Below are 144,179 nucleotides of genomic sequence, written 5' to 3' on the forward strand. Positions count from 1 at the left end.
ATTTGCCAGAATCAGAACTCACAACAGGTTCAAGTGACTAGAAAGTTCTACCTTGACAATAATGTTTTCAATTTTTTTTTTAAATGATTAGCGTAGGAGATGCTTCAGGATCGAGAGAATGTGCATACTGCAATTTCAGTCGATCTGTATCACCAAGTTCTGATAATCATATAAAAGGGGGCATACAGTACAATCAGTATGTGGGACTATTGTATAGACAGATTGGAAAGCTATTATTTCAATATGTAAGTGTTGAGATGAATAGAATGAGGTGAATGTGTATACTATGCATGTGTGTGAGCATTTATGCATCTGAGAGAATGGGAAGAGGTTTGAAAATACATTTGAGTATTTGTTGTGAATATAGAATGTCAGAGGTATGAAATCTTCAAGTACTTTTAATTGTATATGATCTAAATCTATCAAGTGCATCTGAATTGTATCAAATTTTGGAGGAATCAATTAGAATTAATGCTTGCATTGCTTGGTAAGATTAAATGCCAGGTTTATTTGTACAATGACAGTGTTATTATAATTAGGTAGGGTGCAATAGCATACAATGTGATTGAATACTCGTAAAAAGATTCTAAATTCTCACACGCTAAGAGTATTAGTGTTGTTATTTTTCTTCCAGCGAGGAATGCACAAATGGACAAAGTAGCATTTAGTGACAAGTTGTGTCTATAATCGTGCCGTATACAGCAGTTATTTCAGATGTCAACACAAAACATGCTTTCAAGTTTAGATCAAACTTTGATAAGACTGATTAATGAGAAAAGATTCTTCCCCAATGGCTGAAGCAGCTTTCATTTAAGAGCATAAATGTGCTATTTGTGTGTGGAAATCTATGTATACAGAGCTTCAGTGGAATAGGTATTACAAGCTTCCAATGGCCTGCAGTTGTGTACTACCGCTTGACGTATCGATGTTGTACCTGTGGGCGTAAAAATGTGTACAAGATGAACTCCTGTTATAAGCTACCAGTTGGTTAATACAGTGCCTGATTAGAAACTGTTATAAGCTAGCATATCATAAGTCCATTTCTTTTCCATACCCACCCCCCCCCCCCCACTGGATAAATACTGAGTGAATAAATGTGAAGCATGCACATTAATTGATTAATTGATATGTTGTATGGATGTATGACGTAATGTCCATAGAACATATCAATATTGATTTATGTGCATGCCTATTCATGCCTGAATACCCCCAAATCCATGTCATACAGTTTTGTATAAATAGATGGAGCTTATTCACAGTGCTCACTAGGGTAAGCACAAACTATACTAATCAATGCACTGCAAAGTATGGTACAAACACAGTGCGCAAAGTCCATGCAAAGTTTGTAACGCACAAGGCAGAGGCCCATACGTATTCATGAGCTTCCCATGAAGTGCATGAGATCTGATGCTGCCATACGATTAACATTTATCGGGATGTTGTGTCTGAACACTCACATATCAATATTTTGTATATCCATACGTCATTGTATTCATTGTTGAATGCTCCCTGAGATAAATTAATCATTATAAGACACAATTTCTTAATGTGTCACATTGTAAGCACACCGACTAAATGCTCTGAAGTGGACTAATTCACCAATCTACTCTAATGATTTTTCCTCTGATGCTCTTGACTGGAAAAAGCTGTCTATCTTCCTTTTTGTTTCAACTTAAGTGTAAAGGAGAATATCAATGATATATGGAGTAAGTATAGTGTCAGCAGTTATCAATGTGCCAATATTTGGAATTGTTGGGACGTCATGTTAGTCAGTATGTGGGACTATTGATTTTCAGGACCTATAGCTTGTATGTGTCCCTTGCTGGATTATGTGTAGAGGGGAAGGTATTACATACATTGTAGGTACAAAAGTACTGTCACTGAGAGGTTTTTTTTTTTTTTTTTTTTTTTTGAAGCATCTTGTCACATATGTTATGCAACTTGGTGATGAGTTCATCACAAGTATGTTATTTTATATCATTTATGTGTATTTATGACATAGATATATATATATATATATTTGTACTCAAATGAAGTTGATATTTCCTTGTGTTTGAATGTAACCATATAGGCCTGTATGCAGAAAAGGATTTTAAAGTGGATGTGTAATAAGAAAGTAACTTGATATCATTAACAACCATATTTCCAAACTAGATGAAGCAATGATGTTTCTACAAGTCTCCATATATATATATATATATATATATATATATATATATATATATGTATGTATATATATATATATATATATATATATATATATATATATATATATATATATATAAAACATGTTTTATTTTCTTTCAAAATAAAATTTAGAGTTTAACTCTTTGCATTGAATTCTTGAAATGATGTAAATAATTGAGCCACAACTAGTAGGAGTTGTAGTTACTGAATGTTTGCCCATTAACAGGATTAATGTAATATTTCGTGCGCAGACAAATAAGGAGTGTTTGGAGGTGGTGACATTATTGCTTTATCTATTTTGTTCTACATGTGGTCGTGAGGAATGATACTGTCTCATGAAAACAAATCATTCAGGGGAACTTTGTTACAATGACAGCCTAAAAATCTGGGGGTCCGTTTCATGAAGTCACAACATAAAAGTCGTTACATAAATCTTAGAATGGCCAAAGTCACTCATTTGTAGCTATGAGAGACTTTCAAAGAGAAGTACAATCCATTTCATGAAGTCTCTCATATTCTCATAATATCTCATAATATGTGTATAGATGAAAGAGAATAATAAATATCCCAGTGAGGGGAAAAAAAAAAGTCTCTCATAAGTGTGTCTTATGAGCAAAAAGTCTCTCATAAGACTTTCATGAAACAGACCCCAGGACAATTACTGATGAATCTCATTTTGAGGAGGACCTAAAGAACAATGACAATGACCTTGTTACATCAGAGGGGTGTTTCACAAAGCTGTTCTTAGGCTAAAAACGACTTTAAGAACGACTGGTGATCAGTTCTTGTGCAGAATTATTGAAATTCTGAGAAGTATAGCACATCAGAATATGTTCCAGTTGTTTAAAGCCTAAGGACAGCTTTGTGAAACACCCCTAGGTTTCTCCTTGTATCAGGAGAACAAAGACAAAGAACTATAGAGAGTTAGGACCTGTGAAATTACCTTGTTATAAGGTTTTGTTATATCCACCCTATTTATAACATGATTCCACTGTATAACTTATGTAACTTTCTCATGATAGGTCTGATTTTTTTAAATGAATCTTCTCCCATCTTGTATGTGTGATTTTTTTTCTTTTAATATCTCAGTCAAATTGAACATTGGCGGGCATTTTATTATGATATGTACTATGTGATTTTATCTCTTTCAGCCATGAGCAACACATTGTCATACAAATGTCAATTAGATCTTATATGTGGGAAGTCCGTAGTAGACCAAGAATCTTAAGAATTGGGTTCAACGCTGTTTGTCATGTATGCAGTACAATGTAATATGGTTTCGCCATTTTATGAAACAGTATGCCATACATACTGAATATGTAAGAGATCGGTAGGAGGAATAGATTTGACTTTTGTCACAAAATTGATAACTTTCTCTTTGTGCGTACTTCTTCACAACTCAGACTTGATTTAAATATTGTGTAGAGTGAATGAGTGTGAATGTGACTGGTGCATTACAACAAATCCCCAATAAGCTAGTTCGGAGTTAGCTCATGAGAGCATTGGTACGAATGACCTTTCTCTTTTCATAGTCGTTTAGGGGCACTTCACTCGTTTTAGAGCAACATAATGCATAAGCTTTACATAACAATTTATGGGATTCACAATCCTGTTCAAACAAAGAATAGAGTTGCGTAGACCAGATGAGCAGAACGATCCATCAATTTACACTTGGGAAAGCATCCATTTCATTATTTTGCATTGAATGTATTGACAATCTCTTTCTATTGATATTGCCAAATACCACTTTTGCTGTCAGGTGGATGTGCTGGCAAGCAGCATTTATAAGTATCTCATGAATAATCATTACATTACAGATGCTTATCCCAGTGACTTTAAAAACCATTATGCCTGTTGGTCCGAATGACCTTGTTTCTGCTCATGCGCAAAGTGGAACTACGAACTGGCTTATTAAGGTGAGTTTTCTGAATTTTTCATGTGATGTGTGGGATTGGTGCCAGAAGGCTGTAACACCTACTGGACAACTTCTGAAATTACAGATGTAATTTGTGATTTGACAGGGAGAGACGGTCTCAAGGTTCACTCAACTCAAGAACTTGTCAGAACAAACAGACTCACGTTATTTTGCTCGAATTTATTTCTTTGTCATGGACCATCATGATACAATTCACACAAAATATGGCATATCATTCTCTTCTTACAATGTTTTTTTGTTCAACTGGTAATCACCAAAGTTTGGCCACTTAAAAATGCTTGCCTGTAGTATCAATGTCACACCTTTTTGGCTCAACAACATAAAACATTGAATGTACACCATGTGTATGTACACATTTACATTTTTCTTTTTTTGAATGAGCATGAAAAAACAATAAATACACAATATATTACCACCTTTATGAGCGGGAAAACACAAATATCGTATATGAACATTCATCACAATCCGCTGCAGTGAGGAATAAATCGGATGAGTACTGCAAAACGGATATCCAAAGCCATCTACCAGTAACCGCTTATAACAGATGTCTGACGCTATATGCAAACAGCAGATTACTGATACCCGAAGCTTTCTGCCAGGTGAATAACAGATACATTTAACTGACCACTGCACAACGGATATCTACAGCTACTTGCCAAGGTCATTACAGACACATGGGGTCATTGGTCATCATTGCAACGGATATCTGAAGCTATCACTTGCCATACTCTGCCAAGCACGACTTTGGATACTAAAAAATGTCTTTGGTCCAAGAAACAGGAAAGGTGCTAAATTCTTTCAAAGAGCAAAAACAATGTGTGCTCACATCTCACCTCGGAAAATTCTCATGACCTGATTAAAATCAATACTCTGCATTTACAGGGAACAGACGCTCTTGAAAAAAGAAAGAAATGAAAAAGAAAGCACAATTTTAGGGACGCTTACGAACGACACAGGCAGAGAATAAAATATTGATTTCACCATGTTGATAATATGAAATCTCATAGTAACCGAGGTTTTCAGTCTACACTGAATTATAGCCATGACGTCTGAAAAATCAGTTGGTCTTTACGGCACTCAAGCTTTACATTGAGTTTGGACTACTTGCTGGCAGTTACCCATTTGTTTTTGGAGAAATTCACTCACATGAAACAACATGATAGAGTCATATGTGTACTCCCCGATGCCCTGTACCAGATATCAAATGAACATATGATGCTATATCAATATGTGCTGATCATAATAGTCATCATCATCATCACCATATGCTATTTTTGCAGTTGTTTTTTTGCTCACTGTGCATAGATGCTATGTACCACTATCGATGAGCAGTGTTCGACATGATCCCAAGGAAAATCGAGTGTCTCTCTTTATACAAATCTTACTCAAAAATTCCACAGAAGTAGTCCCTTCTCGCTCTCCCACACCAAACCAAACCAAAAAAAAAAAAAAAAAGTAATGCAAGCTTGTCTACAGAGGAGCCCGGCAACATATCATAATCCTTTCAAATGCACACAAATAACACAGTCTTATTTACATTACTGTAAACCCAATGAATACATTCTGAAACGTTGTAATATCCTTTATATACAAATCAACCTCCAAGCACCAACTCAAATAGATTTTTACTAGCCTGCATAGATAAATAAACACAGCCCAGCTATCTGGGAGGTGTGCTAAAATAAAAAGATGTTCCACAGTCTGCATCACAAAATACAAAATGAATGCCATAAAGCCGCCTCTCTGTTTACAAAAGAATATTGTCTATCAATACTGATATGATATGAAAAATAATTATTTTATGAGGCAGGTGCATTACTGATAAAGTTCTGCAAAGGGACTCTTCTGTGCGCAAAACACAAATTCATGTCATTTCAAATATATTGTACTGTAAAAGTGGAAATTTTCGTGCAAGTGATTTTTCATGCTCAGCGGAGTAAGATAATTTTTACGTTTTTAATTCTATGGAATCGAAACATTAACTAGTGTTACATATTTTTAACAAGCAAACATATTTGCATGCTTTTATTTTTTTCAAAAATTTCTGATTGTGCAAAACGCATGAAATTTCCGCTTTTACAGTATCTGCAAATGAAAATACAATTAACACTTGCATCATCTTCCCATTAATGATTTCAGAGCTTTCAGTCATAAATCATATGCCACATGACTGAAAAGAAATTTCCCCACATCACACAAGGTCTTAATAATCATCGCCATTTTAGGTGTGAGAAACTCAGCAGAATTAATATCAAAATCTAACCAGCTAAGCTTTTCCCGCTGGCTTTTCTTACCTTTAACAGTTTTACCAATCACATTTAAATCACGCTACAGAGCAAGTATGTCAAGCATAGTGGCAAAGCTCAGCTTAACTCTTCAAGATAAAACACTGAACAAGCACTACCACTGAGAAATACAGTGGATCCTCATTATAACTAGGTCGGAAAGCAAGATATGTAATATAATGATGTAATTTTGCAGGTCGCAATCCATTTGATATTCTTATCTTTTTATCCTTGATATCACAAGATACCTGAAATAACGAGGGAATTTCAGTGCACCCAGACAGCTTGTAGATAATGAGCTTCCCCTGTACTTGAAAAAGAATTTACTACATAGAACCAATGGTGGAAACGACAAACAATCATAAACCCATATCACAGCAACTAAAAGTATCCACAGAAAGACTTGTTAATTCATTCTTCTTTAAGCAAATGTCAGAGTAATACCTCAAGTACGAAAATGCTATACTTGTTTTTTTATTTAACTATACTGCTCAGTGCTGGCCAGTATTATGGTGTTTGGTGTTGCTTTACGTCAGTCAGAAAGTGTTCACCCCAAAACATAGTAAACTTAGAAGGAATCCCTTTATAAAAAGCAACGTCTTTGAAATTATCCAAATCCATGCCCTCTAACCCCACCTCCCCCCCCCCCAAAAAAAAAACAACAACAACAACAAACAACTAAACAAACAACAACAATCAACCAACCAAAAAACAAAATCCTGGCATCTTTGAATCATACAATATGTCTACCAAAGTTTTGAGAATGAATCTACTTTCGATAATGCGGGCTGGTTAATACATAACGGGATACAAAATTTTAACTTTTTACACAGTCTCTTGCAGCAATACTGAATTTCATATGATTGCACGCCATGAGCAAATCAAATATTTCAAATGACTTCCTTGTGCATACCTATTCCTTATCACTTCATTTAGAAATATGTAAATATCAATACAGAGCCAAAAATAATGTGTCAGATTGAGTGGAATATTAAAAGATGGTAATATGCAGTAAAATGTGTTTTGTCAATCTTACTGTTCACACTATAATCTACGAAAGCATGTCACTATCTATATCACATGTAGAGAAGTATCTCGCCTCTGTGAATGTTATTTTGGATTTGCAAAAGCTCTAGAAGGAACTGCATTTGTCCCATTATGTGCAGTCGATAGACGTCATAGAAATGATGGCTTGGAAATACACATCAGTCATGCGGTAACTTTGAGGATACACTTTTTGAGGTCGCTGCAAGCTGTATCTACATGTACATGGCAACTGTTGGCATGGTTCTGCGCGAATAAAATTACCGGCACATTACAAACGACATCAATTGGCAACATGGTAGGTTCCCTGAACATTTTCAAAGAATTCACATACCCCATCCGGGATAGCGATTTGTTCCTTTGATATTGACACAAAGGTGAAAAAAAGTGTAGCTGCATTAAACACACATGGCTTCAGTAATCTCAAGAAAATAGAGTGACAAACAAACAAACAAACAAACAAACAAACTAGACAATGTTGACACACATACACCTAATGACACTGAAGTGTGGTAGACAATATCTGGAAGAATTTTATGAAGCTATTGAACATATGATGGGTTTACGACAGGTGAAATGATGACTTGTGTGGAAAGCATATTCACAGTAAAATATGACCCTTGTGATAAGAGGATTATTCATGTAGAAATAAGAATGGCCATAATTGCTCAAAAATATTAATATAATGATTAAAAGAGCATTTTTGAGGAATGTTTGTATTCCTGATTACCACACGCAGGGGACATCTGGCCTCGAGGATTACAGGACTCATGCCATTTTTGCTGTTTTGTATCAAAGCAAATATCTCGAGTTCAGCTGAGCTTAACTACATCAAACTTGCAGAAAATATCCTCATCTATGTATTAAGTCATTCTGGTAGATTTTGTTGGTTGAGAATGAGAAGGGCGTTAAGTTATCTCAAACACTTTGGATTTAGTGGCAACTTAATGCCCTTATCATTCTCACCCGACGATTTGAATCACACTGCACTACAGAAAATGTTGATTCAGCTTCGATATTTGGTGTCGTTGCTTTGTATAACACATAATCGCTTGTGCATACTTTTTCAATCAACTGTGATCTTGCACAGCATTACTGTTATGGTCCTCAGCGATTCTACCTAAAATTAAGGCAGAATCAACACTTGCCACAATCCTGCTTGCCTCAAAGTGATGGAAGAGATTTGATACATGTGGGGAAAAAAGTTTTTGTGATTTTGATATGGTATGCTTTATCTGAACTCTAAATATCTGCTGGGATACGAAACTACCTTAGCGCTGGAATTACCGTACTGACCCTGTGTGCTTTCTAGAAATTACCAGTAGTGTTTGTGATAGTGGGAAGTGTTTGTGACACAAACAATGGCTTGGTAAGAGCGTTATCATTCTTTTACAAACATTTGTGTCCAGAATCCTCATCATGTAGCCATGGTACCAATCCCCGTCTCTGCCTCACTAAGTATTTAAGGATGTGCAGTGATCTTCACGTATTATAAACAAAATGTTGAGGAGCTTAATGCAGAACGTCAAAGCAAGGCCCCCTGTGTGCAAGAACCAGGGTTATGAACAATGCAGCATCTGGGCCTCACATCCTATTGTAGGCTTATGTAGAGTATGAGATTTTGGTGCTGTATTATAAAGTATTGCATATCACTGTCAAAATTCGATTGGATGGTAATGCCCATTCTTACCATAAAGCAAGGTGTTTCATAAACTACCGACATGATTATCTAATCAGCACACAAATATTCTGACAGCAAAGCTGATAATGAATTACAGGTGAGAAGGTTCTGAACACTTTACCTTGCACATCCCTGAACCCTGACCAGCTGTACAACAAATGTACAACCCTTGAAAAGAGTCGGTCTGATGCATGCAGGCGGCACGCAGACACTTTGGTCTGACTTCATTACTGTAGTTTAAATCAAATTCACAGCTTAAGTTGGTCTATGAACTAATATGAGCAAAACATAGGCATGCCCTGCACATGCGCATGACATTGTGTATTAGGTATTGGATGTCTGTTAACATACACGATGTGACATGCCCATTCACATAAATCAATATTTACATAAAACATAGACTGGATTTAAACTACTAGTGTGAATGAGGCCTTCCTTTTTTCCTCATTTCATCTCCTGTATGACCATCAATACATGACTTGCAAATATTCAATCTGAATTTAATTCAATTCAATATTAAAAAGTGAAATATCCATTTCTGCTGGTGGACAACTCGGGGATTTACGACAATTCCTAATTTTAAATATCTTTTTCTGATATCACTGAATTCTACATGTATAATGTCAATAATAATCAATGATAATACCAATAATAATTATCAATGAATTCTATAATAAACAATTTAATTTTTGATCCACTCCGGGAAAATAACAAATTCGACATTATTACAATTGAGATTCACCATACGGACACAACTACACAAAAAAACCTCCCTTAAAAAGACAAGACAAAAAACAATAGCAACTTTTATCACCATTTACTGTGGAAGACGGACTACATGCTCTCGTAGGTGAAGATTTTGAAGTGAACTACCGGAAAGGAACCTCGGAGTAAAACATTTTTGAGTTTGCCCGTCCTCTTGGTAACTGCTATGGGATAGATATGACATTCAACACAGATACCAATCAAGAATGCAAGAATATTTTCATACATACCAATCAATTCTTTAAAATATATGGTTTTCTCTTTTGTTATCAAAACAATGGTGTCTCCCTCACATCCTTGGCTCACAACTTCAACTGACCAAAAACACACAAAATTTAGTGTGTGTACAGCAAAATATTCCCTGAAAAAACACCTCTTTATGCCTTTCCCTATCACTATCTTCTTACCTCTCCTCTTCTTTTCATCTTTTCATCTTTTTTTCTCTTTCCTAACTCTGCAAATTTCATCCTACTACCAAACTATAAGCAGAAAACAGGAATGCATAAAGCCAAATAAATCTTTAAAAAGACAAGACAAAAAAAAAAAGTCCTCTGGAGGTACACGTGATGTCGGCAAACTTCCCAGCTTGCATTGGTGGTGCTATTCTGCTACGAGCTAGGAATGTGATATATATACAATGGAATGTTGGCTGTTCTTTTTTTGCTGGTTAAACTTTTAGCTATTAGCCTGCTGATATTCAAAACATCCAATAACGAGTAGCAGCGAGTGCCCAGTGTTTGGATCGAAGCAATACCTTCAACGAGAAATCAACTTGCCTGCACAATCACACAGTGAAGTAGACCATGAGGTAAGCTCTCGCATCACAGCAAGAATTCAGATTTCACTTGCCCGTGGCTACCAGTCGAAGGATTAGTGCGGAACCATCGTCATCGCCAGAAAGTTCTTTCAATCGAGTCATTCTTATTTCTGACATGCCTTGAATGTCTTATTGCAGATGAGGCAGTTCTTCTTGTATGAATCAACCTACATCCCGATGCATTGAGTGCTGATTGGCACAAAGACCCATAGTATTTTACACACTATACAAAGTCCCTAGCACAGAAAAGGTTAAAAAAGCATGCACACACATCGAGATAGAGTGATGTATGAATGAGTCAAGGCAGTCCTTCTTTTTATTCTCCTTTCCTTCTATGACATCAGCCAAATCTTGACTCGTCACTACTTCTCGCAGTTAAGAATATTCTGCGATACTCGGGGACATCGCATACCCGCACAGACTTGACACAGTGTGTCAAGTAAGTTGACGACGGGACAATCTGAAAAAAAAATTCAAGCACTACGTAGGAAGAAAGAATGAATCCAGTGGATCACTGGGGGCGCTATTTGCACACAATGATCAAAGCCTTCCTCTCTTTGAACTTTCACTGTAACTCTTTTTCAACCAAATGCGGAAAGAAACTGTAACTATTCTTTACTATTTCTTGCAATGAATGATTACACTAAATACAATGGCATATCTTTTCTGGAATGCAGGGGAGTGCTACATAGCTTCAATTCAAGTAAACCCTTAATTTGCACATTCATGGGGGGGGGGGGGGTGGGGATTTTGGAGAATGTAGAGTAGGAACAGGCATTTTTTCATAGCTTAATAACATATGCACTGCTTAATGACACATGTAAATACAGTCACGCAAGGGCAGACAAACATCTGGCCCAGAAGGTAGGAGTTGGGCCCAAGATTGTACGGCAACACATGCACCCCTGTTTTTCCTTTGTTTTGTTCCGATGCATATTAGTACTCAGGGAAGTATGACTCTTTCGGAAAATATCTTAAGATTGTGAGGAGCGAGGAGGAAACACTCATTGCAACGTACATAATTGCAACCTTGATGATACATCAAGCACAACACAGGTATATCTCCATGACAATTTTTGTCTCTTTTTTTTCCTGTCAGCCTATCCTCCCATCATAAAAACTCAAACTAAATCAGCCTTATAAGAGAATAGCAGAAGCCATGAGAATCTATATTAGATTTATTAAAGATCATGTGAGGGTCTCCTTCACTTCTACTGCGACAGAAGGAGACAGTTTAATCTCAATCAGACACACACAAGTGCGATGAAAATATGCACGTTCAGAAATCTGACAAATTCCCTCCTAAAGAAACACACACGTGCAAGACAAACTGTTAACCTATACGGCTCCTGAGGAAAAGCACAAGAATTATTTGGTGTATGCGAGCATTGGAGAGAGTGAAAAGGTGGAGGGTATACAAACTACACTACATACCACCACCTGTACCTGCAAAGAAACCCCAAAACTACAAAGTCACAAATGAAAAATTAACTAAGTAAAGACAGTGAGGTGGGGATAACCAGAAAACAACAAAAAAAGTATTCAAGAATGAATAAAAACTTGAAAAAATTAATAAATGGATGCTATCCCCCTCAGCTCAATTGTCAATAGGTCTCCGAGTCAGACGTGTCTGCGTTGCTCTCCGTCCGACTCCGGTTGCCGTCGTTGAAGTCCAGGCTGGTGGAGGGGCGGGTGCGGCCCAGCTCCCCCGAAAGGGCCAGGGCGATGCGGGAGGAGTTGGCAGTGGTGTTGTTGCTGGGCGAGAAGGGCATCATGTGGGCCAGGATGAGGGCCAGACAGTCGGCCACTTTGTCCGAAGAGGCGCAGCTCAAGGCAGGCGTGTACCCTGTTCAGGGAGAGAAGGGGGTGGGTGTCATGAATATGTACACATGCAAATTTGTGTATTCATGAATTGATCTGAGGACATCTACAGTGCACATGGATGCAAAAGTTTCCAAAGAGGAGAGATCATGCACATGGCGGCCTAGAAACAAAGTTACTTCTTGTCAATTCTGTTTGGTAGTGATGTAGCTTGATTATTGTTCAGTATCACAGATCCACACTCAAAAAGATTTCATCACTTATGACCACTCAAAATATAAATAATCAGCCAATTAGTTTGCAGATTGCACTTGCAGATAACATCTCTCAAACAGAAAAATCCTAGCATGCATGCACACACACACACACACACACACACACACACACACACACACACACACACACACACACACACAAACAAACAAACAAACAAACTGCAGAAAGCCTTTGACATCCCTGGCAGGCTCATGGATATTTCAGCCGTGAAAATGATCCAGGTCTTACAAAGTTCTGTCACAAGAAACTGCAAGAACTGCCACTGGAATTGCTAATAAGCATGGACAGAAGCCTCACCTTTATTATCTACGGCAAGAAGACTAGCTCCCCTTGCTATGAGGTCCTGGACCACTGTCACTAGACCCCGAGATGCTGCCACGTGCAGAGATCTGGATTGTGGGCAGAGAAGAAAATCAACCACTTTCAATGCAAAACATATGAAGATACATTTCAGATTCATCCTGGGATCATATCGTTGAATCTTAATCCTAATATTATATCTATACTGTATCAAAATATTATATCATATTCCACATACTAAGAATCTTGCTATAGGATTGGTCAAGAGCTGATCACGTGATAAAGCGTAGTTTTGCTCATCACATCACCTGAGAAGAAAAGTTTGTTACACTCTATGTTGATAGTATCTTTTGTTTCGCTGATCTCCACACAGTCCACACAGTCCTAACGCAAGATGAGTACGCACGAAATAAAAGTGCGTTGCACTGTGGACTATCATGTGACCTAGGTCACTTGATAGTACACAGTGCAACGCACTTTCACTTTGGTGCCGTGCGGTGCGCGCAGCAAATTCATTGTTTTGTCATCTACGCGCACACGTAGCCTAAGCCCTAAGGATACCTAAAGACAGCTAAAACAGCTTCAGATGTGGAATAAAATGGAAATTTCTAGGACCCTAGATGTGGAATATAAAGCAAATAATCAACTTTTAGTTTCAGGCAATGAGACAAACTATCACTTCCTCGGCGATCTAAATGTGTACGCTATCTTTCCTCATCTGCGCTTCGGAAAGATAGCTACATCCAGATCGCCTCGGAAGTGATAGTTTGTCCCATCACCTTCACCAACGTTGATTATTTGCTTACTATCAATACACCTGATAGTCTAAGATTATTCTGTTTGGTACAATGTGCTTGAATATTTTGTGGTTTGGTAAATTTTGTTCATTTTTTTCAGCTAAAGTTAGGGTGTCCCTTTTGCTAACCTGAAAATTCTTTACAGCATTCTTTTCAGAAGGTGGTTTATTGCAGAGGTGTAGGTAATTTTGACCTTTCCTTAGAATGATAAAAACTGGACACTTTTCTATGGGTGCATTCGAGCACTCTCCTAAAGCGAACTGTACCGCACCGTACCCACGCTAGAGGAGCGCTCGCACGCTCCTGAAGTGTACCGTACCGTACTGTACCGAGCCAAAAGTGGACCACTTCCCGATGTGCTCCAAAAGTGTACCAAAAGCGTACCAAAAGTTCGCTGTAAAGCATGCGCGTATCATGCCCATACATCACAATGCAAAGACATCATTTTCTTTGTTCGGGGCAGCTGTAAGTAGTTCAAGCGCCAGGTGGATGACATTCTTGCTACAAAAATCCGTGACCTTTTCTAAATATAACTCGTGAGGTACGCTTTCTCTACAGAGCGCTCGAACGCTTCAAATCTGGCACAGTTGGGTACGGTACGCTTTGGTTCAGTTCGCTTTAGAGCGCTCGAATGCACTCCAAGATGAAGGGGGAACAAATATCTATACTATAGATTTCTAGTGAATCTATTCGGACCCTAAAATATTCTAGCTGCCATTCTCACTATGAAAGGAGAGCGTATGTGTCAAGCGCATAGAAAATAATAATGGTCATTATGTGCTTTGTAAATTTAAAATATTATAATAATCATCAAGTGTCATGGGATTAGTTTTTTCATTCTCTTTACAAAACACTGAGGAATATTACCAAATCATTTCATATACGATGTTGGCAGACATTATTTTTCAACCATGCAAAATTTTGCGACATTTGCAAAATGGATATATGACCCTATGAAGAAAAACCTTGCATTCCATGGGAAGAAACTCTGGATAAGTTAACTCTAAGTGCAGCAACAGACGGTCAGTCAAACCTACGCCATAAAAGATAATGAGGGTCAACTCACGTCTCTCCTTTGGCATTTGGTGTGTCCAGTACTCGGACGTCTTCAATCTTCTCCAAGACCATCAGGGCACAGCCTTCATGTTTCTGTCCGGGCGAAAATACAACAGAACGACAAGACAGATAATAGTACAAGAAATCACACATTGCATTCACATATTGCATGCACATTGGAATATTGCAAGAAAGTGGTCAGGTACGGCGAAACATAAATACACACTCCTACACAGAAAAAGACAAAAATCCTAGTATAACACCGTCTCTTTGTTTTCAGGCTAGATGATTCAGATATTCTATGTATCATTATGAAACAGAGGAGTGCTGAAAAGTGTAAATAAGCTGGAAAAAAATAACAGAAAGAAAACGAAAGTTTCTGTGTGCAGCTCATAAAGTCACATGGTTCACTGATTGACAACATAGTCCCACATGGAAACTTTTGTGTAGAGTACACTAACAGGAATCATCATCCTCAAGACTTTCAAAGCATCATTTTGTGTTTCCAACATCATGTGACCAACCAACAATAAGACTTAACTTGTCATCACTATACAATCAGCTTGTTTATAGAACTTCCTTTTTGCAACATCTACATCATGAAAGGCAAGAAACCAGTTTGGGGATGAAACCTAAACTATGAAAACATGACAAATTGTGACTGAAACTCTCTCACTTTTTCCATGATAGTTGTTTTTTTTTCGGTGACAGTATTATCAACCCTACCTGCTGGCAGGCCAGATGAAGAGCCGTGTTCCCAGCTTCGTCTGACAAGGTGATGTCTGCTATCGCTCCCGTCACCAACAGCTCTGTCAGAACACACGAGGGCAGTATTACAGTGTCAGCATCAATTATGGTAAACATTAAAAACAACAACAACAACAACAACAAAATGACACATCTAGTAGCAATATGTTTATGTGAAATGAAACTCCATTTACACCCAAAGATGTACTTCGCTTCTAATCATGGTACAGATGCTCGACATCAGTCTATCTTTGATACATGTATATGGCACTGATTGATAGATACGACAGATTATTTCTAAAAAAGCACTACATGCACCACTGTTTATGGTGCAGCATTATTTTGCCCAAAGGAAAATGCAAAATGTGTTTTATTATAGAGAATAGACTCTAATTGAGTGATTTGACATGAACAAATTGAGGGTGAAGTGCTCCTCTTCATCCCATGTATGCAATTCCTTTCCAAAAGATAAGAACAATGTTTTGATAACAAACACCACCCTTTCCATTTTGCTGTAGATTGAGTTTGTTATAAAGTTAAAAACTGTCAAAATCTGCCAGTTGGTAGTTCTGCAATTCTCATTACAGTTGTCATTCTGGTTTTACAATTATCACACTAATTAGAAGACCCAATAAAATCAAAATTTACAAATATAATACACAAAATAAATATACATACACACATAGATATATATATATATTGGAAAAATAAAACAATCACATCAATAATATAGATGCTCATATACAGGATACACATAAACAGCAAATAAAAGTTATTTTCACACAGTACTGATATACTGTACATCTTAATATTTTCACTTTGGCTGTTTAGTTTAACCTGTTATACACTACTGACTTATAAATCTGAAAGATATTCTAGTCACTACTCCAGAGTCAATGCCAAATGCTTTCCTGCCACGCAAGACTCCTAAATTAGGAAATCCTCCCAAGACCCCATGGGAATTGATAATATGCAATGCAAATAAGAATACAGAAATGTGACTTGCTTTGCTATACAGAAAAACCTCCTACATTTCAATAAATCAATGCGATCTCATAGTGACACAAATTGCATACATGGACAAGCATAGAAAAGCTACTTCGAAATTCAGTAAAAACTACATGTAGAAATAAATCAAGAGTGATTATAAGAAAAAAAAATGAAATAATATACACATATAATACATAATTAAGAAAGAAAACAAGAATGCACATGTGTAGAGGAAAGTTCTGTTGATTCTTTGAAGTTCATGTTTTCTTATATTCAGAGCACACAATGCAGTCCATGGAGAGGTTGCCATTAAAGGGAACGCAAACCCAAAAATCAATGTGGATTGAGTGAAAGCAGCAACATTGGTTAAACACATCAGTGAAAGTTTGAGGGAAATCGGACAATCGACGCAAAAGTTATGAATTTTTGAAGTTTTGTTACTGGAACCGCTGGGCAAGGAGACTAGTAAAGGTTATGACGTATTAGTGGACAACAATACAAAGAAAATATAAAGGAAATTAAACAAAAATTTACTTTTCTAGCATTATGAAAGAGCACTTGACTAACCGCTTTCAGAAAGTAGGGGGAATAATTGCTACCTTTAACATTATGTCAGTATCAAGTTAATGGAATTTGTAATTTTCATGAAAAACTGAATTTTTGTTGAATTTCCTTTATATTTTCTTTGTATTGTTGTCCACCCATACGTCATAACCTCTAGTAGTCTCCTCATCCAGCGGTTCCAACAACAAAACTTTAAAAATTCATAACTTTTGCATCGTTTGTCCGATTTTCTTCAAGCTTTCACTGCTGTGTTCTACTAATGTTGCTGCTTTCACTCAATCCACATTGATTTTTGGGTTTGCGTTCCCTTTAAAGATGAGGAGCATTTAACAAAAACAAAGCTTTGTGATGAGGCTTCACATCATATTCCTCAAGAGTTTGTAATGATCATTTCTTCTAATGAGACCTTCTGTGAAGTGAATGTGACTTCTAGAAATGTTCATGCAACCTTTTGTTTATGATTATGCCCACCCAGCAGCCACAGAGAAATACATGGTTTCATTGAAAATGTAAATAGAGGCATGTAACTAAAATGAGAGCAAGCAAATGTTAAAAATAAATAAATACTAAAACAATTGTATATATACAGTGCACAGAAAAATGGACAATACTGATGTGCTTCAACAAATAATTGTGCAGTGGTAAGATTTGTGCTTTAGAGAAAGAATTGTGCAGTGTTAGCATGTACTTTGGAAAAGAATTGTGCAGTGTTGAAATGTGCAAGCTCCAAAGACTGCTGTATAAGTTGAGAGGATCCTTGCTTTGACCAAAAAAAAAAAATAAAAAAAAATGTTGATTTATCAAAGAAGAGACTAATATTGGATTGACATACTTGCTAACAAATTCTATATTGAGACCAAAGCTACTTAAAGATAAGTATCAAATACATTGGCAAATCCTACGATACTATTGAGTATCGAAATTTCGCATTAAGAGATAATATCGATACAAATATCTACAGCTAGTAGCATTTCTATTATTCCTGGCTTGCCTCATGTCCATATTGCATAAAAGCAAAACAAAGTTAAAGCTGTTTAAAATAAACAAAGATTGGTTATGCTGTGAGCAGTTTTAAAAAGCTGACTTGGAACTTAAATGACATCTACAGACAATAAATCATATTTGGTTAGCAGGAGAGTAAATGTGATCAAAATAAGAGGAACAAAATCTACACACACAGTTCCACAACCCACACTGACTTTAATGTAGAACCATTGAAACAAAGTTCACAGACTGTGGCCCTAGGTTTGCACCCTGGGTTGGAGATGCTGGTCATAGAAGGGACACAAATTCATCTAAAATCATGTGAAAACATGACAAGTTTCATTGAACATTAAAGAGGAAATCCAGTCCAAAAATAATTTAGTCTGATAAAAAGGAATAAAATCTTATGAGTTCAACAGTAAAAATTTGACTGAAATTGGATGAAAAATAACGAAGTTATGACATTTTGAAATTTTGCTAATTTCTGCAAAACAGTTCTTGTACAGTGGATATGAATATGCAAATGAGTAAGCTGACCATGTCATACCCTCACAATTTTCCATCGATCGTGTACAAAAAAATGACGAAAATTTAATGTTCCTGTTATTGAAGTCTGACACATGATGTTATTCCTGTTCAAATAACTTCAGAATAGTGATTAGTTAGATATATCAGGATTTGAGTCTCGGGAATAATTGCGTTTGAATGTAAAACTGGAAATTTCACAATTTTATGTACAAATCTGGCAAGTTGTGAGGGAATGACATGCTCACTTTTCACCACTTGCATATTCATATTGACGGTTCAAGAACTGTTTCATCAAAAATTAGCGAAACTTCAAAATGTCATAACTTCCTTATTTTTCATCCAATTTCAATAAAAATTTTACCATTAAACTTGTAATATTTCACTCTTTCTTACTGGACTAATTCAAATTTGGACTGGATTTCCCCTTTAAGGCTCAAACGCCAGATACAGATAAAAAACAAGTACTGCTAAGCTTTTCATCGGCAGTAATTTCAATTTGAAATGGAAATAGAGCCATTAAGAGGGTAAAAATCTTAGATCATTGCATTTAACAAAGGAAGAAGGAAATCTGAGTCCCATTGATTGCACTCATTTGTTGCCTTCATGAACAGGACAAATTTCAAATTTATCACAAGACCTATTTTTTGTTCTCCATTACACTGGATTTTGACTGATTTTGTTCAAAAATACACACTGATCAGCTGCTACTCTTAATATCACCATGTTTGATTCAGAAAAGCAACAAAATAGATCTGTGATCTAAAGACTGCAGTTTTGTTTTTCATTCTTATCGATGTTCCTGGTTTTGCTGGGGTGGGGGTGGGGAGGGTCATTTTAGAGTCCAAATCATTCCAGCAGATCTCCCGAGCACCCAGGACACACAGCGAGACCACAGTGACTGAGGGAGGGAGGGGCTTAATATCCTCTTACCAGTGGGAAAATCAACACAATCCTCCTCAGGACAGCATAGTAATTCTAACCAAACGGTGCAAATATGTGGGTTAGTGGTGCCGTACCCAAATCTCATTCAGTGCAATCCCGTTGTAACGAACATGGTTATAACAAAATTTTGTTACAATGAATATAAGTTCACATCCCAAAATTAGCATCTTTATATCATTATACACTCTCTTTCTTCAGCTTTCATGACAGTTTGATACAAAGAAGTAAAAATTCAGGACCCAAAACTATTATTTATATATCTTAACATACTTTATTTGTTTGGCTACCATAAATTTTGATATAATGAAGTAAAAATTTAGGTCCCTAAATCATTATCTGTATGTATCTGTACATACTACACTTTATATGTTTGGCTTTACTGAAAGTTTGATATCATGAAGTAAAGATTCAGGTCCCCAAATTATCATATATATATATCTCAACATACTTTATTTGTTCTTCTATAACAACATTGTGATATAACAAAAAAAACAAACAAAACAAAACAAAAACAAAAACTGCTGGTCCCGAGGACTTCATTACAATGGGAGTCCTCTGTGTAACTTGAAAGTGCAATAACACACCATTTCAATGCTGGCCCCAATGAAAAGTACACTCAGACATACAGGAAAGGGCAAGTTTTTCATCAAAATCCAACCCAAAATAATGTTATGAAATTCCATCATTCTTAAAGTTTTCGCAAATCAGTTATATCGTTTGTTTACACAACCACATACTAAAATAAAAAGTCTATCGTCATACTTGCCTGATTTTCTTCAAATGATTAAAGTTAACTTAAACACCGCATGGAATACTGCTTTTTAAAAGAAATAGTATCATAACTATGTTGAGAAACAAAAACTGCTGGGAAAATGATAATTAAGTGAATGGAAAAAAATGATGCCAAATCATCAAAAGGTAGGAAATACTGAATAATTTCCTATAGAAGCTAAGAACCCCACCATGTATGTGGCAAAATGAAACCTGTTAACTCAGTTATGAAATGTTTGGAAATCTTTTTCAAACAGGAATGAAATCAAAGCAAGCGTAGTTATGTAATGAAACCAAAGCAAGCATACAATCTGTAGTTATGTAATAAGCCATATTCTGCCAGTATCATCACATTCCATTTCTTTCATTCTTTCTTTATCTATTCATTTTTCTTCTTCTTCATCTTCTTCTTCTTCTTCTTCTTCTTCTTCTTCTTCTTCTTCTTCTTCTTCTTCTTCTTCTTCTTCTTCTTCTCCTCCTTCTTCTTCTTCTTCTTCTTCTTCTTCCTCTATTTCTTCTTCTTCTTCTTCTCATTCTTTTTTTTTTTTGGGGGGGGGGGTGGGGGATGGGGGTGGGGGATTGTTGGGGAGGTATTTTACAAAAAAGATGGAGACATATTAAAGGGTACGGCCAGGCATAGACTTTGTTTTTGCTATCTTTCTGACAGATACACTACTCATAAACATATATCATACCTAAAAAATTCCTACCGACTCCACAAAGGGACAAAATTTCTGCTATCAAATCAGCATTGTGTGTACGCATATTATTTAAATTGCACAAACAGACAAAAGTTGCAGACCTTATAAGACTTGATAAATTTTGTAAACTCCAGAAATAATTTCATGGTTTCTCTCTTCACAGAAATCATGGCCATGCTACAGATATTTCATTAGCTTGTATTTCTACAGCAAAAGCAGATAACAAAAGTTTCCCTCAGCCTGGCAGTCCCCTTTTAAGATAACTTTTTTTTTTCTTTTTTTTTGCCAAAGAAAGATTGTTCACTCCTGCCATACCACAAACCAGGGGCCTGTCTTATAAAGACTTGTGATAGAAATCAATCACAAGTTTCTTGTGAGCTTCAATGCAAGTTGCGATTGATTTGAGGACTTGTGATTGATTTGAAGGCTTTATAAGACGGGGCCCTGAATCCCCTTTCTTATTAAGAAAATAACAACAAAAACTCTTGTCTCCATCAAAAACTTGGATTTACTGAGAGGAAACGAAAAATCCTCCTCTTTAATATAGCAAAGAAAAAAAAAATTGTATGACATTTGCCATTAATTTGTATGTCTTTAACGCTTTTTCTTTCTTTTTAATTGGTTGTATAAAAAATTTGTCAGACTATGCAATAAACGTTTGGGACAAATTGCCCAAACTGCATCCCGTGTAAAAGTGAGAGAGGAAAAAAAAAAATCTGTTGAATCTCACCAATTGTTCCCGCCGAACCGCTTTCCGCCGCTATCATGATGCACGTCTTGCCATTTTTGTCCGGGATGTTAGGTTGTCCTCCGTGTTTCAGTAACAGCTGCATGCACTCAACCTGATCATTGAGGGCGCTCACATGGAGTGGTGTCCTAAAATCGGCAGATTAAAACAGACAAACATGTGGACTTATTTAAAGCTTCATGAATGTTAATCCGTGACTGAGAGTTAGCACATTGCGCAACAAACCCGGTACACTGCAGGGCTGCAGATCAACAAACATACTGACGTAAAGTATAATTACATACTTTGAAGGCAAAGACCTCCTCCTGGTCCCAAAAGGGAAATACAATATGCACATATTATGCTGATAAATCAAAAGTAATGATTTACATTGTTTTTGCTTTTTTCTTTTCTTCATTAAAAAAAGTTTTTCTGAGTTTTGCTGAGAAAAAAACAATAACAAATACACATATATGTTTGTAGCTACTATTGTCAAGTCATACTATCTGCCAGCTCTGGATATGACTTCACATTCCAAGCTATAATTGAGCTGAGCATTTCTACGTCTACCAGTCTGACTTACATCCAACCTGCACCCCTGATATGATCTGTTATTCTGTCCCACAATACAACAACCGTGTATACTGATCTGTGTACACTGTCACTCATCTTCTTGTCTGATTTTTCTGTTTTCATAAAAAAAGCAACCTAATACCAGGAAGGAATTTCACTTTTATGGAAACACTGGATGTTTGGATGTTACAAGTGATGTTTCAAGAAATGTTGCATATTTTTTACCTTCCCCTAGCATCTTGTATATTGACCAGTTCATCAGCCAAGGCATCTATCAGCATCTCAGCACACACCTCGTTGTCTCGTAATCTGCAGCAATGAATCAAAGCAAACAAGCCTATACCTTCAAATGGTGAAAAACGTTCCCTGGTATACAGAAAACATACAAGAATATCAACATATTTTCATTTTTCAAGTATATTGAAAGAGGCTTGATTCAAGTCTTTCAGAAGGCAAGGAGAATATTTCCCTTGACTTAGTCAGTAAGATGTCAAAGGAATGTGCACTTTCCATAGAAAATGAATACATATCTTTAATTCTCTGTATTCTTTCTCTATATCTTTGTCCTACTATGACATTACAAACTGTTGTATCTACTTATACAGCGATGGCAGCACAAAAAACTTTAAAAATTCATAACTTTTGAATAGATTATCATATTTTATCCAAATTTCACTGATACATTCTTCGAATATTGTTGCAATCACTGAATTCAGACATAAATACATGGGGTACAGTTATCATGGCTTAACAGCGGGAGCTCTGTGATGTACTACATCTCCATCACCGAGGTGCCTTTTAAGTTGAATATTGCACATAAGCAACAGAGAGATTACGCATTATCTGGTGCTATTCTCATTTTGAACACAATAATGAGTGCACCTCGAGCCATTTTGAGTACACAGAGTCTGACTGAAATACCAGATTCTATTGGTTAAAGGACAAGTTCACCTTCATAAACATAAGGATTGAGAGAATGTAGCAATATTAGTAGAACACATCATTGAAAGTTTGAGGAAAATCAGACAATCCGTTCAAAAGTTATGAATTTTTGAAGTTTTTGTGCAGTACCCGCTGGATGAGAAGACTACTGCAGTGTATGAATAACTTAGATGTCACATGCGTACAACAATATAAGGAAAATATAAAGAGAATTTCACAAATTCCATCTTTTGAAAAAAGTACACATTCCCCTGACTCGTTACCGACAAATGTTATGGGTAATATTATTCCCCCTGCCTTTAGAAAGAGGCAAGTCAAGTGCTCTTTTATTATGCGAAAAAAGTGAAAATATGTTGAATTTTCTTTTACATTTTCTTTTTACTGTTGTACACATATGACTCACAAGTTGCAGTAGTCTCCTCATCCAGCGGTTCCAACACAAAAATTAAAAAAAATCATAACTTTTGCATCGATTGTCCAATTTTCCTCAAACTTTCACTGATGTGTTCTACTAATATTGTTGCATTTTCTCAATCCTTATGTTTATGAAGGTGAACTTGTCCTTTAAGGAAAACCAGCAGTAACTTGTTTTCCCCTCTTGATCATATTCAAGTGCTGTGCATCAAATATTCTATGCTCCTGTTCAGCATTATGACACAAACAGCATTGCCTGATCGGTTCATATATCATCGACTACAGAATCAAATAGTCACATCTCCGGTATCAATTGATAATAATACCAAGTTTAGAATAGCTGCCTTTGGTTTGGGGAACAAAAGAAATTGGTCGCAAGAAACAGTCAATGTGTGTATGGATGAACACAGCGTACAGATTTCAGGAAGGTTCACATTTGTTGAAGGTATGCAAACTACTCACACAGCACAATGTAGCGGAGAAAAGGTGTTCCCTTCAAAGAACATATTGGGATCCTGCTCCAGAAGAAGTTCTACACAGTTGTCGTGACCTGAAAACAGAACAAGAACAAAAATCACACTTCAGACAAGATTGTGCATTCCATCACTTACAACTCACAGTCTCATTGATTACTGGTAATAAAAAACAAAAACAAAAAAAAAGATGAATTTACTGCATCTACAACTTATTTGTATTTGTGTGTGTGTGTGTGTGTGTGTGTGTGTGTGTGTGTGTGTGTGTGTACAGAGTCAAACTATCTCTTGTGGCTACAGGTTTCAGATTTCCCCAACAGTATTGAAATATTTCATAAAGTTGTTGAGACACTACACACACAACATTATACTACATGTGTATGACCACAGTTACAATGTAGGAGCATATAAAGGAGAGAAGCAGAGCTGAATTTTCCTTTCTCGTTGCAAAATATACGAACTATTCATTAGCTACTCATATTTTCTATATCGAACTGCTCCTTTCATAACACAAAATATGTATTTCAATGTTTTATGGCTCCAAATATCAATGCTGAACTTGATGTCAGCACACATACAAAAGTTCAATACTATATTTTTTGATATGTAGCACAAACTACAGCAACGAATGACCACAGAAACAGTGCATCAATCACAAAGTGTGGGGAAAAAAAGCATTTGATCAACCTGAATATGCTTTCATTCACTCATCAGAGGAAAAGTCTCAATGCAATCAATAGTGGTCTCACACCAGTAAATCATTTTATATAGAGGCAAATGTTAAAATTTAAATTTCAAATGATTCTATGACATAAAAGAAGGGTTCAATATCTTTTGTGTTTCACGGGTAAATAAACCATCTTGTTTCACTGCAGTCCTTAATTTTATTAAGTCATAGGTCCTTAAAGGTCCTGTTTACCTTTGGGAGCAGTAATTTAAGAAATGTCCAAGATATCACTTTTGATGCATTTGTGTAGGTCAGTTGTATCACAGAACTTCCTATCATATAAATTTTTTGCAATAAAGCTGAAAATTTAAGGAGATATCTCTATTTTTCTCATTAAACCATAACTGTAGTCAGTTTAGTCTGGAAACATTTTCTATTATAACTATTGTTCACATTTTGCATATTTAACAATACTTAACATTGGTTATACTGGTTCAAATTTTCACATTGGTTGTTTCTATCCCTAACTCACATTTTAGAACTTTTTTGAAGCACTAATGCTGGGTTTTTGTTTCATCTGCAAATGGTAAATTATGCCTTTAAAGAAAACTACGATTTCATCACTCAAATATGTGTGCTTACTGAACAAATGCATGTACCAAAAATAACAATAGTTCCTAAGACTCCTAAGAAAAGTGCTTCCACAAAGTATATGAGTATTTTGTGGAGAATTTCACCATCATCAACCATAGCAAGTAAGTCTTACTCTAGTTTCTTTTTGTCATTTCTCATTAAATACCACCCCCCCCCCCCCCCATTTCTTGCAATATCCTTGTTACGATGACCAAGTGATAGGGACAGTCCATTTCAGTCTACATGGGCATGAAACCATGTGAAGCCCTAGGAAATGTAGAGTTGTGTCTCCCTCTGTAGGCGAAATTCAGAACAAGTTATACCAGTGGAGCCACTTACCATTGTAGCAGGCCCAGTGGAGGGGTGTGTAACCTCTGTTGTCTAGGTGCTGGGTGGGCTCTATCTGCAGCAAAGAGCTAAGGATACCCTCGTGGCCACATGCAGCAGCCATGTGGAGAGCTGTCCGCCCGTTGACGTCCCTCATGCTGGTGTTGCAGACTCCTAGCAGGGCGTCGCAGCACTCTTCATGGCCATTGGCAGCCTTGGGGTTGGAAAACAAGAAAAAGACTTGCTATCAAGCTATCATATTTCTTACTTGACCTTTAATACAATTTAATAATATCTTTTGTGTATCACACTATGTGACTGGTATACGTGTAAAATCAGGCATCTTTGGTCTACATTGCAAATTAAAGGGATGGTATAGTATTGGTGGAGATGAGAACTGGGCTTTTAAGTTTTTGCAAGATACCAAGAAAACACTTATGAAATAGTACAGAGCATACCATTTTAAGAGAAATTAAAAGTTTATTTGATGAAAATTGGGTTTGGAATGACTGAAACATCCAAAAACAAAGTAAAACAAAGCGATCGTAATAAAGTGTGGGTCCCACACTTTATCAGAATCGCTCTGTTTTGGATATCTCAGCCATTTCAAAACCAATTTTCATCAAATAAATGTTGAATTCCTCATGGAATTACATGCTCTTTCATATTTCATAAGTGGTTTCTCATTATTTCACCAAAAAATGTTAGAAACCTGAAATTAGGTCTCAACCAAGACTATACGATCCCTTTAAGGGAGAAAATGCATGCACAGTAAGTAATGGATAACACCATTCATCATCCCTTTTGTTTCCTACGGATCACAGGATAAATCTTATAGATCAAATGGATTAATCACTTTTCTTTTTCACAACGATGCTTGTTCCGAAATATCATGCTTGAGTTTAGCCCTGAATCATTCACAGTTTCCAACTTTTCAACTAAAAACTTTCCTGTACAATTCAGAGTTATCTGTCATTCACATCCCTGAAAGGTACGAGAGAAGTGTTTGATCATGTTGTGCCAGGCAGAGAGTATAAACCTTACCGCTCTGTGCAGAGCTGTTCTCTTGTTGACGTCCTGGATTGTCGGACTAGCACGGTGGTCCAGCAAGAGAAGTGTGGCATCGATGTGCCCGTTGCTAACTGCAACCATCAGGGGCGTCCTCCCCTGGTCATCCACCACATCCACTGCCCCTTCTTGCTCGGCGTTTTCCAGCAAGATGCGCAGGCATTCGGCATGGCCATTGTATGCTAAGAAGACACCAAAAGATGTAACAACATGGTTGTCAAAGCCACAGATGGAGTGTCAAAGGTCAAGTGTGACCACGTGGCTAAAATCTCACTAGGATGCTCTGTATTGGACCAAAATAGTTATTTGGGTTGACTGACTATAATTTTTAAAGTTTGACTTGCCTAGGAGAGTAATCTCTTCTCTAACACATGTCAAAATTTGATGGCTTAAAATGAAACGAAAATCGAGATATTAGCAGTTTTTCTGCAAAATACTTTTTCGAACAGGCGGTGCTTTCACTGTGATTTTCATTGATACTTCTCCACAGCATGCCTGAGTGATCCTAATCTTTAAATCATCATTTCTCCTTTTACTGTGAAACTGCACTTCCTAACTCTCTCTTATTTTGATCACTTTTTGAATGGGTAAGGATGCTTCAATTCGAGCAAGCTGTATATCATTCTAAAGCTTAGGTATTACTCTTTCAAACTAAGTAGAAATGTGAAAATTTATTTTTGCCTACTTTCTGTGGATTTTAAGCAGGGCGGTCACAAATTGGTATAAAGATTAGTCCGAGATTCTGAGAATCAAAACAATACAGCAAAATTTTTCTTCACACAATGTTGAGCACATCTCTTTTCATGCAGAGGATAGCATTAACAAAGAAACAGAAACACACACCCAACACATCAACACACAAAATAAACAAACAAACAAACAAACAAACAAATGAATAAACTTCTCACCTGCTGCATGCATCGGTGTTCTCTTGGACACCGAGTCGTGGACCAGTATGGTGGCACCCTGCATCACGAGAGACTCCACGCATTCTGCGTGACCCTTGAACGCGGCGAGGTCGAGAGCCGTGCGCCCGTTGGCATCCTGGATGTCCAGATTGACGATGGAGCGCATGAGGACCTGTAGAGCCTCCACGTGGCCGTTGTATGCCTGGTTTGGGAGAAACAATCAAATTATTGGTGTGTTTATTTTGTTTTCCACCTGAGAATATGGCTGGATAGCCCATATTCAGCTGTACTAGCTGGTCTTCCATTGAGTTCAGTTCACTTCACAAAATTGACTTGACCAAAAACAAATACTGATGTCTTCAATAAATATCTGTGAGAGCTACATGTACCAGTGGGAAATCAAAACACATTTCTGCCAAATATGGGCTTTGATAGATTGATGTACTTGGCACCCCACACAGTGGAAGCATGAAAATAAAACCATGAACAACAATCAAATCATCAAATGGCATTGATAAAGGAAGAAATACTGTATGACTGAGGCAAAATTATGCTGTATAAATATATGATATCTGAAAATGTAGGCCTTCTGATAAAAACAAACACAGACATACATGTACACGTCCGAAAAGTAAGAACTTCAAAGATGAATCAAAATACAGAAAGGAAAGCAAAGAATATGTTGGAAATCAAAGTTGCAGGAATGAATGAAGACACTTACTGCTAAATGTAGTGGTGTGGTGAGTGGTCCTACCCTACTGGCCGCTAAGAGCTCATTAGCTGCTACAGCTCGTAACTGAAGTGCGGAGGGAAAAAACAGAAACATCCAGATAATTGTGAATAAACCGGTTTAAAGACATATTCAAATTTATCGATGTTTCTTCCATCCTGACATAGTAACACGTTATTCTATTAACCCGTTGAGGACGGGCTGATTTTGCTACAACACGCATTTCCCATAGACACTTGCCCAAGTATACTCGTGACTCGTCCTCAACGGGGTTAACCTGTACCTCAAAAACACTCTTCAATACTCGGAATGCAGTGTGCATACATAAGCTGTTGCTTCGTTGGGCAAACCCAGGACAAGCTTTCAAGTTGTCAAGAGGAACAACTGTCAGGAAGGCATGCATAAAATTTGAGTACTTGTATGTCAGTAAACCGGTCTACTGACATGAAAAGCTTTGACACTGTCAAGTGCTCATTACTTAATACAATTAAGGGCAACAGAGAGATCGTGGTGTAATACAGTGCACTCCCATTATAAGGAACACAGTTATAACAAAATTCTGGCTACAATGAAATAAAAATTCAGGCCGCAACATTATGCACTCTATGTTCTTCATTGTTTATTTGTTCGGTTATAACAAAATTATAATATAACGAAAGAAAACTGCAGGTCCCAAGGACATCATTTTAACAGGAGACCACTGTACAGCAGTGGGGCGGCTACATCATTACCACTGCTGTCTTCAAATTGAATCATTGAAAACGACTGAATGTGGTATGCAACACATTTGCATATGAAGCACACCGAACATTATAAATATGTCCAATCTCTTGTCCCTGTGTAAAGCAAATAAAATAACAGGGCCCCGCTTTATCAAAAGATATAATCGATTATAAATTTCCTTACCACACAGGCTGCCATAGACTTATGACAGAAATCAACCATAGAATCAATTATAACTCTTCATAAAACAGGGCCCAGATTCTACAGAGAACAGACATTTAGCATTTGTGCTTTACACACGGATGACATTGAGGTTTTAAAAAAAAAAATCGAAAATAAAAATTTTGATGTGATATGAATTGATGGAAACAGCAAAATTTGTACAGACTTCATAAGGAAAAAAAAGATGAAAATCAGATTTGAATCTCATATATCATCAGGCCTGTTTACAACACTGCATGAATTCAATCAGAATTGTTAAAAGATGAAGCACATACTACTTTCACTACTTCAGCCCTCAAAACCTCATATCAAACAGAGCTCTACATATCATGCTCAAAAGATAATAAAGAGGCTGATGACGGTATTAACAATGTCTGCGTTGATTGGTACGCCATCCTTCTAACCTTTTCAGCAGCTAAACTGTGGCCACTGGCCGCGGCGTAGTGGAGAGCGTTGTAGCCGTGCTCGTCTCGTAGTGTGGGACTGGCATTGTTGTGAAGAAGATGCTCCACACAGCTGAAAAAAATTTGGCATAAAAACAGAAGTAATAACATGGCCTGGTTCTAAGACTAGTATACAATAACATCCTCCTCACATTAAAAAAATAACAATAAATGAACAAATACATAATAATAAATTAATGAATAAATAAATAATAATAGATTAATGAATAAATAAATAATAATAAATCAAAGAATAGATAAATAAATCTTGGTTTCCTCAGTTGTTAAAAAAAATATATAAATAAATGAATTACTTGTATGTTAATAGATGCCATAATCATGCAATTAAACAGCCCTAAGGACTAAGGGGGGGGGGGGCATGTACATGTACACAGAAATAAGAAAAAAGGTTAATGAACAGGAGACCAAAAAAAGTGGAGAAGAAGCTTTTTAGTCTTTGAATGCTGAAAAACAGCTCACAATGGGAATTCTGCAGACAATCATTCAGAAGATAAGCCTCTTCAGCTGTATCATATAAAACTCTCACAAGTATCAGAACTTTCAATGTTCTGAACAGAAGAGTACCTGAGACCTGATCATAAATTTCTTATATACGCCATGAGTCTGCAAAAACATTCTGTATTCTGTAAGAATATTTTAAGAAATCTAGTGCTTTTAAAGTGTCACACGCAAAGGAAGGAAATATAGGGAAGGATTTTTCAAACTAATTTTTAAACTAATTTTTCTCAAAACAGGATATTGTAGGGTATGTTCTTTTGCCCTAATATGACCAGAAGGCAAACTGCTGATAGACCCACACTCACTCGGCTTCCATGTCTGCGGCTGCTGCGTAGTGCAGCGGCGTGCAGTTCCTGATGTCTGACGTGTTGACCTTTGACCCCATCGCCACCAGTGAGAGGAGACACTGGTGGTTGGCGTTGCCCGCTGCGTAGTGAAGCGGCGTGCGACCCTCGCGGTCCTGAACGTCAAAGTCGGCCCCTCGGCTGATGAGGAGATCTAAACAATCTACATTCCTGGTGGACACACAATGATAATTATATCAAAAGGACATTTACATTGTGCAGCTACTATAATAATATACAAATAATACACAGGTGACAGTGTATTAGTAGAGATGCAGCGCACACAGTGGTGTAACATACATGAGGTGCAGCTGAGTGCATGTTACACTACATTGTAAATACCCGAGAGTGCGCTGCATCTCCACTAATGTTATGAACTTTAACCTGTGCATTATATGATTTATAAAATGGGTCAAAAACTAACTGCATTTTTAACGTACCTTTAAGGGCCAATACCAGTCAGCTACATGAAGAACTTGCTCAAAATTCACGATGACTTTTCGTTGCACACTTTCTGCACAGGCGTGTATGTTAGTAAGAAATCATGAGCGCACACGTGACTCATTTCAGTGCGACTAATTGGTTACATTCTTGAACCCATGTTATAATATACAGTGTACTCTACCATGCATGATAAAGTAGTAATCATGACATACGAATTTAAAACCTAAGTAGCATTTTTTTTTTCAGACGAGTTCTTAAGCCGAGCAAATGACATACGAATGCATGCAAAAAGGGCGAAAATGCATGCTAACTATCATTTTTTTCTCTTCACTATGATATTTTCTTATTTTGAATGAATGAAATATATTTGTATCAGATAAGGCAAAATGTATTAGAGAGAGAGAGAGAAAGAGAGATTATTACTCACCCTGAGCATGATGCGCAGTGTGCTGGTGTTCTCCCGTTTTCATCCAGGGCGTTGACATCACAGCCTGAAATAAAGACAAATCAGCATACTAAAGCTAGAACCAAAGAACATGACATGTAATGGTCATGTCCTGTTTTTTTTTTTTTCTTCAAACGTTTTCACTTCATTTTAAGAAAAATATAACTTCTCAAGCCTTGGCCTAAATTCGATATTGAAGAAAAACTTGCAAGTGAAGTTGACAATCTTGAGTGGTTCTTTCCATATTTTGGTTATGATTGCTTCTTAAAGAAGTTACTGGTACCTATTATACCAAATTGTTACATTCCCCTTTAGACAGCAAGTTTTGTTCTGTTCATTGTATGGTTTCCCCCACCCCCCCCCCCCAAAAAAAAAAGAAGAGCAGATGTGACTTTTCATGCATTGCATGCAATAACTTGATCGGCCAATATTGAATAAGATTCTTTCGCTATCATTTCGTAATAGTGCCGCTGTGCAGTGTGGGGGGGGGGGGGGGGGACGGGATTCGATGAGTGGTCTAGGTCAAACATGAGAACTGATTAACTTACATTGATTACTGCTCAACAAGATGATTGGTGGCTATGTTTATTTAAACACCGCATTGTAAATCATCCATCACCAGTGGTAATGGCACTGCATTAACTCTTTATGTGCCACGTTCGCACGTCCGACTCAGTCGACGGCGTGCCAACTTCGCATATTCTGCTCAAACGCACTAATCTGCCTAATCCGATCGATAAATCGCCAAATAATGCCGCAGTACAATGAAAGCGTTTCTCGCGCTTCCGTTCCTCTCACATATAGCTTGCATTTCATGTAGTGATTGACTATCAAGAGGTGTTCTCTACTGGATTTGAGAGTAATGTCTAAGTTTCTGTCCCTGTTTTGTGTGCAAAAGTCATGCCTTTGCAGTAATGTAGCTACTGGTCATGTTAAAGAAAAACAGTCATAGATTTGTCATACAATAATACATCAAAGCAAAGCTTGGCATTTTCTCTACAACTTTACTCACTATTTGTCCCAGCTCAACAGAAATCTAAAGAAGTTACATAAACTTGAAAAACAGAATGTTTTCTCAAAGCATGAAACCGTTTGTGTCTCAGAATAATGTGGCACAAAGGGGGTTTCCACCATGGCACATGAAGAGTTAAACACTGGAGGTACACGTAGTTTTTACTCTTGGTAATTAGCAGGTCAATTAATCTGTCCCTCCCCCCTCCCCCACCCCATCTGACAGGTGCTTACCCCCCTCCAGCAGCTTCTTGCAGCAGATGGTGTACCCACTCAGCCCAGCCAGGTGAAGAGGGAGCATACGATGGATCCCATGTCTGAAGGAACAAGGAGAAAGAAAACGTGTCAACTCAACCAATCCAGGACTCATCCATTCCTTGGAGTCTGATTGGTCAAAAGTGACATGCTGCAAATTGGCAACTCAAAAGTGACATGAATCACGCTGTAAATTAATGCAGTCTTTGGTACAAAATTACTGTACATGCCATATACATTGCATTTCAAAAGCATACTACATGTATTTTGCAAATTGGGACTTGTACAACAGTTCTGCAAGTGGCTGTATTAGTGATTGAAGACCATTATACAGAATGATAAATGAATATTGTCCAGCTTGGCGGAGATATACAATGCAAATCTGCTACCTGGTAGCCAGTGGCAATATTTTTCAACAGCTGTCAATTTCATAAATAGATATACCAGATGACTCCTCAGCGAAATCTAAAGCATAGCAAAATTTCATAGTCGCTAACTGACTTTGTTAAAAAGATCTCAGCATGTCTGCTATGTTACACAGCCATATATGTTATGGTCATATTCAGAAACTTTATTGTTTGCCAAGGTAAAACAAGGGTTTCTACCTTGTAGGGTCAGCCCCATGGTCAAGTAGAGTGACCAGCAGTTCCTGGTGACCATGCTGGGCTGCCAGGTGGAGTGGTGTATTACCCTGGTTGTCCACGCAGTCAATGATGGCGCCTGGTGACAAGGATGGAGAAATGTTGATCAAGAACTGATCACCAGTCTCACTGGTAATTTTTTTTTTACACTGTAGCTGAGGCTCTGCAATGTTGGAAATTGTCTTGTAACTTGAATGTCCCTCTTGCCCCGTAAGATTAGAACAGATGTTCAAGTTAAGAAGGTTATATATAAGACATGCCACACTCTACAGAATACAAACCAGTGTTAGTAATTTTTCTTTATGGCAGAATTCATGATTTTAACAAGCCCCATTAACAATCAGACTGACAGACACTGAGATATTGAGGTGGCACTTTTTCATTTGAAATAAACAATCATGTGAACATATGAACCTTATTCTTGGAAATCTTTGAGACATATCCAATAACAATGTCAACAAAAGAATACATTGTAATTCCCACATCAAGGCAGTACAAACTGTAAATACGCAGCAAAACAGTGTTTCACATCGATTAAAAGTCAAATGACTACATGTCACTCTGATTACAGCTTCCACACAAGCAAAGAATAAGACACATTGAATAATTGGCATGTTATAGGCAAAATTTAGCACAAGACACCATATATATATCAACTTATTGCAGAAGTTATGAAGCATTATCAATGCAATGCGCAATTGTTTAAGAAACACAGAATTACATACAATATATCCCCTTCGGGAAGGAAAGAGAGAGAGAGGGAGAGATAGAGAGAGAGAGAATGAATTAAAAAGATGAATAGTACAGAGGCCAAAGCGAGAAGTACCTTGGCAGAATTAGACAATTAAATACAGCTCTGACAATCATCACAATGCGATAGCCCATGAATGATGAAATGTAAGTAAGATGAATGAATTAGTCACGATGCAGATGGCATTTGCATGCACATGCTATGAAGAAGAAGAAAAACAGAAAGTCACTATCTAACAGCGATGCTAAATGAGGCTCCATGCTTAGAAAACCAGAGAAAAGGCACAACTAGACACAACCACAGAACAATGAAATATTCATTTGCATTTCGGTATAATTCCCAGTTTCTACCACGAAGGGTATGTGGAAAATTCATATGCCGAGAGTGTACCTGCCGCCAGTTTTACATGATGCATACAGATTGTTAAAAACCGCTCACTTTCAGAGGTAGTCTTCCCCAAGGAAAAAGTTGCAATGACTCAAATCTCATTTTCTTCTATTATTGCACAAAGTTTTCGCAGATCTTTTGCTCTGTTACATCTTAGAGACTGCAAACACATCACAACGTTTTTTTGAAAAGTAAATTAACCTCAAGGATAAGCTAACTTCGAGGACAAGCTCTATGGGGTGCCAAGTGTTGCACAATTTCATTACAATATCAGTCATTTTGTTGATGAAATCATAACGAAATCGAGTGTGCGACACTTGGTGCCCCATAGAGCTTATCCTCGAGGTTAAAGATCACCGTCTGAATGTAACTAATGTTTTATGATACAGTGCGAATGTGGAGAGCATTAAAGTTGACATTGCTATATAACATAATAAAGGCAACCATTTCTACGCCATCAGCGATGTAATGAAGGTGACAGAAGTCAGAAGGCCACCATTTGTTTTGTTTACTTTTTTTTTTTCTTTTGTCCGTTTAGTCTGAATAAACTTTGTTATTTTGAGTTATGTGAGGGAAACCAGTGTCTTTTAAGATTTTTCGGGACAGATTGTCGTCACTTGCAATCATTTTTTTTTTTTTTTTCATTTGTAATTTATTCGGCTAAGGAAGAACCAAAGTGGGGATGTCAAAATCCATTGTTTTGACATAATTCAATTTTAATTTTTGACCCAATGTTTATAATAGGTTGAGGCCACTGGATTAATTGTGTATTGGATTGATATTCGGGAGGACTTGATGTCGGGCATGAGTTTTTCTGAGACGGGCTATCATTATAACATATAATTATGAAGTATAGTTGAGATGTGTGTAGGGTTTGCATTTAGTCGAGTTCATTGCTCTATGTGATGGGTGTGTTATGCCGTCGGGTGGGCTCTGGCTTGAGGTTTGGAAAGGGCTTTTCTTTTTGTCCATTTAGTCTGAATACATTTTGTTATCTTGAGTTATGTGAGGGAAACCAGTGTCTTTTAAGACTTATCGGGACAGATTGCCGTCACTTGCAATCATTTCTTTATTTGTAATTTATTCGGCTAAGGAAGAATTAAAATGGCAATGTCAAAATTCATTGTTTTGACATAATTTTATATTAATCCGTGGCCCTTTGTTTAGGTTGAGGCCACTGGATTAATTGTGTATCGGATTGATATTCGGGAGGGTTTGTTGTCGGGCATGAGTTTTTGTGAGACGGGTTATCATTATAACATATATATATATATATATATATATATATATATTTTAATGTATATGAATATAAATTAAAGGTTTATAATAATGGTGCGTCCCCATCCGGGTCTGGGCTTTTCCAGGGTTTTTCCGGTTCCCCGGGGCTGAGTTGTCTCATGTGATATTAATAATTTATGTAATTTATTGTTATTGTTATGTTAATGTGCGCGGAATGAATGACCGTGTCTCATTGTGAATAATTTATGTATGCGGAATCGCCCCACTTTATTATATAGGACTCACTGGAATACAAAATAATGCAAATGTTTGTTAAAATTCAATAGGTATGTTAAATGCCGTCAAGAGAAAAGTGTATCATGTATGTACTACACTTGGCCGAGTTTTCTTCTTCTTCTTCTTCGTCTTCTTCTTCATGCTATTTTACTTTTCTCCTTTTTTCTTTCTATGTTTCCTTTTTTTCTACTCCTAATCTTTCTGGTCTCATTTCTTATCCTTTTGCCTGCTTATACAATATTTTTCACACTTTGAATATGTGTAGGATTCTGTCAAAGTTATGTGTATTTATGTTCGTAAATCTTCTGTAACATTGTGTGATATTTATGTATATGCCCTGCTTATTCTGTTCATCCAGTTATGTCCTGGGCTTTTATGTTTTGTATTTATGTATTTCTTTGTTCGATTTGTATATCAATAAAGTGATGACATATATACTTATTTGTTTGTTGTTTTATTTGCCTAGAATTCTCTTTGTTTTCCTTTCACTGCTATTACACAGAACAACTTTTTCTTGTGGTCAATTCTCCATGCAGCACCCGATGAGTGAACCACATTAAACTGTAGAGACTAGGGCCTTCTAAGAGAATGATTATCCAGCCAGACAAGTGAAATTTGCTCTCGTGTATCTTTTACTTTCACCATATTGGTTACACACCGATTAGCTATAGATTTTCTTTTCCCTCCATGCGTAAGTAAACACAAACTTCCTAAGCCAACTCATTTTGTTAGAAATAGAAGCTGCTGATTATGATTTTGCCTCCAAAGAGATGATGACAGCTGTAAGTTCAGGGGATGTTGCACAGACACACAACTACAAGTGCGACTAGTCTCTCAAGATTAACAATCATCAAATACGCGTTCTACTTTTTAGCCTGGTCTCTAACTCTGAATGATCAGTGTGACACTTTCAAATAAAGCATATGAGCTGGAAAGTGATGGATAGCATATCACAATCCAATAGCAGAACTGTGATACTTAGCTTATTTTTCATAAAAGATAATCTCTAAGAAGGTTATTCTCTACAAAGTTTTTATTGCATTATTGCCAGCCTTTCCTTCCTCTTTGTATTCTCAACTTCGGACTTGGGTTTTTGGTTTGGCACTTTGGTCTCTTGTTTGAGGAAGTTAATCATTTTTTTTTTTCAACCTTATTCTCCTCTTCTTTCTTAGTCATCTGGTAATCAAATGCCACTAAATACCTGGCATAGTTTCACAGTGTTTCATCACATTCACTTCATTTGCACAAAAACGATGAATATAAGATGGCTCTTAAAGGGACTGTACAGTTCTGGTTGAGGTGAGGATTTAGCTATTCACATTTTGCAAGATATTCAGACACAACTCTATGAGATGTCAAAGAGCATACAATTCTATGGGGTATCAAAAGTCTATTTGATGAAAATCGGTTTTGAAATGGCTGAGATATCCAAAAACAAGGTGAAACAAAGAGATCCTAATAAAAGGTGTGGCCTGTCGCCTTTTATTATTGCATTTTTTTGGGGGATATCTCAGCCATTTGAAAACCAATTTTCATCAAATAAATGTTGAATCCTTCTTAAACTTACATGCTCTTTCATATTTCATAAGTGGTTTCTCATTATCTCACTTAGGAATGTTAAAACCTGAATCCTCACTTCAACCAGTACTGTACAGTCCCTTTAACATTTTCACTTTGTATGTTACACGGTCATTATAAATTATAGAGTTGAGTAGATTTTAGTAGCAGAGATCAAAACACAGGTCCACTCAATCTCAGACTGGAGTTGGAATCAAGAGTCAAGAGTCAACAATGTATTCTAGAATTCACAGCAGGCAGATAAAGGGGGTGTGTCCTGTACAGCATCCACTCCCCCCGTCTGCCTCACCAGTGCTTTAATACCCAACATTCTGATACTGATTCCCATACTCTTGGCATAACATACAATATAACTTGAATTCTTGAAGTATGTCATATCATATAATTGTATTAACTGTTTTGCCAATGAATGACAATCATTAACCCATTGAGGACTAGCTGATTTTGCCATACTACACAAAATCCCATAGACAGCTGGCGGATTATACATATAGGAATAGTCTTCAGTGGGTTAAAAAAAGAAGTTTCACTGTATCACCATCCAAGAAGGGACCTGCTGATTTTTTTTTCTCTCAAAAACTACTTTGTAAGACCAATCTAGCGAGAGAGAGCTCTTAATTCCCAGTATCTTGTAATGAAATGGAATGTTCCACTCTAATTTTTAATGAAATCTACATCAGTGGCAGTCTGCAGATTAAACCACAGCTTGTAACTACCTCCTTTCAAAGTTCCAACAGGTACATACACGATGAAGTACATTGTTTGTCTTGGGAATATTCATGAGTAAGCTTGAGGAAAACATACATTTATGCAGCCTTCATTTAACCTATTATGCCAATACGACAACGACAACTAACACCCACAACGAAACTTGCCACAGTGACACTCACATTAGAAATAGTGCAATACTTTGGTGTGTTATAATCATGAAAACATTTGCACCACTGAGCTACTAGGGATTCACTTTGACAAGTGCAGAATGCATTTATACATGATATGCAGTAATGGTGAGTGCTGACAAATTTAAAATTACAATGTATGCTGCAAAATACCATCATTTTTTTTTTCTTCGGATGGTCATGTAATAAATCGTGCTAGGATGGCCGATGAATGTTTCGGTATTAAATTGAGTTGACACTTCACTTCTCAGTGGTTTGATACATTGGTGTTTTTGCGGCCTTCTTGGTTAGTGGAGGAATGGCAAAATGTGTGCATGTAACACTGATACATTTATGACACATTAGAGGTGCATGGTCCCAGTGTTTTAGTCAAATGTGTACATGGGCGCACGGCGCAAGTTTCCTATAGAGACCTACGCTATCGACTCCTCTTTAGCGCTTACGCTGTGGCCCACTTCCCTGAGTCCGAAGAAGTCCGATCCACTGTAGTCAGTGGTCCGATCACAGTTCGGCTCATGATTCGGCTGAGAGGAATGACAGCTTTAGCAAACTTCTTTTGTGACGTCATACTAAGAATCACATAAGCACGCACCCTGGCATTACTACAGACTGCGCGATGCACAGAGAAGACAACGAAGGCAACGTTACTTAGAAACACCTACGCACTTTGCTCTTGATGACAGCTCAACTTCGGTAATCTTCATATCAATGCTAACAGTGATCGGCAGTATCATCAACAGCGCCCTCTACACTACCGGGACTATGCACCTTTAAGCAAACTTTTCAAACTTTTTGTCAGTAATGTTGCAACTCGGTCATTTCTACCCTCGGAATGAGATATTGAGCATGCTTAGTGTATTAAGGTAAGAAGTCTAATCTCCACACATGAATAAGATACGAAAAAATAATGCAAGCTAAGTATGATGTGTTCACTGAGAGCAAGAAAGACGTTATCATGACAAGTGCGCTGATGACAGAAATCAAGCTGATAGTGACATTGAGCACGAAAGCTGACGCCAACTGGACAATCGCTGGGATATACACAGATTGCATAAGGGAACATCAAACTGATACTGTAAAAGTGGAAATTTTCGCGCATTTCGCGCAACCAGAAACTAGCGCGAAAATAAAAGCACGCGAATGTTTTTGCTTGCCATATGTTCCAGTAGTTGACGTCTTGATTCTGCGGAATTAAAAACACGCGAAACTCTTCTAACCCCGCCGAGCGCGAAAAATTAGTCGCGCGAAAATATCCACTTTTACAGTATGGTTAAATGAGACCTTTGCCGCATGACTTTTTGGATTAGCATGAAGTCTGGTCGTTCATCTGACACCATGATTTGTGCATTACAACGTTAATGTCTTCCCATCATATACAACTTCTTTTTTTTTTTCCGGTGAAGAGGTATACATCATTTCAGAACAAACTCCCATTTATGAACATCTTGTTTGTACAAGTTTGGATGCTTGGGATACTTTTTGGTAGACACAAACTGTCAAAGAATTTGGTTTTCCCTCTCTTTGATTTTCGATGCATCACACCTGACTAATTGTTCAGTCTTCAGAGCATCATCAAAGTAGTTGTTACAAGTAATCACTTTTGGTGTGTGGTTTCAGGGAACAGATAAAAAATCTGGCCAACTCATATCGGCAACAGCATACGCTAGCTGAAATGACAATTGAATTGTAACTTTCAAAGAGTCCCATATGCCAATCACCCTTGGAAGACTTACAGCCATGATATGTAGACCCTGGACAAGTATCTTTGGACAAAATCCACACAACACCCCTGAAGTTCATTACTAGTCCTCGTATGTCATTATTACTTTTTTTTTCTTCTTCTCCCCTCCCCTTTTTTCCTTTTCTGTTTTTTTTTTTTTTTTTTTTAATTGGTTGGCAGATATCCAGGGGGTTGATGCAGAAGAACTTAAATATCCAAAATCATTCTAAAGATAAATACATATATTAGCATAAAGTACTAAGGTTTTTGTGACATGATTTGCGCCATGTGCCTAGGACAACAAAATGTCTGACTTGTCTAGCATGATACTGAGCTATGTCGATATGAGTTCGACATCAAATTTTTTTTAACTTTTTTTTTTGGTAGAATGATACTCACCAGCATCTAAAAGAAGCTGAACAACTACAAGAAGAATGGAAAAGATAAGTGTTACACTCTAACAACATGACTCATGAGAGATAAAGAGAGAGGGGAAGAGAGACAGAGAGAGACAGAAAGAGTCAGAGAGTGAGAGAGAAAGAACAAGGCAAGGAGAGATGACTGAAAATCTTGGAAACACAAATATTTCAGAATTGTATGCAAGATGTTCATCATCTTGGTAGTAACTGAAGGAAATAGAGCTAATCTTCTGTCTCACGAAGCGAGGTAAACACGAAAAACTTATTCATTTTTTTGTGTTTACCTCACTTCGTGACACAGAAGATTAGCTCTATTTCAGAATTGTATGCAAATTTGAATAAGTAATGTCTACAAGTATACCTTTTTTTTTTTATTTACAAAGGGTGATGGTCCATTAGTGGGCTCTGCACACTGGAAGCATACATTGTTTACAAACATACCGCATTCTTATCCATACCCAAAATAGTGTCTGTACAATAGAGCAGTATTCTTTCCTCTTTTTTCCCCCTTTTTAAATGGTTCCTGCTGGTGTAGACTGTGATGCTAAACATGAATCAAATTACCATATATATAGCGGGGACAGTGTTCATTTGCTCACTTAAATCATCTCCCTAGCCTCTCCAAGCAATATTCTCCGATGACCCAATTTTGGTGTCTTATCTTTGAGTGTTCTCATCTTTTATGTAAATTACCACTTGAGGCAAAGGGCATTGCAAACACTTCCATCTTCAATTGAATAATGCTTTTAAAAAAAGGTGAGTTTGTGGAACAAGAGAAATCATTACACAAGTGTGAAAAAGGAAGCATGTATCATCCTGGATACTATTACCACAGGACATGTGAAACGGTAATGAAATATAACAATATATTTGCTTCCACAAGTCACTATTGGTGCTCACAGCGATGATACATTTTAAAGGGCCACGCTCTCGAAAAATTATTTCAAAAATTGAGAAAGAAGGCATAATTTTTCTTTCCTTCTCATAAAGGAGCCATGATATATACAGAGTAAAGCCACAATAAAAATGTTCTACTTTCATTCATTGGACAGCAGACCAACCACAGTGACTCAGTACAGAAAGAAATGGCTATAAGACTGTAATATATGCACACAGTCAGGTGCAGGGTGTAACGTTTGCAAAACAGTTTTGGCATATGAATGCCAATATCTGAGACTGAATAAGATAGCTTTCACAGTGTTTAGTATTTGAGCATGCCCAATAGTGACTTTGTGTGTGGAGCAGTTAAGCTGCTGATATACAGAATCATCTCTTGATAAATCTCTCTTAACAAACAAGTAACAAATCACTGTATGAAGACATAAACATGACATAAACATGACTTACACAAGACACACAACATAAAAAAAGGACCCCAAATGTTGCTGACCCTACACCACGTATATCGGTCCATCAACCCTTTGAAATAATGTATGGACTTGGTATGACAGCTAAAGCGATGGGAATTCCCCTCCTTGGTCTACCCCATGCCATGTCTTCTTCTCCTACGCCCATGCAAGCATTCCATGCCATCTCATTACAATCATCTCCGCATGCCCCTAGATTGGTTTGGTTCCCCCGAGAGTTCCCTGGCCCAGGGCAGCCCATGCAAGTTTTGTCCCTCCTCCCATCCACGTTCTCACAACTCCTGCATCCTCTGCACATCTCTGGTCTTAGAACACAATGGCCCGTTTTGAAGGGTGTGACAAGAATTTTGAAAATTTCACAGCAACCACAACTGGATCTTCATCATTTTTATGAAATGGTGTCTTACCTAGATTGCATTTTGCATTATCATATTCACAATAATTGAATGCATATTTCAAAAGGAGATTTTCAAGAATAAAAAGTATGCCCTCTTGAAGTTGTCCTTGCAACAATTTGAAGAAAATCTTCAAGCAACATTATAATTTTTTGAATCTTACTCAGGATTTTGCTCAGGAATTCCTGTGGTGAGGACATATCTAGCAGGTCTCAAAATCTTGAGACTTGTATTGGCATATCAATGCATGTAGTTGTCTTCACCTTCTGCTAAGTGTACTTTGGCCTACTCCTCACAGAGTGTCATCAATTTAACTCAGTTGTCATCAAACAAACGATGCAAATCTCAATGATTAATTGCAGGTTACCAGGTTGATGCTGGCATTCAAAGTTGTTGAGAACGTTTTTGGGAGGAAAATATATAAGTAGGAGTTTGTTTTGAGGGGAAGGCAAGATTAAACAGCCTCTCAGCCAACGTGCACAGTGCATCCTAACATGTTTGAGGGAGTGGTGGGGGAGAAGGGAAGGGGATTTGCTGAGGGAAAGATTAAGTAGGAAGGGGGGAAAGGGAGGGGACGGGGTGGGAGGAGGATGAGCACGATTTAATCCCATGGATGAGGGAAAAAGGGGGCAAGTTTGATAATCTCGTTACTTCATGCTGCATACAGAAATAGGAAAAGTTGATTGACTTTTGTGCATCTCTCTCACTCATATTTTCATTCCATGAAGGTAACCAAAGCTCATTTTACTTATTTTACCCCAAGCATTGGCCTCTCAGAGATCCTACTGTGCACCCTTTGGTAAAATTCATCAAACACTTGCTTTGATATTGGCTACATGCTTTATACTATGGAAGGATTGGCCACTGAGCAAGTTGTATCTTGGGCACTAGAAACAATTTGATTCATTTTTATTTAGAAATTATTATTACAAAATTACAAATGTGACGCTGCATACCAAATCTTCTGTGCACTTGAATTGCTCCGACTATCACCAAATGTCTTTATGCCTTTAATGGCCACCTACAAAACTGCTGTAAGATATATCCCTTGACCTTTCTAACAGATAAAAATGATTTAAGGGATTACAAAATTTTAAAGGATTTAAAGGATTACAAAACTTTACGAAACAAACTGCATTCTGTGGGAGGATATGTGCAGAATGTGCAGTTGTAGTCATCAGCAGGTTTTGGCTTTGAAACAGCTAAGAGAAATATCTGAGCAGAAAATGGAAAAATTTGGAACTAATACAGCCTGGCTATCCTTCTAATCCCTAAGATATCCCTCCTACACAACTAATCTACATTTTCCATATGTGGTTATTATGATCTGCTCTAGGCATACACCAATAATAGTGTACACCTAATCTCTGAGGACAAACTGTTGGCAAGGCATATGTAGGTCTTTGGATAACTCCTGAGGTTTGTGGGTTTGAAAACAGACTGCCTGACATGATATACATATATCACAGTTTTGGCTTGGTAAGATCTGGCTTTGGTAATGATGAAGTGTCATAGGAAGCAGATAATCTGGAAGGAGACCCAAGGAGACAGTCCTACGAATGTGAAAAACTTTCTAGTTTTCATTTTTTGTTGGCTTCTAGAAACCCTCTTAGCTCTTCTTCCTGTTTTTTGTCATTTCATTTCGTTTAAAGAAAAGAAAGGAAAACTTAGGAGTGCCTTAAGCAGAACTAGCTGAAACATGCTTCATCCAGTAAACTCTTTCCCAGTTTTATAGTTTTCGCTACATGCGCATACGGGGGACAGGGATTTAACAGCTGTAGTCCCACATATTTACATCCATGTCAAAGCTACTAAAACCACTTTAGCTGCAAGATGACTACACCTACCTCTCTCTAAGAGACTCTCAGCTCTGGGGTAGTGGCCCTGGAGTGCGATCATGTGGAGCGGGGTGCGCCCGTCCTTACACTGGATGTTGGCCTCCGCCCCCCTGCTGATCAGGTATTCCAGACACATGCCCCCGTGGGGGGATACTGCTGCCAAGTGAAGGGGTGTCTGTGAAGAAGGAACACAAGTTGGTGACATAACACGAAAAGAAGATGGGTGTGAATATTTCATCCAGAACAGCACACATACTGTTAAGTTCCAGGGCTAAGACACACTTCACAATCTTTAATCACCACAAACAATGTAAATTGGGTATGCGCTATGTAAACAAGTACAAGAATATCTTGGCAGTGGTAGCCAAGCCTGATATATATGAATGCATCAGTTCAGTTTCAGTAAAATTGCACAATCCATTCAAAAGTTATGAATCTAAACAATTCGGTCAAATCGATGTGTGGCCATCGCTGTATACAGGGATTACAATTTGAAATGTCACAGTGGTGGAATGATACACGTACATGGAAAATGACAAGAGAATTCCTCAAAATATCATTTTTATGAAAAGTACATGTTCCTCCAACCTGTTACTGACATATGTAGAGGGTAATATCATTCCCCTTCCTTCTGAAAGAGGTTAGTCCAGTGCACTTTCATTATGATAAAAAATGCAGTTGGGTACAGCTGTATATTCACTCCCATGTATGCTGTAACTCCTGTTAACACTCTATTCCTCCAACACCCTGTTTATACTAAGCAAAAAGGGGGTTCTGAAACCTCCTATAGCTGCCTCGAGCAGCCTTTCAGCTCAGTATAAACAGACAGAATTCAGAAAAGGAGGACTGGTCAGGTCAGCTTTGAGTATCCGAGGGGAAGTCGATTACCATGGGAACAGAGCCCGCTAGGACCTGCTCATGTCTGCTTTGGGTGAAATCAGTTCATGTAGTAAAAATGCGTAAAGACTGCTTTTTGAGCGGGCTTTTGAACCTCCTTGAGGAGGCTGGAAAACCCTCTCGCAGTAAAAAAGGGGTATATTAAAGTGAATATTATCAATGCTGATACTCTTGGCATGAGGGTAAACTAAAGACTGACCCCTTGCCCATTCTATCCACCTGACCATACTGACCTGTCCCTTGTTGTTTAGGATGTTGACCTCTGCGTTATGCTGGATCAGCTCTCGTAGGACCAGGTCGTTTCCGTTCAGACTCGCTATGTGAAGGGGCGTGTTCCCACAAGCATTGGGCATGTCAACCTGTCGGGGAATCGTCAATGGAGATTAGAAAATAGGTTCAAGAATGTCAGCCAATCAGAATCACTGGAATGAGTCAAATGTGCAAATTAAAGAATACATGCACTGTCACTCCTCTTACAGACTACCACTTGTTCTGTGCACACGGCATAAAGCCAACAATTGCTTTGAATCACATGGTAGTCTGCACGGCTGATCTAAGAGCGGTCTTCTTGTATTGCAATATAAAGATTTACTACCTGATATCATGGTTCGTAGACCCATTTCATAAAACAAATAATGCACAGGTTCTATTTTGTGAAGTTAGTGTATATGCTGCCCACTCTCTGGTTTTCACCTAGTCATGCAACATGCACTTGGCTAAACCTCATTCATGTTGCACCAATGTAAATATTCGCAAGTGCACTGCATCACCACTAATGCACTCTCATCCATGCATTGTTTTTATAGTCCAGGTCAGTGGGCTACTGGTTTGCAGAAAAAAGTGTTAATGTGCTGCTATTTTTACTCGAATGATTTGGAGTAAACAGTACTAATAAAAAATGTCTGCTTCGGTATACAACAAAAAATAAGAACCACTGGAGAAAAATTTTACGGGGGAAAATCACAAGGTTAGGCGAGATCACCTACCTTTGCACCATGCTCTAGGAGAATCCGTACCACACTGACTTGCCCACTGGCTGCAGCAGCATGCAGTGGTGTGAACAGGCTACGATCACGGCAGCTGATGTCAGCATCGTTTTCGATCAGCAGCTGGACCACATCAACGTGACCTTTGAAAAGGAAAATGATATTGGGTGATGGGTACTCACCTCTTTCTAACCAGTAATGAAGTCTGTCAGGAAGGAGGGTAGTTTTTGAAATTCTGAATTGAAACTAATTGGCTTTGATGGGTTAATTGGTTTGTAGTTTCAGGCACAGGGAGATGTCAGGCATTTTTTTTTCCATCACTGTTGCATTTGGTTCAAGGCTCTGATTTTGAAATTTGGTAAGTTTCTGGAGAAGCAATATTACTTGATATTGATAAGCACTTTTTGATAAGCATATCTTCTCATAAAAGAAGGTCCATTATTGCACAAGAGTTGTAAGACTGTTTGTAAGATTGAGACTAATTGTAAATCATCAGCCAACCACAAACTGAATTAACTTACAACCCAAATGTGCTTTTATTAACGTAAGTAACACTCAGAAATAGAGGCATTTTGAATGTCAGTAAAGTAGCTAAACAATCAAAAATAAATAAAGGCTGTACCCTTGCAGTATTAGTACCAAGTTGTGAGTGAAATCACAGGCATCAGAAAGATGGTTGTTGAATGAGAAATGCTAGAAATTTAAAGAGTAATTGTAGAGTGAGGGGAATCATTACCCATATAAGCTGCCCAGTGCAGTGGACGTCTCTCCTTCTTGTCTTGAGCGTTGACCGTTCCACCTTTGCCTATCAGCAGCCTCACCATCTGTTGTGAATACAGACACACAAACATTGACAAATGCACACACAATATTACACCAGACATAAAATGGAAAACAAAAGCATGAGCCTATTAAACAAACTTGCCTCATAGAGAGGTAATAGCATTCATCAATAGACTCGTCGCAAAGCCGACAGATGACTTAATTATTATCATTATTATTATTATCTTTTTATATGTACTAATCCAACTACTACATTATCTACATTAACGCTTTTTAAAGGTCTAAAACTTGTGTGAAACTAATTCAAGTCACAACTCTAAATCCTGCTGTTAAATCTAGTGGACGGAACAGCAGTATGAGATCACAGCAGCTTCAGATAAGACCAGTGAACATATTACTGTCTATGTGGTACACTTTTTCTTGGTGAATTTCTATGTATTAATAAACTCTAGTATCACTACCTACATTTAATCATCTGTTACTTATGTCATTCTCAACCGACCCTGTAAGTTTCATCTAAATCTGTTCCCAGCTTTTTGACTTATTTTGCATATGGACAAACCAACCAACAAACCAACCACCAAACAAACCAACGCCGATGAAAACATAACCTCCTCCCTTGGCGGAGGTAAAAGGTACCTGGTATCCAATCATGATATCTTATCTGCTGGTCGTAACTTTCCACATGCAGACATCCATACGGGTAGAGAAGGAGCTTCCATTGTTTGTTTTTTTTCTCTCCACAATGCCTGTAATGGCACCACTGATCTTTATAGGAGGTATCTGGATATCACATAGGCCAATCTGTTTGAAGCCACAGCATCGCCATCTTACCATGCACATTGCCCATACACTTGTGTATGTAGATCACGACATCACGTGATCTTGGTGATAGTCTCTACTGGACAATGTGTTCAAGTCCCCATAAAGTGTGCCTGGTAAGATGGCCGCCAAGCGGCTTCACTTGTTTGTACAGCATAGATGGACCACTGAGATATCCAGATATCTCTTATACAGTGTGTAAAAAAAAAATTACCACCAGATTTCCGCATTGATAACTTTCAATATGATCTGAATGCTATTTCAGGGTCTCAAAATATAACATCTTACCTATATTTTGCAGAAAACCCCATTCAATTTGGTTAAGTGGTCGCAGAGAAATGTGGATCGTTGTAAAGCATGTCATGAGTTCATCTCTTCCAAGTGTAGCACTTGGATGCTCTTGGAACTGCATATTAATGTGTGAACACACTGGACAGAACTTGGAGGGAAGGGATTCCTGATATTCTCTACAAAGATCCTCATTTCTCTTTGACCACTGAAGCAAATCAGATGGGATTTTCTGTAAGATGTGGGTAATAAGTTACTGTTCCATATCTTGAAATTGTATTTGGATTGATTCACTATTTTCAAAGTTATCGTTGCAGAAAGTCCCATTGTTATTTCTCTTGGACATCCTGTAGAGATCAGTGAATGGCACTCACCTCGACATGTCCGTTAAATGCAGCATGGTGGAGACTAGTGCGCCCCGCCCGGTCCGTGACATTGACGGTAGAGAGCAGGGGAATGAGCATCTCTGCGATGTCCACTGTGTTGTTGGCCGCGGCCACATGGAGAGGGGTCTGCCAGTTCTTGTCACGGGCATTGATGTCGGCATTGTGCTTCAAAAGGACCCGTACAGTGGGCTGCAAGGGCATGATGGAATATCACGATAGTTTGAAAATTAAATTGAAATTTTATTGAATGTTTAGAGACCCATGAAAGTTTTGGTAAGAACACTAGGCTTTTCTGAATAGGGTCTAAAATTTATTTGTAAATATTCAGTAAACACAAATACCTAAATGTATAGCATGAAATGGAGAATGTGGGCTGGGCTAGATTAGCCACTATAAATCATAGCTCAACACATAAACTCTGCCCATGTACATGAAAAACTGACAGAGATGCAGGTATGTGACAGAATGCACTGTGCATTCAATTATCTTGGAAAACACTGTGCAATAATTAGTTTTTCAGCTATTCATCTTAAAACCTTATCTTAACACCAATGTCATATGTTGTCTTCTGTAGGTTCATTGCAAAATAAACCCAAATTTGTTATCTTTTATTTATCTTCTTCTTTTTTTTTTGGAGGGGGGGGGGTTGGAGGTTGGAAGTGCTCTTCACTTCAACAGGTGACACGTATTTGTATTTTTTGCCAAAAAATATTCTTTAAGCTACTATCTCCTTTCCCTGTCACACACACAAACACACAAACACACACACAGACACAGACAAACACACCACACATACAAATGCACACATACGGAGAATATGGACTGCACGTTTGGATGATGACTCTCCATACTTGCGCTAAAGTGCACATTGCGAGTTGAGGCTGACGGCGCTTGATATGACCGACAGCACAACGTCCTTACTGCCTAAAGTGCAATTTGATTAGACTGTGCAATCAGCAACATCTATCTGTGATCAGTTTAATAGATAATAACCATATTGGTAAAGAAATGAAATCCCCGCGATTATTTGCAAGGACACGGTCATTGTTTTTAGACAATATGAGGAATAACGAATGTGTTTCAGCAAATTAATATTTTGTGGATCTGATTAAACAGTAAAAATTGCCCATACGAAATTTGTTACATTTAATTCTGTTGCACTCAAGCAGTGTCCCTGCTAAAGCGGTTCCCGATTACCAGTTGGGCGAGTATAGTATCATATTATTAAACAAGGAGTATGGAAAACAGCTGATTTCCATACAATGCCCTGATGTCCTGATTACAGGCAGACAGACAGACAGACAGACAGACAGACAGACGGACAGACAGACAGACAAGATAATAAGTCCAGCATGTCTGCCTATTTCTGATCCAACGTCAACCAATGTTTTGATAATGCCTGTGCAGCCCCAAAAGACCTGACTCACTTCCCTTGTGATTAGCAGCGGTTTGCACTGATTACACACGGTCAAACAAGCCAGGCTTTCCACATGACATAATTCCAGATGTTAAAGCAAAAGATAGTTCTGGGAAGGGCTAAAAATTCATCTTACCCCATTTTGAATTTGCTTGCAACATACTGAAAGACTCTACCAAGAAACCTGTTTGGCTGACACGAGTTAACTAGGATATTAAGTTGTTTTGGAGTATTTTGAGATCAAAAGTATAAAAACAATTTTTATCATTGTACACGACTTTCATTCCTGAAGCACCCTCCCAGTTCACTAATGGGCTGGTAGAACATTACTACTATGTGATGATCAAATCATGCCCTAGCAGTAGAAACTCATGCAGCTATTACAAGCTGCCTCATGCAATTTACTCTTGCATGATAGATACTGCTATTGATAGCCTATTTACAGTAACTGATGTAATTGAATATAAAACATTGCATGGCAACCATGATCGGGTATGCTTGGAGATTGCAATGCTTCCAGCATACCTATTGGGGTAATATTCACATTTTCGCCATTAGCGAAATGAAATTGTATCATCACAATGTAATTTCACATATTTCTTTTGCACGGTTTCTGCAGGGGTATTATGAACTTTGTTGTCCCTTTAAACCAGGAGGGTGCACGTAACAAAGTTTGGTCGTTACAGCTTTCAAACTTGTGTGAGGATAGTGGTGTGTGTACTATCTATTCACCTTCTACACTGTTTCCAGACTGCTGTTTTCTTTTAAAACATGATATCAATCTCCAGCAAGAATGAAACAATAGAGAACAGATTCTTTTTGAATAGTATCAATTTGGATTTCCTGGTCATGCCCGCCCTTTTTTTGCTTTTCAAATCCTTTTTGTCTGCAAATTTTATGCATGTAAATTTTATGTATGCATACAAATTAATAAGATATCATGTTCTTTTTCATTAATCATTTTTGCAATAAACAAACTTTCTTTTTTTGTTGGAATACAACCTCTTTATTGCTAAAATTAAATCACTGTTCTCCTCCTGCTCCATTGCTTTCAGGAAATAAGATAGCTTCTTTCTTCCAGTGACTTTGAAGAACAGATTTCGTCAATTTTGGGGCAAAGTTATCTCTCATATTCTCAAAGATCATACTGTATGGGGGTAATGCAAATTGGAAACAGAAAATAATCTGACATCCCTACAAAATTTGATCCTTTTACCTAAGTAGAAATACCCATTTCTGATGTCGGAAAAAAAAAGCAAAGTGTTATAATGTTTCTTTATTTTAGCCCAAAATATGGCAGGTATCACTACTCACAGGTGAACATGGTACATGTACTTGTAATTACTTAGGAACAGTATGCACTTCCACCAGAATATGCAACATCGTCACCAAATAAGGCATTATCCCTTCATAGATCTGGACCCCTTTTCATAAAAAGGTGATGTAAACTGTAATAGGCACTCTTGCTGGAATGGCAATTGTCATGGTAACGACAAGAATCCAGATTCCTGATTGGCTGTTGCTGTGCGAAGTTGTCATTCCAGCAAGAGTCACTATCCTATTATCGTTTATGAATTTTGGGGCCCTGGTACACGTAGACCAAGACAAGATTATTGCACACATGGGCACATAACACTCCAAGGTGCCTTTTGTATCGTAAATCAAGACTCCGTATGCACTTGAAGTATGTCAATGACCTCTAGCACTGACATACTCACATAGTCAGGTAGGCAGGCTGTCTGTCTGTCTGTCTGTCTGTCTGTCTGTCTGTCTGTTTGTCTGTCTGTTTGTCTCTTGGAATTACACATTGTCTAACAGAAGAGAAACCTACAAACCCATGCTGGTCTACACTAAGTCGCAAGCAGCATACCCAAGTAAAATCTCTCTTGAATCTGTCTTTGTACCTTTAATCAGTCTGCCTTATAAAGAGGCATTCTTGGCAAAGCAGAGCAAAAATTTAAACATGTGACCCTCCCATTCACATGCGAAGTTTCAAATGATAGATTTTCTAAAAACAAAACAAAACAAAACAAAACAAAATGAAAACCCAGAAAACAGTGATCCAAAATCAACCCTATGAATAGCACCTGTGGTTCAAACAGCTCTGTCCACATTTCCTTACATTTGGCACTTAGACCTAAATATCAATGCAGTTGCGTAAGTTTCTGGTGAGAACAGTTCTTTCAATATGGAACTAATCAATCAAACTTCTCAGAATACTCCAGAATTCTTCCCGACTTGCAAAATCTAAAAAAAAACCCGACAAAGATTATGACTAAAAGAAAAAAGGGAGAAAACCTTGACATCAATGCGTCATCTCACAAAGCAAGCACAGACAAAGGAGGCACCAGATGCAAAAGTTGGCAAGACAGGGAGACAAATATTTTGGATATGCTTATAATAAATCCCCAAGTATCTCTTACGGCTACTGGGCTAATATTGAGCCCAGACTTGCCGTCTGGCAGCCAAGACACTGAAATAGACTGGGCTTGCTGACACACCAGAGACGTGGGCACTTTGCCACAACTTTCATTAAGTGCAGGAAATGGAGTCGACGAGATGGGCTGCTCAAAGTGCTTTGGAAACTGAACATATGGCTGCAATTCATTTCACGACTGCCACTGTTCTTGGTCCCACATATGCCCGTCTGTGTCTGCTGCCCTTGAGTGCACAGTAAACCCAAATGCTATTGTCCGCTTGTATTCCTACACAGCAATACGTAGCTATATTTTTGGATGGTCCTGATGTGAATTTTGCAGGAGAAAACATTGTGTGTGTGTGTGTTTGTTTGTTTGGTGTTTTTTTTTTGGGGGGGTGTAAGAAAGTTTTATGAACATACAGAGGTCTTCAACTAACTCTTTGAAAACACTAAAATATTAATTTTTGATATTTGAAAGACAGAAGCCCTGCTGGTAGTAAGTATGAGATATCAATGACATTCCCCTTATCAAATTTGACCTCACAAACTAGTGAAGTATCATATCAAGTTTCAGGCTCGTGTTTGATCTGATGACGTATAAAGATAGACGGTCTTTGATAAAACTTGGCATGCCTTTGCACTGCAACAATTAATATTCACCCACAGTCAACACTGAAGCTAAGATCTGTCTAAGAATGCTGCATATTGATAATATGTAACTCTTCAAACATAGGCTTAATCTTTGCTAGATTGCTACTGACTTGACTTCACACGCTACTGTGCTGCTTTTCTTGCTTCTAATCGATGCTACTACATTGAACTTTACAATTTAACCACCTTTTATTCAAACACTCCCAAGGAAGGAAAAGGGGCTGGTAGTGTACCAGTACTCAACATTTCCATGGAACATCTTGGCAAAATAAAATACAATCTCCATACTCAATCTTACCCCTCCCTCCACCCCTCCTCTCCCCCCCCCCCCCCCCTTCGATGCTGGGGTTGAGTATTGGAAAGGTCTCAGGCATTCCAGTGCACCACTGGTTCCTAGGAAACGCAAGCTATTTTACCTGACTCTTGGAGGCCACAGCTCTGTGCAGTGGAGTCAGCCATCTGCTATCCTTGGTGTTCACTCTAGCACCTGTTTCACCGATAGACAAAATGAGATATTAAGAGACATAAGAAAACAAGCGTGTACACAGAGAAAGAAGAGAAAGCGTTTGAAGCGAGAATTATATAAACAGATACAGGGGCGGATCCAGGAATTCTGTAACTGTGAGGGGGGGGGGGGCACGAACAATATTTCTGGTGCTACTTCCGGTTTCATCTCATTTTTTTCTTTTTATTTCTTTTGTTTTAACAACAAATAAAGAGGGGGTGTGTGCCCGGTGCGCCCCCCTCTGGATCCCCCACTGATATACAGACCATGATAGTAATATACAGAGGTAAAGAAGATGAGGGGGAGAGGGGGTAAAACTACAGAAAAGGAAAGAAAGGGGCCACACAAAATAACAGAAGAAATGCATGAACACAAAGTGAACAAATGGAAGTAATGAAATAAAGTCAGACATACAGAAAAGATTTAAAAATAAGTCATGAAACTTATATAAATCTTTTATATCACAGAGACAGAGAAAGACAAGTTACGAGAGAGAGAGACGGAAAAAAGTGAAAGAAAGATAGTGAGAACAACAGCATGAGGAAGAAAATATGACTTTATTGAGGAGACGGAAGTATAGAAAAAGAAGGGCGGGATGACATTACTGAACAAATCTATTACATACATCTAACACACAGTTGCTATGCACTTCAAAATATGCTGACTACAATTAGTCAGACTAAGATTTCATAGGTCGCATGATATGTCTGACAAGACTGATGTCTATAAAATCTCACCAGCAGGGGCTCAGGAAGGGGCTGGGGGAAAAGCTTATGAATAAATTGTAATCATGTTGCTGCTAAGTCAGTCTGGATTGCAATGTATCAAAATACCGCTTTTACTTGCATTTATGACAGAGTTCTTTGACATACTGTACATGTGGGAACTCTTTACAAGTGTCTGTGACCCCCAGCAAAGTACATGTAGCCACAGGAAATTATTCAGTAACCACGGCTCAAAGAGATGTGGGCTCTAGCACCACACACATTAAACATTATGTGCATACAAAATCTTGAAGTGAAGAGTGTAATAAATATTAAACAAATGACTTTATTCAATGTTACAGTATAGGGCCTACATATTGTATATAATCACAATAGAGGAATGTTAAGACAAAATGTCACCCAGTTGCATGAATCACAACAAATTATGTTTTTTGCAAGGTTTGCTTTGCATAAATCTGCATGTATATAATACAATATAAATCAGAAGTGTGACACGAGTCTAAAAATATTGGTAATGGAACCAGCGTCATGGCACAGAACACGAGATAAAAAGAGCAAAGGAGCTCTAGACAAGAAAGGGGGGGGGGGGTCAAAATCAGGGAGATTCCAAAGAGCTATCAGGGAGAAACTTGTTAAATGTATGCATCTCAATGGGCAGAAATACTTCTTGAATCAGGCTGCCTGTATTCATCAGACCCAAGTTTCAAAATAGCATGCTATTTTGTGGTTAGGACATTAGCTTGATGTCAAATCAACCCACTATTTGTGCAATGGAGATGCACAAAGTGCACTATTTGATCGCGAAAATTTCCTCCCAAATCTTGGTCTAGTTTGTGAAACAGCATACTAATTTGTGAATTAGCTTGCTATTGGGTTATGTCTCCACCAGCCTGAAATTTTCTCGATCCCAACATTCGAACCATGTGCCGAGCCCACAGAACTCTACATAGAGTTCCGTGGCTGTGCGAGCCAAGTAATGATGCAATGGTGCAAAGTATGTGTCAACTTTGGGCTAATTTTCCAAGCATGCTGTTTTCGAGCTGATGAAGATGCACATTCGTAATATTGAGCTGTTTTCCTAAACCACAAAATAGCTCACTAGTTTGACTTTCGGTCTGATGAAGACACACCCATGGAGATTTTTAAATTCCCTTATCCACACATAAAGAGATATTGAAGTTTTCAAGAAGCCTCCCGTAGAATTAGGAAGTCTTGGTAGCTTTGCACTCACCGCATTCTGCCAACAGGTTGACAATCTCTGCCTCTCCCCTGAACGCCGCCGCATGGATCGGTGTTCTCCTCTCAATATCCTGCAACACAATACAGAGGAAATTTGCTAGTCAAGATCTAAGCTGTCAAAAATGCCAGGAAGTTGGTGATCCTGCAGCGTAAATCTTAAAGTCCTTCAAAACAACGAATTGGTATCTTAGACTGGAAGATACATGTAAGAAGCCATTCATACGCTAGGATAAACCTTCATCTTTTTTTTTTTTGTAAGGATGTATGGCACCATACAAATGCTGTGAATCACGATCATATCAAGACAAATCAAAATGCCGAACCTTCCAACCATATCAATATTGAGATAAATGGGAGGAAATATGGCAAAAACAAGAATTTCACCCATCTCCTTTGTTACCAGTACCACTGGCATGTGTAAAAAAAAAAAAACAACAACACAGAAATAGGAAAACAAGCTTGAATGAAGCTCTTTCTTTCCTGACATGTAAAGGAATTTTCCTACGAGTAGGAAAAGTTGACAGGTACGGTATGCCACAGTACTGTTTATTGCACTATCTTTCCAGTCCATGCATGATCATTTCATAACAGCTGGGCCTGTCACGAAATTGTCTGGAGCCGAGGCTAGGCAACCCACCATCAATCTCCAAATTGATTGCATCCTCGCCGTCCTCAGGTAGGAGCAGATTTCTGTCACACCACTGCATGCCTCATTTCAATTCTGTTGACCTAGTTGTCTATCAAGAGACACCAAAACGGGACGGCAGCAGTAAATCTTCGCTTTCCAAAGGTCACATTCCTTCTCTTTCAATCTTTCTTTTGTTTTGTTTCCGTCATGGGGGGGGGGGGGGGGGGGGGGGTCTATCTTTGAACCTGATGCATATATCCAGCAAGACTTGTTTGCTATCTGTATCATGAGCAGCATTGTTTAAATGATAAAGAAAACATCAAGCACTTGTAGAGAGTCTATGAATGCCCCATCGCATGCTTGACAATATTTGAAAGATGGTGGTGCTTAATTAGTTGATTGAGGATGCACATAATTTCAGTCTCTTTACAGAACTTTGTAGTTCTGGTGCCCACCCCAGGAACAAGCCATTTGTGTGTACACCAAGCCTCACACAAGCTTTCAGCAATACACTGGTTAGCAAAACAAAAATTTCCAGAATTCTACACAATGTAAATAGGTACAGTTGTACATAGAATTTTGTACATGATGACAATTGTCATTTTTTTTTTAAATCTCATACAAATTGAAATGATACTTGAGATATGTCTGATTCATTTATATTTAAACTGCATCATTACGATATAATATTAACAGTTTGCATGGCTGTACTACACCAAAAGATTTGGAGGAAGAGTGTAGTTTCAATATTTGGGTAAGCCTGATTTCTGTAAGGACAATCTGCACATTGAAGTCATCAGCAGAATCAGGAATGCAGTCTTTATCTTTTTTTTCTTCTTTTTTTTCCTCCCTGATAACGAATTTGTTGTCAGTCAGATTAACACAGACATAAAACTCACAGTATTTAAAGTAAATAGTTAAAACAGTCTACAATGTCTCAGTTAGGCTTTTTTTCCCCCACTAATTTCAGAATGCTTGTCGTACTCTTTAATGACAATATTCAGTTGCCTGTACCTCGAGTTGTCCAATTTTGTCTGAATTATAACTGATCTGTTGCCGTGGTGACATTTCATGTATTATGCATACATTTCATCCATCTGCTTCTGGTACTTTCTCCTTTCCACTGCAGTTGTTCATGAATTAAGAGCCACAGCGGGGCTGATTCACGGCTGTCAAAGGCAAAATATCGACACTCAAGTAGCTATTCTTCTAATCCCCATCCTCCTCCCCCCCCCCCCCCCTTCTCCTTAAAAATATCCCATATCTCTTGTCATTACTGGTAGCAACCATGCTCAGGTATTCAAACTTCTGCAGATTGCAAAAAAAAAAAAATGATGCCGTCATCTGAAAAAAAAACCCACCAAAACAAACACACATTTTGAAAGCAAAAAACATATCTATGGGTCAAAAGATTGGGAAATTTTTAGACCACAATATAATTAGATTTTGTCATTGTCATATAAAAAACAAACAAACATTTTAATTTTTTTTTTCTATCAAAGAAGAAAAACAGACCATATCACCAAAAAATAGATGTGGCAGCTCTGTACACGTATGTTACTTTAAATCACTGGTATTCTGGGCTTCTTCAACAATTTTATTGCCTGGCTGCATACATGATTACTGTACATAGACAAAGTACAGTTTTATTGTGGATGTGCTCAGCAAAGTTCTGTCAAAACACTGTACGCTTATCCAAACAATGGCCCTGTTTGCATCAGTCATTTCAGATGCACATTCAAGAAAAAAACAGAGGAGAAGAAAAAGTTGCTGTTATATTGATTTGATACTGATCTCACACGAATTTTATAATAAAAAAAAATGAGCCTGGGCGTGCAAGCACACTGAACATTGACATCAAGTGTATCAAATACAGTTTAACACATTCTCCTCAACTACAGTGTAGTTCAGATTGGACAAACATCTGTCTATACTGTAAAACGAGGAATGTTCGCATGCATTTTAATTTCGCGACTTTCACGAGCGCAAAGATTCGCGAAATTAAAATGCACGCGCAATTTCTTATCTACACTATATGCATTGAACGCAAGTGGCAATTCGCGAAAATTTCTTGCCACGAAAAAGGCTGTCGGCTCCAAATTGCAAAAATTTCGTGCCGCGAATATATCATGTTTTACAGTAATCATTATGGTATTTAAGAAATCTCTTTCCTCGAGGATACATACAAAAAAAGAGGAAGTAGATTAAAAGAAAATCCTTCCCTTCCATAAAAAGTAACTAGAAAATACAATGTATTCTGCATGCAGGTAATGCACTTTTCAGCTATAAATAAAATGCACCTCTCCTCCTCAGCTTCATCACTGCTTGCAATAGTTCAGGAGTGCTTTGAATTGCTTTGACATTGAGTTTCATATCAGTTGACTTTAACAAAAACAAAACAAAACAAACAAAAATGCCTGGACGGGGTGTGAAAAGCTGGGCCACCTATAAACAGTCAAAAACAGCGCACAAACCCAAAGCACTGTCCATCACCACGAAAGGGGAAATTGTTGTCAGGGAGAAATCGGCTCAGCTTTTTCAATATTTGCGGACATGAAATTGCGCCTCTCTCTCCTAATACTAAGCTGGCACTATTTATAGGCCACTAGTGGCAGGGATAGATAGAAAATAGCCTGATGCACACTGGTAAGGGTTACATTTGACAGATTCTTTTTTTCTTTTTTTTTCAGTTGCTGTATGATGAGTTCTAAATCCAGCTGTTATTGGTAAAACCAAAAATGGCACATTACTTCCAGTTCCACCGGCCTCTGATTGCAACATATTACAAAAGGCTCCTTCTGCATAAAGACACGTATCTTACATGCACTTTGCATGCGAGGCAGTGCCAACAGCTATATCAGCATCCAACCCCAATCTAGACAAGACTGCACAAACATTTGTACTTTCTTCTGTGATGGACAATATTATCAACATCAAATTCAATTATATTATTAAAATATCATATTCCAATATTGAATTGGAACAAATATTTGCTCACCTCTTGCAATGCAGCTTTGCAACTGGTCTGAGTTTTGTATTCCGAGCAAATTAATTGTAGATACATCCGTGTATCATGAGATATACAGTATATCATATCTCCTGATTATCATACAAGTGTATGATATTATGCAAATCAATTAGAATTTGTCCTTGTTCTGGTTGGTAAAAAAAAAATGCCCCTACAATAAGGACTGCAGGAAATGTCTCATACAAATAAAATCATATGTAAGCAGAAGCTGAGGTACCAGGTATACTAGAAATAATTTGCACATGAAATAAGCTGTCTGTTCTTGCATAAATCATAATTCATATCATAAGTTATTGGACACATACTTTACTAAACAAACTAAGGCCTAACTGTAAAGAGTGAATCAACTTCTTTTTTTTTTTTTTTTTTTTTTTGGTGAAGTTGCATTGAGATGACACATGTTGACTTTCCCATGTTAATCTAAATTGTATTTGTCAATAACTGCTATTAAACATAGCCATAGACTTTCACAAGTAAAGATCAGAAATGATCTTGAACTTAATGACTTTAATGGGAGAAACAAAAAACGCTTTTTTTAAATAGAAATTTCAGGTAACAAAACTGAATAACAGCATGTCATATTCATCTGAAGGCTCTCAGAGAAAAATGATATTGAAACCTACTGTGTATCAGATGTTGTTGGCACTGGAAAAAGCGATATTCTGTTTTGTGACACCAAGAGAATACTCAAATAATTCAAGAATTAAAGTCATAAGTTACAATATTGCTCAATTCCTGAGCCTGAAGCTCAGGAAGACGAAGAGCCTCCGGAACTTGTCTTCACGATATGAATTGCTAGGAGAATCAAGAGTGTTTTATCCACAGGATATCATTTCTAAATCTCAGGTAATACCCATATTGTGTTGAATTTCAATGGTAATAACACTACTACAACAACTGTGGAAGGGATCACTGCTAAAGAGCCTCATAAAATCAAACATGACCTTCGTATGAGCAGCGAGCTCACATGGATTTTTTTCTTTTCCATTTTGTTTTGTTATTTTGTTGTTTTCTCTCCCCCCCCCCCTCCCCATCTTTGTAGACTCATCTGAAGGAGGAAACAGCAATTTTATTAAAGGATTTATCTTTCTTTTTTTCTCTTTTTCCCCCCTTGAGAAAGACATAAGTTGTTGTTTTTCACAGGAAGATAGTCAAACAAAAGTGATGGCTCTGCTGAAATTCAATCAAAAGCAGACTAATACTGAATACTTCATTTAAATTTGAACCTCAGAATTCATTTGTAAAGGATGGCAGCAAATCAGCCCCAACAATACATTTAAATGAAGCATCACCACATCATAATTCACATTTGTCTTCCTGGATCAAATGTTACATACTTTGTATTTCTTTCAACTGTTTGATAAAAATCATAGCATCTTCATATGAAAACCGCTCCAGACTAGACTTATTTAACATCTTCCTAGAAAATATAATAATAATAATAATAATAATAATGATGATAATAATAATAATAATAATAATAATAATAATAATAATAATTATAATAATAATAATATTAAATATAATAATAATAATATTGCTGGGGACGGCACGAATCCTGAGAAAAGTACTGGAAGTCTAAGGTTCCAGGATGGAACTTGACGTGATATTAATCTCCAAGAGATATCTTGTGAAGATAGAGATAACAATAATGATAATAATAATAATAATAATAATAATAATAATAATAATAATAATAATAATAATAATAATAATAATAATAATAATAATAGTGGCTTTAAAAGTCATTGCTACTGTATGAGTGTAGTACAGGCTCTGTTCTATTTCAAGATACAGAACTTGTATATCACTCCTGTATCAAAAACCAGAAACATTTGTGACATGAAACTTGTGCGAATTGGAGCCAACTTTTTTTTTTTTTTTTTGCGGCATGAAACTTTCGCAAATTGCCACTGGCATTTAATCATTGCAAACACATGCACACCTTCGCATGCATTTTACTTTTGCAAATCTTGGCTCATTGTGAAATTCACAAAAGTTTAATGCATGCCAAAGTTTCTGGTTTTACAGTAATCAAGTTTATTTCCAAAAGTACAGAAATTTTGATTTCAAAGAACACTATGACTTATGATCTTTTAAAGTGCTGCTCATGCAATAATATGAGCAAAGAATTGTGTATGTATAGACACTTTCATACATGTACATACTGTATGTTGATGATAAAACAACATTGTTTACATTATATTTGACATTTGATTGATATCACAGATGTTACCATTTATATCCATATCAAACTCTCATGAACTCACCGTGGTATTTACATCTTCCTTCTTGTACAGAAGCGCTCGTACTTCGTCTGCGTCCCCATAAAAGACAGCCTGCACCAGGGGAGGCTGTAAGGATGTGATAAATAGCAAAGCAAAAATAGAAAGATATTATTATGCTGGAGGTATTACTTGAAGATCACTCTGGATCTGTGATCGGTGCCAACCTTGTGAACAGGGATGTCAGTTTAAATACAAAGAGAGGGCCTGGATATATCACCTCCAAAAATGGTATTCTGTGCAAACAAGGGTCCAAAATTTGAAACTGCCAGTGTCTGAATTTAGACATCGCAATAATAACACAAAAAATGTCAACTTTTTTATACCAATATTTGTGTGTGTGTGTGTGTGTGTGTGTGTGTGTGTGTGTGTGTGTGAGCATGCTGTTTTTGTTTCTGTTTTGTTTTTCAATCCACAATATACAAGCTTTGGACCCCATACCTTTCACATTGGACATTAGGTGCTGTTTTGACAGATTCTTGTCATTTCTGTTGTTACATCAAGTGCTTTGGGAGTAACAAAACTTTCACAAACAAACAAAAGAACAAAATGAATAGAAATCATATTCATTTCTTACTTGCCCTTGGATGGCAAAAACATGAGAAAAAAAAATCTGTTGTGGGCAATATGATGAGTCACTGAACACTATTACACACTTTATCTTCAGAATTTCCACTTTTTCTGAGAATAAACAGAGAAAAACATTCACTTGCATATGATATGGATACCTAAATAAATGCATCTTTCATGTGGATGAGGATTTTAACCAGGCATTCTTGGAGATAAAATACATGAACACGCATTCTGTCAATAATGCATGTCAATTCTAATGTAACCTGGTAGTCAATTCATTGATACATTTCATCTGCGTTTTGACCTCGTTTGCTTACAAACATCCTCTCTCCCCCCCCCCCCCCCCCCCCCCCCCAAATCCCCACTTTCTTTCACAGCCATGGCTCGGTGGCATCTGTACAGTTTTCTCTTCCTCCGGTTTCTCCCTCGACAGAGTTTATCCGGGGCTGCCGATGTAACGCAATGACTCATCCCGCACGTATCATAAAATACTGCAGTCAATAAAAGGAGAGCAGTAACCCTCCACTTACCAAACCAAATGAGTAAATGGGTTTGCTGTTGCGAAGGACACATCATGCACATGTGTATATATCAACATGGACCATTTACAGAGCAGCTGTAGTATCGATTTCAATCTCATATCCTTTCTCTCTTTTCATTGATTCATTAATTTTTATCTATCTATCTATCTATCAATCAATCTTGCTTTATCTATCTATGATTATACAGTACAACTGTATGCGTATACATCTGTACATTAATGGTAAAACAGGAACTGAAAAATTCTGACACAACTTCACTAGTTGTACATAAATAAGTGAGTTGATATTTATAACTACAGAAGTGATACAAAATCATCACCATTTTCTGACTACAAAGAAGGGACCTTGAACACAACACATTCATCTTGCCGATACAGTAGATCTCAATTCAGATTTCAACCTACACCGTGTATACAGTGTTTCACAATTGTTCAAATTTTCTCTTCATATCAGTGTGATGACATTAACATTTCCTCACACAGATAACCAAATGTGTGTAAAAAAATAATAAATGCAACTGACTTGGAATATGTGGACATTTATTAGGACAAGAAAGCTATGCTATACAAAAAACAATGGAATTTAAGTAAATTGTTACAGAATTTATGTACACCCTACAAGGTCCTACACGTGGCATCTCTCTGAACAAAATCTTCCTTTGTCCCACACAATGACAAAGGGAGCAATATTACTTTTTAAAAGTAATTCAAAGTAATTTAATACAGCCATTCAAAAAAAAAGTGATTTTCATCAAAATTTGAGATAAAAGGGAAGATACAGCACCATGCATCTAAATGTATGTACACACTCACACACTAACACAGAACAGGGAAGTGATCATCTCACCCCCCCCCCCCCCCCAGAATGACTTTCATTTCTTGCTCTCGAGGGGGAATCCAGTGTAGATTTCATGGGAGACATGAACCTCACTCAGAAAGTTACTCTGATTGGAAGTAATGAAGGACAAGTAACAGCTTGATAATGATTCTATTGAATACTGCAACAAGTCAGAAGAGGTGTTGAAGGACATTTGAACATCAGTGACTCAGCAAAGATGATGCCCAGAATTACCACAAACTACTGTATACCTATGCCTTAAATTTCAAGTCTAATCTTTTTTTTTCTTTTTTTCTTTTTTTTTTTTCAAATCAGGACTTCCTGACAATTTCACGAGTGGTTAAATTCGTGATTGTGGAATATTGTAAAGAACGTAGAAATGTACACCTTTGTACGCATAGACATCCATACTTGCTGCGATCAGAGTCAATATTTTTGTGTATTGGAAAATTCTTGAATAGCACCTGACTTGCCAAATTTGTGAAGTATCATACAAGCTGTAATGCAAGTAATTTTTCTTTTTAACATTAAACAGAATGTTGTATTCTGAATCTCAGTTTAATACACTACATGCATGTACACTACCATGACACACACAAGGCAGTAAGCTTGAAAGGCCTGAGAAAACGGTCTTTATCAGTGTTGGCTACAAAGCTTCACTTCAGCAATGTATTGAAGACATTTAAATTTGATTAATCATATTACATCTCTAAATGTCAGAGTCTCTTACTGACAGGGTCCAACTTTATTGCATGGGTATTTACCCTTTTCCACATTTTCCCTCTAATAATATTCTAAGTATGATACTTCAAAACCTTGTCATCATACATTATACTACATCGTCTGAGGAAAAAAAAATCTAGCATCTAAAATTGTATCACTGTTAAAAGAACTTTCTGAACTGCGTGTAAAAAGGCATTTGCTGTTTTGCAGGGTTCGAAATTGGCGATGGTCCGCTGGCCATTGGCCACCCAAAATCACGTCGGACTAGCTAAAAATCATAAAATTCTGAAGTTCCTGGTCCATCTGGCTTGCCAAAATATTGCTATAGTCTTAAAATTGATTCTAAGTAGTCCGCCTGGCTAGTTAAAAAAAAAGTTAAGTGCGACCCCTGATTGGTACAGGTTGTTAAGAGGCATTGGTAAACAAAAATCAAAACTCTTTTACATCCAGGGAGACTGTGATTTCACAACAGCAGTCAATGATTGACTCAAGTGGTCACCATGCTCGAGAGAGATTTTGAGGAAGTGCAAGAGTTCGGCTGGGAGAGGAGCCATGCATGATTAATTGCAGAGCTTATCAACCGCCCACAAATCATGGCTGTGTACATCATCTACATACATCAGTTTCGCCCACAATAACATAGCAAGCCAAGCTGATGACAACCCCTACAAATATTTCAGTAGAGTGGGACTATTCAACAGGCCAAGATAAAATGTGGGCAAGACAGGCAGGCACAGCCCACCAGTTTTGACTTGCTACCACAAGATAATATATGATGAATGAATACAACCTACATTGTACCCTAACTGCCTTCATGAATACACAATATTTGTACAGTCTTCTCTACTGCTAAACCTGAAAATCTGATCTGAAGACCTTTTTTTTTTTTCCTGCAACTTCGTGAATGATATGTGACACATTGTGGGAGCCGGGCAAATTTGAATGTACGGTACTGAGAACTACAGATAAATGGTGCTCTGTTCATCATCATTATCATCAGCTGTAAATCCTGTTTACAACTACATTATACTTAGTAATTTAAACACTACAGAAACATAAATGTATGGGAATAGACATGAAATAGATTCATTCATGCACAGTTTATCTTAAAACGTAAATAAAAATGGCAAATCTGTGATAAAATGCATCATTCCTTATCAACAGAATAAAACGAAGCAAAAAATAAATAAATAAATAAATGAAGTGGATCTCACAGTAAAGCTGATCAGACTCCAACATAAAAGTGTACATGCATGTCATTACAATACCAAAACAAACTACACAATATGCACTGAAGGTAGGTACACTACTTTGAAGTGATAACACAGGGTTTGTTTGTTTGTTTTTTGTCATACAAATTTGCATTCTACAACAAATCTAAAGAGGCTATTACCCTCAAATGGTAACTACTTCATGTATCTCACTGTAAATGACCCCAAATCTGATAATTTCAAATAAATAGATCTACACATAACGCTGCTATTCAAGCTGTTGACTGTTACAACTGTACAAGTACATGTACACTTCTTGAGAACATGACCCTGACCTTTGACCCCTGTGCTCCCCCAGGTTCAAAAGAATAAACACAAATCTGAAAAAGTACCTTCTAAGGTTTAGGTTCATGCTTTGAAGTGCCATATCATACTCAACCGTTATTCCAAAGCTCAAACAAAAATCTAAACAGTGCATTGCGTGATGTTTTAGTTTGTACTTTGAAGTGCGTTACCATATTCAATCCATATTCCAAGTTTGAACAAGATTGGGTTAACAATTTTCTAACTTCTTCTGCCAAAGAATGTTCTCTACAGGGCTCTGACAGATCTTATGAAGATTACAGAAGAAGTGAAAAAGGAGGAGAAGGAAAAGTAGAACAAGACAAGGGCCTATCATGGTACGGAGTATTTGTAAACACAACATTATGCTTCTGACTGTAGGAAAGTCGCATTAAATGTTGAGTCATTCTCATCCATATGTTTACTTAGTATCTATGTCAAGATGACCTCCCTTGTGGGGAGAGGGTAGGGGAAAAATCACCGACAATAAATAGACATTGCAGACAGATCTAACAGTTGTTGTGCTTCAACCAGAAACTGCACACAACATGACTATGGATCTGCACTTGTGTGTTTGATTAGTATTTCGATTTCACGTCCTGGACGTAGACAGCGAGGTAATGATTTCGTTTAAAGGAACTGTCCATGCTCCAGCTCTTCAGCACATCCAACGCCAGAATCGAGAACGTGTCTTCCAAGGATTTCACGTTAAACGTTGTAGATTCAGGACATGATATGAGTGACGTTATCTCGTGGCGATGATGTCAAATACGTTGTGAACTGCGTGCACTGAAAATCGAAATGGGTGATGATACTGCGTACGTAACGAGTGGACCGCAGCAATTTGGAACCGCTCTTGTGTATAAAAGAAAGTTGTGTAAGTAAGAATGTTTGTGCCACGAACATGTATGCTGGATCCCATTGTCACAGCTCAGTAGTTGACCTCTATAATCGTTTTATGAATTTAAGCTCACGTTTTCATACAGCAAACATTAAGTGATAGGTCTTTAAATGCCCTTTGATCTTGCTTTCTTTACAAACTGGATAATATCCTCTAATGAAGACCCCTATCACTTCTCTGACAGAAGAGGAACTGCTACTAGTATTTGAGATCTCCTGAGGAAGTGGTAATTCACGACTGATTCATTTTGTTATCAACAATGCAAACATACCTTGGCAGTTTGTCACAACACGTGTGTACGTGGGCACCTCAAATTGGAAATAAATGAGTTGAGTAAAGAAATTGTAAAAATCAGAAGGAAAAAAAAAAACACTAAGTACTAAAGAGAAAGGTTTTCTGCTCTGTTTTGCCATTCCAACATGTTTGCTTTGTTCTGCTTCATGAAGCCTGAGCCCATTGTAGAACATTACCTCAATCACCATCTCAAGGTTGTTCCATTGTACATAATACCAGTCTATCCTTGTTTACTCACATGTGGGGTAGAAACAGGCAAACATTTCAAAAATGGAAGAAATTCAAAATATATTTCCATGAATACATACAAATGTATGCAGTGGTGAGCTACGCAGAAGAAATTAACGCCCATATGGTGTATGATTGAATACATCATGGGTCTGAATACCCCACACTGTATTTACTTTTAACAGTAATCTTCAGCAAGTCAACTTTCAGTCTTTTCACCATTGAAATAAGGAAGTTCTGATTCATGAAAATTAGACTAGCTATTAAAATATATAGCATATATGCAGTACTTTTTTCATATAAACTAAGATGTATGGACGAGAGTATGCTGCTTGATGCAACCCCTAGACAACTGGATAGCAGGACTGATGCACGGCAAACGACACACTTGTCCGCAGTTTGACGTCATATTCGGCCATTCTCCCCTGTCCCAAGCCATGCCAGGGGCACAATCATAAACACCATTTCAATCTTCATCACCCAGAGTCAGCAAAAAGGCCCAGACCATCTTTTCAGATCCACGGGGTACAGCCTCTTGTTTTTGTCTCTCATCCAGAGTTTCTTTCAATGATGTTCCAAGTTCTTCGAGACCTGGGAACCATTTCATAAAAAAGTTGCTATCAATAGCAACTCTTGCTGAAATTGCAATTGTCATGGTAACGACAAGAATCCATGTTCCTGATTGGCTGTTGCTGCGGGAAGTTGCTATTCCAACAAGAGCTGTCATCCTAACATCTTTTATGAAACAGGCCCTGCTCCAGATCCAGGGCAGCTGGTTAAAAATTCCTTCTATAAAATTTGAATATTATATATTCAATGGTCCACTATAGGATAATCTACCAAGCTTAGATTTAATTTGATACAAAAAGTTGGCACTCTAAATTTGAAGTTCCTCATCATTGCAGTGGTTAACATGCCTAGCTGTTTATTCAGCATGCACACTCTGGTTAAAACCCGAAAATCCGACAGTTATGAAATTTATAATGTCAACAAAAAGTACCTCACTTCTTACAAAATACTTCATGGGCAGGCCTACAGTGGGTTTAAAAAAGAAATGCGTTTTTCGGTAAGGTATAGCAGTCAATATCATCACTGGAATGTTCCCGTTCTAGACAGGCTGTTAAATGAAAAACAAAATATATTCTTAAATCCTATTATAAGTTGTATTTCAGAAGAACTGTTTGCAAATTTTACATCTATGCAGCAAAGATCCTACTATGGTAACCATGAAGGTAAAATCAGCTTGTGTCAAAATCAACATAAAAGCCACAGTCCTGCAACCGGAATAGCCACACATTCAAAGAGGACATCTCATGTAGTTAACATCCTCAGAGAACATCACAAGGTCTATGCGGACAACAGTAATCAATGGGTGATTACATTCCAGTGAAATATAAAACAAAACTCAGCTTCAGTGTGAGATCAAGAGAGCAATTATTCAAATGATACGAAGAGTAATTGCTAACCACATTGCTGTAAGAAAAAGAATGCTCAACTTTCAACTAAAACACATAAATGTCCACATATATTAATCCCTGGCTCATCAAACTTTGCCAAGTTTGTGCAGTTAGTCTGCACTGACTATTAGAGACAGGCAAGGCTTCACGCTGTAAGATTCAATGGTGTTCTCAAAATGATAAAGAATACACAATTTTGCCTGAGCGTGAAACTAGCCACATTTGACAAAATATCTTGGCAAGCCAGACCATACATTTATCACATTACACACGGCAGTTGAACAGAAAGAAAATCATTTTAATCTCGTAAAAAAAACCTTGTTCCGATGAGGAAGTGAAAGCCTGTTTTACCTCCAAGCCTGTGAAGCCATTCATTGCACAGAACTTGGCCTCGCTGCTGCAGCAACTCCCAAACCAATGACTGAACACCAATCACTTCCAGCACACAAAACTCTACAAAAGTTTGATCAAAGAATATTACTCCAGGGCAGAGGGCACAAGGGGGTCCAACTACATTGTAGATCCACAGGCTCGAAACCTCCCTCAAGGGGTCCCTCAGATCAAAGGAGGGTCAGACACACCCATGCACAATTCAAGGTCCCGCAAAACTAAAGGGAACAAGGTAGACACGTTTAAGCCATAACGTGCTTCGCAAATGCCAAAGATTGTAGAAGTAGTACACTGGCATACAACATGCATGGTGATTTCTTTCTCTCTCTCTCCGTCTCTCTCCTGTTCTCTCTCTTCTCCTCTCCTCTCCGTTACAACACTCTATGCTCTCTCTGCCTGTTTTGAGGGAAGGAAGTTCTAGCTTCCCTATGCACGCATCGCGTAGGCTCGCACGAAACCAGTCATCAAATGCCGGCTATAATGACGTGCCTTGCCGGCCGGTATGGTTAGCAACAGGCAACGAGCCAATAAATACGAAACGTACGTCAAGGCAAGACTTTGGCGGTTTGCAAACTGTTTCTTCTTTATACTTTAAAGACTTCTACACTTTGGGTAGTTTCTGAGAAGGGTGGGTAAAAATTCACTGGCTGTCTTTATTTATCTATTCTTTTTAAAATTTATTTTCTACTGCAGTTCTTCTGACAAAACAAGTGAGGGAAGTTGCCCCAAACATTATACGTTTGTACATGAACATTGTGTACATTCCACAAATGCAGAAGATTTGTAAGATACTTGATGAAAGTTTTAAAGAAAATTGCACAATCCATTTGAAAGAAATGACTTCGAAAGTTTTGGTCAATTTCTTAACCTGTCGAGGATGAGTCCCGAGAATACTCGGGCAGGTGTCTATTGGAAATGTGTGTTATAATTAGCAAAATCAGTCTGTCCTCAACGGGTTAAAATGCTAATCTCTTTGGATAGGAACTTTATGTTACAAAAGCAGAATGATAAAAAAAGAATTATTTAAGGAATTAAAAAATATGTATTTTTTTCTAGCTCTTATTAGAGTGCTTCACCTCCTCCAGAATGCATGAAGATGAAATAATTGCCTCAGCAACAGATCAAGGGAATATGTACATGTGTACTATTCAGAATCAGCTATGGTTGACAAAATTCCCTTCGCACTATTCTCTACAATGTTCTACTACTGTGAAATAAAAAAATTGTTGCAGAGTTAATATCCACAATGGATGGCACATAAAATTCATAAACTGAAACATTTCAGCAATCACTGAATCTGTGTATGTACAGCCCTGTATGTTGGAGAAACCAGCCCTTTAAATCAATCACATGATTATGATTACAGTTCTTTCAGTCGTTAGTGGATGGACAATCTTCTCAGCTGATGCTTGGCAGAACCTGCACAAATACTGGTGGCAGTTCCACTGGATAAATTTTGAATGCAGATCAACAGGTAGTCACATCACTAAAGCTCAAAGAGCTCTGTTAATCCTTTTCCATGCTTTACTATGGGGTAGAAAGTTGTAGTGGTTATGAGTGATTGGGGATATTTCTGGTTTTAAGACTCAATGTGGTAACAGTTTACAATACTCTTACATTCAATGTATGTATTATAAGTTTTCATGAGTTATAGCTACAATGTATATCAATACTGCTGCACATCTCAAACCATGCTGTTCCTCCTTCAATACCCTAATCTTGAGGAACATTCTAATCAAAAAGGTGTGACAGCTGTAAATGAGAAGACTGTGTGAAGTCCATAGTAGTGGCCAAATATCTAACGGCTGGATCATGGACACAATCGAAAAATATCTATTATAAACCGTCTGCCAAGCTTTATAGTGATTAAGTACAATTTGCTTTGGAAACTTTGTGAATCATTTGCAAAATTACTGTCAACACAGAGCCCAGTAAAGATTTTTTTTTTTTTTTTTTTGGGGGGGGGGGGTCCTCCTTGAGCTTTTAAATCAAGTTTTTTTTTTCTTCCATATTTACATTTTTCTAAAGGGAATTTCTATGTGAATAGATAAATTGTGTTTAAAAGGAATTGACAGTCTGGGTGTTTTGTGGCTGTATGTAAAGGCATCATTATTACAACTGATTTCTGTGCATTCAACATCCTCTGAGATTTTGGGTACAGCACGAATGCCCCTTTCACAAATGCATCCCCCAATTATCCACATAAGAATATTGTGGACAAGTCAATAAAGACTGCATTCACAGATACTAAAAATAATCCACATTTTTTTAAGAGCGCACATAAAAATAACAACTGGGAACAGAGGGATGATCGTCATGGTAACTGCACACGCCCCCTCCTATGATGTAATGCTTCGGCATGGGGGGGGGGGGGGGAGGGAGGAGAGAGGAAGTGACCTTTTGAGTTCACCTTGGAAATAATCCACAATATTTTAGTATTAGGATAATTGCAGGGTTGAAAAAGTGAGGTTTTCTGTACAAGATGTAGGCAATAAGTAATGGTTTTGAACATATGTTGTAATACACGTAACATTTGGATGATTCACTATTTTTAAAGTGTGATTGTAATCTTTTTTTTTGGGGGGGGGGTGGGGAACATATGGTAAAATCATGAAAATTTGGCAGCAAGATTATTGCAAGGCAAACTGCATACAATCTCCCAATATCACAGGAATGCTATCTCTTTCCTTTAACTTGCTTGATGGACATCTAGACAGCGTTACATATGGGCAATTCCGTATGGGAAGGGCAAAAACAGCAAAATTCAAAGTTAAGTAAATGCTCAGAAATTTCAGTTTCCCGTACAGACGGATTGTTGTATTTACGGAAACAAAAAACCCTTTACCAATAACTTTCCTCGTTTTTGTTGTACACACTTTTGAATTTGGAAGACTATTTATTGTATTTATCTAAAATCTTACAATATTAAATGAAAATTTAAAATGAAACAACTTAAATATCTCTCTGCTTTATCCATACTTCCACATCTTTATTCCTATGCTTCAACAATCACATTTAATGAAGCATTCAGTCACTCTCATTATGATATTTTTTGGAGAAATTTTCAAAATCTACTGACAAATTGACGTAATTCCGTTACCATAAAATTGAAAAAAGTTTTCTCCTGAACAAACTAATCACTGATTTTTTCTCCCCTTGTAAATTTTTTCTCTACATGTGACTCCCTGAAAAGTCACAAAACATTTTGTGAAATATCTCCTTCAGTTCTTCTGTAATTGTGGTAACGGAATTACATGGTAACGGAATTACACGCACATCTAATATGGAAGAGACGAATGACATATCCTACTTTCGTGCCAATATGTATGTGAACTGTTTATGAAATAGCTTCAGGGCATTATTATTGAGCTTAACAGTGTTAGTGATTGGCAGTAAAGGAGTGAAAGTTGAAATATATGTATGGTATGATACACTGACATGACTCCGCATACAGTGTAGCTGGATGCCTCTGACAGTGAGTCCTGACATCAGGGTACACACTTGACAAGACTTCTTGTGCTGAAAGTCTCCTCCCTTCCTTCACCTTCTCTCACTCATGTACAAGAACTACATGTGTACATGGAGACTGTGCTAACTGATAACTTTATAAGGTTTGCTACAGATACTCATTCTCAAATGTTAAAAATCATACTGAATTCTGAGATATCAATTTGTATATTCTTGCTAAAAAGTCTCATGGTTTCATACAAAATCTAAGTATAGTGATGAGGGACTATTGAATGGGTGTGATGCAGCATAAATTGAACAAAGGTTACAAAGAAGAGGAAGGACAAAATTTCTTTAAAAGGAAAAGAGAGCACTGCTACTGACAGAGAGAAATGAACAGGATAATTTTTGTGAGGAAAGATCAAGAATTTAAGAGAAGGATCATACACAATGTGATAGAAGTCATTACTTGACACGGGATGCCCACTGAATGTGACACCTTTGATCTTTCTGTATGCTAAAGGCTTTATTATCACCAAGTCGATAGTCTGACCTTTTATTGAACATGTCCTGTTTTCATCCTCAAGTCCTTTATCTTTAATGGTAAGTGTATGACTATTACCTTCTTTCATTTGTTTCTTAGATCTTTCCTCCACAGAGACTTGTATTTTGATTTACATGCCCATTTGATACAGAGCATCTGCTACCCTTTGAAATTTGTTCTTTAATCCTTTCTTTTTAAAAGGAATAAAGACAAAAACACCATTTGTGATGAACATTTACCCAGTCCGTAATTGTGATACAGCTCTAAAATGTAACATTTAGGCCTACAGCTGTATACTTTCCAATTCTAAGAAGATTTTAAATATTAAAGTCAATGGGCTTCTGCTTCTACCTTTACTCTCCATGTTACCATTTGCTGTACAATCCAGTTTCCTTTCATACAAGTGCCATTACAGTGTATTTCATAATTTGCTTTCAGGCAGTCAAAATACAACTTACTGCAAAAGAGAAGATGCACACTTCTTGTGAGTAAATGTATGGCAACACTCAGGATGAGAAAATAGACAAAGTCAAAGAAGAAAGACAGAGACAGGAAACTTATAGGCCAAGTCATGATTGTGTTTCTGAAGACGTCATTTGGAAATTTTGTGTGGTCAGAAGTAAATACTACACTAACATTATTCACAGGTTGATTAATCTAACTCTAACACAGTGAGCTGCAGATGGATAAAAGAGGCCCTCTTACCTTTCTATGAATTAACAGAATTTGGTGGACTCACTGTAAAGGTTCAAAAAGTTGTAGTTTGTTAAAGTTATTTGCTGTTTTCTATTTCCTTTTAGTTCAGTTCATTTTATTTTGGTGGGCTTAAGTAGGACTTACACTGTAAGGGAATTATCAAATTATGCACTACATTATATACCAGGGGGCAACTTCAGCTATTAGTAAAATGTCACAAGTTTTTAGTGATTAATATATGCCACAACATATAGATAATAATGATTAAGCACTGGTGCAGTACCATAATCATATAGAAAATTTTCTTTTTTATTTATGATTGAATTGTAATTTGTTATATTTGTCATTGAACGACAACTGCATCTTTTCACTTACCTGTAACAAATTAAAAGTTTCAAGCATCTTTAGAGTTCATCCTTAATATTAAACATTGTGTTCAATGATGGGGCTGCACACTGTGCTCTTGCACTGTAAATTGGCACTTTATGATTTAGATTTAAATTCAGTGTCAATCCGGACAGTTTTTTTACTATTTTCTTATGCATGTGCACATAATATCTATGTAGAATACTTGTAAGTAATTCACACATATTGTCAATTATTGGCATATTTAGGAAGAAGAAAACAGAGAAATCTGTCTTGCATGATATCAACAAAAGAAATACAAGAAAATTTGAGTATTGTTGACTGGATTTATAGAATTGTACTTGTGTAGGGCTATTCTAGCGTAATTCCGTTACCATGTGTCTTAGATGTCATTTACCTGCAGAGTGTGAAATTCTTAACTTGAAAGTAGACAAATTTTGATGGATGTGGTACGTAGAAGTTACGAGATCTTGATTGACATAGTTACGACTTCAAATCACAGTCGTTAGCATGAACATTTTATGTTTTTTGACAATAAAAACTCATTTGGCACCTTTACACTTGTAGCAGTTCAAGGTCAAAGGCTAGAGAGTACTTATTTAGTGGTTATATTATAGCTAAAGGCATAAACAATCTTTATCAAGACATTTCAGAATACATGAGTACCAAGAATGTGTATTTTTTCCAGTGTATTTCAGAAGGAGTAATTCCGTTACCATTTGTGTAATTCCGTTACCACTGACTTTACAGGGAAAAAGCATGCGGCTTGGAAAATGTGATGAAATATTTGAAAAACAATACAACCGAATTGAAGTCGACACAATCAAAGATGAAATCAGACAACAACCTACAGTGTATGTGTTATAGATTTCAGAGAAACAACTCCCAAAGTCAGAGTTGAAGTTGTGACTAAATTCTCTGGTAATTCTGTTACCATCGCACATAGACCTCCTTTGTAACCAACCAAGTGAGAACATTTAACAAATTTGTATTTGGGGTGACAGTTTGAGTACCTCTGCATCTTTTAAATGTATCAAGAGAAGGCAAAGTAATCAATCCTGTATACAGGGTTAAAGAATATGAGCCAAAATTCTCTGATTTGTAATTCCGTTACCGCGGAATTGCCCATATTGCACTTTGTACTGATCTACAGTACTTAGCCTCAGATACAGGAATTGTGCCTCTTTCCCAAATACATGCAAGCTGAAAGCCTAAGTACTTTATCCACTCAGCTATACTTAATATCAAATCATGTTTTTTTTTATTTAAAAGCATTGGCACAACTGAATAGATTATTCCTCACATTATAGATATGAATCATGAATGGCTTTATCGACAAAGAGATGTCAAAACCTGCTCATTGGCAAAACTTTGTTAAAATGGGCAGAATGACTGTAGATAAACTTGTCACAGATATTTAGCAAACACAACAAACACACACACACAATCAGTAAAATATTCAGTACCTAGTTGAAAAGCCACACAGATATTTAGAATTATCAATAAAGACTTGTAATAACATTGCTTGCAGTCTTAACTGTAAAACCATTTCTCTCAAAACCTAAATAGCCTTACACGACTTAATTGTCTACAGTTGAATAATCGACATGTACCGTACAGTGTAGTTCTTAACTTTCATACCATAATCCTCATCATTGAAAAATGTTACGACTACATCAGTTATGGTGAAGCAGTGTTTTCCTGAATTTGTAATGCAGTTGTGTGCAGTTTGCTATTCTCTTAGCCTATATGAAACTTACAATTTTCCCCTACATCTTTTATTGGATTTAGTTCCATACAATATTGCATACTTTAGAAAGTGAGGATCAGTGCAACTCAACAAGAGCAGAATTCACTGCAGATCACAGGTACATGTATTTAAAAATGTACCAGCATGGATTAAGATATGTGGGACTACACTCATGCATTCCATTTTCTCCAGAATGTCAAAAACAGCTATTTTAAAATTCCTTTGATTACATCTTGTTATTCATTTGAAGGGCATTAAAGAACAAAATTACAGAAACTTAAGATTCATTAAAAGACCAAAGACAGTGTACTCACTGGTATAAAAATCACATTGCACCAAAAAAGATAGAACGAGGCACAAAGTGATTCGGTTTGTATATTTTACAAGTTACATTGTTTTCAGAATGGTACTGTCAAATTGATTCTAACTATTTTCGACAATACCATTTAATTGTTCTATAAAGTAATCAGAATACTTTATTTATTTTTTGACATAAGTTTTTTGAAAGTACACAACTAGCACCTTGCTGGCACTTTAAAATCTAAGTGTTACAGGAGTCAAAAGGTCAAAGTCAAAAGGCGTAAATAGTCAAGTCTGACTGAAAAACGCCAATAAACTCAACAACAACAACAACAGTCAAAAGGTAAGTTATGATATAGGAAGCTATTGTATTGTGTATCTTTATAAGTACAAAAACAAACACACAAACAAACAAACAAACAAACAAACAAAAACAGGTTGATTAACCCATTACAAATCAGTAAATTGAAATCTGGAACACTGTGGTATCTTTCTAAACTTCCCACTTTTCATATCTAGTACAATGACAAAACTATTATATTGACTAGTTCATGCAACAAGACTTTCAAAAATCAACAAATTTAGAGAAATACTTGCAGAAAGTACATTTTCTACTGAATATCTGATTTTTTTTTACTGTACTACACTCAATATCTTTGTCTTCAATTAATTGCATAAGGTCACTTGATTGCTATTTCAAGATAGTAAAATAGGAAGGTAGAAAGTGTCATTACAGTGTATCTGCTTTTATGTAAAATTCATTTGTATCATGCCACAAATACACTGCGCTCATCAATGTTTGATAAATGTTCGCAGACAAACCAGTTTATACTTCCTAATCTCATAATGCTAGTATGTGCCTTACACATTTCTTCACGCCCTGGATACACAGACTACACATCGCCACACGGGCAAATAGTTGCATCGTAATGCTGTCAGCTTGTAACCACACTACGGGGACCTGTCACTATACTGCCGGTGGAAAGGAGCGGAAGGCGCACTTACGCAGCGGTTTCGGGCAATATCCGCATTGAAGAGAAGCTCGCCGAAAACCGCTGAGGGATCCACCACCGATATTGGGTCCTCCCGCGGCTGCCAGAACAGGTCCAGGCCTTCCATTTCTGAAGTCTCCCGTAATTAACGAAGTGGCAGTAAATCTTCTTTACAGCCGCCAAATGTTTTTCAAGTGAGGACGTTTGTGAATATCACCTCTGGGCACTGTGTGAAATGGTTGGTCTGTAAAGACTACATAAACTGTACCACATTGTCGGTGTGTACAAAACGAGTTTGAGGAACATACATGGACAAACTAATATGGGCCAAGACTGAGAGTGACAGGGAAGGGGCGAATCTAACGGGGATGTGTCATGGCCGAGCCAGGCAGGATGCTCTGAATTACAGCTTCCTGTGGAAACGCCTGGCTGGTGCCTTGCTTTGTGGCCCAGGGTAAATGCTTCCCCTTTTCCTATCAGTTTCAACAACTCCCCCCTCCCCTGCCCCTCTCTCCTCCTACATTTTCCTCCCCCTGTTTTCCCTCAATCAACATTACAACACAAGCTCTGCACTCTCTAGCTCTAGCTCACTCCTATTTTAAGGCAACACACACACACACACACACACACACACACACACACACACACAAAATTACAAAATCAGCCAAAAGAATGTAAAAAGCCATCACATGCCAAAAACTGGGGAGAGAAATCTTACTAGATTGTCCATGGGAAAAACAACAAAAGCTTCTTTTGTGATCTGTTGGGGGGGGGGGGGGGAGAAACTGGTGCTGGAGCAGACGTTGATGGCAAGGTTGCATGAAAAGACTTTTAGGAGAGAATGCCTAGGGCTGTTCTGCATTCCATTTTTACAGTGAGTGGTCGCCATGGTAATCAGACAATAGAAAGGCGGGGCATAAGGTCGTGGGTTTGTCTGCATTTAGGGAGTCCAGTGTCCAATTTCTGGTTGATGACCAAATCATGGTGAAGAGTATAAACTTGCTGGGAAACTGGTTGTTGAGGGCAGTTTTTTGTGTGCAAAGTCTAAAATATATTCTGTTAAATAGTGAATCTGAAGGTCTGGTACACAGTACTCCCTTCATACTGTCATGATGAAATACATTTCATGTGCCTTGTGTACATGTACAGTTTGATATTTCATCAGTATCTTATATTACTGTAAAAGTGGAAACTTTCCAAAATCAGCACGAAAATAAAAGCACGCGAATATTTTTGCTTGCCATATTATGTTCAAGTAGCTGATGTCTGGATTCCGTGGAAGTACAGTAAAAACATGCGAAACTCTTCTTACCCGGCCGAGTGTGAAAAACTAGTTGCGCGAAAATATCCACTTTTACAGTAATTAGCACTCTGTATTCAGCCTTTCATTTTTAACCAAGGTTTGAGAAGGAAGGGCTCAATGCATCATCTTATTTGTCAATAGTCAAACTGCTGACCGTACACAGGTTTTGCAACAATAAATTGTACCATCACTGCCAATGTACAGGACTCAGTTTTTGATAAAGACCCGGTAGCGTACAGGGATACCATGAAGTGGGCAGGCTGGCTCGGCTTGGGTAAATTCAAGAATCCCCAAACAAATTGCGTACAGCTTTATCACAGATCTCTCTGAGTATTAAAGCCTACACACACACAGCCCAAGAATCTTGATTAGAGTCAACTGTTCCAGATGAGCATGTAGATGCACATGGACCCCGTTTACAGTGTGGGGCTGGGCCGAGCCGCGGCCGAGCCCGGCCTCAATTGCGGGGCCGAGCCCCGCAATTTTGTCCGTTTACACTGCCGGGCTCGGCCGCACTTTTAATTCAAACCTTGTCGTAGTGGCGCTGTGCTTGTAAACAAGTTACGCAATTTGGTATCGTCTGGTTTTCAGACCCTTTGCCAACTGGATTCCGTGGCGACGAAGTCGCCGTTCGGGCAAAGGCCTTTGCCGAAGGAAAAATCCTTTGCAGGACAAAACCACCTTAAACTATACTAGTTTTCGACGTTGAGGGGGTTAATATCCTAAATAACAAAATAGTACGGGCAGAGGGTTTGGAAGCCAGACTAAAATTGGGTGCGCATTTGGCCCAGTTTGCGTTTACACTGAGAAAAGGCCGGGCTCGGCTGTGGCTCGGCCGTGGCCGAGACCACCTCCAGAGCGTGGCCAAATGCGCGGCCAATTTTGGCCCCGCATTTGGCCTTTTGCGCGTTTACACTGAAATGAAGGCGGGCTCGGCCGCAGCCTCGCCTCGCACTGTAAACGGGGTCATAGATGCACATAGATGCACATATTTGCAGACAGGTGCTGTTCATGGTTTTCGAATGTACCCCGGTGGGCTGCGAATGAAGATCAATTCAAATGGGCAACCAGCGTTTCCCCACCTATGTGGTCCTGGAAGACAGTGAAGCTATGGCTTCCCTCCTAGACAGTGGTAAAACATGTCACGAGTATCCTTCACGTGGCTGAATTTGCAAGAGATGAGCCACTGTATCAAGCACAATGTACCCACAGGGATCTATTAACCCATCAAGGACTACTCCCGAGTATACTCAGGCAGGTGTCTATGGGAAAACTTGTGTTACATGTATGTACTGTACAGCAAAATTAGCTCATCCTCAATGGGTTAAGCATTGTGACTGAAGGACAGAAGCCAACAGGAGTATCACAAAGAGATTTTAAATCTCAATCTTTCGGCTAGGAACACAAATGAATACACAACCAACAATAAAACAAGACTTCCTATTCACTATGGATAGGTTACCAATACCATATCACCTTTTTCTGTTTGATCCCTCTCTGCTCTGTGTTCATATTAACTGCACATATTGCTGAGGATCTGAAAAGGATTTACTTTCATCACAGCCTGCTCTCTTGTCTCGGGGGAGATTATTTGACCTTAGCTACCACGCTTGTTCAAGTTCACTACAAATCTTGTGCATCACCTCTTACGCCAACTGATTTTAATAGGATGGCTCTCAGACACTGCCTCTTCAAGGGGAACCTCACACATGCTCATTAAAAATGTATGACCTGCTTTCTACAGGACAGCTTTACAGAAAGTTTTGACCTGACTGAATGTTCTTTTAGTTTCATGGTGAGAATGGTATAATATAGAGGTATGGTCCTGATATTGATAGTGTTATGAAACTAGTTGTAGCCTAACCATAATGTAAATTCTTAGTTTTGTCAAAATATACACAGCCATGAGCAACATACTGTATGTGGTTTTGCATGGGAAAGGTCTGATACAAAGTCACATGGGAAAATGTACTTACACTGTAGGTACCGTATCTGGTAACCCCCTCCCTTCCTGTACAAAACAAACTACACAGTATCTTTATACATCCATAGGGTTCTTTAAATCGGTATTGTACTGTGACAGTCATGTTCAGAGACAGCCTTTCAAGACAAGCAACTTGGTTGTGACTGCAATACAGCATGTTGTAACATTGAGCAACATTGACACTGTTACTATGTCAGTACAAAAGATCAAGTCTTGCTCACCAAAGCGCAAGGACTCTTTCATTCAATACCGGAAGAATCTATGCATTTCGGAGCAGAGTACAATTCTATAAATGGGATACCACCCACAACCTATTTTTTTTCCCATCCTTCCTGTTTATCAGTATCTGACATGTTTGGATCAGTGTTCTCAAAGATGGTACACCCACTGCGGATCCTACGCATAAAATTTGCAATCCAGTCTGCAACTGCAAGATCTGCTTTGCTAGCTTGTAAACTGTCTTGTCTCTAGTATGCATCAAGTAGCAGTACGCTGGTTTTGCGACAGTACTCATGTATTCAGAACCTAATTGTACACGTACTGCAATTTTATACCAGTAACATAAGACAACCTGCATACTACAGTGTACATCATGTGACGCACAAATGTACACACATTGTAAGCATTTTTTTAAGACAGTGTCCTTGCATACAATATGGCATACATATTGCATCATAACACTACAACCATGTCAACATTTGGGCAAACTATGCAGAATATCATATGAATCTAGAGCTACATTGTACATGGGCAATTCCGTGAAAAATGTTACCCGAGGGTGGAAAAATGAAAATCAAGGAACAACTTTGTTTTACCCTGGAAAGTATTCAGGAAGGGTCGTATCAAACTGATATAATGAAAAAATTTGGTACAATTTGGAAAAAATGTAATTTTTTAGGTATTGAAATTGTGTGTTTTTTGTAAGACATTGCAGAAAAATTCAGTATAATTTGTATGTAATTCTTCTGAAGTAGAAATTTCCCCTATAAAATGACTTTCAGGCAACCATTTTTATGCTGTGATAAAGCTGATGACTCATTTTCACATCATCATCCTTGATATTGAAAGAAAATAATTCTTTCTTAATAGATGAGCATTTCAATTTTTTGAATTTTCACCTCTTTCAAAGTGTAATGTCCGTAACGTTTTAGATGTAAAAGTTCTTGTAACTCACTGTGTTTTGGGCTAATTTTGTTCTAAATTCAAATGCAAAGCTAAAATGTGATATCACACAACATGTCCCCACAGTTTTTCGGGAACCTGCATAATTCCTTTTAAAAAGCGTTACGGACATTACATAACCAATGCGTTACGGACATTACACATTTGTGGCAAAAGTATTAGCTACATATGATTATTAGGAATAGCTTGGATTCTACCCTACAATATTGATATCTGTTACAATGAATGCCCTAGCCCTTGCATGAAAATTGATTTGGGACTTTACTCAGCAACAAGTGCAATGTTTAAACAAGGTTTTGACTAATCTTCTGCATTCCTCTACAATCTTATTTCTTGTGTCTACTTATTTCTCCCATCAAATATATGTGTACATGGATGCAAGCTATCTTTACAGCAACAGCATATCAAGTTGAGTAATTATACTATGATGGCAAGAATGTATGTTAAAACAATGTTAAAGAAGAGAAACAGTCAAAAACATCTCTGGACAAGGCCTTTTACACAATGTATGATCAGTTGTGGTCTGACTAGAAATACTGTACAGTCCAACCTCAAGTTCTAACCATGTCCTGAACGGTAGCCATCTGGATAAAATGATATTGCTGGTTAAGGGAGATAAGCCCACGCATGACACTTGTAGGCAAATTGTGTAGGACATTATTGACTATTCAATATTATAATGTACATGAAAATTTCATGTTTTGTTATTCAATAATGTGGAAATCAAATTGAATGTGAATGAAATACACTTCCTCATTATTCCTTCTAGCAACAGTATTTTGGTTGTTAGAAATATAATGTTGTACCATAGCGAACATTTATGTCCTGAATCACAATTATCTTGTAAAGAATTAAAAAGTGATATGTACTTTTAGTCATATTTTGCACCGAATTATGCAAAAAAAAAAATAATGTGCCTGTCCCTATCTGGATAATAGAGCAATCCAGAAAAGTGATTGCTGGATAACTGAGGTTGGACTTTATGTAATGAGGACAGTCCATCGATTATGAAATTTTGAAAAGACAAGGATCCATGAATATTTCCTTGAGTGTAGTGAAGGAGAGCCATTTTTAGAACAGGATGGAATCATTAGTATTAGACCCTCTCCAACAATTGGTCAAGAACACCTTTCTTGCTTCCAAGGTGATTGATTTGGAAGCAGAATAAACAATGTTCTCCAAAACAGACTTTTCTGACCCTGGAAAAGACTGATGTACTTCAACAAACTGTTGGGGGAAAAAGAAAGTAAAACTAAACATTCATTGTGTAAAAATACATACTGAGCATTTGTTGAACCATTATTTTATTTGATTTTGATTATGCATTAGTTTTGATTAAAATAAAAATTGTTTATTCGTGCAGAGTTATGCTCAGTGATGGCTATGTAGATGTGAATAAAACGTGTAATGTCCGTAACATTTCTTTAAAATTACATTTTGAGTAATTAAAAGTTTGAATATCATATTAGAAAGTCAAAAGGCTGAGCTGTATGTTATTTATAGATCACAACTTTATTGCAGGCATTAAATAAGTTGATTAAATTCCAATATGATAGAAAAGTCAACAAATTGTTAAAGTAGGGGTCCATACTGACCAAATAGTCCTCAAATTGGCAACTCCTGAAATAAAAGATCTCCTGAAAGGGCTATAGTAGCATTGTCCAATGTGTATTGATTACCATCCAAGTGAAAAGGATAAAAAATATTAATATTTGCATGTGACTCCTGCCACTTGATGAAAGTGGACAAATCTGTAATGTCCGTAACGCTTAGAATGTAATGTCCGTAACACCACAATTATGGCTATAGGAGGTACATGTGCCATCTGTTTCACTGAATTTGATTTTATTTTCTGTAAACATTTCTTTACCTATCAATTTATTCCTACATTGGTCTAATTATGTGCTTAAACTCACAGACTTTTCAATGATTGTATAGGCATGCAAAAAGTCATGTCCAAAAAATGTAATGTCCGTAACGGCCAACATTTTTTACAGTAAGTGCCATATGATGTGGTGAAATGGATTGAAATTTTTACTGTTTATGATTTAGCCTCATATGTGAGTGATTCCATTGTATGAGTTCAGAATGAAAATATTTTGTTATCTTAATGACCTTTTGAAGTTGCAAATTTTGTCTGAAATGTAATGTCCGTAACGCTGGAACTGCCCACATACAACTATATTGGATTAAAAACAAACAAAAAACAAGCAAACATCCAGGATAATACATGTAAATCCCTGCAGTGTGTTGCTAAAATAGTGATTAAACATTTCTTTAAAATCTGCTCTGTACTGAAAATATGCCACACTATTTTTTGTGATGCAGTGAAATGAAAGGAAATACACAATACAGTTGTGAAATTAAAGTAACACATCAATCTCATCACAATGTCTGATGCATAAAATACCTTCAAATGAACATATGCTGCATTTTGCATTTAAAAAGAGAATTTCACAAAATCTTACTTTTTGAAAAAAGTGCACATTTCTTAAACTTGTCACTGATGTATAAAGGGCAATATTATTCCCCCTGCCTTCTGAAAGAGAGAATTTGAGTGTTCTTTTGTTATGCGAGAAAAGTGAAAATATGTGGAATTTTCTTTTATCGTTGTACACATGTGACACCACAAGCTATGGTAGTCTTCTCATCCAGCCATGACTGAGCAGAAACTTCAAAAATTCATAACTTTTGAATGGATTGTCCGATTTTCCCCAAACTCTCACTGATGTGTTCTACTACTATTCCTGCATTCACCCAACCCACATGTCTATAAAGGTGAACTTGTCCTTTAAAATGCATGCAAAAGTTCTTGTCTATACTACAATTATATGCATTGAATGTCATAGAGGCAACTCGCAAAATTTCATGCCGCGAAAAAGGCCGTCGGCTCCAATTCGTGAAAATTTCATGCTGCGAAAATATTGTGTTTTACAGTATTGCATAGCCACTTTATTACAGTAGCCCATGGGGAATTACTGTATACGCCGATTATTTCGCGCGGTTTTTATTTTCGCGAATTTTGCGAGTCAGCTGCTATTCGCAAAACAAGCGAAAATATTGACTCTAATGCCGATATGAATGTGACGTACATATAGGGGTATACATTTCTCCGTTCAGTACAAGACTCCACGATCGCGAATTTAACCACTCGTGAAATTGTTGTGAAGTTCCGATTCGCAAAAATTTAGACTCGCGAAATATATGGCATATACAGTAACCTACAGTGTACATTGTATGTGTTTCATGAAATACAAGTCTATCAGTATATGCTCTGATAGTGTACATGAAAATCAAGGCAAGCGTACCACCCCTGTACGTGTTATCGTTTTTAACCCACTGAAGACCAGACCCGAGTATACTTGGGCAAGTGTCTAGATGGCAAATGCGTGTTACAGCAAAATCAGCTCGTCCTCAATGGGTTTTAATGTGCAGCAAAAATACCTTAAATATTAAAAAAATGAATAAATAAATAAATGAAACAAAAAATCAGCTATCACTGAATGAACATCTAATTATGATAAAATACAACTGGGCACAATGGCACTGTACATAGGTTACAATGATTTTCACCTTTAGAATTATGACTACTACCTGATGGGGACTGGGATGCAAAATTGCATGAACATGCAATATTCTTACAGTATTTTTTTTCTTTTCTCTTCAATACAAATTACAATGTACATGTAGCTATTCCTTTCACCTGCTATTCTTCCAGGCATTTGTATTTTATGTGCAATTGTGTGTTGTAAAGTTTGGTTTGGCATGAGATTTGTATCTTGTATTTAGTAGGCTTCAACAGCAATAACTTCTCAAACCTTTCAGTTTCATGGCCATACACTTGTGAAAAGAAGATAAAGATGTTTAAAAATGTTGAAGAGGCTGACTTATAACATTCACTAGAATCTACTGTATCAATCTAACATTCATACTGTCCAAAAATCACACACACACAAATCAAACTCAGGCTTTCTGCACTCAGTTAAATTGTCAACTAGTTTGATTACTTAGATCCTACCAAGGTCATTCAAAGTGAAAGTGAAACGAATGCAAGATTGGGCAGAAAGGCACAGTATTGCACAAACATTGACAATGTCACAAACATGGTCTACACTGCAGTTGGTCTACCCAGTAGAGCTCTGAGGTTACCAGCTTCAATTCACTACCACGACCGACTGGTTGCTTGTGATGCAGACCATGCATGTAATCACTGTCTTAGTGCCACTGGCTCAGCAAAGGCAGTGAACACAAGACTAGACTACCTCTGACATCTAGCTCAGAAAAATATGACATGACGCTCATCAATTCCAGAGTCAGATGATGGCTCATGAAATATATGACAATTATTACTGGTCTCACTTCAGCTTTAAAAGCAACAATATCCGACCTCTCCTATCTGGACTTGTCGGGGAACCGCACTCATCCGGATAAGGGATTTGGTCGGATATGGGAGACTTGATGTTTAATACACACAGCTGCCTATCCAGGTACAATAGTTGCTATGTATCAATTTTGCATGAACATGTCACGTCCTTGTCAGCCAGTCTGAGTTCTGATAACTTGCTCAATTAACGATCACCTGTACCGTGCCCTGATTTAATGAAAAGTTTTCTGTCCATGTTCTTGCCATGATTTGGGGGGTAGTGAGTGTCTGAATGCATGTTTACATACATGTGTAGGCCCCCCTATCAAAATGAGAATGTTATTTCCTCGTAATTATTGGATTAAAAAAAAAAAAATCAGGCCAAGATTGCATCCGGATAATAGAGAGATCTGGATAAATGTTCTGATTTTATTCTGTTGTTCTGATTTTATTTTTCTCGTTATGAATTTATGTAAAATGATGTCAGACTTCAGCTTCATGGGGCTGATTCGTGCGTGGAGAGGTGAGAGCCACAGCAAAAAGCACCGAAAATATTTAGTCAGATCAGGCCGCTAGGTGTGGCAACCCTGCATTGAGCGAACCCACTGGCGTCTCATGTTTCAATGGGTCGCGGCGCATCGGTTGATTGAAACTGATTTATGTCAAAAAGCGCGGAAATAATTTTGTCTTCTTTTCATCATGGAGAGTAGACACGTGTGTGTAACAAAAAAAATCACTGTGCGAAGTTGCACCAATCTATGTCAGATGTGAAATGGATGAGAAGTGAAAAGGGGGGGGGGGGGGGCTCATGAGTCGCTCTCCCGGGGGCCTCATGAGGATGGCGGAGATGCTCATGAGGCGGAGGGATACTCTTGAAGGAGAGTCCGCCTCATGATTCCCTGACTGATTCGCTGAATTATGACCAGGTCTAGGTCACACCTTATCCGCTCAACTCCACTATTAAAAACAAATTACTTAATTTACAACAGTTGCACCATGTTTGCGTGTTCAGTTAAGTTAAAATACAAGTGTAGATCTACTTAGCATTCTAAAAAATTGAAACTTTATGGTTCCCCAAACTTTATTAGCTACAGTTGTGCATGGTACAGACTACAGTGCACTCCCGTTTATATAACACGGTTATAACGAAATTCCGGTTACAACGAAGTAAAAATTCAGACTGCAAAATTATCTGCTGTTTGTTCTTTAATGTTTATTTGTTCAGTTATAACGAAATTTCGATATAATAAAAGAAAATTGCCTGTCCCAAGGCTTTCGTTATAATGGGAGTCCACTGTACCTACAACGTTTGTACACAGAGCACAGACCGACAGAGATGGACCCACTCACTACGAACCGTCATTGTTGCAGTGGCAATGCCACACAACAGTGGTCTACGTCAAGAATCTATAATTTTATCTTTTTGCTCTGATGACCTCTGTCAAGACCGAGTGGATAATGTCAAAAACACTGACTAGGACCGACTGCTGACTTATACAAATACACAACAGCACATTGCAAATTACTGGTACATCAGTTGTCTTGTTCGACTTCCGAGTTCAGCTCCTGACATCATCACTGATCACGAATGGACACGTTTAAATAAACTCCAACTGTCTGTAAATTTATGGTGTAAATTAACTGCAGCTAAGTGCAACTCAGTGTCCAACTTAGTTTAGCTTAGTGGTTAGCTAGATTCGAGCCATATCGGCAACCTGATCGGAGGACAGATGATTATTTCAAACCAGTTCTCGGTGACAGTGACTTGAATGGTCATGGATGGTGTTTTAGATCTAATAAGTAGATGTAATTTAATGTGTATAAAGAATCTGTTACTGTAATAGTCCTCACTATTAAACTGTTACGTTTAGGTAGGGAAACTGAACGGACAACTCCACAACATACCTCATGATCCAACTGCTGAATAACCATGTCTGACAGGGTAAAGGATCCCTGCGTTAGTGGTCCCAACGCCAGTTTATAGGATTGTCTTTCACGCCCTTTCTCCCACAAGATTTCCCAAGCTGTAGCGTTGACTACGTGTTTTTACCGGGATTTACACATCTGTCGCTGTATAGGATATCATCACCAACCTCCATCCCTCGTAGCGCGCCATGTACGAAGTCACTGGACTTGCACTCTGCACACAGCTAGGCAGCTAGCTAGCTCAACATGCAAACCTTACACCTCTCTTTACAGTAGCTTTTCGTGGTTTTCGATCTTCAGCGCTGATAAATTATGATACTACAGTATGACACTAGATGGCGCTATTCAATCAAAATCGATGGTTGCTATTGAGTCAGAGGTCAATCGTCTGCGTCGGCGATGGGAGATTTACAACTTGGCGTCGTGTCCTGCGGGCGTGTTTTTTTTAGACGGCACAGATTGGGGAAACTAAAAATCTATCGGGGACCCTATCCCTAAACTTAACCCTAATCCTAATCCTAACCCTAACCATCAAACCCTAACCCTAACCCTAACCCTAACCCTAACCCTAACCCCAACCCTAACCCTAACCAAAACCATAACCAAAAACCCTAACCCAACGTTTTTCCCATAGGTTTAACACGCGCCATTCCCCAATCTGTGCCGTCTTTAAAAAAAACGCGTCCTGCGGAGCTGGATGGGCGCACCCCTGGGTTTTTCCGTACGTCTCGTCCACCCACACGCCGCCAAGGGGTACGGGCGCTACTGCAGCCAAAGATCGTATATGCTGTAGCATTATTCTATCGCAGCGTAGCGGTATAGCCGCTCCCGGATCCCGCTAGCTAGCTACCTCCGCCGCGCCGCCAGCCAGTGCAGTGTTGTCTTCGTGCGGCAGACAACACACACCATCAAAGGTGATAAACTGGCACTGACTGCATGCCGTACATTATATTTGCTTTCACAGTGATACACTCTTAGGTTAGAAACTCTGAGCTGCTTTACTACTCATTTCTGTTCATTGGAATCACGCAGCAGCGCAGAGTAGCGTGCCTGAGAAATTTTGCTGGCTGTTCTTGTCTAGTCGAGTGTGATCGAGGCGTTGAGTCAAGCGTACAATTGTACCCGCTAAGTCACCCTTTCATCGTGCATACTACCACTAGCACTACCCGGAGCGGAGCGGAGTAGACGCGCTGAGTGACAGTACCTGTATCACTAAATCAGATTCAGAGGTAGGCCTATTAAACATTAGGTTCTATTAGTATTAGCGAGGTGAGAGGACCTCTCCCTGGTTCTATGTAAAATTATTATTACTAGTCTACAATTGGTACTGCCTAAACTGCTTCCCACCATTCTTCTTCTTTTTTTTTTAAATATCAATAAGTGAATATTAAAACTCTGTGACTGTCTGTGGTAGAAACTGTCTGTAGAAACTGCTACTGACATTTTGAAGGAATGCTCCCTTCGTGGGGAGTAAAGTCAGTATGAGTGCAAAAATTTCTAATAAATATCTCTATATGTAATATCACATTCTCTCGTCACTGCAGCAAGATGGCTCAAACTGGTCTCCTGTTGCTGACCGCTCCACTGAAGCAACTTCACAAGCGCATCCAACTCATTCTGTCGAGTGCTGCCCGCAACATACGGCAGGTTCTCTACATTCAATTCCAGCCAGGTTTGGACTCCGGCGTCGTGAGCACCTCGGCACCGTTTCCAGCCACCAGAGAGCTGGCCAGCCTCATCACCCAGGTGTACTCCTACTCGGGAAATGAACACCAGTCGCTAGACGTCCGCATTCTCCTCGGCAACATCGGTAGTGCTTGCCCGGAACCGCCCATCCCGCAGCACCTCAGCAGCTCCCCCAATCTGGTACTGACTGACAGTTTTCTCACCTCGGACCAAATCATCCACCACCTGTCGAAGTGGGTTGTGATCCCGCCGGGCCCCCAGGTGGAAAAGCTGCAGAACGATCACCCATTGAAAGACAACAACTCAGGTCAGCAGGCCATTTCAGATACCAGGTCATCATCGGCAACACCACCATCCTCTGCATCTCCTTCCAATCCTAGTCTTCCGACCTACAAGCATGTCGTCCTTGGGGGCACCTTTGATCGACTCCACGCTGGTCACAAGATTTTGCTCTCAGAGTCGGCCCTGAGGGCCCGGGAAAAGATCACTGTTGGCGTGTCTGATGGCCCTTTGCTGAGCAGTGAGTTTTCTGAAAGTTGAATCAACCACAGCGCTTTGCAGTCTCAAAGACAAAAAAAAAATGATATAATAATAATAATTAAAAAAAATGTATTGTGGAATGTTGTCAAATATTGAAAAATGATAAAGAGTGAGAAAAGGAACATCTGCCAGCAAAGACGAAAAGACAAACTAGGAACTACTGTAAAAGTTTGTATTTTTGTGAATATCGCAAATCACAGTTGGATGGTGAATTCAAGAACATGCAGAAATGTTACCATGCACTAGGGTTATAGTGCATTTACAATAGCATCTGTGTCAATTTGTGAAAATAAATCTTGCCCAAATGTTTATGACCTCATTCGTGAAAATATCTGTAGAGTAAATAACAGCTTATACAAAAGTTTACACCTTTCTCTCATATTTTTGTTGTTAATTTCATCCAATAGTAGGGACTATAGCTACAGGTTGATGCACACGCGTGAAACCTTTGAGAGATGTAAACATGTTCAGTTTGGATGATGTTAATGTTTATTTCAACCATATACGTACGTGTACATGTACGTGGTAGCCTTCAGGTATACCTTACATGTACACTAGCTGATTTATCTTCTGATATGGCAATGCACCTGACACATTGCATGGCCCATTGAATCATCCTTGGTACTAAGTGTTTGAAATGCCCAAGCTGTGGCTGGCATAGATCACAGACTTTTAAAACCGAATCAGTCTGTACATTGCATCAGGGAGGTGCTAGAGAAGGAGAGACAACTACTGCTCTCCTTTGAAGTCATGCGCGGCATCGCCGAGAAGTTATGCGTTCAACTACAGGTGTAACCCATGTGCTTTGACAAAAGAGAGCATCAATAATCGGGACTAGCGCTCTCGCATCTAGAAATACTTGCTCCTACTGCAATTCGCTCTCTCTTTCAATGTGATGGCAACAATGAATTTGTGTACCTTGAATTGGAGCAGCGAATCAAAATGCAGTGTAAAACTGACAATTTTAACAGCACGCTGGAACACGCTTTAGCGGAGTACTTTATTTGAAAGATCAAAATATCCCAGATTAAAAGATAGAAAATTAACATGCGGAAATGTGCAGTTTATAGAAAAACATTAGGTTTTTAAGAGGGCCTAATTTTCATTTCATTTCGATTTGTGCATTACGAAGAAACTAGAAATATATGTTTATAATATTGAATTCTTTCCTAAACTATTCTAAATCAATTCGAGTATTTCATTTAAAATTTTACGGTGAAATAAAGCTTGTAATTCAACGAAAGGGGAAATGCGTTCTTCGTCTCCGAACTTCGTCTTGCAACTAGAGCGGTGCCGAGCATGACTTCAAAGCGTAGTGGAATGCTAGACATCTCATTGTAACGCCTTGAACCCAAACATGTGTTTGCATGAATTACGAAGAGTTGCCACTCCATCTCTGTAACACCTCCCTGATTGCATGTACTAGTGTACATAGTTATCTCCTGGGTCTGTACTGCTGTTCTGTACATCGACAATCATGTTGATGATATACAAAGCAAATGAAAATGACAACTGCTGTAGCAAATTGGACAGGGGTTGAATAAGATGCCCACTGTGTTGCTTTGGCAGAGGAGTATGCAAAAAGATCTTGCTGGAATGGACCATATCATTATATGAATAGTGAATGGTCACGAGTGCTATGGTACAAGATATCAACAGCGACAGCGTGCAATGGCACTTTTCAACTGCACATCACGTGATGAACCTTTAACCAATCGGATGGCTAGAATCTTAGTAGGAGTTGTAAAAAATGATATATCTGTGCCAGTCTGTCTACTTGAAGGTCCTCACACCTTCAGACCATGTGACCAGCCACCTGGTGTCTTTATGTTTTTCTTCTTTCAGATAAGACTCTGTCAGAACTCATACTTCCCCTTGAATGCCGCCTTGCAAACGTGACTCAATTCATCCGAGACATCAAACCCTGTCTCCTCCACCCAGAGGCAGTGGTTCCCATCACCGATCCCTTTGGTCCAAGCATCGTCGTGCCAGACATGGACTGCATCGTGGTCAGCGATGAGACACGGAAGGGAGGAGACAGTGTTAACAGGCGCAGAGCGGAGAAGGTAAGATCTATTTTAATATATGGCACGATTGTACATAGTATACTTTGGTTTTTCCGGAACAAAGGGAGGTGGATGGGGCGATTCTGGTGCACGTGTGTATTGGCTAGCTGTGCTCTCATGTTCACATGCAATCTCGCCTCAATAGATCTGAGTTCTTTGCCTTTTAGCTGGTTATCTTTGGGGGAGTTGGGAGAAGTAAAATGGGTCTCATTTTAAGCATGTTAACAATGGAACCTCATTTTCTCCAATTTCTCCTTTTTGCTTGTAGATTGTTGAAATGGTTTTCATTTATTAATCTGTGCACTCTGAATACAGTAAGACTTCCAGAATTCAGCTATGTTATCATTAAAGGACAAGTTCACCTTCATAAACATAAGGATTGAGAGAATGTAGCAATATTAGTAGAACACATCATTGAAAGTTTGAGGAAAATCAGACAATCCGTTCAAAAGTTATGAATTTTTGAAGTTTTTGTGCAGTACCCGCTGGATGAGAAGACTACTGCAGTGTATGAATAACTTAGATGTCACATGCGTACAACAATATAAGGAAAATATAAAGAGAATTTCACAAAATTCCATCTTTTGAAAAAAGTACACATTCCCCTGACTCGTTACCGACAAATGTTATGGATAATATTATTCCCCCTGCCTTTAGAAAGAGGCAAGTCAAGTGCTCTTTTATTACGCGAAAAAAGTGAAAATATGTTGAATTTTCTTTTACATTTTCTTTATACTGTTGTACGCATATGACTCACAAGCTGTAGTAGTCTCCTCATCCAGCGGTTCCAACACAAAAATTAAAAAAATTCATAACTTTTGCATCGATTGTCCAATTTTCCTCAAACTTTCACTGATGTGTTCTACTAATATTGTTGCATTTTCTCAATCCTTATGTTTATGAAGGTGAACTTGTCCTTTAAGGTGAGACTGTTAAGTGTTTAATGAATGATTTGAACATGTATTATGTATACAAAGTAATGAATTCTTGCATTGATTTGTTCCTATTACAACTGATTAACAAATTGCCCTTCGTCGATGTAAATAAGCACCGATTACTCAGTGTTTAGTAGTAGCTGTGATGTAAAATCATGGGCATACATACTCAGGTTGGTTATTATGTGTGTCACCCTGTGTCTTTATAATGTATACAAATTGACAAGCAGAGGAGTGTCTGTTTGCTGTTTTTTCAATATCAGTCTCCACCTAATCATTGATGTCGTGATCAACTTCCCCCATTATCAGGGTCTTACACAACTCGACATCCACGTCATTGACCTGGTCCAGGACAAGAATCATGCGGAGTACGAGGAGGCCAAAGTCAGCTCCTCTTCTACCAGGGCGCGGCTCCTGGGGAAGCTTTTGAAGGAACCAAAGGTCTCTTTCTGTTCCTCTACCTCTTTACTCGGTCTCGACATTTCTCCTGCGACAATTCTTTTCTTCTTCTATGACACTGTCCAACACCCCTAAGAAGGGGCCAACAGGACAGGGGATGCGCTTGTGCTTATAGCGCGGAGAGAGAAGTTTAGAAACTAGTTGCTTTGCTCTCTAGTCTTGGATGTAGTGAAGGATTGCTGCTTTGAAGGAGTCCTTGTTGTTTGTGATGCCAGTGACTGTCGGTGGGAGTGTGTCCCAACAAAGATTTTGGTTATTGAGAAAATTAGTAACTCCAATCTAACAGATAAGTGAAAATTGCCAATTGTTGTAACCTGCTGGCTTTACAAAACATTATATACCTTTTCTTTATTACATATTTGTCCATATGAATGACTGCATATAGACAGGAATAACATAGTGATTTTTAGTTATCATCACTTTTATGAGATATAATTTGTGCCAGGAATGGAAAGGAGACAAGGTGTAGTATTTTGTTGTTGTTGTTGTGTCTGTTTTATTTTCTCATGACTCACAGTGACTCTTACATTGTACTAGAGTTTACTCTGCCAAATAATGATGTAATTTTGATATTACCTCGTCATTCAGTAGAGGGTATGAATGGAAGGTTGTCTTTTGTTGAACAAAACTTTTAATGTTTGCTGCCCTTCCCATGTGCAGGTTCTTCCAGAGAAAGCCACACCCTACATCATTGGTCTCACAGGGGGAATAGCCAGTGGAAAGTCCTCGGTCTGCAAACGTCTGGCAAGACTCGGCGCAGCCATTGTTGACTGTGACAAGCTTGGTCATCGGGCCTACGAACCGGGCACCCAGGCTCACCAGCAAATTGTTGAGGAGTTTGGAGAAGGTACGAACGAACAGATCCTGTGCAAGCAATGGACAGAAGACAGCACAGAGAATTTGTTGGGACTTTAATTTGCAGACATATGGAGAAAACTTCTGGGAAAACCTTAGCTGATTTCACAGGTCTTGAGCTTGTGCTCTGAATGTTGTCATGAGCACTTTGGAAAAGTCACCTTTTAGTGCTGATCATTCAGTGGAAACCATTTTCCCTTCGCCTTGGTATAATTTTATACTCTAATTTCCTAAAGTACCTACTGCCTCATGCCGTATATGATTCCATATTAAGGGTGTCAAAGCAACAATTTGTGTAAGGAACTCTGATTTTATTATTTAAAGCTCACTCAAGCACTTGATTTCAAAAATCATTGAACTGTTCTCAGGGTTTCTTCAAAAATGATTTTACTGTAAAACAATGTAAAGATGCCTTTATTTACTTGTGTTGTAAGTTACTTTTACCTTTATCATGACTTCATGCTTACATTGCTAAGGTCAGCTTGGATAAGACTTGGCCCAGTGATTTTGTGGGATGTCTGAGTGATATGAAGATGTATATTAAATGAGAGAAAGGATCAGAATGAATATAACAAAATATTTGTATTCAGATGGTCTCTGACTTTTAACCTTTTTTGTTTTGGTCAATGTTTCGTGCACTAGAGTAATCATTATCACTATTTGGATGACAAAACCTCGTATCTAAAAAATCTCAAATGTTCAGGAGAGCAAAAAAAACATGGCAGCCAAAGCACTGTAACAAACGGGATCGCCTTTCCTTTGACATGCCATGGTGGCTTCAGTTGGGGGGGGGGGGGGAGGAGGTAAGACAACGTGGATTTGGGCTGGACCCTGAGAATAAATCTGTAAAAGAGTAATTTTAAACCGAAATTTGAGAGACATGGTGTTTTCACCCCAGCGACGATATGTTCTTTTCCAAACTCATTCAGATGTAGTAGCAGATGATGGGATCATCAACAGAGCAGTTCTTGGACCAAGGGTCTTCTCCAGTCCAGATCGATTGCAGAAGCTGAATGAGATAGTCTGGCCTTCCATCCAGAGACTAGCCCAGGACCAGATCCAGGAATATGCAGACCAAGGTTAGTTTGTGGTGCCGGCTGTACTTACTCAGCTCCCGTCTGCTTTGCCTCAAGTCCATTTCCTGATCATGTGACAAAACTGTCACACCTGAAGGGGAATTGGTTCCTTTTGGAGAGAGTGTAGCTATAGAGGTTTTCCTTTTGCCGCTTCTCTCTGTATATGAGATAAGATGCTCAATCTGTATTTATTATAAAGACCAAGTGAAAAAAGGAACCAGCCAAATTCCATATGATGAAGCTGCTACAAACATTGGGCCGGACGCATAAACGCTAGCAATTGCTTGTGCTAGCCTTTTACTCGAATCCGTATGCATAAAAACAAGCAATTGCTTGCGAGCAGAAGCTCTTGCTAGCAAGTACAAGCAATTTCTTGCTGTCCGCAAGCAATTGCTTAGAGACCAAGCATTTGCTTAAAAACGTATGCATAAAACATACCTTTTGCTAGTTCTTGCTAGCAATTGCTTATGATTTTCCAAGCTCTGTAAAATGAGCTTGAGCTTTTGCTTATCTGGGACGTTCCCTTTTAAGTATCATTTTCATATTCATGGAAGAAAGACAACAATTGTGAAGGAGTTGTATAAATCTACAAGAAATTACTCTTAAGTAGAGTAAGAAATTTTTCATTTCAACAACGGGAATGTCCAGTGGTTAGCACGCAAAATTTGATGAAAAACAGGTAGGATGTCTCACTTCGGTGGAGAGCAAGGAGACGTCTCTCCACGTGCGATCTGGCAGATGCGGGCTATTGTAAGCAGTGGTGGGAATCAGCCAGTAATACGAGTGTGTGTATAGTTGTGTGTGTGTGTGCGTCTGTGTGTGCATTTATGAGTGTCATTTCATAGCTCTTCTGCTATGTCAGGAAATATTTCTGCACACACATGCCCTTTCAAATGCATGCTGCCACACTCGCCTTTGTTCTTGTGTTCGCACAGGCGTGACGTCCCTTTTGTTGAAAAACGCAAGCAATTGCTTGTGCGGGACAAGCAAAAGATATAAGCGTGTGTGTGTGTGTGTGTGTGTGTGTGTATTTCATATGAGCGTTGTTATGATCACTATACTGCTATGTCAGGTTCCAGCTCACACATGCCCCTATGAAATACCTAATACGAAACACGCCTTTGTTCTCAGACGTACAGTGTTCGCACAAGCGTGACGCTATTGTTTGAACCCTAAGCAATTGCTTCCTGAATGCAAGCAAAAGGTATGTGCACAAGCAACAGATTATGCATATGTATTTAAGCAATTGCTTGAGCTACACCTTTTACTAGACGAGCTTGTGCTTTTGCTTGAAGCAATTGCTTACAAGCAATTGCTTGTTTTATGCATTCGGCCCCATGTCTGTGACAGGCAGACACAGAAAATTCCTCTTAAGTCCAGATGTTGGCTATCAAATTGATGAACTATTATTGTTATAAACATGCACTCATAAACGATAGTAATAATCATGTATGCAAACTATGCATACATTTGTAACATTCGAAATACTTGGGTTTTCGGCATTTTTTTATCGGTTTTGCAGGTATTTCAAACAGACTCGATAGACAAATTTAAATCCATGTTAAATACTTATTTGTTTATTGAGTAGTCTTATTTCTCATGTCTAACCATCTCTGAAACTGTACCTTCTTCTGTATTTCTTTCTTCTTCCTTTTCTATTTTTCCCCATAGCGCTTAGATACATTCCATGTGATAATGTGCTATATAAGTATTGTGAATTATTATTACTATTATTATTATTTTCCTCAAATGTCTCTGTTTAGATTTACAACCACAAAATTATTATCACTCGTAGCAGATATCCGTCAGAATCCCTCACATTTGCTGTATCAATATTTCTGTGTGAACAGGTAAATCAGTGTGTGTCCTCGATGCTGCAGTCTTATTGGAAGCCAACTGGGACCAGTTCACACATGAAGTTTGGACCTGCATCGTGCCAAAGAAAGAAGTAAGACTTTAAACTTTTCTTGGGCCAGTGACAATAGCATAGTGCAATTAAAAACAAACTAAAGAGAGAAAAAGGTGCCCTTTATCAAGCCATTGTCTCTATTTGTTTTTTTGTTTTTTCAGGATTCTACAAATTGTAGATAATATTTCATTGTTTCAGGAGTTTTCAACTGCCATTTATAAAATGTTCACAGTATTCTGATATATGAGCTGTTCAGTGAAATCACGCTTCATGCTTATTCCATGTGCAACGCACACATAATATTGTGCACATGTTTGCCTGAGTAGAGTCTCCAGTTTGCTAGGGGGTCCAGGCGGCGGGATAAACTCATTTTTGACCCATTGAGGACAGAATGATTTGCTACAACATGCATTTCCCATAAGACACTTGCCCGAGTATACTTGGGGCTCATCCTCAACCTCAACGGGTTAAAAGATGCCTTGAGTCTTTCCTGTTGAAATCGGCATGCACTGAAACTGGTTTAGCTGCTGTTTGAGATTTAGTCTGTTCCATAGAGATGTATACTGAAGCATTCTCTGTGTTAACCCTATTCTAACTGGGGGGGGGGGGGGGTCAAATTGACCCCCCCTCGACGTTTCGCGCCACGATTCCGCAAAGCGCAAATATTTTGCCACGTCGTTTCACGACTTTTTTCATTGAAGTCTCCCGCAAATTTTGAGACCAAATTTGTGACGTCCGGGTACACCGTTCTGAAGTTACGTAATGTTTTGCATATGCATGTCAACCCAAAAACGGCTCAAATTCATGATATTGTGTGCAAATCCAATGCAATTGTGTTTTTAGGTTAAATTGATATAAATTAGATTATTTCAACGTTTACTGTAAAACATGATATATTCGCGGCACGAAATTTTCGCGAATTCGAGCCGACGGCCTTTTTCGCGGCAAGAAATTTTCGCGAATTGCCTCTTGCGCTCAATGCATATAGTGTAGATAAGAAATTTCGCGTGCATTTTAATTTCGCGAATCTTGGCGCTCGCGAAATTCGCGAAATTAAAATGCACGCGAACATTTCTCGTTTTACAGTAACCATTAAAATTAATCAATTCTAGTGTAGATAAGCCTGAACAAATTTTGGCAAAAAACAGAAGAAAACAAAAGGTCGAAAAAACAATAGAATACATAAGAAATTAACAAAACAATAAAAAACAAAAGAAATTGATTTTGATTGGGCTATTTTTTTTACATGAAAATTGTTTGATATGTCTTGACGAATTCTGACACAAAAATTTAGCAATCCTTCAGTCTTTTAGATGGAGTTATAGGTGAAAATATAATTTCATGCACAAATTTGCATAATTGATTTATTGAAAATAGAAAGGAAATATTTTTCTATTGTATGACCATGTAATCTTGTAGATGACATCCAGCTCTACCTTTGGGCAAAATTTCGCGGCTATCGTGCGATTGATGGCCGAGATCTGAAGGGGGGGTCAAATTGACCCCCCCAGTAAAAACTTGGTCTCAAATAGCCCAGTTAGAATAGGGTTAAATCCCATGTCTGTCATGTCGCCCTCTGTAGGCAGTACAGAGGATCATTGAACGGGATGGACTGGTGGAGGAGAGGGCCCTGCAGAGGGTGGAGTCTCAGATGAGCAACGAGGCACGGGTTGCCCGTAGCAACGTGGTGCTCTGCACAATATGGGAGCCCGAGATCACACAGAAACAGGTGGGGACATCATCAGGGTCCAGCTAGCTATTTACATCATAGAAAATACACATCACCAGGGTCAAGCTAGCTATTCACATCATACAAAATACACATCACCAGGGTTCAGCTAGCTATTCACACATCATACAAAATACACATAACTTTTGATCTTTCCATGCAAGTTGTATCTCTAAAAATGTTTCCTTGATATTTGTTTACAGTATCAAGTTATTATATCTGTTAGACTGGACTTAGTTGTGAAATTCACAGAGAATACAATTTTTTGACTTGTGACCATTTCTTTTTCCAATGGGATCTGCTTTCACTGGAAAATCAGAATGATTTTCATTGATACCTACGGTACTTCTGTGCAGAACACGCCTGTGTGACCATAGTCTTTAAATTCGCTTTTCTTCCCCTTTTTTTAATGAAACTGCACCTCCTTATTCTCTCTTCTTTCAACCACTTTTTGATTGGGTGAGGATGGTCCAAAGTTTTATATTGCGTTTAAACTTAGAGCTTGCTGTTTTTGAAACTATGTAGAAAAGGGAAAAGTGTTGTTGGCCTACTTTTTATGGGTTTTTTGAGCTTGGCAGTCACACTTGTTGCAGTGTTGAGTATAAGAGCACAATTGAATTTGTTAACCTATTTGGAAAAAAGAAAAATGCAGAAAAACGTTGAGATTGAATTCAGACCGTATTGTATCCTCTTACCCTTTTTTTTTTTCTCTTGCCAGGTTGAGAAGGCTTGGTCAGGGTTGACGGATCGCCTCAAGTCCCGATCAAGCACAAAACAACACAAGCTCTGAAATCGAACTTTGCGCCTAAGCAGTGACTCTTCAGTGATGATTATCTGTCTCTTGGTGATGTATATGGTGCAGAGATTTGGTAGATGGTGTGAAATAAAAAAATTGGTTGTCTGCCTTATTGTAGCCCTCCTCCCCGCCGCTCAGGGAAGCTTCGTAGACTCGTTATGTGCCAGAAAGCCGCAGTTTTTCTTGGCAGTGCCGCCTTACTTCAGTTTAAACTTGACTCTGCAGGTGTTGCATATGAAGAGTTTTGGCGCTAAATGAGCGAAGTCTTTTCTTGTCAAGTTGAGATGTTTGTGATTAAAGCTGCAAAAAATGCCAAAGGGAATAATGGGAAATTACAGGATATACATGTATTACTATTATATGTAGCTTCAAGAATATTCCTTGTCATGTTACAAGTGAGCCCAGGTATCACTGGAAAAGTTAATTTTGCTCTCTCTGATAATGGATTTACTTTATAATTAGATATGGTGCTTAGCCCATTTTGCAATGAAGCTCTTCGCAAGTTTCCAGATGTTTTCCTTATATGTGAATGACCAATAAGCAATGCTAACATGGGAGTCATTTTTGTTGTTGAAAGATTCCCACACTTTTATTAGCTCTCGTGAGTTCAACTTGTACATAATGTTACAAGTCATGTCATACCTCTCTTACCAGTGAAACCTTTAAACAAAGACCAGCCAAGGGGGATGGGAAGAAAGGTCTCAACAGGTGAGTGGCTTCTCTACACAAGTTTTTGCTACAACACGCATTTCCCCATAGACCCGTGCTCGAGTATACTTGGGACTAGTCCTCAATGGGTTAAAGTTGGATGATGCCCTTAGGGAAAACAACTCTATTAGTCGCAATGTACAGGTGGTCTTTGCAGACACATGGGTCAGTAATGAGCTGACCAATGAGTGGACAGTGTTCTTTGTTTGCCTTGGTGTCCCAGATGGAATCCAGAGGATCTTATTAACTCTAAGCCTGATTCTAGAATCTTGGACACCACTCTGCAGCTGAGAACTCTTCATGTTTAGACCAAGTGATTTCCCTTCCTCTAATTCAAAACTGTATCCAGTTGAGCGATATTTTAGTGTAAGGATGATAGGAAAGTTATCTCAGCTCAATTTGAGTGTTCCTCCTCCCCTTTTACTTTATCTCGAGATTAGTAATTGAAATACTAAAAGCTTCTATGTAAACAGAACATTTAAGTTTTGAAAACATGTGTCTCAATTCCTACTGTGAGGATGCTATTTGCGAATCTAACCTGAACAGGCATGCAGACTTACATCTTCTAAAAGAGACACTAACAAGGAAAATCTTGATTCAAAGTTTTGCTTGACAAGGATTTGAACCTCGGTGATTGAGGTCTTGATAGTGCCAAAGATCAGTTGGAAGAGAATTACTTGTCATATGTTTGTTTAAACTTGTCTATTTACTTCACTGCCAATAGCAGTAGCTGCAAATGTTGTTGTTTTTGTTTGTTTGTTTTTTGCAACAAGGTTACTCATAGACATTGTCGCATACATTCCAGTAGGGTAAAAAAAAAAAATGTTTCAGACAATTTTGATTGTAGGGAAATTTGAAATGTCTTGTGTCATTCAAACCTTCTCTTTATGATGTCCAAACTAAAAGCTTGTGTAGCATTTTTTTTTCCAAAAATACTAATGTTGCTAGAAGTTTTCAAGTGTGCACACAGTGAGATGTTTGTGGTATCAGAAGAGTTCAGAGCAGGTGAAAGTTATTATTGCTGTAAGTGATTGTTTCTCTTTTCTTGTTGCCATTACTTCTTTTTTTGTTGTTGCTGATTGGGGGAGAGGGTTATGGAACACCATTTGTGAAAACAAAAACTAAATGAAGAGCATTGATGTGCGTACATGTGAATCATGTTGTACTATGTAAAAAGTGTGAAACCGAACAATCCAAATGCACTGGAAAGCAAGAAGGCAAATGGCAGCACATGTATACCCTGTTCATATGACTTCCAGTCAAAGAAAGCTATGTGCAGTACAGAATTAATGAAAAGAGTTTTGAGAACTAGAAAGGTCATTGTCTTCCATATTATCTTTGATTTAATGTTACGCAATCAGATTCATAACTGTTGCTAGATTGTATAACCAGTACTACGCAGTGTTGACAAGGTATTGACTGATTCTGTGATGCGCTTTGTGTATTATCGGCATGGGCAGCACCATTACTGCGGTGTCCCAGCCGACCCCCCCCCCCCCTCCCACTTCCCCACCCCTCTCCCTACATTAGCACGTGCACGGAATAAAAAACTGATGCATGGTTGCTTTAGCCAAGAGGCGTCTCGTACTGAGTGCGCGAATGCCTGCTTAGTGCGCGAACCTTTGTAACAAGTGCACGTACTTCTGCTACAAGTGCGCGATAAACATGTTGCCCGTGGGGTGGGGGAGAGGAGGGGGGTAGGCTTGGACACCGCAATTTGAGCTAATGGCTGCACCCAGTGCCACAAATTGTCTGCTGCCCTCAACGAACCCGAATCGGTCTATAGGCATACCGAGTGTGTGAATGCAGCTATACTGATCTTGAATGCACTCATCCTTTTGGCTATCTTGCAAAAGAACAACAACCCACCGAGTTTAGTGGCAGAGAATCATAAATAGGTCCATGCTTTAAACTTCATGCAAATACTTCTGTACCACACTTTTATGGATCTCTAACCCACGTACCATGATGAAGCGATGAATGTCATTATTAGAGCATTGTTACTTTGGCTTCTTCGAGGCAGTCATATTTTTGCTGACATCTATAACACCTAGAACTGTTCTTTTATTTTTGTAAATTTGAAATTGTTTACCAACTCAAGAATTTGATTCTCTGTGTCACTGTAAGTAGTTTGTTACATTATGTTGATTGATTCATGACTAATTCTTTGTATGGATTCATGTAAGAAGTGCAATAATTATGATTTGTTTGTCTAGTGGTCATATAATTGATCTGAAATCATAAAGATTATTATTGATGTAATGAACTCAGCATACTTCTGTGCTTATCTGTTTTATATCTGGTTACTATGTGTGGAGGCATTGTACATTTATACGGTGGGAATATGGGATCTGTTATCAGTAGCGGTGTGTGGTGCTTAAAAATCAAATGTGGGCAGAGTGTTTTGAATGAGAACTCATCTTGTGAACATGTACTGTATGCGCAATGTTGGTGTCACAGTCATAGAGTGGTGTTTAATTGACTCATAGCTCTTTATCACAAGCTCCCTGTGGTATATGACTTCTCAAAGTGCTCTAGATGCTTTGGCAAGATAATCTAGACTTCACTTCATACACGGTGTGTACATCCCGACACCAAGTGTTTTACACATGGTCTCTCTCGTCGTAAAATTTACACCTAATCCAAAAAGCAAGAGTAACAGTCGCAAATTTTATTTCACAACGGGTGGGTGTATTCTTACACTGGATATTTTACACATTATCTCCTCCATGGTGTAAAAAAAAAAAAAAATGGATAAGGCAATACTTGAATAATAGTCAGCGTGTATTCTATTCCCATCTGGTGTGTGTATCCTTACACCGGGTTTGTACACACTGTCATTTGGCAAAACCAGTGTAATAATAACAGTTAGGACAATGAGGAAAAGCAGCAATAAAGCTGTAAAGACAATGTTACTGGGGTAACGAGGGGAAATAGCAACAAAAATAAGGAAGTAAAACAGAAACTGTAGAAGTTGTTTTATATCGCTTAGCTAAAATGCTATACAGGATGACATACATTTGACATGAGTTTGTTCGCCAAAACCAATAAGTCCATTTTTTAAAGATTCTGAAGTACGGTCTCTGCCATAAAGTACAAAATAATACCTTTTAAATGATATATTGGTCACTACATATAAAGGAACATTTTTGAAGTTATGGTAAAAAGAAGCAAAATTTTTCTTATTATTCTCTTTATTTGTCTTGACCTTAATCGCAAATATCTCCATTTGGCAAATATGTACTTATCGGTTTTTGCGAACAAACTCTTCAACTCGAGAAATATTTGAAGACAGTAGAAAGGAAGGAGAGGATAAAGTCTTTCAAAGACTGAGTGTACGCTGTATGGGGAATTCTTCTGCACTGAAACACACACACACACACACACACACACACACACACACAATAAACATCAAATAAACGTAAATGTTCAAGAGATTTTGTTTTTTCCTAGGTGCCTTGACTCCAAATTTACACATGTCCTCTTTTACAGCCCACAAAGTTCCTTCTCTGCTTGATGTAAATTTATTAGAGGCTTGTGTCTTATCGCTTTTACTAGCTAACGCCGTGATGGTATGAGCCACAGTTTGCTCTCCTGTTCATGTGTGTGTATGATGTCCACTAGTTTCGTTCATATTAACATGATGGCAACTCTAAAAGTATTCGTAGTACTCTTTTTTTTTTCTTTTTTCTTCGACAGGTGCATTTTAATTCAGCCTTCGAGAATAGAATCCTCACAATAGTCATTTGACCTTCTGTAACATGTCAGTGAAGATGAATTATATGTCATGGATGAAATTCAGTGAAAACGGAAAATCAATAAATTTCTGTAAAATTAATAATACATGTATGATGATGGAAAACCTTAAAGGGATAGTACAGTATTGGTGGAGATGAGAATTGGGCTTTTAATTTTTTGCTAGCTACCAAGAAAATACTTATTACTAGTATATAGTACAGAGCCTACCATTTTAAGAGGAATTCAAAGTTTATTTAATGAAAATCGGGTTTGGAATGACTGAAACATCCAAAAACAAAGTAAAACAAAGCAATCGTAATAAAGTGTGGGTCCCACACTTTATTAGGATCGCTCTTTTTTGGATATCCCAGCCATTTCAAAGCCTATTTTCATCAAATAAACATTTAATTCCTTATAGAATTACATGCTCTTTCATATTTCATAAGAGGTTTCTCATTATTTCATCAAAAAATGTTAGAAACCTGAAATTAGGTCTCCACCAAAACTATACGATCCCTTTAACTATTTAATCTTCTTATCCTTGTACCGTGTTAAGTAGAATCAACAACAGCACACTCGTAAAGTGTTAACAGGATTAGTGATTGTAGTGCATAATAAGACTTTGGTATTTGGTTTTGTTTTAGAGCCCCGGCTTTCTCCTATGTCAGACCGAAAACTTCGTTAGTTCCGCCCACTTGTCTCTAAATAGAAAGTATCTATACAGATCAGTGATTCCGCTACATGTTAAAGCGTGCGTTATACAGCGACTGAGAAAATCAATCCCAGGATTTCAGCTGTGCGCTGATTGGCGGAAAGCCGAGTTGCGTGTGATCCCGTGACTTGCGGTCAATCAGAACTTTTTGTGCAGGGTGCCCTCACCTTGCGCACCAGTGCCAGTGGGTGAGTATCTTCTGTCGTGGCCCAATGCACGTTGTATTTGCCATCCTTTGCATTAATTTCATTCAAATAAGAAATCACCATCAGACAATGACATTGATTGAAGTGAAAAACAATTTATTGCTTACTTGTTCGTCGCGGAGCCGATGAATTTAGCTAGCCAACGAAACACGAAATGTAGCGTAGCACTTGGTTTATTTCATTCCACCACTTTCTAATCGCTATTTTCCCCCTTGATTTCAACTTGCCGGGCACAGTCTTCAAATCGTTAAACGAGTGGATACTACAGTATTAACTTCCATTTCCAAATGAAAAGTTGTAATAACTTTCCAAAGATTGAGAGAATAACAGGACCTTTTTCTTTTTATTATACAGTGTATACCGTATATATATTAAAAAAACGGAGACATTTCTGTCATCCTTTTCCCCTTCAATTTCTGACATTCCGCAGCAGGCTCATTGCACGTCATTACAAGTTTCCAAAGCATTGTAGTCTTGAAATTCGTCATGTCAAATTAACAGAATAGTTTATCTATTTTCTATTTTTGTTACCAGTATCACTTACAAATTTAACTTTTTTTTTTTTTTTTTTTTTTTTTTTTTTTTTTGCTGAAACTCGTCCAGCAGAGAGAAAGGTATCGTTACTTTTATTACCAGTGAATCAACTTTAAGGTGATTTTTTTTTATCATACATCAGGCGGCGAGTGGTATGTCGTTGACCGAAAGCTAAGGTCAAAAGCGTTCCCTTCTTGTAGAATAAATCCCCAACCACCTCAAAATACAACTGCTTGTCTCTGGAAAAGCACGGTACATATAGTATAATGTAAAAACAACTGGCTTGCACTTATGTCTCGATCATCCTTTCTACAAAATAGAGGAAGAAATTATCCAAAATGCTACATTGCTGAATTTGTATTGTTGTGGCTCGTCGTAAAAGAGCAGTGATGATGTATTTGGAGCTGGGAAGAAATGGTGACGAACGCCGAGCTGTCACAAGACGTGGTCGTGCTCCGAATCGATGCCGTATTCGGGTAAATTCGTCCCGCGCGTGCGGTAGAAGCCCTTCATGACACGCTCGATTCGCGCGTGCTGTCGTGTGTTCATCTCTATGGGAGGTCGGTGACCGTACGCTGATGACGTGAGGGCGGGAACTGCCTTGTTTGATTCCTGTATAGTTGAATGAAAAGGGCGAACGTGATTTAAATGACATCACTGACGTCATAGCGACGAAAGTGTTCACCAATTCCGGAGAGCGCTTGAAACAAAATCAGCCAGGCCACAAAAGCATCTTTAAATGAAATATAAACGCCGTCGTCGACATTCACTATCTACAATGTAGGCCTATACTTGTTGTCGAAAAATGTAATAAAGTGGCATTTTCGTCAAAGCCATAGTCAAGGCAGGATATTCCGGAGGATACATGTATTCCATTCTTCGATTTATCAAGAAGGAATGTCAAAAAAAAAAAGACAGACTCGGAAACAAAAAGAAAGCACCTCTAATGCACATAGTCTGGTAGATGGAAGGTAATGGATCAAGTCGTCAGTCATCTCGCTCAGTTTACAACGGAAGGCGAGTCTGCAATTTAACATACATGTACACAATATCCAAGCTTCTTTCAAACTCCGAGTAATTAATGTGCATTGAATAATCACTAGATACGTATCATAATAACTAATGATATGGAAGTACAGTGTATATCAAAATAATAGAAGAAAGGGCAATCGAAGATGTGCACAAAGAGTTATAACTGTTGGAAGAATTGAGTGTGATGTGATAGCTAAGTGAGATGGAGAAAGATGTAGCAAAATAGATTAGAAAAAAAAAAAGAGGAGAATGCATTGAATGAAAGAGGACGGCCGAAAACGGGGGGGGGGGGGGGGGCGGGATGAAGGAGAAAAGCGTGAACATTAGGGAGCTTTGTTTTTGTTTTTGTTTTTGTTTTGTTTTTTGCAACGCGGACGTTCAGAGGAAAAAAAACCTGTTCTGCGCATGTGCATATTTGATTATGGAAATCGATCTCGCGTCGTCTTGAGATTGCACGGTCGGTTTTTGCGCTATTTTGCGTCCGCTCAAATTCACACCGCAGAGAGCTCTTGATGCAATGATTCTATGGGGCGCCATTTACTTCGTATATAGGCTGGGTTCTCGGTAATCTAAAGCTTCTTATCAGCGCGACGCAGGGAGAGAGAAGAACGTTCAACCCAATATGCATCTTCAAGTCGCAAAGCTAAAACTTCCTATATCGGAGAACGACATACGTACCTCTTCAAACACGTTTAGGCCTCTGGTGTGTTCTCGGTCATCACGATGAATCTTGCTCTGGTAGCCATGTTTCACGTGGAACAAACGGTCGTAAGTCGAGTTGTATTCATGCTGTTTGTGTACACGAATGATGAGAAAAATTCAAATGATTAGTAATCCAGTCGATCAGGGCCCCGTATCATAAAACTTGTTATCATTGAGAAATGTGCCACATTTCTATGACAAATTTGCTCTCAGCCAATCTTACACAAGGATTTCGGTAGCCTGTAACAACTATCACAACTTGTTACTGATAACAAGTTTTATGAAATGGGGCCCTGATTTTGCTACATTTTTCAATAAATGAATATAAGATAACAAAGAAATCTTCCAAAAATAGGTACACATTGAAATTATTGAAAAGTAGCACGTAGGACCTTTATACTATTCATAGCAATATACACTGATCATGCAGTTGAAGTATCATTCATAACGAAATCATTTCTAGGAGACCGCCATCTTAAGCGGAAATTTGATTTTGATGTCTGAGCCTGAAGAAAACGTGCATACACACGTCTCGCTCGTTACCAAATCTATTATTGGATTCAGCCTTTGTTCATAATTTGTGATGCCAAACATCAGTGAGCTGATGTAGGTTCTTTAGTCATCTCCGTGAAGTGAAACTTCGCTTAACACCACCAGAAGAACGACTCGTCCACGCAGAGAACGTGAAGTTAGTAACCTTACCACGGATTGTTGTAATATATAAAGTATCTTTCATGTCATATTTGCATTTCTATTTTCTTAGTTACAGTATATCCATCAAACACACACACGCACAAGAACAAACACACACACACATATATACAGTGTATATATACATACATACATGCATACATACATAATATTATGAATTGAGAGGGAGAGTTGACATTCAGTTCAAGCTAACAATGTGGGATGCTCTTGTAGCCGGCCTATTATAATATTTACCTTCTTGTTGTTATTGAAGTAGGTAATACCCTCTGCTATCTGGTCAGGGGTCGGGAGTTGGTCCTTGATACCCGTCCAGGCTCCAGTGGCTTCACCTTTGATGGCCAGATGACTACCTTTGATTCGCTGCTCCCTCTGCCACGGGTGTTTAATACATACATGTAATGTGGTTCATCATTGAGGCAGCAAATTAAAAAAGAAGAAGAAAAGAAATCACTTTCAATAGTCAAGAGTTAAGTTGTGGATGACTGTACTTGAAACATAGTATCAGATTTTATTTGATTTATAAAGTACATCATTTCCTGTTTTAGATCTACATACTTATTGAAGGAGCACTGCATCAAAGAAATACATTCATTCGATAATGCATGTGTAAATATGAGCACATTAATTCACATCACTCGATAACCTTCACCTGGGCCCCATTTCAAAAAGATGTTAGGATAGCAACTCTTGCTGGAATGACAAACTTCTCCCATGGCAACAGCCATGGCAACAGCCAATCACGAAGTTGGTTTCTTGTCATTACCATGACAATTGCCATTCCAGCGAGAGTTGCTGTTATTATAACGTTCTTTTCAATGAAATGGGGCCCTCTACGCAAGTGATGCCCTTTATTTCCTGTTTCGTCCACTCGTAGCGAACTAACGGTTGATCACAGTGGCTAGTCATGTTCTTCATATTTGTTATGTGTTTGTAAATATCTGTAAATAAACTGTAATATAATGTAAATTACACAGTCTGCAAGAATCTTCAGCCTATTGAAGGAGGCAGACTTAACCAGCAGGAGAAGATAACACTTAACAGGTTTAGACAAAAGCACATCAATATAGCAATTCGATAGACACAGACTTACTCCGACAATTTCCACCCAGAGGAGTTTCTGTTGCTCGGGGGTTTGTTGGCTGAGACCGTAGTTTGACATACCCTTCCCTTCTCCTGGGTAAGACATGGCTATCTTTATTACTTTTGACAGCAATGGGTTACTAAATTACCTATAGAGGAAGTTAGTGATGGGCAAATATCGATATGAGAAATGAATGAAAATTATTATCATCAACATTCACCATTCATATCACTATGCAAACTCCATGTTGCTGTAGAGACGCGTTTTTGCGCGCGCGGTCAGGTTTCAGACCACTTGTTTCGTCACAAAGAATGCGCGTTCATACAGTACGCGCTCTAATTTACGAGTTGTAATACAGGTTGTACATAATAGCCGGGTTCACACGTACACCAATTAGCGGGATACAAATCTCGAGATTTGCATCGCGATCGTCATCCCGAGTTTTTTGCACGTGTGGACAGAAAAAACCCGAAAATTAGCGGGATAAGCATCGCGATGCTAATCCCAAGAAATCTTGCGCTGGTTCGTCAATTAGCGGGATAATTGGCCCCACGCTGGTACGTGTGAACGGTCGGGATTAGAATCTCGAGTTTTTACATCCCATCATGCAATGCGCACATCACAACAGCGAGGCCTCTGCGAAGAGGTCCTTCACATAGAGATATATACTAAGAACACTAGAGGGCGGACTCCGTAAAATCCCTGTGACCGATAGAAGGAGGCGTTCGCCATTTTGGTCCGGGCAAATTTCGGCTAGCGACCGTACCGATTAACGTATAGCACTAGCGGAGCATGCAGGGAGATCGACGACGGGATGCAACGGCAGTAGGCTAGCATCTATGCCAAGGTCTCCATCGGAGTTTGGAAATCGAAAATGTTCGTAAATTCGCAAATTCTACTTAAAGTAGCATAGATCTATGTTGCAAAATGCCTGGTTCATGTGCTGCTTTTGGATGTAGAAACAGGAGAATAGAAGGGGAGCGGAGTTTCCTTTCACAAGTAACTAAAATTACATTTATAGCGTGTGTTTAACAGATTGATTCAAGACAAAAAAAAAGAAAAAGAAAAGAAAAGGTCTTGCAACATTCGTCAGGGGGCACTCCGCCCTCCCTCAGCCATTCTCGATCTATTGCTACTATAGATAGCTAATACGGTTAATACAAGATCGGCGGAACGGGGGGGGGGGGGGCATTTGTCCCATTTCCAAAATAAAAAAACTCCCTTTTTTTAAGTTTAAAAAGTGCTCTTTTCTAAGTGCCCTATTTGGCCCTTGAGCCCCCCCCCCCCCCAAAAAAAAAAAAAAAAAAAAAAAAAATCGTTCCTCCACCCTTTGCTATACCAGCAGTTAATTTTACTATGGTGATAGTGTGAGAAAAGCTTAGAATACGTAATATATGCCTGGTGACAGGACATATTATGCTCCGGCATTGATCTTTCTGAAAATAGAATTAGCATCATGGGTCTGATTGGGCTTTTGGTTCAAGGCAGGCTGAGGATTAGGATTAGGTGTTATGATTTGGGTTAGGGTTTTTGTAAGCTTCAACATTACCATAGCATTTCGAGCTTGAACTTAATATGTCATGGAACCAATATGCCTACACGTACTTATTAAAATGATTTATTTCATTTCCACCCAAAAAATAAATAAATAAATTCAATGAAACACTCGAATACACAGATATATAGGACTATAGAATGCAGTTCCCTTATACAGAAAAAATATATAATTGCAAAAAAAAAAATACAAAAATTGACACAGTATACTAGTACTGTATCACAAGGGGCACCCGGCTGTCTAGAGACCAAGAGAACCCTTTGTATTGCATGGACCATGGTCGTGTTGGTCGGCTTGAAAGTATTACTGTACCTCGTGGAGAATAAGGTAAAATTTTGTTTACTTTTCATTTTCTTTACCACCCATAATAAGAGATTGCTAGCAACTTAAATTTTTGAGTTGTTTCCTTCTCTCATCTCCGACCCCCTCATCTTCTTGCTGAAAGCCAATACGTGTTTGAGCGCTTGTGTATACGTGTTAAAGGGGCATAGTCCCGGTAGTGTAGATGGCGCTGTTGATGATGCTGCCGATCACCATTAGCATTGATACGAAGATTACCGAAGTTGAGCTGTCATCAAGAGTAAAGTGCGTAGGTGTTGCTAAGTAACGTTGCCTTTGCTGTCGTCTTTGCGCATCGCGCAGTCTATTAGTAATGCCAGGGTGCGTGCATATGTGCTTGTTATTATGACATCACAAAAGAAGTTTGCTAAAGCTGTCATCCCCCTCAGCCGAATTATGAGCCGAACTGTGATCGGACCACTGACTAAAGTGAATCGGACTTCTTCGGACTCGGGAAAGTGGGCCAAAGCGTAAGCGCCAAAGAGATGTTGATAGCGTAGGTCTCTATAGGAAACTTGCGCCGTGCGCCCGCGTACGCATTTGACTAAAACACCGGGACCATGCACCTTTAACGTGTAACACTACTGCGCTGCCCGGACGCGATGTTTGTTTTTGCCCGGACAAAGATGGCGCGCGGCCTCTTCTTCTCGGCACACGAGCACTGCGTACGCGCCACACGCAGTCCGCGCTCTAGTATATTATTAGTATACATCTCTATAGCCGGGTTCACACGTACAAATTAGCGGGATGACGATCGCGATGCTCATCCCGAGTTTTTTGGCGAGCGTCCACACGTACCAAATTAGCGGGATGGCGATCGCGATCGGTATCCCGCTAATTTGGCGAGCGTCCACACGTACCGAATTATCCCGCTAATTGCCGATAGAGACAACAACAAAGCCTGCAAACTGGGTCACACAGCGCCCTTCTCTATCACTGCTTGCGCGCACTTACCTTTGTCTATTGTCTTTTACGCGTCAGTGGTGTGGTTCGCGCGCTGTTGTTGTTGTGCTCCAAAGAGGTGAAGGACCTCTTCGCAGAGGCCTCGCCGTTGTGATGTGCGCATTGCATGATGGGATGTAAAAACTCGAGATTGTAATCCCGACCGTTCACACGTACCAGCGCGCGGCCAATTATCCCGCTAATTGACGAACCAGCGCAAGATTTCTTGGGATTAGCATCGCGATGCTTATCCCGCTAATTTTCGGGTTTTTTCTGTCCACACGTGTAAAAAACTCGGGATGACGATCGCGATGCAAATCTCGAGATTTGTATCCCGCTAATTGGTGTACGTGTGAACCCGGCTAATGGTCCTTCACCTCTTTGGGGCACAACAACAACAGCGCGCGAACCACACAACTGACGCGTAAAAGACAATGGACAAAAGTAAGTGCGCGCAGGCAGTGATAGAGAAGGGCGCTGTGTGACCCAGTTTGCAGGCTTTGCTGTTATCTCTATCGGCAATTAGCGGGATAATTCGGTACGTGTGGACGCTCGCCAAATTAGCGGGATACCGATCGCGATCGCTATCCCGCTAATTTGGTACGTGTGGACGCTCGCAAAAAAACTCGGGATGAGCATCGCGATCGTCATCCCGCTAATTTGTACGTGTGAACCCGGCTAATGGTATCTTGAAATTTGCGGAGAAAAGCCGAGAAAAAGAAACCCAAAACAAAACCGACAACTCATCTCTGAAAAGAAAGATTTGTTTTATGTGCCCTCTTCACCAAAAATCAGGGTGTTGTTTTCGTAATTTAAGACATCTTCATACGAACTATACATTTCAGCAATTTTATAATCTTGTGCCAGTGTTTCTGTTCAAAATGAAGTAAAATGCGGAAGCAGTGTAAGATAGGTCTCGTTAAGTTTACGTGAAGTGTGACGGTCCGGAAGGAAAATGCCTGTGTAAGTTAAGCAAACTATTCCATGTGTGGCAGCTGTGACGGAAAATCTAAGCCGTAACTTCGTATCATTTAACTTATATGGTAATTATTGTAGGTCATGTAACAAAAGAAGATTCCCGATAGGGGAGTTACTTATTTGTATATCGTTCACGCACTACATTCAACACAGCCACTGCATTTTCGTCATAGAAGTCAAATAATGTTATTACCCAAGATAAGTTAGAGGATATTGTTATGCTCTTATCGCGAATATGTATGCGATAAGTTAATGTATATTTGTCTTGGCAAGGTATCCCATCAAACATGAAATTTACCCCATATATAGATAAATGGATTCATATAGCAAATGAGTAGAATAATGCACCACTGGTAATTTAGGACAATGCTCCAGTTTTGGTACCGTTTTAGGAGAAGATAATACAAGAGTGCTTAATGGCACAAACACAGTGTAACGATGTGTAAAGATACAATGGAAATTCCACAATTTTGCTTTGTTTTGCATTTTATATTTTTATGAAAGAGCAGTTCACTCACCTATTTCAGAAGTCAGGGGAACAATTCTTTTTACCGTTGAAACATGTCAGTATAGTAGAGGGAGCGTGTACTTTTTTTTTTTATTTCTCACTCTCTACCTATATTGATATTCACTATTAGTGAAACGAAATTACCTAAATGAGTATAGAATAATGTGAGATTTATGCCTTCTCCCATAACTTGTCATACATAATATTTCGCTTGTAGTATCAGCAGAAATGTTCAAATTAACATGTGTTAATCAAATTAAAAAAAAAGAATTCATCGAACTACTGTATACTACGTCACAAGCTATCATATGTATTTAAAATCAGCTCAATCCAAATGTTTGTCTGGGTGCACGTCACGAGACCGACACCCACGAGTCATATATACAGCCCATGAGTTATACAGCTCACGAGTCATACAGCCCATTAGTTCGACACGATAGCTAACAAGGTCCACGTGACGGACACATTAAGCCCCCGTGTTGTATCTGTCGAACTCGTGGGCTGTTTTTACCTAGTGTCGAACTCATGAGCTTTATTTGCCTTTGTGTCGAACTCATGGACCCTGATTTCATTGTCGAACTCGTGGGCTGTATGACTCGTGGGTGTCGGTCTAGTGGGATGACCCCGTATGTCGCAACGTCAACACTAAACGTAGAGTTAAATGGGCCAAGCATCAGCAAACGCGCCATTGTTTATAGTTATTATTCACATGCTTTGTTTTCACCGCTTTTTGTTCGTCGGCATCGCATTGCAAATTACAGCTTGTCAATTAACAAAGGACCTGAATTTATCGTCGGTCCTGCAAAGGCATCTTCATCGAACGTGCCGCAGAGCAGATTAACGACTCGACAGTAAGCTTTTACAATGGTGTCGGTTATCTTGGCTTTTGCAGTCAACACTGAGGCCTGAACTTCCTGAACTTTAACTGAAGCACCACGCATCAACCTTGACCTACCCTTAGATTGTCTTGTGGCAAGATATGAGGGGGCTATTCGCTCTTAGTGACCCCAAAATGATTGGTCATACAAAACTTTGGCATACTATCAGTATAAATTATAGAGCTGTGTCGTCAGGCATTCCGTATGTTTGGAGAATTAATAGCCCACATACCGGTCAAAGAATACTGAACACATACAAAGCCACAGAAAAAAATATTCTAGGTAGGACTCACGCTCACTCTGTAGATGAAGATCAAGCAGCGTAGCCATGGTCATGGTAACCTAAACTATTTAACTCCCGTGTTTCAGTGATCGTCATGAAGAACATGTATTCATGAAAATGTCAAAACATAGCTTGACATCCATATTCGTACACTCGTCAGGAAACGAGATGTACACTCAGACATCATGATGATGACTATGGCAATAGAAATTGTCTTTACGATAATCATATACGTTTCCACATCAAATTTCCTCAGAATTTTTTTCCGATAATACAAAAGAAAAACCGGTTAAATTTCGAGCGAATAACTGAGTGCACACAGAGATCAAAATTAAACAGTTAAAAAGTTTATTCAATCTAAATTTCATTCGCATGCGAGGTCTTGATTGTAAAAAATGCGTTCAAATTAAGAATGCACATAAAATGCATTCGCACCAGCACCACCCTGACGACAGTGAAAGGACTTAAAGAATAGGTAAGTAATTTCAAATTTAGGCAGCACTTTCTCTCCCACTTCAGTATTTTTAGAACTCTTCAACTATTTATAAGTAAATTATACAAACCATAATATGCAGCTTGAAATGGAATCTTTGCCTATAAATGATGAAATTTATCATTCCTCTGCAAGGCGTAAAATTCGAAGAATCAGGCTAGGTCTTCCACTGATATAAAACGAAAGTAGGCCTAAATGTTCAAAGAATGAAAATAGATGATGAGAGCAGAGAGTTTACAAAATGGTTTAGGACTTGAACAATTTGAACTTTACTCTGATGAAATTGGGTGGGAAACCCACAATGATAAAAATGGCAAAAATTACGATAAAGAATGATTATCTAACGCATAAAAATACATAGCATGCACAAGTTTGACAATGTATTGTAGCGGGAAAGTCCCTTAAAAGAGGGGGATTAAAAATATAAAATATAATGATCTGATCTACGAGAGAGAACACACAACCAGAGTTGGGAAGTCTTTTACTTTAGACTAGCTCTCTGTGTGCTGTGCGCGCCTCTACGCGATCTATCAGAGAACACACTTACAGAATTGGAAAGTCTGGTACTTTAGACTAACTTCCTGTGTCTCGCGTGTGCCTCTATACGCGACCTATCGATCTAGAGGTCTCGATCACTAAAGAATAATGCTGCCACCACCCAATTAATTTTATATACGGAGAACTGGGACCCCGTTAGATCTTCATCGTATCTCATTTCAGCACACCTCAATTCTTCATCTCTATCACATTAACACCAGCACCAGCACCAGCAATCATCATGGATTACACAGGTGAGTTGAAAGCTCACTGCAATCACATTCTAGCTCTTGTGCTTCTTCTATATTCCGGCATGTTTGATCAGGACATGCACACTTCTACACACACGTGTACTGTATAAAAATCCCCTGCCGAGCAGTATGTAAGGCGCAATGGCTAGGCTTCGTTTGTTTGCCGTATACAAACTACATAGCTCACAAAGTCTTGGGAAGTTAGCTCTCGACAACTCATGTACTAGCTAGGACAGTTTGTCCTACTCCACACTCAACATCATTTCACAGAGATATCAATCTCACATTCAGAGACACATTCTTGTGATCCAGGCAATAATTTCGTCATAGGCTTCGTTCCGATATAAATGATAGAATTGACATTTTTTTAATCATGGACATTCTGTCCATGAGACAAATCAACGTCGTGCACAACGAATGGCACAGCATTGTGACCTACAAATATTGTTCACTGCCTGTACATTGCAATAACTTATGATGACACTTTTTCTTACGACAATAAGATTAGTTTACACCTAAAATATAACATTAATTATGTTATTTTAGTTTAATCTCTACAGATATTATTGGGTTGTATTTTTAAAGGTAAATGATGCTTGTATTCCCATCCAGCCTATATAACGGCATAACGCTCCTAGATCTTGGAGAATATTCGGTCAACCCAGAGACACTGCCCTCAGCACAACGCAACCAGCCCTGAGCTCCGCCAAGTTTGCTTGTATACAAAATGTATCAGCTCCCCAGTCACCTCGCCGGGATTTTCAACGGCACCTAACCCTTCCGACTACACACCAGCTCACTTTGTCGGCTCAGTGTGCATCGCCATTAAAATAACCAATTAACAATGCAGTCTCGAACTACTTAAAGCTCCTGAACATTGCCCGAATGCCAATACCAAAAATATAATCCTTGAAATCAAACGGTCACGAATTCCAAACAACATTGTTACCTGTATAGGTAATAAACTGTTAACAACAGTTAAACTCCCAGACCGTTTAGCTATCAAAAGTACAACTCTTAACCTTATCGGTTATTTATCAATTTTAACATTTAACATTCATTTACAAATATTACAGCCACATCCAATAACTCATTGGATACATATTTCGTATGCAAATTGTACATAATAGAGGTAAGAAACTGTGTTGTAAATACGACACATTGTGTTGTCGTAGATCGAAATGGTAGAAAATAGATTAGCTACTGATTGGATTATTATCTATATACACTAATGATTGGAATTAGCTATTTACATGGTACAAATGCTTATGCCGCTTGCTCTTACATTACTATTTACATTGCTGTGCAAGCTCGTAATAAAGTACAGATATACAAGCTTATTATAATAAATGGAAGCTTATATGATAAATGGAAGTTTATATAATAATAAACTACAACTACGAGGTACTGTACAGTGACGTGTCCACACTAAGTCACTGCCTCACGCAATGTAATCATTGTGCAAACTGTCAATAATAAAATATGAAAAGATGTGCATCAGAATTCGTCTCAATAAACTCTGTTTACAGAACTACGACATGAGTATATTAAGTCTGAAATTATATGACTCAAATCTTGTGACTGATAAAGAGTTATGTCCCAAAATATTCCACAAAAATATATCAAGGCATAAGAATAAATGGATCATGACAGAGTTCATATACACAAAGACAATATAAAACAATAAGTCTCATATTATACTGCAACCAGAATGATTTAGCACAACTAGGACACTTTGTCCCTATATGTATAACTTCTGACTTAATATCTTGAGACAATTCGTCCCATGAGACAATCTGTCTCATCACAGAAAATCAATACACTCAATACTTGTATCTGATAAAGAAAAGGACAGTTCGTCAAAGAATTTGTCTATCAATGCAGCTCAGGACATATTGTCCTAATACATGTATAATATCTGACAAAATAACATCTTGGGACAGTTTGTCCCATGAGACAATCTGTCTCCAAGGGAATTGAGACACTATTTGATAAGGCAAGTAGTAAACATAAATGTCACTCAATAATCAATGACAATGCAAGTATATATTCTATCAAATCTATTGTCCTATTGAAATGGGATAATAAAAGTGAGACATACCTTGAGACTGTAAACTTGGGACAAAGTAAGATGAAAGATAGTTGACTGCTAAACCTTGACAGGAGCTCCAAGTCAGATCACCCAGATAATTAAATTATAATTCAATTTCTCCTCTATTTATAGGCTTATATGCGCCTGTTATGATACGCCAGGATGCTCATAGAAACGGCGCCCTGAATTCAGACTAAACGCGCTGTCTATCTCATGAATATTCATAACTAAGGTAACTGTCAACTAGTGCGTTTGTTATGTATACGCATAGGAAATGCACATAGCTACGGCGCTCTGATAGCTGCAGATTGCGCAACGTCCTTATGAATATTCATTAGCACAAGGAATACTGTATGTACTCGCCAGTCTGTGAATCACGGTGTGTGATCACATACTGTAAAATGATAGTCTTCTTTTCCAGACTCTGGCTTACTCTGGCTTTATTAAATAGGGAAAAAGACCTCTCCGTCACAGTATCTATAACATATCTAAACTTATTATACAAGTTCTATGATGGTATTCTTTCTTATCATGCTCACATTGAAACTTATGTCCTCACAAATCAACAGAAAATGTGCCATTCACCGCCTATTTAATGGAAAACCCTAAAGAAAACTCCGGATATACAATTTAGATGAAACTAGTCCAAACCAGTTTGGGATTATGCAACCTCCACTTATTTCTGTACTAATCACGGAGGAGATACTGCAAAAATGGGTATTTCGCAGCACAGCTTTAAACAAAAATCATGTAAAAACTTGCAAAACTAATTTACCATGACATTGTACTGTGTTACCAAACACTCAAGCGTCAAGGATATGGTCACGTCAAATGTGAGCAAACGTTATTTTGCCCAAACAGAATTTTGGCAAAACAATGGCAAAGATTACGCACGCGATTTTTTTTCTTCGTCTTGTCCATTCAAATCTCTGATACGCGGCGCTGTCTTGTCACGCCCATGGAACCGCCATTGTTCTGATGATGCGGCTTTTCCTCGCACAAAACGGAACAATGCGGTACGCCCGACAGTCCATATCAGGACACGCGCGGTCCAACAAAGCGGCTCCTGATTACAGAAGAGCTCCGAATTCTAAAGAAGTTTCTTTCTACACAGTCTCTACATGTATACGCACTAATGAAAAGCGGAGCCGGTTACAGTTTTGGTCCACTGGGCTGTAGAATACTGAAATAATGCCTAATTTTGCCCACCAGAATCATACTTGAGCTCTGCTTGGACGAAGACATTCATAGTACATCGACGCTCTTGATCGCACGCCGTCATTCCCTACTGCTTACAGTGAATTAATCTTACTAAACTTTCCTCATTTAAGAACACTCAGTTGTCCTGCAGTCGCAGTGTAAGTATTTACACATCTGTTTGTTAGTCTCAACATCACGTCAATTTTGACAACTCTTCTCTGTTTTATTCTCACATGTTGTACTATTTGATTCATAAATCTACTCACTTCACATTCATAATCATGTTATTTCTTCTTGTTCTTGATACAGGATGCCGGTCCGTCGGCTTCCACCTGGCCAGTTGGTTCCGTCAGTTTCCACTTCCACCGGCGCTCTACATCCGTTTCCCTCGATAACCGTGGCCACCTACGAGCCGGACTTCAACAGGGCGATCGCTTCCGTCATCTCGTCTCGTCACGCCGGGCAAGCGGCATGTCGCATATTCAACTGCGGCGTCACCAACTGCCCGCTGTGTCCGCCCTCGTCCCAGCTCCCACGTGATCGACGGCAGGACAGATCTCACACGAAGACATCGTCGTCAACGTCCCGGCCGTCTGTCGTGAACTGGTTGATAGATGAATCGAAGACCTCTCTCTCGTCACTACCAAAGGCTTCCTCGTCCAAACCATCTACTGTCGATTGGTGCAGTCCTGCTTCGTCGACGTTCTCAAGCTCCGTTTCATCATCCACGTCTCATCTGCGTGTCGGTTCGATGTTAGGTGACACTTCCTCGAGTGACATCGGACAACGGTGCGCGAAGCGACGCCGGGTATCCAACGGAACCATCGCGAATGCGCCGCACTGCGGTCCCAGACCTGCCCCAACAGTTCCTTCTGGACAATGGTTTCGAGATAACTATCACCCTCCCTCCAGCGTCTGTCCGAACCGATTCGCCCTGTTCCCCGCGAAGACCGGGTCCCGTAGCAGCTCTTCTAACGTCGTGTCGGATTCACCACGTCCAGCCGTCAACGCCCCACTTCGACCCAGCCGTTGTCCCGATTGTCAGCGACGTCGCAGAGACTTGGTTAAGCTGTGGCGAAAGCACCGGGCAGTGTCGACAAAAGCGTCATCGGTCCGTGCTGGAACGAACTGAGACTCAACAACAGCGGAGATGTCCAATGTTGAATATTACAGGCAGTTGGAATCATACAGTTTCACCACCAAAGCAGATCCTGTGTTGAGCCATTGTTTTTGCTGGTGTCATAATATATTGTATGAGTATGTGCCGTTAATTTTGTATCCATGTTTGAACAAAATGTGTCATTTCGGTAGTGTTTAAATAAAGACTCGGTGTGTGAGTTTTGTTTTCCAATTCAGTACGTGTGGTCTGAATCGTTTATCTATATGTTTGTCTCTAGTGTGTAAACTCGCTGACATACTCTTGTTGGATATAGTTGATTTTAACTTCTCTATCAAGATTGAGACGAGGATAGCTCTCAGAATTGTCCACAAGTAATGAATACAATATCTTGGATCCATCGGACTCACTGTACACTTATCTCTATACACTTATGGAAAGACAGATAGAAAATTACATGGGACCCAAACGAGTTGTGTGTGCGCATGTATTATGTTGGTGTGTCTGTGAGTGAGTGTACGTGTGTGTGTGTGTGTGTGTGTGTTCGCGTTCATGCCATTGGATGAGGATGAGATCTGGAGTGATTTAGCGGCAGTGATGTGATCAGAGGTTTGATAACACTAACACTAATTTTGTACTTGGCATCTGGAAAATTCAAAGTATGTCTGAAACAATTTTTGTTTTCTGATATTCTTTATTTGAATGTAATTCAATATCAGGTCCATGTTAACAACGAAATTAATAAAATCCACGATGACAACGAAAGAATACTGAAAGAGCGTTTGAGAAAGTATGGTACTTTATATGTGTGTGTGAGTCAAATCTGACACAGGGTCAAATACAAGTGTACAAAACAAAATCCTACAACAACAACCGCAACGACTTACACAAGACCTTTAAATCGATGTGTGTATATTGAAGTGTGATGAACAGTATGTATGATAGGCCTATATATATATATATATATATATATATATATATATATATATATATATATGTATATATGTATATATATATATATATATATATATATATATATATATATATATGTATATATATATATATGTGTGTGTGTGTGTGTGTGTATGTGTGTGTGTGTGTAGTGTGTGTATGTGTGTGTGTGTGTGTGTGTGTGTCCAGAGTGTACGTACGTGGGCGTACGTGTTTATTTCATTTTTTTTTTTCCGCGGGGTGGGCCTACTGAGCGACCCGCATTCCTCGCGGACTCGTTTGTTTCCTTTTCTTATTATTTTTTTTTGATTATTTGAAATATAGCAGTAAAATATTTTTAGTGCTTTTTTATTTCATCAAAATAAATTCTAGAAAGAAAACGGCTGATAACCCTATTTTAATTACCGTCAATATCTATATAGCGCACGCAGCTGACATTACAAGTTTACGAGTGCTTCAATAAAGATTGACACCAAGAGTGACCATGGAAACGTCGTTTTAGCCGTTGACAAACTTTGAAAACAGGATTTATTTAAAGAGCTACAACTTGTTTAAGAGAGTGCCCTCACCAAAGATATCAAACAAAAGATCGTAGAATACGAAAACACCAACGACCGCACTGATGGCCTTCAAACTGTTTACAAAGAACCCCCCTAGACCTATAGGCAAGATTGTGTAATAGTGACAACATGTTATCACTATATAATGTAACTTCTCATTCCATGAAATGGGATGCATTATATTGTAAAGACGTGAACATAATAAACTATCGCTGGAGTCTACATACATATACAAAAACTGGATGTAGTTCATATAAACTTCGATATTTGTCAATGGCGATAACAACCTGACGTAATTATACACTGGAATCTAGTAGTATAGCTTCAACTACGCATTAATAGAAATTTACCCCAACAGTACTGAACTACACATCAAATTTAACAGTGAGTAAGAGCTGGATGTAGCAGAACTGGACGCGGCCGTACAGAACCCCCCCCCCCCCCCCCCCAATGAGAACAGCTTAGTTCCATCACATTATCATAGTAGAACCATGCCTTCCCATACCTGAGTGACCTGTTTTGATTTGCACAAATTCACTCATTCATTTTTTATTTGTTTTTCAATAATCTTTATTTGATTTCTATAATCTCACATAACAAAAACATCAACAAATTTTGATCAACTAAAAAAAAGGATTAAAAAAATCAATCGGTTCGTGACCCGAAAAACACACAGAAACAAAAACAAAAGACCCCCGTATACCTGTCGTCCCCGTTTACATCTAAATCTGTGCACTTCAAAATATTTCTTCTAGTCAATTTATATTCATATTCTGTTGCAATATGTATTATCTCAAATCATAGGCATTAGAAATAAGAGAAATTAGCAGAAAGAGAAAAAGAAAGAAAGAAAGCAGGCGTTAACACTAAGCCTCAGAGAAAAGAAAGAACAGAAGTTTGAATTCTATAAAACAATTCTATCTCCTTACTATACAGACCCCTGCCGCACTCTAAAAATCAAATGAATAGTTATCAATTTTTTTTCCAGTTTAGTCACACATATCAATTGATTAAAATATTCTCACTTTATCAAATGCAAAGCAAACTATATCCTCTCCTAATCAACTGCTAATTGCCAATTTCTTTTCCTCTTTAATAGTTTCCCTTACCCTCCTCTAAATTACGTTGAACGATAGTAAAATGGCTGTATTTCTTGACTTAAAAATATATTTCAGCAAAATAATCAAAGAATTAACAAACTTAATTTATACACTCACGCACACGCACACACGCATATATATAATCATATTTACACACACACACACACATATATATAAATATATATATATATATAAGATATATATATATATATATATATATATATATAAGATATATTATACATACATTGTATTTCATTTTCGAACATTTACCCACGAACGAGTTGGCTACATGGACACAATGCATTAATTTGATTTGATTTGGTTTCTGCGTTATCTTTGTAGACATGTACACATTGTTGATAGTCTACATCTACGTTGTGAACACGATATTGGATAACAAAGGTGTACATTGTATATCCTAGAACACATGCATCATGCTAACATTGATATCCGGAGAGCAGCATTGTTTTCATAGGTTTCTTAAAAGAATACGTATACGACTCTATATTTCGAATATCACAAGGAAGAACGTACCAGATTTCGGGTCCGGTGTGTCTGATAGATTTCAGAGCCATCGCCTTTTTTGGGGGGGAGGGGGGGATCATATAAGTGACAATTTTCAAATTGTCCCGCAGGCTGAGAGTATAATGTCCTTGTTCAAATGAAATATGGAGAGAAAAAAAAGAAGCTGGTAACTGACCATTATACAAAAAAAAATATTGACTTTCTTTTGTATGAGTATCGTTGCTATTGTCATAACCTCTTGTGGTTGCCCAGACGATGATACTATAAGGAGATCATGTACTAGTAATTGAAGTGGTCTGTGATCCAAGTGTCATTTTAGATGATACGAACAATTAAGATCTGTAACAGCGAGTTACAGGCCGTGTCACGCCTTTTCGGGCAAGCTACGCCGGCTTGATAGCGAGGAGGTAGTTTCCAGCACGTAGAAGATTTTCCGCGGGCGAACAAGAATGTTTGCAATTTTCGCACTTGTTTCTTACCTACTAGACGCGTGCTACTTAGCTTCTACTTGCGTGCATTCCGTGTGACCTGCGTGAGAGCTTTGAAACCGATCCGTTTTCTGTTACGAGCGACTTTAATATGGGTACTGAGAAGTACTTGCGTAGGAGCTGCCTACGAGGTGCTGCCGGTAAGACTCTCCTACTGGTGTTCTGCGTGTATCTCTGCAAGCGAACCCCCACGACTCACTCGGATCAAGTTTTGAGCATGCTCAAGGCCTCGTCATACCGTATCTGGAGAAGTTTTGAGGCTTGACTTGCGGGGGAACAAATTTGCTCTCCGTAGTTGGTCCGCACCTGGCAGTACCTAGCGCGTATCTTGCCTGTAGTTGCCCGGAGGTGCTCACGCAAGTCCGATTTAACCGCAACTAAGTTTTGAGCATGACCAAAAATTTTTCCGGGTGAGCCGCGGGATGCCCGGAGAGGTCCACGCAGAACGCCAGTGGGAGGCCCTTAGCGGCAGCACTTCGCAGGCAACTCCCACGCAGGCACTTCGCAGTCCCCGTATGCAGCCAAGATAATAACATTCCGTAGGCCACTTTGCCATTGCTTCAGAAAAATTCCATCACTGAGTTGTCAGCCCCCACGCGACTGGTAAACAGGTCACACAGTATACCCGCAAGTAGAATTTAAGTAGAACGCGTCCAGCAAGTAAGACACATGCACTATGTCGCCCAAATCCTTGTTCGCCATCAGAAATTGCCGTTATGCTGGAAAATCCCTACACGCAACAAGCCTGCGTAGCTTGCCCGGAAAGGTGTGACAGGGCCTAAACATGGTTGCGGGTAAAAAGATTTGCGTGCACACCTCCGGGTGACTACGGGTGAAATACTTGCAAGGTGCTGTCATGTGCGGCTCATTCCGGGGACCTCCGGGTAGTAAAAATTGTTCTTTGCAAGTCGCACGCAAGGCTTGCCCGGAAAGGTGTGACACGGCCTTAAAAGGTGTTTTCACCCCGCGCCAGGCATGCGTATTCCAATGGAAACGAATCCAGTGCTTTTGCTTAAATGGCGCGCTGCAATAGGTGTTGCTTCTTTATTGAATGGCCCATTAACGCAGTTTATTGATTTTCCCTGAGACGACCAGTTTAATATATCATATTCTGATCCCTGGAATTACTCAGATAATTATTCATTTTGCACTGCGGCCATATGCACACAATCATGTCTGCCAAAGCCTTGGCACGTTTCATCGTTATAGCGGGTAAGTTACCTCAAAGATCGTGTCACTGCCGGCAACCAGAGGTAGCCTGTTGGGGTGTCGCAGCCTGGAAAGTAGTCGATGACAGGTTTAATTCCGACTGGTTCCTTTCCCCCAACATGTTTGTTAAAAATGTAGATCAGCAGTTGCGTTTTTACAAATTTTATTTGTAGAGAGGGAGACGAAATTGACGAAAACTCACCACAAGATACTTCTAATAGAAAAAAAGCAGCATTTGAGAAGGGAGTTTTCAAAAAAAAATTGTCAAATTCTATTGCATTTTGTTGTATCCTGAAATGTGTGATTATTATTCCCTATTTTGGTACCTATGAACTACAAGTTCTTTTTCTTTTTAGTTTTAATTACAGGTTCCTCCATGTTTTCCCTCTGTTTTTGGTATGTCTTCAAATTCAAAAACAAAAGAAAAAAAGTACGCGATTCATAGTCACTAATTGGAGTTTATTTTATTCAATCATATAAGTTCACTTAGTAAGAATGCAAAGAGATGCTCCGTATCTTACTTATCGTTGGTCATTACATAATACCAATGATGATTACCAATATGGATATTTCGATAACTCATTTTCATCTCTGATTGCTTCCTAAAAAAAATTTTAATTGCTTTACATTGATATTGTATCGCATATTGCGTTGCTGCATGTATTCTCCATGTGAATTAGGTGAACTGAATTGAATTGTGTATGCGTGTGAAAGTGATGTGTTTCTGTGTCTTACCACCAGTGCTTTTTCAAGGAGGTGACCAGAAGGATAGACAATTCGAGGAATGTCGTAGTTTGTGGTACGTGACGACTTTCAGGCCAAGCCTTCCGGTCAAGCCAAGCTCGGTCAACCTCCCGCCCTTACTACGAATAGCTCATCTACGTACCCCAACTACTATCTGCAACGTCCTTTGGACTACTTACAGAGGCAGTATAATAAGCCCCTTTTTTCTTTCTTCCTCTCCTTTTCCCTTCTCTTCTTTTTATATGCCTATCTCTCTGGTTACAGCTCGTTATTCCGAAGGTTCGTTATTCCGAAGGCTCTTTATTCCTAAGATTCGTTATTCCGAAGGTTCATTGTTCCGAATTTCATTTTCCGATTAACCGATCTTCGGAATAACGCCACAAATTTTCGGATTAACGAGCCCTTCTTCATTTTCTGATTAACGAACCTCTAGGTATAGGGAATTTGTGTGTTTCGGATTAACGACCCTTCGGAACAACGAACCTTCGGAATAGCGAACCTTCGTAATAACGAACAGCACCCATCTCTCTCTCTCTATCTATCTATCTATCTACCTATTATCTATCTGTCTGTATAATAATCATCCATAAAATTAATATAATATGCATACATGCATCTTTCCGTGTTTCTACATAACCATCAAAATTTATACAATCCGTATATCTTACTATTCATCAATCTCAAACATTATATGTTCATATTCATTTATATTCTCTTTGTAGATGATTTCTAAGCAATTTAATGCTCCTTTAAAGTCGTTGCGTTTGGAGAATGAAAATCAATTTATGGAACGATGACTGCATGCTCTTACTTTATGAATGATTTTCTCTCACATAACTGTCCATGATCTCACTTTAAATAATAACTCTCAAACGATGTTCATCGCTTGAAATATTTATACCCCTACAAAGTTTATGATGTTATGCCAAAATGACGCCATGAATTTTTTTCCTACACACACAGACACACATACACACACACACACACACACACACACAAGATAAAATACGTAACACTTATAGCAAGACATTTGAAATTGAATGTCTAATGAACCCAAACAAACACAGAAGAAACGTTTTAAACTCTGGTTTGTCTTTTTTTTTTTTTTTTTTAGATAATAAATGATTCAACTTGATGATTCTTGCACTGAGTTGTGTATGTAACTATGTACGCCAATGAGACCAGAGTGTGCATTATATACCCATAATTTTTATCAATACACTATTGTTAAAAGCACTGAAAGATCGGTGCTTACTTTCATCGTTTAAGGGCAATTAGTGATGTATTTTGTCTTTTGCTAACTTTATCTATCTACTCAATCGTATACTGTTTATGATGTACACAGGTGGTCCCAGACTTGTTATGACTAGGCATGCATATCACAGATCTAAGAAAATCCTAGATCAAAAAAAAAAATGCATACATTGCTCGTCTGGATGAGAAAAAAACCCAGAAATTTCTTAATCGTGGTTTTGTCTTATTTTCCCGCCTATTTTTGATTCCTTATCATACGTACATTAAACCGAACAGGTTTGCTCTTCTCAAGGAGAAGAAAATCCTTTTCAAATGCAAGACTCCAAACTAACTACTTTCTTTGGCGACACGTTTGGGTCTCCATAATAATTCAACTTTTACATTTCGTGGCAAAACGATGGCATCTGATGCCCCGAAATGAAATGAATCGAAATGAAATGAAATAGAAATGAAATGAAATAGAAATGAAATGAAATGAAATGAAATGAAATGAAATGAAATGAAATAAAAATGCAATAAAATCAAATCAAAATGAAATGAAATGAAATGAAATGAAATCGAAATGAAATCAGAATGAAGTGAAATGACATCGAAATGAAATGAAGTGAAATCGAAATGGAATTTAATTTAACTTCCTCATTGTGGACATTATATCACATACTATATATATATACAGGATACAATATACACGATATAACAAAATATCGTGACTTTTTTTAAAATAAAATCACGAATGTGGAGGAGACTACAAAGAATCACTGCTTGTAAAATTCAGACCACTACTGAGTACAGATAGAAAGGATATCAAAGAAAATAAGAGTTGACAAACATTATATATGCAATGTATTATTAATATTTTTTCTTAGTTTTGTTATGTAGAAAATGACCTCTGATATTTGAATGGAATAAGAAAGATTGGTAGTTACACTTATCTTAAACTGACACTTATAAAGAAACAGTTGTTTTATTTTTTTTTAATGTATGCCTGTCAATGAAATTTTTATTTTTTATATTGTAAACTGACTGTTTTGGGTGCACCAGGTGGGTTGGGGAGGATGGCCCGAGGGCCCAAGTCATTCAGTTGGCTCATTCCAGACCCGGGCTGCCCAACCTGGTGCACCCTTACCACTCCAGTGTATGTTCTGATTTCGAAATATGTACTATGATATTTGTGAATGAAAGCCGAATAAATGATAATAATATCAATAATGATAGGATAACAAGGAAAATACGTCAGAATATATAGCATAGGTGAGTTGGCGGAGTCGATAGCGCATCGTCCTGCAGATCCGAAGGACCCAGGTTCGATTCCCGAGTCTTTTGTATAATCTAACTGTCCCCTCTAGTAAGAGGCAAAACACTCTGTCCCTCGGATATTATACGTTACATGGAGATCCAGTGCGTGAGAAAGTCACAACTCACGCACGTAAAAGATTCCGCTTCATTCATAGCAAAGAGCAGGGTGCATAAACCGGTGAAGTGGTTCCGCCTCACATCGCACTGAACCCCATAGAAGACCAGCTAGTGCACCTGAATATGAGCGATTCAGCAGAATTTTCAAATGAAACATGAAACAAACAAACAAATCATTATTAAATGAAATGTTGATATGATATACAATAAAACAAAACTCTCATGTGAAACTTGGCGATGAAGTGTTGAAAAAAAAAGAATATTATACTGAGGCTAGACATTTATATTTGATTCTGTGATACTACACATCATAAATTAAACAATTACATACGAGTGCATATCTGCCTCATTCATGATTTATAAACTAAAATTTTAAGAAGGAAAGTCTTAAGTTTTTGAGAAAGAAGATCGTAAAGAAATAGATGTTCGGCCAATAAGAATAACTTTGCAAAAAGAAAAAAAAAGTTGGCCAGCATGTTTGGTAGCCTCATACCACCGAACCACTTTCAGATTTCGAGCTTGTATATGTAATATTATGAATATAATCGTAAGTTCAGTATAATCATTTCATGTCATTTCGCTCATTTTCAATTTCAAATTAAAATATACACAACCATCATTCGCAACGTAATCATCTGAATAGAAATGTAATATTCTATATAATTTACAATGTTTTCACTTGATCGTTTATCAAATAAATCACTTGTCTGCTTGTGCATAAACGTTGCCATTCGTGTCACACGACAAATTATATCTTTGATAAAACTTAAACCAAATATTTTCTCTGCTAGAATGTTCGTACCATGAACTCCTTCGGAAGTACAGCTGCAAGTGTCCACAAATCCAGCAATATGGCATTTTCTCAGGTAAGTCTTTTGTTAGGTCATCCTAATTAGCAATTGTTTGAATTGACCTATATTTAATCCATCAAATGAAGTTGCAAATACATAGAAGACGGATTATGTCGCTTTTGTTGGGCAAAGCAGTAGTTCGACACGTCACTCAATACAGTAAGCTCATGTTCGTACGGGTACGAAATGACCTTTCTTCTTTGTTTTCCCTTCCCCCCCCCCCCCTCTCTCTCTCTCTTGGTTGGAGAATTCACTCGTTTTCAAAGTGGCATATTTCAGCGAGCTTTTACATTTAGCATTTACATTTTTAGAGCTAAAATTAAACAATCTGGTATGTATACACACTTTTAGTGAACTATCTGGAAATTTGTCAATTAGAGGAGAGTAGTAAGTCTGTGGAGGGAGACTAAGCAGGAGAAGGATGGGGGGGGGGTAAGCCCCCCCCCCCCACACACACACACATGAGGGAGATTGTTCTGTTTTTATAATTGTAATTCAAAGATCTAGTCCACACATCTTTTGGAATGTTTTGAGAATTTTAAATCTTAAAAGTGTATTCACAGATTATGCATGGAAGGGGGGAGGGACTTGGGGATGGGGCGAGCAGGGGAATTGGAGACGGCAATCCTCAACCCTTCCCATATGAGGGAGCATTTCCATATAAATTTTGAACCTTAGATACCTCTAATACGCTTTTTTTAACGGAAAATTATCAATAAAAATGTACCAAATCTGACATAGGGGAGAACTGGGTGGTAAAAAGAGATTTTGCATTTTCAGAATCGAAATTCATCGATCTAACGTATAGTACCATCATTATCATAATACTTGGAGAATTTTCTATCAAAAACACTAAATTTTTCCCATCTCAGGAATGGGGGGGGGGGGGGGGGGCAAAATGATATGCTCCCCCCCCCCCCCCGCCCGATCGACGTCCCTGACAATGAATCAAATTCTACATTTTGTCCAGAAAGTGTCGTGTCCGTGTACATACGAACGCTCTCGTTTAGGCTAAAAAGGCAGGGTCTGCAAGAGGTCTTAACCTTTGTTTGAGCACCCCGAAAAGAAAAAGGAACCAAATGATGGTAGACATGGTAGAAGAAAAAAAAAAGAGGAAAGTAACAAGGACTTATCCACTATAGCCTCGGTGATTTCCTCTTCTATCTCAAATTCAGATAATCTTACTTTGGGAAAGGTTGAAAGGCTGCGACTTTACATGTATAATCATACACCCTCCTATATTTTCGTTCTTTTTTTTTCGGCCCTCAAAATCTTATGGAAAGGGGGGCGGGGGAGAGACCATCCCATCACCTCTGCCCCCATACTTGGATACACCCGTGTGGTAAATTTACCTGAATTGATAGGGTAAGAACCAGACAGGAGGTTAGACGTAATATGCAAACTATGCATTGTTTCTAAGTCCTCCTTCTTACGAGAACGCAGATCCGGACTATCAAGTCTGCCCGTATGAGAGCTTTCCGGAAGTGGGCAACACGGAGTCCCGCGGATACAAACTCGCCTTTCCTCTCCAACGAGTACCTCACGGTGTCTCGTCGGTTGCGTTCACCTTCCGGGGAAGAGGTCTTGTTGGCTTTGCTTCGAATGACAAAAACTCGGCGCCTAGAGTCGTCCTGTTCGGTAAAGCACTAGTGTTTGGATATATTATGACCACGAATGTATAATGCTAAAAATAATAAGCCACTTCGTAGTTCCCCTTTGCGCAGGAGCAGAACACGTCATGTTTTATTTTTAGGCTTTCCAGAAGGCACGATCAGTCGGTCAGTCTTTAATTCACTGAGATAAGCATCTGTGATCCAATATAGCTACTCATGCGATCCATACTTGCCAGCTCATACACGTGACAGCAACAAAGTGTTCATTAAAGCCTTGTATCGGGCAAAGTTAACTGAAAAAGTTTGTGAATGCGTTCAACGCAACATTATGGAATGGATGCTTCCCCAAGTTTTACTCTTGCGCTCAGCATGATCTGCGTGGATTTCAACAGGAATTCAATGCATTGTTAAGTCGGCCAAGTTTATATTTTGCATTATGTCGCTTTGAAAATGAGAATTGCCTAACCAACCGAGGGAACGGAATGATCGCTTTGTACAAACGTGCACACAAATAACTGACGAATTGGCTATAAGTAGCCATGGTTATATGATTGATACAGGGCGGACTATTTGAAACTACTTCGACATCTTGGAGCGACAGACGCTATTCCCATAGCACCGTAATTTGGCAAAATGTTGTATATTTTTGGCACATTGTTTGGAATTGCATTATGGTAATGCATTTTAAAACATATATGAAAAAAGTCATCGTTCATTTCTAAGGTCGGACGTAAATAAACGAGTCTACGTTATCACAGGCCCATCACAGGTCCATCACAGGCCCAACGCCTGACGTCATAGGTCAATGTTGTATTCTGCCACCGATGCCCTTCCTACAGATTGTCACTTTTCCCTCCCATCTTTGCATTTTTTTTTTTTTTGCAAGTGGGAAAACGGCAACCGTGGCACGCACAACGAGTATCATTTTGAAGAACTCGAACAAACAAAAAACGTTCAAGGAATTTCCATATACTCCTTAAATTCCGTAAATCGATGTAAACGCCACCATTTAATTCCTGGTTTTATCTTTAGAGAAATCAAAGCCAAGCTATAGACATTTCATTGTTATTATATTGACTGAAATCAAATCTTCAGTTTTTGCGTACTGAGGACGGTCCATCACTATTACAGTTACTGATTCCGAAGGTTCATAATTCTGAAGGATCGATGATACGAAATGAAAATAAGATTCTTTATTTTGTTAATGTAGTCTTGTTACTGTCCCAGTCATGTCTCATGCTCATTATTTTGTTTGTTATTGTTTTGTGTGTAACTGTTTGTCCGTCTGTCTCTTAGTGGGCTACTAAACTTTTTATGCCAAACTTTTCGTGCTGCTTTGTTGCTATATTCAGTCAAATTTTGCATTGAGTTTTTAATACAAGAGGGGCCCACACTCTACAAGCATTATCTTTTTAGTGAGTCCCTCCGTTTTTTTCACACAGTGCATATTGACAATTTTTTCATTTTCGTTACTTCTGCAACAATTGCAACGTATTGATACTGTTAGTTTTTCCCATTATTGTTGTTTTCTTTGTACGAATTTACATGCATTGTTTCTGTCACTCAAGAAAGTGAGATTTATGTTTGTATTACTTTATTGTGGAAAAACGAAAAAATTCAAACTCGAACTTGAACTTGAATGTTGTTATTTGCTAATTCGAAGATGAAACAAAGTTCGTTATTTCGAAGTTTTCTTCGCCGGAAAATGAAATAAGGTTCGTTATTCCGAAGGTTAGTTGGCTCACGCCTTCTTTTTCATCTGCGTATTAACGGACGTTCGGACCTAACGAACTGTACCTTGTTGGTCCCTTACGCTTGCTCAGCAAACGGTTTCTTTCCCCGATTTCCACCCTGATTTGCAGTTCTCTGCGAAAACTCGTCCTTCGCTTTCAAGCGGTGCCCGGATTGTGCCCCGGAGTTCACATTTACTTCTGCTGATTGGCGATTGACTGATCTCTGCGATGAGTGGAGGAGAGGCAGCCTGTACTGGGCGGACTTCGGAGCGGGGGGTTTCCGTTTAGGGCTGATGAACATTGGGTATCTCTTCAAGCCCATTTTGATAGAATGGAATGACCCAACGCCGTTCAACGTCACCGACATCGTTGTGGGGAGTTCACCCCATTATGACGCTGAATTTTATTTCCGCTGGAGGTGTGCGTAAAACAACAACAACAACAACAAATAATAATAATAATAATGATAATGATAATATTGATAATCCCTATAGAGAAGTGAAGAAAAAAAAAGACGTACAGAAATGGGTTAATGCAGACCAATAGACCATCCTCGTGTCAGACGGCTCGTTTTCAAAACGTGGGATAGAATGGCAAAAAATTGTAACAAAACATCTCATTGTTCATTGTTTCTGTCTGTTTGTGTGTGTGTGTGTGTGTGTGTGTAAGGGAAAAATGAGGATTTAAAAAAAACGGAATTCAGTTCTTTAAGACGTATATCAAACAGGTTTAAGTATTGTTTACGTGAGGGTTGCCTTCATCGATAAATTTAAGAAAATAATGTACAGTAGGCCTAATGCCAACTTAGTAAGCATACACGCGCGATCATGAGCGCCACATTATCTATAAACCGTTTCTTGTTCGTTGAGGGCTGCAGACAATTTGTGGCACTGGGCGCAGCCATAAGCTCATTTTGAGGTGTCTTAGCCGACCCCCCCCCCCCCCCTCCTCTCCCCCACCCCACGGGCAACATGTTTATCGCGCACATGTAACAAAGGTTCGCGCACTTAGCAAGCATTCGCGCACTCAGTACGAGACGCCTATTGGCTAAAACGACCATGCATCAGTTTTCATTCCGCGCGCGGAAGGGGGTGGGGGAGAGAGAGAGAGAGAGAGAGAGGAGGGGGGGGGGGTCGGCTAAGACACCTCGTTAATGGCGCTACTCATGCCAAAAATACACATAGCGCGTCACAGAATCGGTCTATAGATGAAGTTGAATTTTGTCAGTCTTGTTGGCTAATTACTCTGTATAAGATTTCCTGCCGCATCAAACATACTATTTTCTCATTATCGTACAAAATACACTAAGCTTTTGTAGCGGAAACGACATCGCTGTCCTCTTACAATAATGATCTTGCCTCATGTTTGATCACAAATAATTTTGTGTAGGCGATGGTTGGAAATACCTTTAAAGAGCTGATATCGGAGGTATACTCGTGTGCGCAGTCACTTTAGCTATACTTGTTATTCTTCTAGTTTGTGTTGTCACTATTATAGCCACTTTTGCTCGTGCACTTTTGTATTTATCCACAAGATTGCCCGCCTATAGGAATGGAGTCTAGCTATCAATATCAACTCGGCAATCTTTGACTTGCATTATTACTTTGTACTGACGATTTCTTTTGTATTGTAACAATTTTGATTTTTTTTTTTGTAATTCAAATTCAATAAAAACGAATAACTAAACAGATTTATCACCCATATTCAATTCATATACAGCCATGTACAATTTTGCTTAGCAAGAACTGTTTTGTCACTTTTCCCATGAGGTTTGTACGAAATGGCATCATACGCATGTACAGTGAAATCAAATATGGATATTTTGTAGTCGGTATGGAAGTGTGAAATTATTTCATTACCCTATTCTGCAGTCCTCAGAGACTGACAAATATTATTGGTACACGAACACATTAATCACATTACCTTTTATATAGATGACAACCCTAACAATTTGCGTCTAAAAGAAACCCAAAACAGAGTGCATCATAAATGATTGATGAAAACTCGTGACGCCATTTTCTACTGAGGGAAAAAGCGCTACGCTCCATAATGTCCAAATATTATTGACTTGTATGTCAACCATGGCGGAGCAAGTGAAGCGAAAAAAGGCATACCGTCTTAAGACTACTGCATTATATCACTTGACCTTTACATTCTAAACGCACATTAAAGGTACTGTTTGCCATTGGGAGCAGTGATTTTAAAAATGTTCGGACATCACATTCGATGCATATACAATGTGTAGGTCAGTAATTGTTGTTTCACAAACCATCCTACCATATAAACATTTTGAACTGAAGCCTGAAATATGAAGAGATATCACTATTTTTCTCAGTAAACCATAACTGTAGATAGTTTACTCAAGAACATCTTGTTATAACTATTGTTTTATACATGTTGTATATCTAATAATACATGTACTAAACATTGATTATGCTGACTCGAATTTTTACATGGGTTGTTCCTATCCCTAACTCACATTTTAGAACTATTTAAAGCACTAAAGCTGGGTTTTTGTTTTATCTGCAAATGGTAAATAATGCCTTTAAACAGCAAAACACTCATTAATTGATTTCAACTTCTTTCTCATAACTTTTCCTCGAAGATAGAATAACTAGAAGGGAATATTGAGTTTCGTAGAATAACTCAATCTACGTCACACTGAAAGTTGATTTCGATGACTGCGTCTATCATAGTCTATAACGGTCCATTGCCCCAAGACCTTCAATTGATCTTGATGTAGAACAGGAACATCTATTACTTAAGAAGTAGTCAATCTGTCCCATCTAATGCCTTCAAAGCACTACTAATACGTCACACATGAAACGCTCCATTTTTTCTTTTGTGAGAATAGAAGTAGTGTTTTGGTATCCCTGAAGATTCAAAGTTTATTTGTTGAAAATTGGTTTTGAAATTGCTTAGATATCCAAAAACAAAGAGGTCATAATGAAAGGTGGGACCTGTTTTATTAGGACAATTTTATTTTACTTTGTATTTGGATATCTCAGTGTGTTTGAGAAAGCATGGTATGCATGTGTGCGTGTATATTTCTTTCATTTTTGTTTTGTTTTGTTTTGTTTTGTTTTTATTTTTTGCTTTTGTTTTTGGTGCCAGGAGGGGTTACAGGATAGCCTTTTGCCAAGATCCTCTGGCTGTGTGGTGTGAGCGAAAGGGGGGGGGGAACGAAGCGAGCTCAGCTGAGTTTGAGAGCATGAGGGCCTTTTGATATCTGATTCGCACCCTTAATAACCCTTTGAATTTGGGGAACATAAATCGACCAATCTGCGTGTGTGTTTGCAAGAGCCCGATTTGCATACGGCGAATTCCATTGGTTGACGATCTGTCTTGAATAATGTGTGAAGCAGATCTCAAAAGGCCCTACTTGATCGCGCTGTCGCGCTCGGCTGGGCTCGCTTCGCTTGCTCGTTATAGCCGTCATACAGCGAGAGGGCCTTGACAAAAGGCTAGGCACAGCCACCCGCATTCCTCCACGTTTGTTTTCAGATATTTCATCTTTTCTATTTGCTCGGTGGAATACAGCAGTAAATTATCATAAACAAACTAGAAAGCAAACGGCGAAACAACCAGTGACACACTTTTGATTGTTGTTGTGACGGAGATGATATTACGACAAGTTTTCAGGTGCTTCGATAAAGATCACCACCAAGAGTAGCCATGGAAACATTATTTAGGCCCTCACCTCAAACAACCTTCTGAAAAACACAGTTTGTTTTAAGAGCGACGACGTGCTAAGAGAGTGCTCTCATCAAAGCTATCAAAGGGTCGTAAAATACGAAAAAATACGACTGCGGTGATGGCCTTAAAGGGGATGGCTAGTAACCGATCAGTGGGAATCAGTGGGAATGCTGAGGGATGATTGTTCCAATCCTTGTGGGATTCATTTAAGAGTACATTATATATCTACTGTTGTGTGAAAATTATTTGCTTCTGAACGGTCTCATATTCAAGTAATGTGCAGATTAATGCCCCGTCACTGACCAGGCACGCTAACCTGGAAACATTAAACTGCTCATTACTTGAATATGAGGCCTTTCTGAAGCAAATAATTTTCACACAATTCAATTCAATTCAATAGTTTATTTATTTCCATCATCACAAAGAAAAGAAAAGAAAAAGTTGACATAATCCAAAGTGATACAATTTTTTTTTTCATTTCTCTTACACTCGTCCGATAAAGGATTTTTTCAATACAATATAAAGTATATTATACACGAATGATGTCGTAAAAAAGAAACAATGCACTTTGTCATGGCAACAAAAATAGTAAATAATCATAATGATGGAAAACAGTGTTCCACTAAAAAAGCCACGCTTGTAAAACGTGGAACACTGGAACAAAACAAAAACAGCACCAATTTGTTATACCAATAAGACATATTCATTTTAAATTCTTCTATATACTATTGTACATTTTACTCATTGATATAATGATGTTGATACTATGAACAATACATTACTAGGATTTTAGGATGCAAACGTATAAACTATATAACATATCACATTTGTGGCACAGACACTATGGGGCCAGGTGTGCCAGGAAAATTGAACGGAAAGGAAGACATGCAATCGGCCACAAAAAACATAACGACGACAACAACAACAACAATAACACAATACACAGAAATAACAGAATTTGAGGAAATGCACTCAGACAGATACTGGACAACGAAGAACGAGGAAAAAGGAGCGGGGAAGAATAGAGAAGGAAAAGGAGAGGGATGGAAAAGGTCTATGGACGCACTACAAAATCTCAAGGAAAAGTGAAACATGACTGGTTTTTTCATTGAACAGAATTAACTGGTATATTTAGAAAACAAATATTTTTTGAGTTTATACTTAAATGTAATTAACTTCACAGATTCTTTTAGATCATTATCTAAGCTATTCCAAAATCTGGGTCCGGTATAAACAAATGTATTTTGAGTGTGTACAGTTCTAACTAAGGGAAGATGAAATTCTTTAGATTGTCTAGTGGGATAATTATGTACGTGGCTGTTACGGTGAAATAAAGAATAAAATATTTTGGGTAGATGATTGCAGTTGTAATTAAACATAAATTGACCAAGTTGAAACAAATACAACTCTTTTATTTTCAGAATTTTGTGCTCAAGGAAAAGCTTGTCAGTATGTGCTCGGATATGAAGGCTAAAAACGATTCTAAGCGCCATCTTTTGCAGAAGAAAAAGTTTCTCTAACAATGTCGAATATGTCTTCCCCCAAGCAAGAATTCCGTAATTCAAGTACGGCAATACCAAACTTGAATAAAGCGTAATCAAAGCCGAAGAAGGAAGATAATATTTCAATCTATTCATTATGCCTATGTTACGTGCAATTACTTTACAAATATTGTTTATGTGACACCTCCATGATAACTTATTATCAACACAAATACCTAAGAATTTAATAGACGAAACCTCTTCTAGAGGAGTAGTGTCAAATATAACATTACCTGGTAATCTATCTAAAGAATTACTGAAAAACATATACTTTGTCTTCTCAATATTCAGTGACAATTTATTTGCATATATCCATTGTGAGACATTCTTCAATTCATCATTCACTGTACTAATCAAAGTATTAGGGTCAGGGTGGGAATAAAAAAGATTGGAATCATCCGCGAATAATATGAAAGAGAGTTTATCTGAAGATCTATAAAAATCATTAATGTAAACTACAAATAACAGTGGGCCTAACAAACTTCCTTGCGGAACACCACATTCTATTTGCTTCACAGAAGAATCAAAACTGTTCACATGTACATATTGAAATCTGTCAGATAAATAACTCGTAAACCATTGCAAGGCTTTTCCGCGAATACCATAATGGGATAACTTAGAAAGAAGTATACCGTGATTAATCGTATCAAAAGCCTTTGAAAAGTCCAGGAAGATGCCTATTGTATGCGAAAATGTATCAAGTACATGTGTAATCTTTTCCACAAAGGTAAGTAAAGCGTGGGTGGTGTTGTGATTTTCTCTGAATCCAAATTGAAAATTCGTAAATATATTACTCATATTGAAAAATTTTACAGTTCGGATATATACTATTCTTTCCAAAATTTTAGAAATTGAAGTTAATAACGATATTGGTCTGTAATTATTGACATCATTTTTCTCCCCTTTCTTATATATAGGTATAACTTTGGCAATCTTCATTTGACTTGGTACAAGCCCAGTACTAAGTGATAAATTAATAATATATACTAAAGGATCTATTATTTGAAGAATTATATTTTTCAACAAATAATTATCGATTCAATCACAACCTGGGCTTTTCCCTTCTTTCAAATTATGAATAATATCAATAACTTCTTCATTATACGTAGGGTCCAAAAATATAGTTTTAGGATTAGGTATATCTAAAAAATCATAAAACACTTTATTAGATGAAGGGATACTTTGTGATAAATTTTTCCCAATCGATGCAAAAAAATCATTAAAAATTTCGGCCATACCAGCAGGTACATTGATTGAGGTATTACCCCATCGTACTTCTGAAATACTAGATACATCATTAGATGTATTCATAACATCTTTTATCGTTTTCCAAGTATTCTTAATATCATTTTTATATTTCATTATCTGGTTGACATAAAATTTTCTCTTTTGTAAACGCAATAAATTAGTAAGCGTGTTTTTATAAGTCACATATTTTTGTCTGTGTTTATCCGTAGGGTTACTCCTGTATTTATAAAACAAATTATTTTTTCTATTAATCGATCTTAAAAGTGATTGGGTTATCCACGGGAGTCTTGGAGTTCTTTTATAAGAACTTTTCCTTGTGCAAAACGGAATATGTTCATCAATTTTAGAAGTGATAGTTTTCATAAAATAATCATAACACAAATCAAGATCGGAATTGTTGTATACAAAAAACCAATCAATATCTTTTAAACTATTTTGCAAATTAATAAGATTATTGGCCGTAATCTTACGACGTCTCTGATAATTATTTTGCCTAGGAGATAACTTAATTGGCACTTGTGTAAAGATTGGATAATGATCAGAGATGTCAGATAAAACAATACCAGACTCGGGAATTGGGAGAATATTACAAAAAAATATTATCAATCAAAGTGGCAGATCGGTCAGTAACACGGGTCGGCTTAGAAATTAACGGTAATAAAGAAACAGACATTAAGGTTTCTACAAATTCTTGCGAAATATGTTGGGAGTTACATTTCATACGATCAATATTGAAATCACCCATTAAATATACATGTTTATTTGTAAAAATAGAGTTCTGCATTAAATTTTGTATATACAACAAAAAATCATTCGGATTCGATCCAGGGGGTCTGTAAACAACTCCAATCAGTATGTTTTTCCCGTTCGGGTTTACCATTTCAACAAAAAGAGATTCAACTACATCAGTCATGACATTCAATTCTTCGTGGATAGAATATTCAAATTTGTTGGGGATGTATAAACCCACGCCACCACCCATTCTTTCTTTCAATAGATATATAATGTACTCTTAAATGAATCCCACAAGGATTGGAACAATCATCCTCCAGCATTCCCACTGATTCCCACTGATCAGTTACTAGCCATCCCCTTTAAGACTGGCTAAGGAAAATTAAGTTATCAAAAAAAAAAAAGACTAGAAAAAATTATTCAAAAAGGTATTCCTAAAATAGTTAAGATTACGTAACATTGTCATTATCACTATATACAACTCCCTCTACCCTGATGTTGGGATACAAGGCATATGCAATTGTATTATAAAAACCTGAACAGAATGGATTATCGTTGGAGTCCATCTACAAAAACAGAATGTGTTAGTATATATAGACTGGATTCTAGGCCTATAATGGTTTTACCCTACAAAACAAACAAACAAACAAACAAACAAACAAACACCAAATTTATCCAAACAGTACAAAACCACAATAATATTGCTTCAACAGTGAGTGAAAGTTGAATTTGGCAGAACTGAATTTCACGTGGACCGGATTTCAAGTGGAAATTGAGATGATATGATAAGAACGACTAAAGCTGGTAATAAATTAAGGCCGTGTCACACCTTTCCGGGCAAGCTACGCGGGCTTGTTGCGAGGAGGGATTTTCCAGCACGCAGGAGAATTTTCCGCGGGTGGACAAGAATGTTTGCGAGTTTCGCACTTGTTTCTTACCTACTAGATGTGTGCTACTTACCTTCTACTTGCGTGTATTCTGTGTGTGACCTGCGTGAGAGCTTTGAAACCGATTCGTTTTCTGTTACGAGCGACTTACAGGTACTGAGAAATACCTACTTTGGAGTTGCCTGGGAGGTGTTGCCGGTAAGGGTCTCCTACTGGTGTTGTGCGTGTACATCTGCGAGCGAACCCTCACGACTCACTCGGAACAAGTTTTGAGCATGCTCAAGGCTTTGTCATACCGTATCTGGGGAAGTTATTACGGGTTGACTTGCGGGGAAACAAATTTGCTTCCCGGAGCTCTCCGCAGTTGGTCCGCATCTGACAGTACCTAGCGCGTATCCCGCCTGTAGTTGCCCAGAGGTGCGCACGCAAGTCCACTTTAACCGCAGCCAAGTTTTGAGCATGACCAAAACTTTTTTCCGGCTGAGTCGCGGAGATGCCAGGAGAGGTCCACGCAGAACGCCAGTATGAGGCCCTTAGGGGCAGCACTTCGCAGGCAACTCCCACGCAAGTACCTCGCAGTCCCTGTATGCAGCCAAGATAATGACATTCTGTTGGACTTCTGCCATTCCTTCAGAGGAATTAATTCACTGAGTTGTCAGCCCCCACGCGACTGGTAAACAGGTCACCCAGTATACTCGCAAGTAGAATTTAAGTAGAACGCGTCCAGCAAGGAATACACATGCACTGACTCGCCCAAATCCTTGTCCGCCCTCAGAAGTTGTCCGGTATATGCTGGAAAACCCCTACACGCAACAAGCCCGCGTAGCTTGCCCGGAAAGGTGTGACAGGGCCTAAACATGGTTGCGGGTAAAAAGATTTGCTTGCGCACCTCCGGGCGACTATGGGTGAGATACTTGCTAGGTACTGTCATTTGCGGGTCATCTGCGGGGACCTCTGGGTAGTAAAAATTGTTCTTCGCAAGTCGCACGGAAGGTCTTGCCCGGAAAGGTGTGACGCGGCCTTTCATAATGGTGTTTCTTGCGTGCGTGTTCCTCTATATGCAAACGTTTCCGGTGCTTTCGCTGAAATGGCTCGCTCTTATCATATCATCGTTGTGTTAGCTTCCTTACCGAGTGACCCATTAACAAAGTTGATTGTTATTTTTTCCCCTGAAACGACCAGCTTGACAAAAAGATATTTCGACCTGGAATTACACAGATATTCATTTGCACTCCGGCCATTTTGGATACAGTCATGTCTGCCCTAAGATGGACGTGTTTTATCGTTATTGCGGGTAAGAGTATGTTACTTCTGTTAAAAAAGCAATACTCGAGAAAGGAATTTTACCATTTTCCTTTTCTTTCAAAATCTGAACACAAAAGGCAAGCAACATTATGACTTTTTTTTTTACGTCTTTCGAAGAAGGGCATGCTTTCTTTTTTTTCTTTCCCTGTCATGTCTGCTTGTGGTAGCCGTCTACTGCATATTCTATTGTTTTGCTATAATCTGTCCCAAACTACTGCAACATTTATTTATATATATTTGTTTACTTACCAATATTTTTATGCCTCCGCCACGAAGTGGTGCCGGAGGCATTATGTTTTCGGGTTGTCCGTCCTTCCGTCCGTCCGTCCTTCCGTCCGTAATGAATTTTGTGGACAGGGTAACTATCAAAAACTTTTGAGGTATCCTAATAAAACTTGGCATGTATGTGTATTAGGGGGTGAAGTTGTGCCTATCAACTTTTGGGTGCACACGCTCAAGGTCAAAGGTCAAAAGGTCAAGGTCAAATACATAAAATTTCACTATTTCCACCATATCTATGCAATGCCTGAAGATATTTTCTTGAAACTTAGTGTATACATGTATTACCCAATTAAGATTATCTGGTGAAAGTTTGGGTCATGAGGTCAAAGGTCAAAGGTCAAAAGGTCAAGTAAAAATATCAAAACTTCATCTTTTTTCTCTGTACCTTGGAAATTGTTCAAGGTATCTTCATGGTACATAGCATATATACAGTACTGCCTGGCAGTGATTATCATGAGAATTTAGGGTTCATCGGGTCAAAGGTCAGGGGTCAAAGGTCAAGGGCAACGCTTCAAAATTTTACTATTTCCCACATGTTTATGCAATACCAGCAGGATTTTTTTTTTACACTTGTTGTATGCATGTATAACCGAACAGAGATTCTCTGGAAAGTTTTTTTTTCTTTTGTTTTGCCTCAGAGGTCAAAAGGTCAAAGCTCAAGTGAAAGTGATGAACTAGTTTTTTCCTCCATATCTCGGAAGTGGCTCAAGTTATCTTGAAACGTACTACATATTTATGCATGTTCTGCCTTAAATCCCAAATACATGCTCTCCTACTCATCCAATTAAACCTAGGTCAAGGAAGGTGAACATTCAACATATTTGTGCCAAACTAAGCGTCTTGTCATTTTAATATTTTGCCAATTTTGTGAAAATGTAATCACACGTTGTCCACATGTACTATCTATACCTATTAGGAGAATCATGCATTATGGCGGAGGCATACCAGTCGCCATAGCGACATTTCTAGTTTCATTTCATTTCACATTTTGTCGAGTCCTGAATCATGGTAAGCAGTTCCCCCCTTTTGGTACCTATAATGTACAAATTCTACTTTTGATTAGGTTCCTCCAAATTTCACTCCATGTTTGCATGTCTTCATCTTAAAGAGCAAAAGATGAAAAGATGAATGGATTTATGCCCGTCATTCATTTAATTCAATCATTTAAGTTTAGTTAACGAGGTTAATGTACGTGTAAATAGACACATGCGTATTACTTATTATTTATTTCATTAGGTAGATGCCGATATAAATATCTTTATCATTTATTTGAAATGTTGATTGATTGATTTATAATTGTAATTGTTATTAATTCATTAATATCATATCGTATGTTTTATGTGAAAATATAGAAATAAAGTGAATTGAATTGTCTATGTGTGTGAAAGTAATGTGTCCGTGTGTCTGACCACCATTGAC

General features: G+C 38.3%; 3 protein-coding genes across 3 annotated transcripts; 1 reads left to right on the top strand and 2 right to left on the bottom strand.

Annotated features, from left to right (window-relative positions):
* Positions 1–11,811: 11,811 nt before the first annotated feature.
* Positions 11,812–88,175, bottom strand: LOC139740930 (uncharacterized). The gene is made up of 26 exons (XM_071651519.1): positions 87,960–88,175; positions 61,615–61,698; positions 55,681–55,759; positions 53,636–53,706; positions 48,721–48,921; positions 47,190–47,277; positions 46,454–46,596; positions 45,701–45,826; positions 44,580–44,745; positions 40,951–40,974; positions 33,666–33,780; positions 33,040–33,122; positions 31,777–31,840; positions 30,867–31,076; positions 30,004–30,115; positions 28,646–28,720; positions 27,925–28,126; positions 26,993–27,198; positions 25,961–26,162; positions 24,311–24,398; positions 22,718–22,801; positions 21,923–22,068; positions 15,692–15,774; positions 14,976–15,058; positions 13,110–13,201; positions 11,812–12,561 (listed from the first exon to the last, which is right to left on the bottom strand). Exons 1-26 carry the CDS (start codon positions 87,984–87,986, stop codon positions 12,320–12,322), a joined length of 3,096 nt encoding a protein of 1,031 aa, XP_071507620.1. The 5' UTR covers positions 87,987–88,175; the 3' UTR covers positions 11,812–12,319.
* Positions 88,176–89,115: 940 nt separating this feature from the next.
* LOC139740631 (bifunctional coenzyme A synthase-like) lies at positions 89,116–100,335 on the top strand. Its single transcript, XM_071651218.1, has 9 exons — positions 89,116–89,209; positions 89,525–90,186; positions 92,052–92,272; positions 93,517–93,648; positions 94,327–94,513; positions 95,451–95,600; positions 97,448–97,545; positions 99,089–99,235; positions 99,954–100,335. The coding sequence occupies exons 2-9, from the start codon at positions 89,529–89,531 to the stop codon at positions 100,023–100,025; spliced, it is 1,665 nt and encodes a 554-aa protein (XP_071507319.1). The 5' UTR covers positions 89,116–89,209; positions 89,525–89,528; the 3' UTR covers positions 100,026–100,335.
* Positions 100,336–106,364: 6,029 nt separating this feature from the next.
* Positions 106,365–109,560, bottom strand: LOC139740233 (cilia- and flagella-associated protein 90-like). The gene is made up of 4 exons (XM_071650819.1): positions 109,465–109,560; positions 108,609–108,743; positions 107,640–107,750; positions 106,365–106,541 (listed from the first exon to the last, which is right to left on the bottom strand). Exons 1-4 carry the CDS (start codon positions 109,558–109,560, stop codon positions 106,365–106,367), a joined length of 519 nt encoding a protein of 172 aa, XP_071506920.1.
* Between the last annotated feature and the right edge of the window lie 34,619 nt (positions 109,561–144,179).

Source organism: Diadema antillarum, unplaced genomic scaffold (genome assembly GCF_040938485.1).
Source record: "Diadema antillarum isolate AM-2024a unplaced genomic scaffold, OU_Dant_1.0 scf00000030, whole genome shotgun sequence".
Taxonomy (NCBI): Eukaryota; Metazoa; Echinodermata; class Echinoidea; order Diadematoida; family Diadematidae; genus Diadema; species Diadema antillarum.

What these genes read in the sequence shown, in the direction of transcription:
- LOC139740930 (XM_071651519.1), bottom strand. Translation starts at nt 87,986, where the DNA reads ATGGTTATTCAGCAGTTGGATCATGAG. An exon ending in CAACCTGTTGGCAGAATGCG is followed by an intron (nt 53,707 to 55,680) that starts GTGAGTGCAAAG and finishes TCGGTGAAACAG; the next exon opens with GTGCTAGAGTGAACACCAAG. An exon ending in TCCTAGAGCATGGTGCAAAG is followed by an intron (nt 45,827 to 46,453) that starts GTAGGTGATCTC and finishes ATTCCCCGACAG; the next exon opens with GTTGACATGCCCAATGCTTG.
- LOC139740631 (XM_071651218.1), top strand. Translation starts at nt 89,529, where the DNA reads ATGGCTCAAACTGGTCTCCTGTTGCTGACCGCTCCACTGAAGCAACTT. An exon ending in AGCTTTTGAAGGAACCAAAG is followed by an intron (nt 93,649 to 94,326) that starts GTCTCTTTCTGT and finishes TCCCATGTGCAG; the next exon opens with GTTCTTCCAGAGAAAGCCAC. An exon ending in CCAGGAATATGCAGACCAAG is followed by an intron (nt 95,601 to 97,447) that starts GTTAGTTTGTGG and finishes CTGTGTGAACAG; the next exon opens with GTAAATCAGTGTGTGTCCTC.
- LOC139740233 (XM_071650819.1), bottom strand. Translation starts at nt 109,560, where the DNA reads ATGTCTTACCCAGGAGAAGGGAAGGGTATGTCAAACTACGGTCTCAGC. An exon ending in ACTTCAATAACAACAAGAAG is followed by an intron (nt 107,751 to 108,608) that starts GTAAATATTATA and finishes GTACACAAACAG; the next exon opens with CATGAATACAACTCGACTTA. An exon ending in GCCTAAACGTGTTTGAAGAG is followed by an intron (nt 106,542 to 107,639) that starts GTACGTATGTCG and finishes TCAACTATACAG; the next exon opens with GAATCAAACAAGGCAGTTCC.